The sequence below is a fragment of the Amblyomma americanum genome, chromosome 2 (assembly GCF_052857255.1).
Source record: "Amblyomma americanum isolate KBUSLIRL-KWMA chromosome 2, ASM5285725v1, whole genome shotgun sequence".
NCBI classification, from domain to species: domain Eukaryota; kingdom Metazoa; phylum Arthropoda; class Arachnida; order Ixodida; family Ixodidae; genus Amblyomma; species Amblyomma americanum.
The window spans coordinates 45,335,408-45,443,176 of record NC_135498.1 but is presented as its reverse complement, the minus strand read 5'-3'; the positions used below and the strand labels follow the sequence as shown (position 1 = coordinate 45,443,176).

Sequence of the window (107,769 nt, the reverse complement as noted above, 5' to 3'; positions counted from 1 at the left end):
CCACTTACCAACGTCTGCAAGCTGCTAGACTCCCCCCTGCGGGGAATATGACTAAAATTGTAAAGGTACAACGCAAATCGGTAAGATTCATCCATAACGCTTACAACTAGCGCAGATCCCCAACCCAGCTCATAACTGCCGCAAACTTGAAAAACCTAGCCTCAAGGCGTTACCAGAAACGGATCAAACTTTTTTGCTTGCTTTAACATGACCAGTTAAGAATTAATAAAACACTTTACATCGATACCGCTAACCCGCGTGCGCGACTCGTTACCTATCACCCTAAAAATGTTAAAGAACATTCCTGCAAGACTAATATTTTTAAAGAATCGTTCTTTCCGAGAACGGCTCGCCAGTGGAATGCCCTACCTGCTGATGTTGTTCAGTGCGCAAGTGTATCATTATTCTCTCGCGCGCTGTCCTGAATTTCGAAATGTGCTCACCTTATTGTTACTTCCTTATATATTTTGGCTAAGACCGTGGCCTCAAGTTGCATTGCCTTTATTCTGATTTGTCATGTTTTTTCCCTTGTCAGCTCTCCAGTGTCTGCTGGTTTGTCTTTATGACGATTTGTTGCGATCCCATGCAAGAAATGTTCCTGATGCCTTGTACGCCTACTCCTGCCTAAAGCCTGGCACTCACGCTGGCAGTATTCTTGTAAATAAATAAAAATAAGAACATGCGCACTCGGCAGCTGGTAAAATGTTTGATTTTAAGTACAAGGTTGACGACAATTAAACTCACACTTGGTATTCGTCTTCTCTTGACTGCTTTTTTAACTTCAAATTTTTTTTCCAATCACCAGTATTCCTTGACCGCACCAGGGCGTATTTTCACACTTTAGCTCCTTTCAGTAACAACTCTCGCAAGAAATGTTCCACTGCCCTACTTCAGAGTACAACGAGGCCTAATGGCAAATTGCTTCTTTCTGCTGCTGTCGAATGTCCTTTGCCGAAAACAGATGCGCGAGACACTTATTCGTCGATCTCAAAAGCCACACCACCGGCGAACAGCGCTTGGCGGCGAAAAAAATAAAGGCAAATCGAGCGCTCAAGCACACCGCCACAAAGGACGCCGGTCATATTTGTTGTTTACTTCAGCGCGGCTCGCAAACGGCTTTGGCAAGTTTTGGCTAATTGTTGTTGTTGTTGTTGTTGTTGTTGCCTCAAATACGATGGCACATACCCACGGTGGTTGATTGGCCAGGGTTTGGTGCAGATCCAAACAGGGAAAATCTCCTCCAGGTTTATCTCAAGCGGCTCATAAATAGAGAGGACTCTGAGAGAAAAAAGAAATCACGAATTTTGAGAGAGCTTGAGGAAATCGGAGTGGAAATCGAGGAAACAAAGCGGTGCGAGTAGAATAACTAAATTTTAAGAATTAATCGGAAAGAAAATAATTTTGAGAGGAAAGTAAGGGCATCGAGAAGTTAACAGAAAAATCTCCCGGTTTCTATAATATCCTTGTGAAGAAGCTGACACACACCTTCCTAATGGCGTGCCCTTTGACTGTTGCACCGAAGGAGAGGAGGACAGGAAGAGTAAACGGCAGCCCTCATTGAGCATTGAGCTAGAGGTGGTGGTGCTGGTAGTGGTTGTTTATTAAAATAACAGTAAAAAGAAAGGAAAAAATTTTTGAGCTAGAGGATTTTCCAAAAACTGAATTCTCTGCCGTGCAATTGTAACGCCACCGTTGCCCTTTTTCTTTTACGCCAGGTTTTTCTTTTGCCATCAGGAATAAAAATAAAATGTAAAAGTGTGTTTGTAAAGTGTTTGAAATTGTAGTTTAACTTTCGTAATAACTTGAAGGGATTTTTTTTTCGTTAAAATCAATACAGGATTCAAGTCTAGCAAGAATCTGACCAATGTAAACAAACATGGCGGACCAAAATTAATGTCTGCTAGCATATTCGGGCATAATGAATTGTTCGCGTTGTTCGCGGCTTGCTATTTGTTCACTGCGGAACCTTTTGGAATGCATTAAGGCTCGATGTGAGGCGCATGTATTCTGCGTGATCCAGAATTTTACCTTACGGTCCGATGCTGGCAATATACTTGAAAAAGTAATTGAGAATACAAGAAAAAGAAAGTAGATGATAGTGAATTTTATATGGCGCAAGGGCAACTGCAGCCAAAGAGCGCCATGGCATAAGGTATTTCGCTTGCTCAAGGTGGGGCAAATACCCATTTCCCAAGCATTTCGCCCTGATTAAGTCAAGCACCAGGCCATGGGAAGCTTGTACCCATTGTATCACCGGTGGGTACCCGGAGGCACTGGAGATCGAACTCCGCACCGCCCGCATGCGAGGCGGATACTCAACCACTAGGCTGCCGCTGCGGTGAAAAAAAAAAAGTAGAGGACGGCAATATCTCTCGCCCACGCCATAATTATCATCACGGCATGGTTCCCGAGCTGTGTAGCTTCGTTACAATGTCCGCCCAAAACAGACCTGCATATCGCCCCATGCAGCTCTCATCATAAATATACGCCGCAGACCAGCCGTCGTGTAAATTAAGAAACGTGCAACTACGAAAGCACCCAGCCAGCGAACAGCAGACACGCGCTCATCTCGCGAATGAAAGCCGAAGAAGACACCATGCACAACGTGCGCTGCCCGCTCCGCGAGCCGTAGCTGTCTCGCGAGACGAACACGAGCCACGGTTCCAGAAAGGTCCTCATTCCAAGACGGTCACGTTTTTCCGCCCGTCGACGACTTCAGGGCCATCGAGTGAGCGGCGAGTCCAGCAGCAGTCCAGCTTCGGACGTCTTCTCCATGCCTTTCCAGCGGAGCCTATAGCCATGGAGGGCAAGTTGACCAAGCGCTCCAAAGCTCACCAAGCTAGACCGAAGGTACGCCGTATTTCTAACTGAAGCCCTCATCACCAGACGCTGCTCTCTGCCGCAGATGGCGGACTCTGCCCCTGCGTTGTGGCTTTCAACGTAGCGTAGTCAGCCGGGTACAGCCACCCCGTTGGGCTTCGGTACACTAACGCAGCTATAGTAGCATTTCGTTGACGCGCTCGATCAGCGTTGCGACCTTTACGCCAGCGTGCGACACGGAAAGAGCGCTTTGGAAATGTGTTTTGGGGAAAACGGCACCCGCCGCCGTGGCTCAGTGGTTAGGGCGCTCGGCTACTGATCTCGAGTACCCGGGTTCGAACCCGACCGTGGCGGCCGCGTTTCGATCGAGGCGAAACGCAAAGACGACCGTGTGCTGTGCGATGTCAGTGCACGTTAAAGATCCCCGGGTGGTCGAATTTATTCCGGAGCCCTGCACTACGGCACCTGTTTCTTCCTTTCTTCTTTCACTCCCTCCTTTATCCCTTCCCTTGCGGTGCGGTTCAGGTGTCCGGCGAGGTGTAAGGGATACTGCGCCATTTCCTTCCCCCCCCCCCCCAAAAAAAAAAATAATTGGTTTTTGAGGAAAGGAAATGGCGCAGGATCTGCCTCATATTTCTTTGCCGCGCCGTAAGGGAAGGGATGAAGGAGGGAGTGAAAACACTTTCAATTTTCAAACGGCCAAGGTGACCCTGCAGACTGCGGTTCTAAGAAGGAATTATTTGTTTCCTCCCCCGCTGTGGCGTCCCTCACAGTCGATATGTCGCTTTAAGCCCACATTCCCAACTTCCTTAACTGCCATTGTTTTCACCTTAAAATCTCCCGTCTTTTATGGTTGGCCTGAAAACATATTGGAATAACTTGTGGTTTTTGCCTTGGACCTTTGATGACAGTCAACCCCGGACGGTTCACGCGGTGATATGAGCTTCGGTCTGGTGAACTTATTCGATCGTAGGCCGGACGCTTAAGAGCAAGACGGTTTTTCTTAATTACGAGGAGTTATACAGCTTTTTCTCATTGGTCGCCCGGCAGGCCCAAAGTGAATGCTTTTAATTGTAATTGTTTTCTCGCTCAACGTTTTTCGTTGCTTTCAAATCGGCCCACAGAAAAAAAAGCGTTGCGCAGACACGCTATAATTTTGGGGCGCCGAGCGATGCGACTCGTCAGTGACAGCTGGGCTGGCGGTACGCAACGCGAGCTGTTCTTGGCGCTTTTTTCTACCTAACAGCAGCTCCTCAGCATTTGAGATATAGCTTTGTTAAGCGTTCTACGTGGCATTGCTGAAAGGCGCAGACCTCGCAAACCTAGCTTTATCCTGTAGCAATCAAATTAACTCCCTAAGAAAAAAATTTTCATTTACCTGCCGAAAAAGGCCCATGTAAATCCTCAGATTTTGTATCGGCGAGGCGTACCGTATGAGCCTTGGTCGGGGCTGTCCCGACTTTCTGCTTGCGACTCTACATCAGCACCGATTCTCCGCGCAACTCTGGAGCGCTTTGTATTCAGATAGATGATAGGAATGTCCGGACCCCGTAGAGTATCTGTTACGGGTCCAACTGGACTTAATTTTGGAAATGTGGCGGAGAGTTTGAAGGATGCTTCACTCCCGCCACCGGTTGGCCCGGTATTGCACTACCTCCGGGATCGGCCTTGTCTTTAGCGCGTCCTTACTATCCTGTCTTTCTATCCCATCTTCCAACTCTCCTACTATCTGCACGTGGTAGCGATTGTGGCTCGGCTAGAGCCAGTGAGCAGGCCTGTGCACTTTCCTTTTCTTCCTTCCTGGCAACAACAGACAACAGACAGATAGATGATAGCAAACACGGCTGTGGTTGTGCAACAATAACCGTGCAGTAGGTAGTGGGATATCATTTTAGATCGCGTTTGCATCGTGACACTGTATGTTGTCATCTGTTCGATTTATAGGGTTTGCGCATGCGCACAGCTGCTGCCGCACCTTATAAATAGCGCATCATATATAGTCGAGCTTGCATCGGGCAACGTAAAGTGAACTCGAGGGACAAAATAACGAATCGTCGTTCTGGCACACGAAATGGAAGAAGGACGGAAACATTGCTTGACAAAGAATCGTACGGCGTTTCTGCTCTTGTTGTTGTGCCATCATCTTTTCAGGCAACAACAACAAGAGCAGAAACGCCGCATGATTCGATGGGGGCAAAACGCGCACCCGCCCGCGTGCTGTGCGTTGAAAGCGCGCCTTAAGGAACCACGCAGGCTAGAAACTAATCTAATAAACTAATCTAACTAATCTAATAAACTAATAAACTAATCTAATAAACTAATTTAACTAATAGCATCGGTTCGAACCCGACCGCGGCGGCTGCGTTTTTATGGGGGCAAAACGCTAAGGCGCCCGTGTGCTGTGCGATGTCAGAGCACGTTAAAGATCCCCAGGTGGTCGAAATTATTCCGGAGCCCTCCACTACGGCACCTATTTCTCTCTTACTTCTTTCACTCCCTCCTTTATCCCTTCCCTTACGGCGCGGTTCAGGTGTCCAACGATATATGAGACAGATACTGCGCCATTTCCTTTCCACCAAAAACCAATTATTATTATTATTATCTCCACTAAAGCGCCTCTCATTGTCCCTGTGCAGTTTCGAGGCGTTAAATCGATGCGTCTGGCACGGCCAACATAATCCGGTGAAGCGCAGGTGCCGTTGTGCACAACGAATCGGCTGTCTGTTGAAGTACACGGTGGCACACGGACACGCAAGGGCCAGCCCGAAGCAAACCTGATCCACAGAAGTCCGCACGCACTGGTGCACATGCGTGGTATTGGTGGACTGTCTGCTTTGCTATTGATCATGACGGCAGGGAAATTAACTGAACTTTTCTCTGTCCAATGATTTGCTGATGCTTTCGAAGAGAAAATTCTGTTGCTCGGCAGCGAGCACGTGAGCGTGTTTTACCGTTCCATCAGCTACATGCAGATGTCAAAAACACACGCTCCATCGTTGGACACCTAAACCGCGCCGTAAGGGAAGGGTTAAAGGAGGGAGTCAAAGAAGAAAGGAAGGAAGAGGTGCCGTAGTGAAGGGCTCCGGAATAATTTCGACCACGTGGGGATCTTTAACGTGCACTGACATCGCACAGAAGACGCCCGTGTGCTGTGCGATGTCAGTGCACGGTAAAGATGCCCAGGTGGTCGAAATTATTCCGGAGCCCTCCACTACGGCACCTCTTCCTTCCTTTCTTCTTTGACTCCCTCCTTTAACCCTTCCCTTACGGCGCGGTTCAGGTGTCCGACGATATATGAGACAGATACTGCGCCATTCCCTTTCCCCAAAAACCAATTATTGGAATACTGCGAACAGGTGCAGAAATCTCGATATACCCCTTCCTCCGTGCTTGCGACACTACATCTCTCGAGTTCAGCGCGATGCGAGGCTATAAGCGCTTCTAAAACAGGTTCTCTGCTACAACTGCCTGAATTCGCCAAACTGATTTCCCCTTTTCACTGCTTTCGGCGAGCGCAGAGAGGTTCGGAGAAGCATGGAAAGCACGAGAAACGCGACCACGACAAGCACGGCAACCAGGGCAAACCCACCAGACCAGGAGAATCCAAGGATGCACCGGGAGCCGACAGCAAGGTGTGCATCTCGGCGAAGAAAGCCTGAATTTTTAGGTTTCTTTCTTGGCTGCCGCATGCTTACTTCGCGACAGCCACTAACGGTGCTCATGCCTGCCGCTTACTTTATCGTAATTTAATTCGACGCTTCAACATTTCATTCACCCATTCAACCTCTATTCTATAGGTCTCTATTAATTAATAGAAACATTTAGAACACAGTGGTGCTATCGGTTAGGGACATAGCGGAATAGGGGGGGGGGGGGGGGTGGCAGTACGCAGGCACTGTTCCCCCGCTCTTCCCCTATGCCCCTAATCGATAGCGTCACCCTATTCTCAATGTACCTAGTTCCCAGCATTTTACGCGGACGCGTAACCCTGCGTTATTGGGATGACACTACTATGTCTCTTTGCCTACACTGGCTCCAAAGACTGCTGGCTTAATTGCTTCGTATAACAATATCCGCCTGCAAGGTGTCATACCGGATGTCTAGAATGAAACGCTCTTCATCCAAGTAATGATGCGTCCGTTGGGCGAAAAGCTTCAGCAAGAAAGGAGCTGCTCAAAAGGCCCACTACAAAGCTACACACATACTGTCGTCGCCGCGTATTGGTAGCTGCACATGCGACATGAGTGACTAGATATGGCAAGCAGTAGTCAGGAAAAGATATTTGTTACTACCACTATGCACTGCCTACATAGCAGTGGAGTCGGCAATTTCGCGGCTTCATGCATGATGATACTGTTTCCTCTCTGCTCTTGTTTGGCTAACGTCAAAAGCAAAACGACGGAAGCATGAATACCTAAACTCCTAACGTACACTTTTTTTAAAATGGTATCAAAATGGTCATTTAGTACCCGTACTGCCATCTTTTGGCAAACAAAAAAAATGCTTTGAACAACCCCTGCTCACCTTAAAAGGACAGTCACCAAACACACGACTGGCTGGACTCGGCAGGAGCGAGAAATGTCATCTTTTGACGAGCCTGGCTCGTCCAAGTGCACTAGCGGGTTAAGGCGTGCCTTCCCGTGCAAACTTGTGCCTTGGTATTTCTCGTTTCAGTCACCTGAAGACGACAAGGCAGCCGATCCATTTCCACTACCGGATGCTCCGCCGGTAAGAGACAGTGGAAACCATACTTACAGTAGCTGCGAACGGAGCAATGTTGTTCTTCACTTTATGTCCGAGCTTTACTTGGAAGCCTGCACTTATGGCTTTCGGCTGCTGAGCACATGGGAGGGGAATGAAATCCCAGCCGCGGCGACCACGTTTTGATGGAGGCTAAATACAAAAATACGCCCATGGGCTCAGCGATATCAGTGCACGCTTTAGTAAAGAACCCCAAGCGGTAGGGACAGTCGCTGCGCCTTTGCCTTCCTCATAACCAATTTTCGCTTTTTTTTTATGACATTGGTGTTTACGAGCGGGCAGCGGCGTATGTTAAAAATGACGGTAGCATGATTGTGAATTGCAACTTTTCTGTTCGCTGTAATATCGCAAGTTACGTCAGACAATATGCAAGTTTCACAGGAACCGCCTTCGCATATTTTGATTCATTGCTTGAAACGGGTAACAACAATGTGCCGTTAGTGATGCAACCAACCCACACGCGATTCTTTGAAAACAACGTAGTGGCCTGCGCTGTTAGCGAAGCTTCGGGCCGCGCATGACCCGATAGCGCTATGTAAGCGGGGCGCTAATGTTGAGCGTAGTTTTCTTGATAAATGCTGGCACAAACTGAACAAGAAAAGTGGCTAGAGGATCACAGCACCTTCATCTTTCCTGATACAGGAGAAAGCACGCTTCGACTCGCTGAAGCCATGCTTGTTGCAGCTACTCTGAGTTGGCCTCTGCCATTGATTACATTTATCGGAGTGCGGACGGAGTTAGCTTGTTAGATGGCAGTGCATTGCAGGACGCTCGATCAAGGAGAGAGGGAGAGGCGAGTGGAACTGTAAGGTGGGCGCCACTGTCCGCGATAAAAATGGTCGCATAGTGTCTGAGAAGGAGGCAGGGGAGGAGGGTTACGCTGAATTATCAGCTTCGTGATTGGCCACATTTTTGATGCGGCAGAAAACAGCACAGCCTCCGCCTTTCTACTCGCCGCGGTGGCTCAGTAGTTAGGGCGCTCAGCTACTGATCCGGAGTACCCGGCTTCGAACCCGACCACGGCGGCCGCGTTTCGATGGAGGCGAAACGCAAAAGGCGCCCGTGTGCTGTGCGATGTCAGTTCACGTTAAAGCTCCCCAGATGGTCGAAATTATTCCGGAGTCCTCCACTACGGCGGCTCTTTCTTCCTTTCTTCTTTCACTCCCTCCTTTCTTCTTTCACTCCCTCCTTTATCCCGTCCCTTGGTGTCCAGCGAGATATGTGAGACAGTTACTGCGCGGTTCGGGTGTCCACCGAGATATGTGAAACGGTTAATGCGCCATTTCCTTTCCTCAACACCAATTTTCAATTTTCCTCCGCTGTACGACCGCTACATTTACGGTTTATGGTTCATGGAGGTTTAACGTCTCTGAACGACTCTGGTTATGAGGGAGGCCGTAGTGAAGGGCTCCAGAAATTTCGGCCACCTGTGGTTCTTTAACGTGCACTGACATCGCACAGTACAGGGGCCTCTAGAGTTTCGCCTCCATCGAAATTCGACCGCCGCGACCGAGATTTGCTGATAAACAGTTACATTTACCGTGTTATACCGTGTCCCTAATACTGCGTTGTTCCCCTCCCTTGTTGTGCGCTATGAAACCACATGTCATTTACCCCCTGACCCGAACCGTAACCCTTCAACGCTTTAAAGGCGTAAAGTTCTTCGATGTTGAACACTTTTTTAGGCGGCAGTTGATTCCAACGATTTCTCCATTGTCAACAGCACGGCAGCACAAAGAGTTCGTGCTCCACTCTAGCGCGCGCCATTGCCCAGTCCCCTACTTGGGGTGCTCACGTAACGTTACGGGAGCCGTCTTTTGTCCAGCGCGTAGCTGCAACAAAATGGCGACCGCTGGGACTTCGGTGGGTGCTCTCTATACCGTTAAAATTTGTGGCCGCAGTGCGCATCTATGGTGGCGCCATTTATCTGGAGATGTTCCACGTCCACAAGGTGACGAACGTACCCCGGGGGTGTTACCTGCGATTTGTCAGGCATATCTCGAAGCATTTGTATATGAGAGGCCATATTTCGCTGAAGGCAAGGTGTTCGAAATTAATGCCTCCACTACGGGTTTTCGCATAACCGACCTGCTGCTTCGGGACGTTAAACTCCACTTACCAAATATCTTAGTGAAAATGCATCAGGTGCACTAAGGGAGTCCGAGCTCGTCCTTTTGTCTAGAGCCTTCGAAATATAGTGCGCTGGGTGTCCTACGCTGGCGTCATTAATAAATGGACCAGGGATCGAAGCGATATCGTACTGTGTGTGCCGTTTCCTGAAAATCGTTCGCTGAGGGAAGCTGTCAATGCGCCCAGAATAATAATAATAATAATAATAATAATAATAATAATAATTGTTTTTTTGGGGGGGGGGTGGAGAAAATGGTGCAGTATCTGTCTCATATATCGGCGGACACCGGAATTCCAACAACATATCATGTAACATGGGGCTGCTACGGTCAAAAGCCCCCCGAACTGGACAAACATCTCTCCGAGGAACAGTGGGAGTCTGCCCTGCTCAGCTCTGACTTGGCGACGCAGCGAAAGCTGATATCCCAAGCAAGAGCAACTGCGGTGGACATTGGGTTCCTGAAATAAGGACTCCACCCAAAATCTGTATTTTCGCCTCTCTATCCTACCTTTTTTGGAATAAATGTTTTCTACTACTACTACTGCCTAAACCGCGCCGTAAGAGAAGGGATAAAGGAGGGAGTGAGAGAAGAAAGGAAGAAAGAGGTGCCGTAGTGGAGGGCTCCGGGGCCCAGAAGTGCTCCGTTCGAGCGCTCCAGACAAGTGTGCAGGGGCAGGGTACTGTGCATGCGAGATGATCGGCACCGGAGGCGCGTCCGACAAGATGCAGACAGGGACGCGGTTGTCCGATGCCTGAAAGCGACGACGTTGCGAGTTCGTAAGTCACGCCTAGTTCTGTTCAGAGCAACGCTATAGTTTGTCCCAACTTGCAGGCCATCTGAGAGGCAGATTCCGCGTGCTTCGAATGACACATGACATCTACAGATTTCATTTCATGACGTCATGCAAATTACTGACAGGAATTAGGGGGGGGGGGGGGGGGTCCGTAATGTTGGTACTGCATGACTGTCGATCAAGTCTTGGATGTTTCACAGCGGTAATGTTGGAGGGACTTTTCATCTGGGTAGAGGGTTTCACTTTTACCGTCGTTTTTCGTAATCGACAGCTACCGCTTTTTTCTGTGGGACAAACACTAACCAGGCGAAAACGCGGCGTTCTGGGCGCTTTCGAGACTCTGCCTTCTCTGGCTTGGGAGAGCCTGGCAGTGCGCGAATGTATAGAGTCGGGAACGGTTAAGCACAAAGCGTCGAGGCGCGCTTATTGCGTCTTGCCCGTGAGGACATGACGCCACTTGAATACGCTCAGCAAATGTGCGGAAGCTTGCTTCATAGCGCTTCGGATGTACAGTCTTGGTCAAAAGTGCTAAGGCCACAGCACCTGCAGCGAAATGAATAGGGTCATTCGAAACACAAGTCAAGGAGGATGCTTCTCAACATCCAGAAAAAAACCTCTGCGATCATTTCAGGGTTCTTCTGCCTTTAATAGTGCCGTGATGGCTCTATTATGGGGCTGAAGGGCAAAGCCTTTGGCCTTAAGACTTTTGACCAAGACCACGCCTTGCTTGCTGTTTTGAGTGGCGTCGCACTGGCGACGTGCGACCGTGAGGGGTGGTAAAATGTACGGAGAATATATCACGCGATATTTTTTACCCGATTGCAAACATTCCACGGCAGCTTGCGTCACTGACAACATTGGGAATCCTTCCGCCGGAATATCCGGTCTGCCACTCTCGCCACTTGCTCCATCGCGTGTACCGGCGATGCCGCACGAACCAGGGCTCTGGAGAAATTTGGTGTCTCGGATGGTGTTTTCTATGGTTGCGTGCGAGACAAGTAAACGGTGAAGTGTGTTATAATATAGCGGAACGAACCGTTGCACCAAACGAGGCGAGGGAGGAAAGAGCCAAGGTGCAGTTTTCAGAAAGTATAGGTAAGCGCGGGTTAAAGGATTAAAGACAAAAAAAAAGGTATGTCGGGCCGAGAAAGTAAGTAGCGAGGATGAGATGAGAGGTTCAGTGCTAGGGTTCATGTGTTCCTGCTTGCCACCTTCGCCGGATGTAGTCGAGTTTTAAATGCAAGCTAACTTTCGCAATGTTTTACCGTGCTTGCTTTGTCGTCATAGTCACTCTCTCACGCCCAGGGCCAGCCGGTATCATCACGTCCCGCTGGTAGCCGATCCAAGTTGATGACTCTGCTTGCCATTGGCGCTGCCACCTTAGCAACTCTAATGCTTGCCGTTGCGGTGCTTGCAAAGATAACCCGAGCTCGCTCGGTACTGATATGCTCGAGCCCAGGATGCCTAGAGCACGCCAAAGAGCTGAAGAGCGCCATGAACACCAAAAGCAATCCGTGCACCAACTTCTACAGCTTCGTGTGCGGCTCATGGACGCCTGTCGGAGACGAGAGTTCCATGATTGAGCGAATGTACGCCAAAATGCGTAGCATAGCCATACAAGAGCTGGAGGGAGATCCGAAACAGGCCCCGGTTCCGCTAGCACCCCTGTACTTCCGAAGTTGCATGGCCGCCATACCCGACAATTTGGTCCAGAGCGAGATTGAGAAATTCAAGCGTTTCAAGAGAGGCTTGGGCCTCACCTGGCCCGAAGAGTGGCCGGAGAGCATCCATATCAACGAGCCCCCGCTGAAGATCCTGATCAACTTGTCGGTGAATTGGAACATTCATTTGATTTTCAGATTGCGTGCCATGCCCGGGTACCACGGGCGACCCAAGGCGCTGTATATCAGTAATGGAGACTGGAATCCCACGTGGGAAAACATGACGGAGGAGCAGTTCGGAGCAGTTGTCAAGCAGCACTGCGACTACTTGGGCGTGCCTAAGCCGGGTGACCATAAGGAGCTGATGAAGTATATGCAGAAAATCACCAATGCAACTGTGGCGTTCCCTGCAGACGCCAGTTACGAAGATAGGAAGACGATCAAGGATATCAACCATGATGATATGTTGACGCAGCACCTGAACGATATTTATAGCCCTCAGTTCTCCTGGAAGCAAGAGGACGTTGTGATAATCCAGCACCCTGACTTACTCATGCGTCTGGAGCACTTGCTAACAACAGTGCCCGAAGCGCCGTTGCGGATGGGCCTTTCGTGGGTGATCATTCACCTGTACCTATGGAAAGTTATTGGAAAACCAGAGCTGTGGGCAAAGGGCGACGCAGATGCGCTCCAGACCATGACAAAACAGACCTGCTTGACGCACTTGGAAACGACATTCGGTCTGGCCGTGTCTGCCAAGCGCATCCGCGAGCGCTTCAACAGAACCTTGCGTGACGCCGTAAACAGCTTTTTCGACACACTGAGAGGCCAAATAGAGAGCAAGATAACCGGTGCCACGTGGATCGACGATGTGGTCAAGAAGAAGTCCATCGCCAAGCTGGAAGACATCTGGAGAGACGTGTTGCCCGACGACCGCTTCTTTTCTTTCTACAGCCTGGCGGCGCTGTACAAGAACTTCCCTGCGGTCGGCAACTCATTCATGGACAACTTCATTGGCATGGCCAAGGCGTTACGAAAGACAATGGACAAAGACGACTTCATCACTGTCTTCAGCAAAGAGCTGGGCAGCGGTAGCGTGGCCAGTCGCTACAGCTACTACTACAACAGCGTTTCCATGGATGTCGGTGCTCTTGAGCCTCCTTTGGTCTACGAGGACGGTACGCTGGCCATGTCATTCGGCTCCCTGGGGACGATCCTGGCGTCTTCATTGGTGCGGGCGTTCGACCCTCAAGGCGTGCTCTACAACGAGAAAGGCGAAGAGGAGCCATGGTGGAGTGAGGGACGCGAGGAATTAGACAAGCGCTTCAAGTGCAACCTCGGCGCCGCTTCCTCCGCGGCTTCGTCTCGGAAGGAATCGCCAACGGGTGCCTATGCCGACCCGTATTTGTTCTCGTTGACGGTGGCTGTGCGCGTCTCTTATGAGGCATACCGTGCGGCCATATATAGCTTGAATTTTGGAGAGAGCACAGTGATGTACCTGCAGGGACTCGCCTTCTCAGACGTCCAGATGTTCTTCATGACATTCTGCCTCATGACCTGCGCTACTGATAGCAACGGCGACTACTGCAATGTGCCCATGCGCCACTCGAGCAAGTTCGCTGCCGCTTTCCATTGCAACCCCGGTACCGAGATGAATCCTGTGGATAAGTGCACGTTATTTTGACTGACAATCGGCTCTGCGTACATATTTGACTCTTTCACTTAGCGTGGGTCACCTAACACCCACTTTCTTTTAACACGTTGCTTCGCGTCGCTTTTCAACTAGTCATGCAAACCCACCGCGCCTCTCGTCGAGATAGTGTGTGCTGTTCGATGTCTGCTGCGGACACAAAGACAGCGGTGCTTTTCTCATACGGCCTGCACCAATTGCACGCCCGGGGCAACGAACTCGTCCGTGTTGCTATATACTACATGTTGTTTTCGTGGGTGGCCTGTTAATGCCATAGCGCTTAGTGCTTAGCACTGAGATGATCGCCCGAGCTTCGGCCGTCATGAGTCGGAGTAACAGGCTACACCGTGATCACCGTATGTTTTTTTTTTATATGTATATAACCGCTTGCAATAGGTAGATTTACGGTTCGCAATTGCTTTCATGAAGAGCTTGTTTTAAAACAGACCTGTTTGAAGCCTTAATTATTGCACCACGCTTACGTCAGAGCTCTCAAGCTCTATGCTCCGGTATTTGTTCGTGCAATTTGCAATTGTAACGCGTGCACTATACGTTGGCTTTTGTCACAGGGACTCCGCGAACAGGTGGCAGGGGAATATACACTACTAGTGCGTGATGTCTGCTCACTATTTCCGACACGTTTTCTCGTTGTGCCTTGTGATGAAGCTGTCCTACGTACGTTGCGCTGCGTCGTGTTTCGGTGCTGTGCTAGCTATAGCTCGCTCGCACATAGCGCTCGCTAGCGCAGTACTTTCCTAAACTGTGCCTTGCACGATCTCTCTCTTAGGGTGTGCCAAACCAGCGGGGAAAGACTAGACGCACCCTCGGAACTGTTCGCGTTTCGTAAAGTGCTCGCTGAGGACGGGGAGGGTTTTTCTTTTTGTACTAGGCTGAAAACCAATATACTACTCGCTTTTCAATGTCAGTTCTATTTAAAACACCGTACCCAGTTCGTGGATGTAGATGGCGCTTGCTCTCCTCTTCCTGTCTCCTCAGGTGTTCCCCAAGAGAGTGCACTTGGCCCCTTACTGTTTTTAGTTTAAACGATGAAGTTCCTGCCATTGATTCCAGTGTTATGGACAGTCTCCTTGCGGTCTACTACATGATGTATAATTCACCTTCTGATAAAGCGTTGCTAAATACTGCACTTAACGACGTTATGATCTGGGGCGACAAGTAGAGCAATGGTGATTATAATTTAGATAAGACTGTATGCGCATAAGAAAGAATATGTCACTGAGGATCAACTACTCAAATAATACCTATTTCTGAGCTTACATGCTACAAATACTTAGGTGATATGATTAATTCCCAGCTTAGCTGCACTGACCGCATATATATGTCAACATCTGCAAAAAAATTTCGTCTCTTGAAGCATAAACTGAAAGGAACATCCAGTAGAGTTGACATATTGGAACTGGACAATACACAGACGGGCAGTGGGCTTTATATAGAATAAATTAAAAATGCTGACACTCATAGTCTAATGGTAGCCAGTCAAATAAAGCCCCTCCACCTCAGACACGAAAATTTCTCGATTGATAATTCTTCATTCGCTGGTAAATAGGAAATTTGGAATCTCACCAGAACCTAACGCCCTACACTCTAATGCCCGCGCCACGCGTGCAAAACAAATGGCAATGAATGCTTAAGGCGTTAAGTCAATGCCATTATTTTCGGAGTTGATTTTACAAACCCACATTTAATGTCATTACACGAAAGGGACGAGGGCAATAACGCCTGCGAGGCATTTAAAACTCACCTCAATAGAAGCAGCGCTGATCACAATATCTCGGGGATGCTGTTCAAATGTAATATAAAAAATATTTGGCAGAAAATACCGCTGTTCTTGCTTGAAAAGTCGAAAAAGCAGTCAAACTCGTGTGTCAGCACACATGCCGAGAGAATCCGTCAGAAGTGCATGTAAAAATGGCGCCCTTCGCATCTAAAATGCAGTAGAGATGCCTCATCTGACTGAAAGCTATGAATTAAGCATTCGCTGCTGATTAGGCAGTTGTCAATAAGAAAGTTGACTGCTTTTCTGCGTGTGTAATGGGGACTAGAGTAAACATTGCTCGGGCAATTGTGTTGTGGGCAACTCAGCAGGTCGCGAACGGCCGTAAGGCTGATGCCATTAATTATACGCGTGTGGCACCGCGCGAATGCCGTTCACGCTTAATTAAGGCAGTAAGCATTTAGTGGCATTAAATTTGCCCGTGTGGCACGGGGAAACCAGGCACAAGTACAATTCCACCTTGCTCCTACTTTGCAGGACTAACCAATAAAAATATGCATATTTCCCGTGCACTATAGCAGACGAATTCATTACCTCAAGCGTTGTTTAAAAATCAAAATTTTGTGAACGCCGTAAAAGAAGACCTGTTATACTGTTTATATTTCATCTTTCGGATACTTTGTTTATCTGCAGTTTTGTAGTCTCACCACTGCATTGAATTGTGTTGCTTCTTGGCGTTACGAACATCGATTCTTTCTAGTTTTTCCCCATCCTGCCTCGACCATATGAGGTCTGCAGTCTTGTGCAGATAAAAGATCAAAATAAGCCTGACAGCTTTCAGTGATACATGCACAAAACTTGTTTGGTGTCGCCGGAAGCGGGCAGAGTGGGTGAGGGAACGAACGCGGGTTAATGACATCCTAGTCGCGAAATCAGGAAGAAGAAATGGGCTTGAGCAGGGCATGTAATGCGAAGGCAAGATAACCGCTGGACCTTAAGGGTAGCAGAGTGGATTCCAAGAGAAGGCAAGCGTTGAAGGGGGCGGCAGAAAGTTAGGCGGGCGGATGAGATTAAGAAGTTCGCGGGGATACGGTGGTCCTGAGATAGGAGTGCCGCTAATGGACGGGCTTAATATGTATTTGGAACACTTAGTGACAAGCCGCGTAGAACCATCTTACCAAAGGCATGCGAAATGAACGCAGAGAATTGTCTTCACGACGGACGCTTGCATGGGTAAGTACTTTATGCGCCCTTCCTACCCTAAATTTTGCGAGCGCACAGAACACCACGTGTTGAATCGATCGAGGCTGGGTGACCTGCGGCGCGTCCGCATAAGAAACTGTAATAAAATAGAATTATGACACGGAATGCTGGCTCCCTTGTTCCTCGACCATCACGATCGAAACAACTCAATAAATGGTGGTAATACGCGGGACATGAGCATGCATTCTGGCACGGCAGTTTAGCATGACGGAAGCTGTAAGAATAAACAGTTCTCTAAACAATAAATTATTACCGATGACTGTATGCAAGGAATTGAGTTCGCTATGGGCGCCTTTAGTGCTTGGCGGCAGTAGGGTCCCACTGCTGCTGCAATTACTATCGCTGCAACTAATATTACATCATTGTTGCTATCACTAATTCGAATAGCAGTACTATTCTCAGTAAAGGTTCTTCGGAATGGTATGGTACATATGATATGAAATGAGCAACTGCAGCTGTGAAGGACGCAGCAGTGGAGGCTCTGGATTAATTTGGGCCGCCTGGTGTTCATTGTATTTTGTATTCCGCCGCTACCGAAATACGGACGCTGCGATCGGATTCGTACTGGCGACACCGGGACCAGCAGCCGATCGCCAGAGCCACTGGGCCATCGCGGCGGATTCTTCTTTAGAAAAGCTATTGCATATAGTTTGGAAGAACTTCTGGAGGCCCGTGTACTGTGCGACGTCAGTGCACGTTAAAGAACCTCAGGTGGTCGAAATTTCCGGAGCCCTCCACTACGGCGTCCCTCATAGCCTGAGTTGCTTTGGGACGTTAAACCCTATAAACCAAACCAAACCAAACCAGAACTTCTATTTGGGCTAGAAGGTTCATTTCGATCAAGAAAGGAAAACAGTGGCGCCGAAAAAACACACAGTAGAAGAACGACGTAGGACAAGCGCTAACTTCATCTGACTTTATTCCTTGAAAAGCGAGCAAATATACAGAAAATCTAGGCATTCGCAGACAGAAATCTGACGTGCGTTCAACAAAACCGTTCAAGATATGAAATCTCAGCTTTCACAAGGTTCACAGATGAAGGAAGGAAGGAAGGCCTCAGACGTTGCTGGCACATACCCACTACGGGGGAGTGGCCAAGACACAGGCGGTTAATCACTGACACACCCTTTTCCTCTTTTTCTGATGTGAAAAAGTGTGAACCACGACTTCATGAGATAAAGATTCTGGGCAGGAGTGATAGTAAGGCACGAGAGGTTTTAGAGGCGTACCACATCAGAAAAAGAGGAAAAGGACGTGTCAGTGATTCATCTGTGAGCCTTGTGAAAGCTGATATTTCATATCTTGAACGGTTTTGTTGATCGCACGTGAGATATCTGTTTGCGCATGCCTAGATTTTCCGTATATTTGCTCGCTTTTCAAAGAATAAAGTCAGATGAAGTTAGCGCTTGTCCTACGTCGTTCTTCTAATGTGTGTGTTTTTTTTCGGCGCTACTGTTTTCTTTTCTGGATCGAAAACTAGTGCATAATTAATTTCTTCACTTTTAATGTGCGTCGTGAAGATGTAAGCGCATCTCTATTTCTTGTAAGGGAAGCTACTACAGCAAGACCAACAACACAGGACCACTGTGAACTCTTTTACGAGGCATCACCAACAATGAACCCCTCTGAAGCTTAGGTGTAAGAGTGTTACCCGTTCAGAAAAAATGAACTATCCCGAACATGCCCAATGTATTTTGCAACGTGACTTCATTGGAGTGATTTCGTAGGTTTAATATGAAATTGTAAGAAATCTCTAGCACTTCATTTCATTTGGCTTCTGACGTCATATCAGTCATATTCTGCGCTGTCATCCATTGATTTGCACAAAAAGCCTGCATAATTTATTCATTTGCCATCTTCACAGTGAATACAAAATAAAACAGCACTTTTATTCCCGGCCACCCAACGTTCTCCCAGTAGTCATTTTACTCCTATGCCAATTGTTCAATGCCTCGTTTGAGTGTACGCAAAGAAAGTTAGCAGACGGATTAGCATGGTTAAATGCGGAATACTTTGCAGTAGCACCTGACTCACTTGGTTTGGCGTTGTTTTGCATTGTTCGGAAAACTTGCATGATGGACGGGCTGTTCTTTGAACAGAAGACTGACTTTAGTCAAATTATTTTTTTTTATCTCAGGAAATTGTATAACTCAAATCGCTGTGGAAGTCCTCTTGGTCGCATGTGCAGCCTTGCCTCGATCCTTCTAGTGTGCTGCTGCCCCCCATGCGGTTTTTAAATTTGCTGTCTCTCTAGTCGCAACAAAACAGCTGCACATATAAAACATGTGTATATATTATAAACAAAACCGTAGCATATGGACGGGACGTAGAAGGGCGAAGACAGGATGGTTGCTACACTTACTACTGAAATGAATGAAATGCGACAGTAAACCACACCCCATCGCAGAGCAACAACACGCATGCGCATAACATAAAACAAGGTAAAAACAAACTGATAATCTTAAAATGTGTAGAAAAAGATAAAAAAGGAGAAAAGAGAAAGAGCGATAGATAATAAAAGGTGCTAAGAAAACTCAAGTGCGTTTTAAAAACTTCAATTCCTTCTCCATCAATGGAGAACACACACACGCACACGCACACACACACACACACACACACACATATATATATATAAATATATGTGTGTGTGTTCGACTAACATACACCACAGGTTCTAAAGTATGCACGCAGCGAGGAAGCAATCGCGAACAATTTTCTTTGCTCCTCTCTTGCCACACCTTGCACTAATTTGTGTTTATGGGCAAGAATATGGTAGCCAGCAATGCTATGCTGTCACCACGTTTGTCGCAGCATTCATAGCCGAGGGCAGGCATGACGGGGCGTGCCAAATGAACATTGTTCTTTGAAGAAAGCAAATGGCGCTGTAATTGTGTCAGGTCTCAATGGACCTTTGAACCGTGCGGTAATGGAAGGGAGGAAGGTGGGAGCGAAAGAAGGAGAGAAAGGAGGTGTCGTGGTGGAGGGCTTCGAAATAATTTTGACCTTCTGAGGAAATTTAACGTGCACTGACATATATCGCACAGCACACGGGTGCGTTTGCATTTTGCCTCCGCCAGGTTCGAACCCGGGAACTCGGATCCGGCTCAGTAGCCGAATGCCTAACTACCGAGGCACTTTTTACATGCGGGACACACAGCTCCCCAACGAAGACCACTCCCATAACATATGATTATGCTTCCAAGTGTATGCTTCAATAATACAGCATAAGCCCATCAATTAGTGTTATCTCGACAATCTAAAGACGGGCGCCAAGAAGGAGCCCGCTTCAAGGGTCACCAAGCTCATGTACAATGCTGGTTTCCGGAAAGAAAAGAAAAATAGGTTTTGTTTTGCTAAACTAAAAAAGAATTCACAGGGACATCTAACTACATTATGTGTTGACAATGCAATAGCATTAAAATCTGTCTCCTTAGCCAGAAGTGACATCACTTCTGGTCTAATACGTATCATCCCTCCAGCCAATGAGAAGTATCTTGTCTGGCGGCATCACTTTTTTTTTGCCAATGGGCGCATTTTATGACTGGCAGCACATTTTGGTCCCTTGAGGCTTCTAATGCTATCACATGTAAAATTTACCGAGTGGCCGCATCCATGGCATATATTCAAGTGCCTTAACATAGCGACCAAAAAGTGTGATGTCAGTGATCAAAGGTTACGCGATCAGCAAGCTGTTAGCAAAAAAAATGAAAAATAACATGATGAGTACCGAATTCATGCCCTTTCCTATATATAACAGAGCACATCCGTGATGCTGAACAAACAAAAGAAACAGCAAAACAAACAGTGCATACAGATCATTGTACTTTAAAGGTGCCAAAAACCACACACACACGCGCACCTTAAAAGTACAATCATCAATTACCAACTAGCCCAACAAGAAGTTCTCTTAAGTGCATACAGAACTCATCCCATAAGGCATAGAACCATACATGTCAGTAAAATAAGTCATCGGGAGGGTTTGACAGACAAAAAGAGAGACAGAATTTAACATACGAACTTTCTTTTTCCCTGCTTTCCTTGTACTAACAAATCACGCGCACCAGTCGCATATTGCATAATACTGTGCTGTATTGTACGAATACAGTGCAATATCACACTCTAGTTCGGATGTGCGTGAGACAACAATCTTTGTGTACCATTCATTTGCCGTGAACGCCAGCTACAGTAAAGTGGCGATGATGAATTGGTTCTGTGGCGAGCGACTCCGCTTCGACGGACGCTGCCATGTTGCATGACCCCAGCCGGAGTTACAGGGGTTACAGTATCTAGCTAATCCGAAGATCCAAGGGGTGTCCGCGTTGTGCGCACATGCACTGATGCCCCGCTGATTCCCTAACCGATAGGGTCGCCGTATTCTTAAACTGGGTTACTAGCAAGTAGAACAGGGGATAGGGTAATAGCGAGATGCAAGTGCGCATGCGCAGAACAACAACCTGAGGGGCGTTATTGTTCTGCAGGTCCGCTTGGAGGACGGTTCGACAGGGAGCATAGCACACTACGTGCGTCAGTCACTTCCGGCAGCGTCGTCCACTCTTCCAGCGCAAAGGGGAAAAACGACTTCAACAGGGAAAACAAATGGCCTTATTAAAAATTTTTTATTGCATTCGCCGCGCAATAAAGATGGCAAAGTCAACAAAATAGGCAGGTTACAATACCTCTGGTTTCTCACTGCAATTAATATACAATATGGCACTAACACCCTTACAACGCACAGCTCCCACTGCCATCAGGAACCGCTGATGAACACATAGAACACAAATATTATAGAAATGACTAGTGATGTATTACCGAAATGGCTGCATTGCTTGCAACCAGCAAACAGCATTCCACACAAAAAAACTGCCCATATACATTAAGGTATGACATCAAGGCAAAAAGAAAACATAGAATGTCATGTGGGACAAACTTTTCTCCAAGAGTTTCTTGGTTTCTAGACATCAACTTGAAGCAAATGACCGCCTTCTCATTCTTCTTACTTCTTCCCTGTTTTGCCAGCGCCTGATGCTGATGCCCTGGGCTCGCTCTTTTCGCCTGCTCTCTTTGCGGCAGGTGGCACAGACGCCTCGACTGAATCTGAGCAGCCTGGTTCTTCCAGAAGCTGTTCAAGTCGCTTTTCTTTTTGCGTTGAGGACTTGCTGAAGTACGTCTTCTTGTGCAGTGCTCTACGTTGTGAGGCAAGTTCGTTCTGATCTGAGCTGGAGCTCTCTTCGATCTCGTCGTGTCTCATGTCGGCAGCCTTTGGGGGAAGAACAAAGTTGCAAAACATAAAGCACAAAGTAACAGAAAATTCAAACAAACTTGACGGGACCTTTAATATGAAAGAAAAAATACCGCTCACCAAAAGTGCCTTATTCATGTTGTTAAGCAGCGTACAGGCACTGCTGGTAAAATGGCACTGAGGCCATTGTAAATGATGAGTTTGCAATGCAACGTTCAGTTATGCAGTCTGAAAAATACTTTCAGACCACAAAGCACTTGCACAAAACCAAAGAGTTCTTGTGGCTTAGAATTAGAGACCTGCCAATAACGAGGCGCGGAAGTGTAGTGGCTCTAAGATGCTGGCATGCCATGCTTCTGATACTTTTGTCCAACAAAGAGTATTTATTTTTGTATCAGTGCTTAACAATATTGTACATTCTGATACTTTTGTCCAACAAAGAGTATTTATTTTTGTATCGGTGCTTAACAATATTGTACATTCTGTGTCTAAGCCATTTTCACTATTTTTCACGTCCACACAGTTCTTGAATTTCATAGAGCAGCTTGGTCATGGCTAACGTGGTTTTGGTAAACATGAAGTGAGATAAAACTTTACTGTCTTGCTTTTTCGATTCTTATTCAGCAAAATTAACAACCCAGTCACGTATTTAGTGCCGTAGATTGAGTTACATGTCATGCTGTCGATGGTGGATTTTCGGCACAGCAATTGTGCCATACATGTGTAACGTAAAAAAAAAAAAACTCGCAGGACAGTTACGAGGGTGTAATGAGAATGTTTCAGCATTAGCCGAGGTGTGAGAGCAAAGAATTTTTGCAGTGTTACGGCCTAAACTGCAAGGCACCCATCTGATGCTCAAGTTCGTGTCTTGCAACACGCATCACCCTGTGCCATACACACAGTCCCGGCGGCTTTCTTAAGCATACATGGCGCTGCACTGTCCTGGCGTGCAGCCAATTTCGCCGAGCGAGCCACGGGTACCGGCGATCCCATCAAAACGAAAACAGGGCGTGCAGTTGCTGGCGCGCACCATCATGGCGCAATGCCAATTGGTTTTTGCTGTGGACAGCGCTAACAGCGCTACAAATGACGAACGAGCTAATAAGAGTTACGACATTAATTTATTAGAAGAGGCGCTTTACTGCTGATGAAGATACCACAAGCACATGGAGGGGCTAGGTATAGGGGAGATTTGGCAGGAACCACCAACAGGTGAGGATAGCTCAAGCAGGATGACCAAAAAACGCAACTGGCGACTACTGAGCCGGAGTTCCCGGCTTCGAACCCGACCGCGGCGGCTGCGTTTTTATGGAGGAAAAACGCTAAGGCGCCCGTGTGCTGTGCGATGTCAGTGCACGTTAAAGATCCCCAGGTGGTCGAAATTATACCGGAGCCCTCCACTACGGCACCTATTTCTTCCTTTCTTCTTTCACTCCCTCCCTTATCCCTTCCCATACGGCACGGTTCAGGTGTCCAACAATATATGAGACAGATACTGTGCCATTTCCTTTCCCCCCCAAAAAAAACAATTATTATTATTCACCTTCATTGCGGACAGCGCCGCGGATACCGACTACGATGACGCGGAATGAACGGGCTAAAAAGAGCCAACATTCTAAAATAAATGTATCTTTAAGCATTTAAGTGAATGAATCAACATTCGTAGGTTTAAAAAATCGCCTCGTAATGCATTCTACATGTACTTGCGCGTGTATACATGTTTACGCTGTCGAAGTCCATAAACTAAATAGTGGTGTAAACCTCACCCCATTCGCAAAAAGCAGAAAAAAAAACTACATATCCGCTGTTCACACGCCTTAGCACTGCTTCAGCATTCATTAAAAAAAAACTTTGCGACATGAAATTCATGAAGCACTCCCATGTTGATTGTCATGCTAAATATTTTGCAGTGTTTCTGCAGAGTTCTTGCTATAGTAGGATACAACTTAAAAAAAACAGCAGTTGTTAACACTGGGCCACGGTCCGCGGCGTACTCTATTACTCCGCTAGCCAATCACAAAAGTGAACGAAATCAGCTTTTTAATATTTGACTTTATTAAACAAGCCAGGTATCAAAATTCTAGAGCTTATAACTTATTTCTCATGGTTAGCTTCTTGTTTAGGTGACAAGAGAAGTTTTAACAATGGCCTACATTTTTGTCGTGGAGGAATTCTGTGTGCCGGTCGGTCCTGAATGTGGGCGGAGCTTCACTGCAGACTTAAGTTGTATCCGACTATAGCTGTATTTACTGCGTTGCAGTCAGTGTGATTGATGTGTGTTGTGTAGGCGATTAAAGCTTCTAACGAGCGATCTGTCACTCGCCTTCTTCTGTGGTGCTGGCCTAACGTCCACCATCCATGTGCACTTTAAGAAAGAAGTGGTGTCGCATTAATGTTGTCTTCGTCCCATTAGTGCAGTGCGAACAGGTTAACAGATGCGCTACGTGCCTGCAGACCATGAAGCTGTCGCCTGCTTCACAGTCACCGATGGTTCACACATACAGCAGCTTGTCACATGCATGTGACAGGCTTAGTCAAAAGTTTTCAGTCCATATGGATTACTTTTCAGCCATGTAGTAGAAAGCTTATGGCACCCTTGAAGGTCTAGATCTCTGTAGGGTGGGGAGAGCCTTTGTACTAAGAGCCTTTTAAGATCTCCTGGTCTTAATGGCTGCCGTAAAGGCTCTACTATAAGTCAGAAAAGCAGACCATATGGCCCAAATACTTTGAATCAGGACTGTGCATTGCATTAATAGTGCTGCACCAGCATGACCGTTGAATTTTAGGTGCCCAAACACCCTTGGCTATAATGAACACTGCAGTGGAGGGCTCCATATTAATTTCTACCACCTGGGTCTCCTTAACATACACCCAAGCTTCAGCACCCCAGGTGAAAATTTATTACAGGGAATCTGCTGGTTCCTGCAGTATTGGTTTATTAGTACATTCCTAGCAGCTCTTGGAACCAGTAGCTGCTGGAATCAGTAGCTGATGGAACTGGTAGTTTTCATTATAGCACCGAAGCTCTATTTAATTCTGTTTGGATAAGCCATTTTTACGGTGTTGTTTTTCCTTCCACTAATGCGTGGGATTTGAGTGGATCCTTGTGGAAAGTGAAAAGGTTAAAGCAAATGTCAAACTAACTTCCTAAACATTGACCACACGCAAAAAATTGCAAAAAACACTCGATACTTAAGGTTAAATAGTAAAGTCATCCTTCAGGGCCATGCACATCTGCCTGTAGTAGGAACGCAGTACAGCTTTAAACCCAACTTGACATCAGATTGCAGTGTAGGTTTGCACAACAAAAATGCAGAACTATGAATTTTGTATGTTAAGGTGTACTGTGCCAAAGTTCCTCGATACCTCATTCAGTGACCAAGTGAATATTATATCTTTGTCTGCCATCCGGAAAAGCTTTATTCAGCAATCTGTGCTACAGTGATGCCAAGTGTTTGCGTGTACTGTGTCACTCTGTGTTATAGCCCCACTGTCTTTTGCTAATAATTATTGCTACCAATTACTACATATCTGTTTCGGTCAACCTTGGTTTTCATAAGCGTACTTGTATTCATTTTTTAGCAGTGGTTGTTTTTGCCTCGTGCCAACTGCTGACTTGTAAGGATGGTGAGGCCCATCAAGCAGTGTATCATTCACTGCTTTTTTCTCACCATCCCCAGTTTGCATGTAGAAACTGAAATAAAAGACTGATTGATTGATTGATTTATTGATTGATTGATTGATTGGTTGAAACAAAGCATACATTGCACATTACAATGCACACTACAATGCATGTGGAACTCATGCACTCACATTCCAATACCATATGGGCGCATGCTTATATATCCCCCCCCCCATTATGAGTGTTGCAAAAGTGTCAAAAGTGTCAGTGGGGAATGGTTAATAAGCAAAGCTCTACTATTAAAATTTAGCACTGTTTATTCAAATTTTGCACTCAAAGTCGAAGAGATTTAGCTGCAAGGTTCTCTTAGCTGAAGAATATTATTACCATGCAAACAAAGAAAGCTCTCCAAATGGCACAGCAGAATTTTTTTGCTGAAACCAGTACAACCAGCAGAAAACCATCAGGTTACCTACTGGCACCAGCAGAAACCAGTAGATTCCCATTTACAAATTTTCACCTAGGACATATTTGGTTTTTAATTTTCACCTCAATCGAACCTGACAACTTTAGCTGAGCACCCGATGTGCCATAGCCACTAACACACTGCGTTGCCTGTGCCACATTTTTACAGCGACAGCTGTTGGTGCCTCAGCTCGGAAGATTGCATCGGTGGTGTCTGCAGAAGAAAAGGCTGAGGGGAGGAGAAAGGAAAGGCGCGCTTTTGGGAGAGGCGGCGAGTGGCGAGGAGAGCCGCAGCGCAGCGAGGCTCTTCATCTTTCTCTTCGCCACTGATCTGTGTACAGCGCCTAACCCAGCGCCCTGCGGAAGTCAGAGATTACGAATCGTACTGCTGAACAAGCATTACAGCATGCCCAAGTCCAGGAAAGAAAGTGGTGAGTGCATCAGGACACCACACTTAGCGCAGCACAGAGCGCAATGCCAACTGATGGCTTCGGCGGCAAGACACCGCAGAGCGTGCCCCTGAAGCTATAGGGAAGGCAGATTCAACGTCAAGAGCCCATGGTGCGTGCCGCACAAGCCTAGGCAAGGAGGCGACAGAGCCACGTGGAAGCCGGAAGGTTCATGAAAGCGAAGCAAGTGAGGGACAATTCGTGTTTACAGTCGTTGTGTGTGAGGTCGCCAGCAGTTCCGCAAATTACCCCCGGCATTACCATCAGCTTGCTACTCTACGCTGCAGAGGCATTTCCGACAATGAATTTCACTTATGCATTCTAGTTATGCATTCCATTTGTAACCATAGCATGCATATGTTGTCTACTATTGCGTTGACACTATATACTTACGTGCAGTTGTAACTACCCAATCCACAACCTATTCCCTATTAGCCATGAGACACTTCGTGCACCTCCAGCTATGACGCACATGTGACACAAACCAGGGACACGACTGGCATGCGTGCCTGCACATGATTACAAGTTCAGTCGCGTGCTCAAATTTTAGACTTTACTTGGTTTCACTGCAACAGCTACACTACAGCCCCAGTGTGGTGTCCGAAGCACTCACTAACTTCAACAGCGCTATGCGCCAATTATGAAACAGTGTTAAACTTTCAAGAGGGCAGTCAAAGTGCACACGCAGGGTTTCAGAGCTGTGTGTGCTTTTTATTTAAGTGGTTTCTGAAAGTGGAAAATCAACAGTTCATGAATAAGAAGACCGTTCCTTAAGACCACAGCTATCTTCTCTGCAAAGAAACGTGTCCAAATTATGAGACACACTAGGATGTTGAGACCTAGAAAACTTCACCGCCTGCTACTGTAGGCAGGTCCACTCGAATGTCTGGCAAACAACAAATATTTAGTACAATTCTGAAGTTCTCTCACATCAAAAGCTGCAAGGTAGATACACAAACATATTATGCTATAAAAATCAAAACCCAGGTACGCTTCTCTCAAAAACAAAATAGATCGCAAGCTTAACTGAGCTTCCGAATCCCTTTGTATTTTCCTCACACAAAATTTTACGCTATTGATGTCGACAAAGTAACCGCTTCAAAAGAGATAAGATAAGCTCATTACCTTTTCTTGCAAAGCTTTGTACTTAGCTTGAAGTTCTGTAAGTTCGCTGCAAACAGAAACAATCGTTACTTTATTCACTCAAGAACCTGCGCCTTGCGAGAAGCATAATTCGCAAAGACCCTGCAGGTAACTTGCATTCTGCATGACACAGGCAACAATATTTAGACAAGCATGCTTATTCACAACGCAATGCTTCTCTCTAGCAGGAGGAAGTCACAATTTAAGTTTGCCTGACTCGCACGAAGCCTTTCTATTTCTTTATAACAATGGAACTCACGATCGTGGGATTCCTATGTGTTTCATTGAAGACAAGAAACGCCCTGCGAGGAGCAGTCACTGCAGCCTAATTTGCAGCTTCTGCCGTTTGAATACTGTCTTTAAAGCAGTGATATATGCAGCGACTGAAGGCCAGTCCATTTTTTTTTGCAATATTGGTATGTACAGCCCCAGAACCTGCTATTACGGGCCCGTGAGCAGCTGAAAATGACCCGCAGAGGGCCGCTGTGCTGTCGAAGTTAGCACACAGCGAAGTGAAATATCCAATATGCATATAGGGCCCAGCAGGGGCCACATTTATAAGCTGTCTATTTTCTATTGTCCATTTCGTGTCCATTTGGTCCTCTGTCATTGTCACTAGATATACCCGTGTTGTTTGAGCACCTGTGAAAAGTGACCTACGCATTGGCCGGTTGGCGACCAGACTTCACAATTGGCTGCAATATGCAGCCAATGGTGAGGTGTGGTTGGTGACCTGACCTCACCATTGGCTGCGTATTGTAGGCAACGGCAGCCGGCAGCCAATGGTGAGGTTCATCGCAGCACTTTGTCAACCGCAGACAACCGGGCCTGACCACTAGCTGCCGTTGCCTGCAATACGCAGCCAATGATGAGGTCCGGTCGCTAACCACCCAATGGCCAGCTCGCTTCTCACAGACGCTTGAAAGTCACAGCTATATCTGAGTGACCAATGACAGAGGACCAAATGGTCGCGATACGGACAATTGAAAACGGACGGTTTATAGAATGTAGCCTCAGGTGTCTGTTTCATATCATGTGCTGTACAGCATTCAGGCAGGAAAAGCATTGTCTTCAATGAAGGATTGCTGTACCGGAGATGTGCATTACCCATGAAAGTGTGCAGAACCCTCGTAACGAATATTTTCACTACTGAGACTGATAAAATATTCACGCACCCCAAATTTGAAGTAAAAGTCTTCATGATCTGATGTCACAGGCGTGAACAAATACCCTCGTTATGGTCTCCGAGGCAGTTCACAGGACGCGCGATACAAGGCTCCATTCCTCTACAAAGAAGTTTGAAGCACTCGCTGCTGTTTGCGGGTGGGGGTCAAAGCAGCAAGTGAATCAACCGACCCTCATCCCACAGTAGAGAAATGTGGGGAGCCCGCAGGCTAACCATTATAGGCGTCAGCAGCTTGCTACGAGGCAACGCATGCTCTGTGCAGCAAACAGCATGAAACACCATTCCGACCCTTCCTGTGCACCTGTGCTGTTTTGCGCCACTACGCTGTTGCAAGTTCGGCGGTGGTGCAAGACTGCTATGACGTGTTCTACAGCGTTCACCACAAGAAATTAGGACACTGTACATGTCTGCTCATATTACAAAAAGCACTAAGCTTATGCTGAGGTGCCCCTGGGACACAACAAAATCTGCAAGAAAGCCAGGCTTATTCTTTTTACGCCTCGGCTTCCATACAGTGTTATCAGCTCCATGCACACCAACCTCTCGTGAAGTGCCATCTTAGGCATAATGCACTCGAAGCAAGAAAATGTTGGCTAGGACCATGTGCACAAAGCAATAAAGACAGCGTAAAAATACAGCGCATGCGGAAGCACAAACAAATGCGTAGAACCAGTAAGAACCGTAATCTGATAGTAAAGGCCACAAATATATCTCTCACGACGTTAAACATGACCTTATTTGTTTTCTGGGGTCCCCATGCCTCCACCTACCCCCCTTCCCCCCACAAGAAATTATCAGTAAAAAAACTGTCCCTTGCCCTCACTTCTTTGATGAATCAAATTTAAAAAATGCACGGTGCAAATAGGACTGCCTCTCTGAGTGTTGCCTTTAAATCCACCCTAGCAGAAAAAAAAAACCCTTGACTCCATAAGCATGAGTTTTGCCCCATCTGCCCCACTGCTTTTCCATTTAATTCATCTTGTGACATCGTGCGACCGTCAACACCTTCCATGCGTGACTGTATACATGGAAGCAGACATCACGGAAGGTGGACGTGCAATGAGAATTCTGAAAAGTATATTAGCCCAATGATACAGTCGCTTCTAAGTTTTCAACACAAATGTGCACTCTAACTGCAGCTTAATTCATTTTAGTTAATTAAGAAACTGAAGGAAGCGAATATCTTCCCACTTGCAGTAAGTCTGGTTGTGTAACGTACTGTACGAGCAAAAGCACCTTTTCTGTAATACCGTTTACCTCAGGAAAATCGTAGAAGCCCAATTTCAGACACCTGGTGCACATATGAAATGCTCTTCAGAGCTCTTCTCAATGTGGACCAATTCTGAACTCACCAGCGAATGTCTTCGACGATGTTGTCCTTGACCACAGCAAAATTTTTTATATGGGGATCGTCTTCGCTAGTCTCCAATGTCATGTACAGCTGGTGCGCTGCTGACAGCTTCTGTAAGGGTAAACATGGCAGCATGGTGTATTTGGCGCAGTTATAAAATTACGGCCCTGTACATAAATGAACTTTTTGTTACAGCGTTCGCACTCATTTTGGTCGGCACAAAATTCGGCCGCTGTACTGTTACGCGCCAACGTTAGGGTAAAGGGAGTTTATCAAGGCAATATCTCCTGCACAGTAGAAACTAATGCATTTATGACACTTGCTTGAGTTTATAATAAACACCACACCGGTAGACTTTGTCTGTAGAAAAATACAGATATCCACTACTGGTTTGGATAAGATACTGAGGAAACTAAGCGGCAATGATAGGGTTCCGTCAAGTCTAGTGAATCAACACACCCATGCTAAGCAAACATTTTTAAAATAAAAATAAAAGAAAACGTCAAAGTTGGCAAAATCTTAAATCCACCACAAATGCCCGATTGTGAAATGTAAGTGTAAGATGCAAAGCGACCGAAGCAAATAAAAAGGCTGAATTTATTTTCTTGCAGAGCTCTTAGCAAAACAGATGAAGCCAGGGCGGGAAGTGCTGGCAAATATCAACGCACAAAGAGCAACAAAAAATTGGAGAACTAAAAGAGCACACGAAATATCTATACACACATGTGCCAGATACGAGAAGTCGTTTGTTTCACTCTGTATCATACCTCGAAGATGCCGCCTTCAGCGCACATCTTTTCCACGCTGGAAAACACTTGGTGGCTTAGCTGAACACAGTCGTCAGCGCCCTCCTCACTCTCAAAGGCCAGCATGATCGGACTCGTCTGCAACGGACCATAAATGGTAGCAAAAACCTCATGAACAAGAAATCTACAAACTTTTGATGTTGTGTTGCCTAAAAGAGCTTACATCAGAGCTGTGCACGTGGTCAGTCCGGCACAAAAGCCTGTACCCGGCCCGTACCAGTCTTGGGGCCGGGCTAAGGCCCCCTGCATGCCAACAAACTCTGGCTTGGGCCAGACCTGGACCGAGTAACGTTCATCTTGGAGGGGCTGTGCTCTGCCCAGAGGCTGAACTGACGCTGATACGTCAAAGTGCAGAGAATGCGCAAAGCATCTCATGTGCAAAACATAGAGGCCTAATGCAATTGGGGTCAGGAAAGATCAGGTCTGGGGATAAGTACATACACTAACAAAACACATGCAAAAGCTGGTCGTTGCTGGCGTCATATTTTCAGGTTCTCCCAATGTAGGTTTAGAGTCCACCTCTTTTTTGGCATCTTGCCGTACTGGGTGAGAAGGGAACTGTTTGTGTAGCGGGAGTGGGATTGCTTTTGTGACGCAGACTAACAGGCCGACACGCGACGTTCCACAACGCTTTCAATGGATACCGCTAATGTCCCTCCAGAAATGGATGCAAAAATTTGATCCATTTCGGTGGCAATTGAGTTCATTGCCGCGCACAGTGTCGCTTTGATGGCGTCTCGAGTTGCAGGTGTCAGTTGTACCTTTGTTTTATAAAAGAAACTCTCCTACACATTTGTTGTTTGTTTGTTTGCTTTTTTTTAGGCTGGCCTGCGTATTTAGTATAATACTAGCTTTTGCCATGTGCCATGGCCTACGTGTGTCTGTCATTCCAGTCGTACAAAGGGAGGTCCAAAATATTTCGTGAACTCAACAGCGCTTTTGCAGATAAACATGCTGACTAGAAATATAAATAAAAGTGAAGCTTCAGCAATGACAACTGTGGTGCTCTCGAGCAAGCAAAGGGAACAATCCTGCTGCACCATTTTCATTCTGGCCTGAGTCCCTCCAAGGGACCTTTCAAGCTTCAACAGCATTTTACGAATGAAGATCCATCTAGTTTCATTGTTTTGGAATGGTTTCAGCAATTCCAGAAGGGACACCTAGACAGGAGAAATGAGAAACACAGTGGACACCCTCAACCATCAACCAGTGACAAAAATGATTTATTATATATATATATATATATATATATATATATATATATATATATATATATATATATATATATATATATATATGCCATAAAATATGCCATATATAATGCCACAAAAGAGTTGCACAAACCCGTTTCAGGGAGGCAACCTCAGCAGACATTTAACACAGTGCGTACCGCCACCACTATACTCTATGTGTGCGTGCGTGCATGTGTGTGTGTCTGTGTGTGCATCATTCCGAATGATATCACAAAAAAGGGCACTGACTCAGAGCGTTATGAAATCACAACACAGGCATGCTGTCTAGTCATGTAGAAAGCATTTTATAAACACAATAAAAATACCAGTCATGTCTCCGCTGTTCTCAAAAAGTTGATCGGAAAAATGGGGCAATTAAGACAGGCAGATTAGCTTACCTGCACTTTTTATATATATAACAACTGCAATCATACGTGTCTGTGGGCTCACATGTTCCGATCAAAGATGAAAATTAAAACAGCACATCACTCGTAAACACTATCAGGACCAATGTTTGGTTTGGTTTATGGGGGTTTAACGTCCCAAAGCGACCCAGGCTATGAGGGCCAATTTGCTCACGCTCTAGCAAGAACGGCCGTCAGCCGATGTTTCAAGCGGCGATTTTCTCAGAGAAAATGACAGTACCGCGTAATGTGCCTCCAAGCGTCATTCATCACTGATGCACGTTCATCATGTATTAAGTGCAGTAAGGGTAAGCAAAGCATTTTGTACACACGGAAATGGCCACTACAGATAGTATTGCATGCGGCCCGAACCACATGTATGCAACGACACCTGATGCAAAGCAGTGCTAAGGTAACGTGACAAAGCGCAAACTTAATGGCAAGTTAGCAACCAACCTTTACTTTTGGGCGGCTGGGTGATATACACAACGTACAGCATGTAAAGGGCGAACACCTTCTCTTGATGCGAGCACGTAGGATGCCAGAGTCTGATCGGCACTATTTCGTCCACGAACTGTAAAACAAGGGCAGTCAGAGAGTGCATGTGTCAGATATTGTATCCACAAACGCGTGTGCTCTAACCAAGCAGCAGCATGGTCAAGCAGTCATGAATATGCAACATGCAGAAGCATGAACTACGAGGAGTTGCAAGCTGCATCATGCACACAGATCGATATATTGCAATATGGATTGATGGCACGGTCAATAAAAGCTTTCACCATATGTCACGAATACGTCCTGAAAAGTGCCTTTTTTTGCTTCTTTTGTCCATTAATTTCTCTTTTGGACTTTTATATCTATGGCTCTTTGTTAACATGATGTCAGTGCACGTTAAAGATCCCCAGGTGGTCGAAATTATTCCGGAGCCCTCCACTACAGCACCTCTTTCTTCTTTCACTCCCTCCTTTATCCCTTCCATTATGGCGCGGTTCAGGTGTCCAGCGATATATGAGACAGATACTGCGCCATTTCCATTCCCCAAAAACCAATTATTATTATTATTATTATTATTATTATTATTATTATTATTATTATTATTACAGCTGTGCGTTTATTGACTATCTCGAAGTTTGCAACTTGCTTGGTTAAATGATTCCTTCTCTCCCATGGTGCCAAAAAGCGCGAGCGGCCCTCCACTACGGCACCTCTTTCTCCCTTCCTTCTTTCACTCCCTCCTTTATCCCTTCTCTTACGGCGCGGTTCGGGTGTCCAACGATATATGAGACAGATACTGCGCCATTTCCTTTCCCCCCAAAACCAATTATTATTATTATTATTATTATTATTATTATTATTATTATTATTATTATTATTATGCGAGGACTATGTTTCCCTACCACGTTCGTGCCTTTAGTTTGCGCTGTTTTTAAGCGCAGCTCCGTGTTTGCAGTGCCGTGTTGCTGCGCTTACAACTGCAGCCCAAGGGAAAGTGGCGGCAAGCAGCTATTCAGGACTCCATCCGGCATTCAAGATGCCACGCAGAGGAAGGTTTCGCTGCCAAGAATCAGTCGGGCCGATTTTGTCCCAGCACAATGGCCACGGTTCTGTAAGCTAATTAGCGAGCTATTCCTCGCTCATCGTTTATATGCCGCCACTTACTGTGTATGATATTGATCATCATCAGCCTGATTACGCGTGAACGGCAAATGCCTCCCACGCTGTTGTTGTTAGCCTTTCAAAAAATCTCTAATTCGTTTTTTCACGTTCTTTTTCAACACCTCCGTTCATTCCTTTTACTCTTCGCCCACACCCTTTCATTCTTGCTTTACCGTCGTTTCGTCTTCACCTCCATTTCATTTAACCATTCTTTCACCTTTCTCGAGCTTCGCTGCTCATCACTTGTAACTGCTGAACTTTGCCCGCGTTCGCTGGCCGCGTACTTGCTCTGCAGTACACTTTTCCTGCCACAGATGGTTTTTTACTCTATGTGCATTTCGCTGTCAATGCATCCTCAGGGTGCCCCGCTCAGGCGAAATGTTCGCGGTCGGCTGGTTGTGGAGTGGTACCCGCGCTTTCTAAAGTTTTTGCATATTTTTATGTTTCTGATGGACGCGCTTACCCGCTGTTATTATCCCAACGAGCTGAAAGCGGCACGCTTTCCTACCGACAACGCTCAAACTCGCTGAATGCAGCGACGCAGCCAAGCAGACGGCCAGCTTTTCCCCTCCATTATTCAACGGCAGCGCCGCGCGCGGCCAACCACTTTTTTTTTTTTTTTGCTTTAGCGCCTCCCATCGAAACCCGCTTCGCACTTGCCACTACAACAGCTTCTAGAACACTGGAACCATGGAGGAAAGAAGGTTTCCTTCCTCCGTGACTGGAACACTTCGCGAGGCGACAGTGGCGGCAGCAGCGGCAATTCCGGGTTTTCAAATTTTGCCAACAAGCACGAAACAAGTATCTTTTGTGACTTACGAAAAAAAAATAAAGAGTAATATTTTTATGTTGTGAATATGTGCGTAGCTGAGCTTAGCTAATTTTCGTCTGTACACCGTCTGGCATGCCCACTGCTGCCATTGCGCGGTTGGTTCGTTACATGTTTACTGCCTGCGTTTGTGGTGCCAGCGCGTTGAACGAGAGGTAAGTCCTACGTATCGATTTATTATTCATGTAATTTAGCTGTAAACGATGTGCACAGTTTCGCTCCGTTAGAAGTTTGTAAACTTTGTAACCTTTTTCATTTCGATCTCACTGTGTAGACGACAAAAGTGCAGAATGTATATGTGATAGTAGTCTATAGTTAGCGACAGCTGAAAAGCATTTCTTTTTGCTCAAGTGCATGCGTTGGAGCGCCAGCGTTCTTTGCCCGTGCCAGACAGGTCAGTTTGTTGAGCATCCATCTCGATGTTGTGTTATAGTTTCGATTTGCATATACTACTGAGCCGTATTTATTATTGATCGAGCTTTTTTTTTTCCCTAGCAATATGTCAAGATTGCTTTTTATGTTGTAATCCCTATTGGATGCTTCATATGTAACTTACATGCCGATGCAACGCTGCACACGCACCGTAAAATGCTTCTCACCGTTAAACCGCTCGCTTATTCGCGCAAGAATTTTACGCAGAGATGGCATACGACAGTATTGCTTTCTTAATACCAATTTTGGATGATGTGCTTTCCTGATGTGATCAGAATTTTAATCGTTTAGCATTGGCGATTAGCTTTCGCACAGCTGGTGCGCGTTTAGCATTGCCACACGGTACCTTAGGCATGCCGATGTCGAATAAAAGAGTGCAGGCGGTGAGAGCATGGAAAACGTTAAATTTTTATTCGCTGTTTATTCTGGTTGCCGAGTGTGTGACGTATTTTATCATGCGACTTCCGAGGAGCGTTCGGCCCCGCTAGGCCTACTCGCCATGCAGTCGCCATTTTTATCGCTGTGGCACGGGGAGGCTACTCGCCGCCATCTTGAATCATATAGGAGCCCATCTGAAAAACTGCAGCTGTGCAAATCGCCATGTATATGTTTAATTACGTAGGCCCGTAATCTAATCACGCAATTATGATTCGCCCGTGGCCAGCAATGTATGTTCTGCTGCTAGAACTTGAAGAGGGGGCGCATATACATTATTGTGCGTTTTTATCGTGGAGAATCAAAAAAGACTCAAAAGTTTCCCCGCCTCAACCGCTGGCTCATTTGCGATGAAACTGCACACAGAGCTTGCGTATTACTCAGAGCTTGCGTATTATGGTAACTTTTGTATCGTAACAAGTTTGACAACGGTACTTACCTAGTTGAGCCGTGCACGATGCGAACGCGTCTACGCAGAGATGGGCGAACCAAAACCCGAAGACGACGTTTTTTCGCTGAATGACGGCAGTGGCACCATCTGTATTCGGCAGTCGAAAGCGTCACAACAAGGCCGCCGAGGCGAGCGTTGCGCGAAGCGCGGGCCCTTTGAATATGCCGTTCCGGCCGTTTCGTCTGCTTCAACTAAAGAGCTTACAACATTTTCGGCTAATTGAGCGGGAAAATATCAGACCAACTCATTTAACAATGATTTACCTTTCAAAGAATATTGTTAGCAACGCTCGTCTCGGTGGCGTTGTCGTGACGCTTTCGACTGCCGAAAACAGATGGTGCCACTGTCGCCATTCAGCGAAAAAACGCCGTCTGCGGGTTTTGGTTCGCCGATCTGTATACGTAGACAATTAAGTTTTCGCATCATGCAGGACTAAACTCAGTAAGTACCGTTGTCAGACTTGCTACGATACAAAAGTTACCATAATACACAAGCTCTGTGTGCAGTTTCACCGCAAATGAGCCAGTGGTTGAGGCGGGGAAATTTTCGAGTCTTCACGATAAAAACGCACAATAATGTATACTGATGCCATTTCGTGCAGCCTTGTCGCTTTTTCGCCGCTGTGGGGTGTATCTTCAGCTTTGGCTCTCTGTTTTTTTACTACCGCAGAATGTGACATGTTTTGCCGCTTAGGGTTGTGCCTAACAATTATGACTGAATTTTGTGCTTCTTGCAACCGTCCCAATTAATAGGCATTTAATAGTCTAATTTCTAGCTTAGTTCCAAAATACTGCATTGATTTATTCTTGCTCCTCTGTTTTTGCCAGTGGAAATCTAACATCACCATGTAATTAACTTGCTTACATATGCATGGTCATTAAGCAAATTTCAATTCAGTTCTGTAAGCATTTGTAAGAAGCTTGTATAACGATATGCATATTACAACTCTGAGTAGCATGCAGATTTGCGCAGAGAAGGAGCTATAGCATGCGGTCTTGTAGCTGGCTTAGCTGCAGAATTAAATTTACTGAAAAAGTGCACTCAATCAAGTGTTGCTGCTAAATAGTTTAGTTTTTGTACGAGAGGACTGTTCATGTGCTTCTGCTGTGATATACTGTCTGAGAAGTTTAAAAAATGTACAGCTTTTCAGATTCATTGCACCAAGCACTGCAGTTAATTCACTGCGTTCTTCCCAGTTTGGCTTTTGGAAATAGACCTCTGGAAAGAGCTGGCTTTTGACAGCGACTGTTAGATTCGGTAGCTGTAATGTGTGGCATTTACTTTTGGACTACCCTACTTCCAGCGATAAAGAGACGGGCAAAATCTACGGAATTGTACTGTGCAGCCGCGAAAATGCGCACTGATGACAAGATAAATAACTTGCTTGATAGTGCTGCCTGCATGTCCCTCAGAGTAAAATTGGCACCCAGGACAGTTTAGGTTTTATCTGAATCTTACATGCCATAAACATAGAAGAGGATGAGGACGATCCTTAGTGAGAATTCGCACTTAATCATTTAAGTTTCGTGCTGTGTTAATTGATTAGAACCATGCACTATTTAAATTTACTTCCACCAATTCTTTTTTACATTTTGGCACTACACCTATCATACCGAATGAAATTAGTTGCTTATTTTTGCTTCTGTACAAATTGAGTTTTAGGCAAAAATTGGGTTACTATGCCTATTTGCCATGTTCAGAAAACTAGGAGGGTATTCTGTGGACTACAAAAATTATTTTCTAGGAATAATACTTTTGCAGCATCAAGATTACAAGGTGTTTTTTTGTGCACTGTATATTCTATGCACAAAAATTGTGAACGCAATGAAATGACCACTTTCTACATGCAGTTGCAGGTTTGCGAGGAAGCAGAGGCTTCGAATCAAGTTCTGAGAGGCCGCCTCAATGATCTTCAGCTGCGGATTGTTGCACTAATGGCTGACAATGGTGATGCTTGATTTCATTCACACAATTAATTTTCGGGTCCCTACTATGGGAGCTTTAAGGGTCTCTTTATTGGTTTTGGACTGAGCGCCATTGACAGAAGTAGACATTAACTTGCCTGCCTAAATATGCACGACTAGACATTACCATATCTCTCTGTTGATGTTAATGTGCAATAGCTCTCTACTGACATACATAATAGCATGGCCACTTATAAATACCTGTTGGTATTGCACTTTCGGTGATGTCTCATCGCTCTCTGAATGACGTGCACTATGCAGTCCAGACCCCAAAAACGTGTTCTTGAGGAACCAGGTTCAGCACATCTCTCCCATGGCTGCATTGAGTTTTCTTGTCAAAAACGTGTTCTTGACGAACCAGGTTCAGCACATCTCTCCCATGGCTGCATTGAGTTTTCTTGTCTTGCTGACTCCTGGGTGTTGATAAGGTTGAGAACTGTGTGGTGCAGTGTATTGTGGGTATGCGGCAGCTTGAAGTGCTGGCATTCCGCACCATCTGGACACTGCACATATGGCAGCCTCACTCATGCTGTTGCTCAATGTAGTGACTAACTGCTGTTCATACTCTCTCCCTCATACAGCTGAGTGCCGCCTGAATATGCAGTGCCTTGTTGAAGAGCATTCAAATGGGCTTGCGGACAACGAAAGTCTGGTACTCCAGCTTAGAACTGAAAAGGTTTGTTCATCATGATTTCAGCTGAGTAATTAAACCTATAGAGTCTGTATTCGTTCTCAGGTTTGGCAGGCGGCTGGAAGTTGGCGTGTGGCAACTTTGTGTACTTGCAGGCACACCGTTAGCAAGTTTTGAACAAAAAAATTGTCAAGGTTTCAACTTGGTTAAGCCTACTTTAGTGCGAAAGCATTCCAAAATTCCCAAGGTCAAATTTTTGCATTGGCATGGCCCAAATTTGGAGGTCCTCATCGTGTCAGGCTTGCTTAATTATGTTTGGACATCAATTTTGGTCGAAATCGGCCAAGGTAAAATTTTGGGTGTGCCTCAGCCAAATTTGGAGGTTGCCATCGTGTCGGGTGTGCTCATTTATGGTTGGACATCGATTTTGATTCTTATTGGCCAAGGTAAATCTTTTGGCTTGGTCCGGGCCAAGTTTGGAGGTTGCCATTGTGTCGGGCATGCTCATTTATGGTTGGACATTGAGTTTGGTCCAAATTGGCCAACATCAAATTTCGGGGGTGGGCTAAATTTTGGTGGTGGCCCAGGCCAAATTTGGAGATCACCGTCGTGTTTGGCACGTTCAGTTGTGGCTAGACATCGATTTTGGTCCAAATATGCCAAGGTCAAATTTTGGGGATGGATAGGCCGAATTATTAAGGTGGCCCAGGCCAAATTTGAAGGTCACTATAGTGTTGTGTGTGGTCAGTTATGGCTAGACATCGAATTTGGTTCAAATTTGCCGAGGTCAATTTTTCCGGGTAGGTGGGCTAATTTCGGGGGGGGGGGGGGGGGGGGTGGACAGAGGTCAAGATCAAAGACCATGTCACCATAGTGGACCAGAGTGGTCATTGTGAACCTTGTAGACATGGTACACCTTATGTAGCTTACACACTTTTCCTGTGTTAGGCATCACAAGGTTATTTCAAGGTCATCTGGAGATACTGAATTGGAGATCAAATTTTACATGGAGCTGAGCGTTCTTTCTAAAAGCTCCAACAAAGAAGTCAGTATTTGAGCAGCAAGGTTTTCTTCTTTTGCTCAGCAGTGCTGTAATATGCTTGCAGCCTACAGGGAGCTGGGCTTCCTGGTCAGATTATTCCAAAAATTATGACTCTTGAGGCTGCCAAGCGATAATATGAGCAGCAACTGGCTATGTGTTCGAATGCCATGTTTTTTGGTCATGCATGCCTGCATATAGGTTCTTCGTGCTACTGACATCATATGCATGAGTAATCTCTATACTGTAGTTTGCTCAGATGTGGTTGCAATTGAAATACCTTTTGTTTTTGTCACGCTTGACCCCAGGAGGAGAAGGACCAGCTCGTTGCACAACTGCGAATGCTGGCCAGCAAGCTGTGTGACCTGTCCGACTTGGACGATGGTTCGGCCCTGAAACTTTTTGAGGCCTTAGGCAGTGCCGTGCAGCAGCTCAGGGATGAGTGCAGCTCCTTGCATGATAGGTAAAAGTTGGGCAGGGTTCAGCGCAGCCACGAGCTTGTCATCCCACCCCTGATGTGTTGTTGTTTTCACATTCAGTGAGGACTCCACTGCAGGATAAAGATTGTTACCGATAACCTTCAACATTTCTTGTTTTTCTGTGTGTGGTTACTATTAGGGAAAACTAAGAACTTGCTACCAATATGTCTGAGTTCTATTTTGCTTGCTGGTGGTATCTTTAAGCTTATTCATTTGTGAGGACAGCCATTATTTAAGGCACTTGCAAGTTTTTCAGCATGGGAGTTCAGTATATAGTGTGGCCAAGATGTATACCCAAAGTATATTTGTTCATCTGTCTTAGCAGTTGTCTCCTGTATCCCTTTCTTCAGCTGTGATGTGGACATAGGCCGAGTCTATACTGATTCAACAAAAGTTAATTCTTACTTATGAGGTTGTGATAGCAACCTACATTATGTTTACTTTTAATGGCCGTAACATATAAATGAGAGGGTTTCACTAAACTAGGATAAAGGCACTAGCTCAAGCACGACTGACAGAGTAGAATGGGCAGAAAAAGAAATAAAAGATCACCTGAGAACTATGGGCTAGCAGCACTGAAAGTAGGAAGCGTATATGTTGAGTGCATTGCTCTCCTGTTTGAAGGGGCAACTTCTTTTTAGCTTTCTTGCACTCTGATGACAAGTGCCCCTGCAAAGAATTTCAGGTGATGTTTTTTCCCATCCATGCAAATTTTTGAATACCAATGTATATTTTGTTTTGCTTTTTATTTTCTTGCTTTTTCATCATGGGATTTTATCCCCCTGATTACCTTTTCAAATGCAGCTTAGGATATATTCAGGTGGCTGGCTGCAGCTATATTGAAGATCTGTTCTCACAAAATACAGCTTTTATCTTTTCCCAACAAATTTATTGGGGCATCTGACAGCCTTGCTTCTTTTTTTGCAGAGAAAGAGCGGCAAAGACCACTATTGAAGCTCTTAGGGGAGAGAGAGGTACACTTACAAATTTATCCTCTTTTTTTTTAATATCTAATGTCGAAGTTTTGATTTTTCTGTTTCTCTCAATGTGTTTTGAATTGTATGATATCCGCATTCACATGGATATATTGACTCATGCAAACTGTACTAAGAACGGTGCACTCTGAAACAAGGGTGCTCTTGGGAAGCATACAGATATAACTGCATGCACACTAAATAGAGATTTTTCATAAATATTCGCATGTTGTTTAATGCCATGAAGTTATTTTGACTTGTGCATAGAGTGGAATTGCTATTGGAGGGTATAGTCTTTAATACCTTTGCAATGGAGCTGCAATGTGTTGCCATGCCATTTCCTTTTGCAGTGTCGCTGCATGACCTTTACTACTGTGTAATATAGTTCTGCATTTGCATCATAATACGTTGACAAATAATGGTGACCATTTTGCATTGTTTCCAGATGCCCTAATGGCTGAAAACAGAGTCCTTGCAGAAAAACTGAAAGACTACAATGAGCTTCAGGTCAGTTAATTAATGCCATTTGCCAACAGCATGTGTGTTACATTTTTTTTTTCTTTTTTGCCTGCTCAGAAAAGTTGTAGTCTAGCTGCGTGTTGTTTCCATACACAAATTCTCACACTAGCTAGCATGGTTTCTCAATGAGATATAATAGCTGTTTTGAGCATGGCATCCACTTCTATTTCTATAGCAAGCAAAAGAACGTCTTGAAGATCACCTCACGATTTATAAAAATGTTTCCGAAAACGTGACACATGGAGTACACCATCAACTGACCAGTGTCGTGGATACCTTCAAGCAAGTGATACGGGAAAGCGCAAATGCTCAAGGTCCTTTTGAGGCCACTTTGCAAACGTGAGTTGTCATTGCAGTCTGATTCCCAGCTCACATGTGTGAATGGAGATTGCATATGTATTTGACTGCATTTCTTGCTAACCTTCCCCTTGGCTCCAGTGCTGTGAGGGAAGCGGTGCAGCTGCGCACACAGATCTGTGAGTTCCACATTTCTATTTTCTTTTTGTGCATGTTGCAGGCAAAGAGGGTGTTGCAACATTCTTAGATAACTGGCACATCTCAGTGTTAGTGTCTAGTTGCGCTCAGAATGATGTGCATGTGATGTGCATTTTGTGCCAGAGATCTGTCAGTCTTGGGGCTGCACTTTTATAAGCAGGAAAACTTTCAAGTTTGTTTCGTGCATCACCTTATTTGGTTCTATATTTATGGGGGTTAATTTTTTGCACTATGGGAGAGTGGTTTTGTGTGGTTTCATTCACTTTAGAAACCAGGCATTAGTCATTGCACTAAATTTACTCTGTATAAGCAGGTGCTAAGTATTCTTTTTAGGCAAGGTGGCACCCTTCGCGCTGGTTCAGTGGTTAGGGCGCTTGGTTACTGATCTTGAGTACCTGGGTTCGTACCTGACTGTGGCGGCTGCGTTTCAATGGAGGCAAAACTCTAAGGCACCTTGTGTGCTCTGCAATGTGTAGTGCACATTAAAGATCTCCAGGGGGTCGGAGCCCTCCACTATGCCACCTCTTTTTTTCTTCTCTTAGTCCCCCCTTTCAGGGTTTGCTGGTATATGAGACAGATACTGCCCCATTTCCTTTCCTCAAAAAACAATTTCCAATTTCTAGGCAAGGTGCACTGACTTTCGTCGCTGCAGGAAGATGCCTGCCCTTTGAAAACACGTGCTACGCTTTACTTTAATGCTATTTGAACTGCTGTTGGACTTATAGGAAATGCATGCGTAATAACTTGTTATTTTGTACATGGAGCTAGCTGTGACGCTGGTGCTGTGTATGGCAGCTGAGAATAGCCCATTGCGACATTTTTTTTGCAGTCTGGCTCTCAGCGCTGCCAGCTTTTGGAAACATCACCGCTACTTGCTGAATGGCATTTTTAAATGTACCTGTCAACAGGTTCTCGTATTCCATAATGGAAAATTTAAGTGAGCCGCGTCAGATTTGCTAAACTGATGCCGGAAGTCGAGGCTGTGTTACTATCAGTAGTTGTAACACTTTCCAGATCTTTCTTCTTTATCTTAGCCCCCCCAAAGGTGACTCACATTATTAGGTTCTAGCAGCATCCTCTAAGGACGATTGGAGCAGCTGAAAATGACGAAGTGACACGAGCCGCATGCTAGAATGCTCGGGCTTTGAGATGGCACTCGGACAATGACAAGAGATTAAGAAAAAAAACCCTGTTCTTGAGTCTGCAGCCGACTGGTTCGGGTCCTTCCTCCCGACGGCGCTCTTAGCGTTATTGTTTAGACAAACGTATTCTAATAGCCTTTTTTTGTGTCAAGTAGAGTGACAAATAATGGATGTCTGCAACCTTCGAATGTGCATGGTGGGCCTCATTGTACTAATATCTTTGCCTTTGCTGTGTGACAAATCAGAATGCAAGTTGTGAATAGTCAGAAAACAAAGCGGCTACATAGAGAAAGAAGTGAAAAATACACCAATCTTCTCTCAGGAAGATGACATCGAGGTGATGCAGATTTGAGCTCTGCGCAGAATATTATTTTCTTTGTTATTGAAATGAAACGTCTCCAAAAGGAAAGAGATGCTGTTGCTGTTATTGTGCAGGGGGCTTGTTTATTTTAAGTCTGGAGCATTTTTGTGCAGAAATATCCATTCTCATTGCAATTGGGGGAAATTTCTTTTTCCCAAACAGGCTTGTTCTATGATCACTGGAGCCGCTCCCAGAAAGTGACCTCTGACATGAGTGACGAATTGGCCAGGCAGAAAGAAGAAGTTCAGAGACTGTCTGCGGAGTGCGCAAGAATGGACTCTGTCATCAAGGAGCAGGTGGTAGGCTGTTTCCCATGCTTCCTTTGGGCATGAGAGCTTAGGATTGGCGGTTGTGTATGGTAAGTGAAGTTTCAAGGTTCCGAAGCTGCATGTGAGTTGTGAGGAATGCCATAGTGCATGAACAGTATGAATTATTTCCAGTCACTTGGAATTCTTTTGTGTGCACTGATATTACACAGCAAACAGGAGCCGATGTCACCACACCGCTTCTCAGATGCGGGACGTTCACAGGATGTGTGAATTCCACTGAATATCTCTGGTTTCTACCTGCAGGCTGAAATTGAAGGCCTCTGCAGTGGTATCACCAACTTTGAGCAGTTTGCTGCTGATAGTGCTGATGACCTAGCACGAGTGCAGGCTGAAGCAGAGTCCCTCAAGTGAGCTTTTATTTGTGATCTTTTTTTTCCACACTTACCAGAACAGTCCCTTAATTGCAACTTGCAGTTAGCTGCACAGTTGAAGCTTTTTGTTGTGTTTGGATCACACATAGCCTGGCTATAGGACCTTTTGCAAATATATCTCAGTCTGCCCAACTTTGATGATCCTTGGCCACAATGACAGGTACTCACTGTGGTGTGCTTGCATGTTAATTAGCAGAAAGCATAACTTCAAGGGGAGCCTAAAGCGCTTACTGCAACTCACTGCTCTGTGACTTAATGCTGTAGTTGTGCTAGCAGTGTTAATGAGCTTTGAGTACATTACACTGTGCTCATGCCACCAGGGAGTCCCTGGCTGCAGCCCAGATGGAGGCTGAAGAACGAGAGGAGGCTGCCCTGCTGCTTCTCGAAAAGGACACACAGATTGCCCAGCTGGAAGCAGAGCTGCAGGTAGGCCAGGGGCTGGCTGAATTGCTTGCCTGAAAAGTTTGCACACATTTGATGGCATGCAGTCATGTAATAATGAGGTGTAGAAACTACATACCTGGCTTTTGATTGCATGTTTCAAAGAGGGCTGGTCACTAGTTCAACATTTTAACTGAAGCCATTTAATAGCCTGTGATTTATTAGATAATTTATTGATTAGTTATCTTGGTCTAAATGAAGAGCATTTGAAAAAAGAACAAGCTACAATTTACAGGTACTGAACTGAGAGGCTTTTATTACTGAGTTGTCAGTATGGCAGTTTCGAGTTGGCCCAGAAAGTCTGTAAATATATTTATTCACACTGTGCATCCACTCGTAATGTCATGCAAAATGAGTGGGCATATGTATTCCTTGATTTAACATGATTGACAGCTAAGAACAACAGATCCTGGGCATCAAAACCTCATAAATTTGTACTTCAAAAGGAAGAAATGCCCGAATACACGAAGGTGAAGTTACTGAACCCCCCCTTTCAGGAAAATAAAAACTATAAAAACTGCTAAAAATGCAAAAATGCACTGAATGAAGAGGCTTCACCACACAAATATGAACAGCCTTTGAAAAGTGTGCGCTTTCAGCATGCTGGAAGAGCAACGTGGATGCAAGCAAGAGGAATGCGCATTGGCATTGGAATGATGAGGCTGCTTCTAAAACGAAAATGAAGTGACTAGCCGCGCACAGCTGTGTTCAGACAACTGGCAAATGAGCGAAGCGAAGCTCTGAAACTGAAACTATGCGGCCTGGCTATTTTCTGGCCTAGCGACAGGAATCCTCTTATCGTCGCCATGCCTTCTGTTAAGCGCACTTCATATGTGCAAGCTACAATGCACCATGCAAAAAGGAATTTTTTACATGATTTCTTGCCCCACTGGTGACATCTCAACTTTGAGAGTCCCGTGTGAAATTCCACACGTGGGCTTTTCCTCATGTCACTTGAACAAGATGGCGGAGCTCACACTAGAAGAGTTCTGGATTTGCGAGGTTGAGTGCCATAGGTGTGGGCGCTAGGTATGAAAAGCATTATGTAACAAGGAAGCAAGGAACAAGGAACACTTTCGCAATGTGATTCTTTGAAGCTGAAGGTCACTGGCTTTATCACATGATGTGTTGCAAAGCCCACTTACGGTATTTCACACGAGGACCAAGCCTATCGGCGTCGGAATGAGACCAGTCCACACGATAAACAGTGAAGAAGAATGCAAAGAGGACACCTTCGTGCTATTTTCCTGGCACTTTAAACTCGACCTCCACATAATTAGCTTAAATATTGTGGCTATGGCCGGATTTCTGAAATTCGGCATGGTATTCGATCACTGCCGAATATTTGAAAATTTTCAAATGTTCAGGAATTTTAGAATATTCAGAAATTCTGTAATCTCCATTTCTCGAATTAAATATGAACTGAATAACGACCATAGTATTCGTATTCAAAATTTCAAATACTCACACCTCTAAAAATTTGATATTTCAATTGCACTCACTGCACTGAATACATGAGTGAATATATGCTTGTTTGTGTTGACACAGAAGATTGAACACACTGTGCTAGCAGAAAGTGCTTTTGGCTTGCTTTCAGGGTTTTCAGGTGTTCTGAAAATGTTTTTTTGCCACTGCATGCTTATAACAGCCAAGTTCTTGACTATCTTTGATAGCAGTGTAGGTTTGCAGTCTTTGCTACATTTAATAAACATGTGAAGCATGTTGCGGGGGAAAAAGGTTATAACTGTGCTTTCTATATCTGGCTGCAGTGAAATGTGTGTGAACTGAATGAGCAAATTATCCTAATGTAAGGACAAATGTCACTTATATAGAGGACAAATTTTGCACGTCTCAGCAGTCCAGTGTTTGACAAAATATTACTGCATTTACCCGAATATAACGTGACCACAATTGTATAATGTGAGGGTCGACTTTGCGGGCACAAAAGGGGAGATAAAAAACACAATATTAAAGCTAGGGTCGAGTTTGTGGATGCGTAAAGGATAAAAAAAACGAACAAACAGGGATGTGACATGAGGAACGATGCCATAGCACAGGGAAAGATGAGTTACACACAACAAATGGCTTTCACATACCTTTTCTCTCTCAAGAGAGCTGCGGTAAAGATTATCAGATATATATGGAGTCCCGCCTTGCAGTCATCATGTCGACTGTGCTCTAAATTTATACACTTGTTCTTAAAAATTAAACCTCTCCCAATTGCTCAACTAAGCGGCGAGTCGTTGCTTCCCGAACGTTTGGTAGCTGTTCTCAGCAACATTTAAAGTGAGTAATTGTCTTGTGCAGAGCCGCCCGAACGTTAAGTTCTATGTCACTGAAAAGTGCATCAGCAATATCGAAGGCAGTAGCGAGAGTGTCTTTTCATGCACAATAGCAACACCGAGCTTTCCATGCACCTGAAGTGGATTACTACCATTAGTGTGCAGCATTGGCAGCACTGCCAACTTTGAGAGAGTTTGCTGAAATTTCAAACAATAAAATGAAGGCCTTTATGATGCCTTCAAGTGGTGCATATTCTATTGCATTGCCCTGGGACAGTGCATCTAATTTGCGCTTGGTGCGCAAGTGCGTTGTCTCCGGCGAGGAGTTTCTGCCAGTTCAGTCACCACTCCGATATGCGCTGATTATTATTTGTGGCTCGGAGCTTTCATTGGCCAGCGATTTCGGCATTGTAACTTTTCTTTTCCATTTCCCAAAGTTGGGGACAAACCTTCACGACACGTCAACCAATATGCGAGTAGTAGGGCGTAGTGTTTTTTTGTATTTTCATGATTTTCTATTTTAATGCAAATATTTTCTTATAACATTAGTGACTTTTCACTTCTATTCTTGATAAAAAAAAAAAAAACTACTGTTACGTTCGAGTAAAGATGTTACCTCCAAATATCAACCAACATTTTGACTTGGTCAACAACCAATCCATTTTCTTTTTGATGCTTTGGCTAATGCTATTTCAGTGGAAGAATTCAGTTGGTTAAGAAGTTTATTGATGATGAAGCATTGCTCACTCATATAGTTAACTGATCAGTATCCTAGCCCTGGTTTTGAATGATTGACTCGGTGTGCAGTCACACTGGAAGAGTTAGTGGGTGTGTCAAGGTGTACATCGGGTTGTTTGAGTTATAGGGTTTAACATCCCAAAGCGACTCAGGCTATAAGGAACACATCATTGGGTGAACTTCAAGCGTAATATGAATGAAAAAGGCACGTTAAAGATGGAATAACATACTCAGCAACTTGCCTAGTGGAAAAGGCAACTGTGTGTTTTGATTATTTCTTGTACAGACTGTCTTGCAAAACAGTTTGTTGCTAGTTCTCTGGCTGTTCCTGCTTGCCCTACCCATTACGATTAGCACTATAAATCCCCACTTACTTGAACTTGCATACCTTGAAATGCATATGAGGTCAGGAAAGTTTTTCCAAGTTGTGCAGTGAATGTCATTAGGTGCTGTATATTTATGATCACTTATTGTGAAAGGTTTTCAAGGCGAAATTCTGCTACAGTTGAATCCCACTGCAACAAAATCGACAGGACGCGCGAGAAATTTCATTGTCGAGAAATTAACCAAAAATGCAAGGGAATAACTGCGGCAAAACGTAGTATTATTGCCAGAAATCTGAGCTTAGCCTGCTTGCGCTTCACTGCCAGCAGCGGCGTCACGCGACTCTCGCACTCTGTTAACAGCGACATCGCAACGTTGTCATCGTGTGTGCCAAGAAATTTTCTAATAACATCGAAGGCATCCAGCAGCTGCGATGAGGCTGCCGGGGCAGGTAAATCTTCAGCGGAGTCATCTTCATGATCGGACAGCTCTTCCGGCTCGCGAACACTTTTGATGATGTCTTCATCGCTTCGTTCCTCGTGGACAATCACGTCTGCGCCAACATCGAGGAAATCGTCCAGCGCTATGTCAGCAGGGACGTTTCCAGCTTTCTGGAGGGATTTTCAAGTAACGTCAATCCCCGGAGTCGATGATGATGGTACACTTTCCGCGGCTGCAGTTGTGCTGGTCGCCTTGCTGTCGACAAACCCGGCGTGCTTGAAGCAGTTGCGGATCGCGCTGCACACTTGACAGCTTGGCGTCGTCAATGTGGTGCGCTGAACAATTGTCCAAAAGCAAAGAAACCTTTCGATTTTGTCTGCTGTTGTGGCTCTGAGGTTGTCCCGTAACGCTCGCCACCCTTTTTTTTGTGACAGATCGTCGCCAGCTCTCAGTCGGTACCGAAGACTCCGAGTCAGGCATTGGTGAGAACAATGAAAGGGATTTTATACATTATGTACAGAGCATTATACCGGACGAAATCGGCACAGGATCCAAGAGCTAGCAGCAAATGTGACTGTTCTCGCACGGTGACGTCTGGCAAGGCTCCAACGCATCACACATCACACTCCACTCGTGAGCGGCACACGACTCATGGATGGTAGGTCTCTCTACAACAGGCTCGGTAGAAAGGAGTCCAGAGTCTTTCCAGGCGGCAGCGTTGGGGCTTATATAGCCGTGAGAAATGGTCGTCACACAATTGGACCAATTAAAAAACCAGCACTTGAAAGCCGTTTGAGAGGTCCAATCAGCGACCGTGCTGGCCACCCGCTTCCAAGTTTTCCTCGCGCGGCGACTCCCAGGGGGAAAGGGGAACCGGCGCCTGGCTGTCTAGCAATTCGCGGCACGTTTGAACATGTCGTTCGGCGATGCTTCTCCATATGGCGCCGCTGCCTGGCAGCGCAGCATCCTTGCTTATCAAGGGAGCGTTACGGCACTGTAGCCTTGCGGCGCAGCACCGGGCTTGTCCAAGGGCGTTCGTAGGAGAAATTGTGCATCTTGTAAATGTGGAATCCGGGCTGGTTGTCCCGGCACAACATTGCTCATGTCGCAGTCAAGTGCCTCCACCCAGTCAGCAAAAATGGCACGGGTCATCCACGACTGGCTGTTTGCCACGTACTTGACAGGTGGCTCCTATTCCCCTTGAAGCAGCGCGGTTTTGCACTTTTGGCAGTAACTAACGGGGGGCGTTTGTCAGACCCATCCACATTTGTGCACAGCAGTGCAGTCACTCGTTTCTTGCTATGTTTGCCTCCGTGACAACGCTGCCCTTTAAAATCAAGTGTCTTTGCTGGCAGCATCTCATAGAAGAGGCCCGTCTCGTCTGCGTTATAAATGTCATATGGAGCGTAACTGCTCATTATGTCAGTCATGTTGTCCGTCGCCCACGTTGATACGCCATCAACGTCCACAGATGCCGATTCACCGCACAAAACCTTGCCGACGATGTTATGCCTTTCTTTAAAGTGATTCAGCCATCCTATGCTTGCCTTAAAGTCGTTCAGCCCTAGCAAACAAGCATAATTTAGGGCCTTCTGCTGTACAGTTTTACCGCTCAGGGGCATGTTTGTTGCTCGCGTTTCAACGAACCAAGCATAGACAGCCTTGTCAAGCTCTTCATATGTTGGTTGCGTCACTTTCTTGTGCTGCGCTGAAGTACCCGATGAAAGTGCCTTCCCAATGCTGTCCTTATTCTTCAAAATAGTCGATAGCGAACTCGGTGTGATGCCAAAATCTGCGGCAATAATTGCCTTCTTCCCGCTTTCCGCTTCGGCGATAATTCTATCCTTTTCTTCTAGTGAAATAAACTTTCGCTTCTTCGTTGGCGGCGACATGGCAGAGGCGATCGACGAGATCAGACTGCAGCGAGAGATCGACGATCAACACACACCGACACACGAGAAAACGGCAGCAAGGGGTGCGGAGGAGGCGGGGAGGGGAGGCTGGCGACTGGATTTGGATTCGTCGTTGGCTCTCGTACGGCCGGCGGCCTTCGCACGGCGCCAACAAGTCCCCTCGCTGCTTCCCTAGAACGAGTAAACAACTCCCAGCCAAATTTTTTAATAAAGAATACATGAAAATGTAGTAAAAATACGTTCCGTGCATTATTTAGCTGCTCCAGGCCACTGCTTTAGCAGGGAATAATCTTGTACAGCACCCAACTTTTGAAGAAAGGCGGACCACTGACCGGTGAAGGCTCACGAAAAATTCGTAGAAGCAAATGTGTGCTCACAAAGTAATTCGTTTTTGAGGGAATTTTAATACATTAACTCCTATGTGGATTTCACGGGGAATGAAAAATACTTCGTTGTGGCGAAAATTTCGTTGAAGCGGCATTCGTTGTGCCGGGATTCAACTGTATCACAAAATCTGGTTAATGAAAACATGAAAGGGGAAACGGAGGCGTGTGCACCAGTGGCTGGTGTGACACACAGGTCATGCCGCCAGCCAGCAGGCAATACTGTGCTAGCTTGCCACAGTGTGTGCTCATTGCTGCCACTCTGTTTCTCTGCGTGCTTTTGTGCAATTTTTGATGCTGCCTTCACAAAAGGCAAGGAAATTCTTGTTTCTAGGACAACGACTGTCAGGCAGGCAGGAAGAGAGTTTAATGGGAAAGAGCCCAAACCTCTGAGTGCTCCTTCCCACAGGCAGCAGTGTCATTGGGGACACTGCAGAGATAGTGGTGAATGCCTTGTTCAAGGTGCCAGTTAATTATCACTTTTGTGCATGCTTCGCTTGCCATGTTTCCAAGGGATCTGTCTTGCAGCCAGTCTTGTGAGTGTTTACATTACTGTTGATGTATTACGGAGTTGGTCCACTCTCAACTTCATTATTAAATTATTCATGCTTCTGATGCTGTATAAAACTGGTATTTTATTATGTATTTTTGGTAATGTTATTTTTTTACATTACTATTGCTGTATTACGGAGTTGGTCCACTCTCAACTTCATTTTTAAATTATTCATGCTTCTGATGCTATATAAAATTGGTATTTTATTACGTATTATTGTTAATGTTATTGCTGTTATTGTTCATGGCCCTCACACTCAAGATTGTTGATTATGACTGCGCACAGGACTAAATGCTGCCCTTGTCTTTTGTTCAAAAACCATCAGGAAAAAAAAGAGGAGCTTGCCACTCTTGCCCAGAAGGATGCAGCAATGGATGGAGCAGAGATGTTCAGGTATGTTACAGCAGTCCTCTTGTGCAGCTTTTTTGTTTGTTTGCTCAGTTCTTTGTTTGCAGGTCACTAAATTGGCTTCTTTGCTAATGTGTTTTTTCCATGAAGTTTACAGACACTTCCAAGCTGAACAGGCTTGGGCATTTTATATAATTTAGATTGGTTGCTGTAATATTAAATAGCATTCTTTACTGCTGGAAACAGATTGCAGCATGAGTTTTGTTAGAGCAGCCTAGAGTGTGCAGCGGAATAGGAGTAGAAAAGTGAGGGGCCGCTTCCTAATGGTGACCCAGGATGCCTGCCTGATAGTGTAATTTGCAGGCCAGATGAGAATGATGAAACATGAAGTGATGCAGATCTGCAAAAGTCATGTGCCATGCACGTAATCAAGAGTGTTTGCAGGGAGCATATATAATACATAGCTTTAGGACAAGAGACCTTCACTTAGATCTCCCCTATTTGCTGTGTGTATGACAGCGGTATAGTGAAGACAAAGGAGCAGAATTTTTCGAAGAAATCATTAACATGTAGCAGCCACAACATGGGTTTGTCAAAAGTCATGCCCAAGAATTTGTGGGTTGTCACTTGCGGTTTGAAGCTGTCAGCAACCTTCACTACATATTGAGCAGACAAGGGAAGAAAAGAGGGGCTCGTTATGACATACATGACAAAAGCCAACTGTCACTGAAACCAAGGTGCATAGGTAATGTTCTTTTTGTTTTCTTTAATTTGAAGTCTTCATGAATAGGAGATTAATGGGGCATTTATTTTAAAATAATCGATTATAAACCAGAAGAAAAATAATCACATGCCGCAGGTGGGGTCCAAACGCGTGACCTCCAAATTTCACATTCGGCGCTCTACCAACTGAGCTACAGTGACAGCAGTCCAATCTTCTGCTTTAGGGGTATTTATGTGTGGTGTAACTGAACCTTGAGAATGTACAGCAGTGCGAGTGCCACGTAGGAACGTGACTGTACACTGAGGGCGGGAGCTGTGCGAGAGCCCTCTTATGCTACGTATGGCATCAAGACTGCCAGAATCGAGGCCCTCGTTAGCTGTTGAGCAGTTATTTATCTATTGAGCGTTACTTTTGCTTTATAATGAATTATCTTAAAATAAACACATCATTAATCTCCCATTGGTGTACAACTCAAATTAAATACCCCCAAAAAATTCCCCTGTGCTCCTTGATTTCCCCTATGCTCCTTGGTAATGTATGTCATAAGGTGTCCCTTTTTTCTTCTCTATCCTTGTCTGCTCAATAGCTAACGAGGGCCTTGATTCTGGCAGTCTTGGTGCCATAGGCAGCATGAGAGGGTTCTCACACAGCTTCCGCCCTCACAGTTCGATCACATTGCTATGTGGCACTTGCAGTAATACAGGACGCGTTATGTCCGCTGCTATGGACAAGGGTGGCACTGGTGTACACTCTCAAGGTTTATTTACACTACACGTAAGTACCCCCAAACCAGAAGATTACACAACCATTGCTGTAGCTCAGTTCGTAGAGCACCAGACACAAAATTCAGAGGTTATGGGTTTGGATGCCATGGGCAGCATGTGATTGTTTATTCTTCTTCTTGGTAATCAATTTTATTAAAATAAATAGCCTATTAATTTCCCCTTGATGAACACCTCAAATTAAATTTAAAAAGAAACACCTCCTGTGCTCTTTGGTTTCAGTGACTGTTGGCTCTCGTCATGTATTTTACCACATAATGTGAGAGGGTGCACTTAGTGAATATGATCACAGCTCAGAGCTCACCATTTGGAAGAGATCATGAAAACTTGTTTTCTCACAAACACCTCAGCTAGGCTGATTGCCTTCTGCAGTTCTAAACATGCAGTACGCTTATTTACTGAGCACTCTATTAAATGTCCCTGATATGTAGATGAATCCCCAAATGAAAAGACAGCCTGCTGCTTTCAAGATATGACATATGGAGGTTGTCTGTCACCCGCTGGCATCATGGTGTCTTTTCTTTGCTTTGTGAAACCATCTTCTGTCTAAAATGACAGTTCCATTATTTTTTCTTTGTAAGAGGGAAAAAAAAGACATTACCATTTTCTTATGCTTTCCTTGATTTTGAAGTCTGTTGGCAGCCTTAGGATATAAATTATTAACACAGCATGAACTACCATGGTAAAAGCTGCACTAATGGCTATTGGAATACGTGGATCACTCCATGTGCAATTCATTTATGGCAATGGCAGTCGCCACTCTGGAAGGTGGATCATGCAGTGCAGTCTCTTCATTTTTGTATAGGAAGCATAGGTCAATGTAGTTGCCTCTATGCAGCTGTCAACAGTGGCACTGAGACATGTCTGTGCAATGCTCATGACCTCAGTAATGTGTGCCAATGTGTGTGAAAGACGTCTGTGCTTGCACTAGCCTGCTTGTAGCTAAAGCCACGATAGGTGTTGTTACAAGGAATCCCAAGTGAGTGAAGTTGATTTTGTAGTCGTATCATTGTTGTTGACATACAAAGTGCAGCACAGTGTTGGATGTTTGTTTTTTACCTGGCAATTTAAAAAAAATAAAAAGCAGTGTGATTGATACAGTGTAACCGTTTCTGAAGGGGATAAAGAGATTAGCATTACAGAAAATCTCCTCTTCATTGTTGCAGGGAGGCCAATAGAAGCTTGGAAGATGCTGTGTTCAGTCTTTCCAAAGAGCTTGAGCGTGAGCAGAATAGGCGAGAAAACACGGTAAGGTCCATCGTTATCAGTGCATGCCTTCTGCATTATTGGTTCTTGGAGCTCAGATCCTGATTGCCCCATGCCACATATATCTGGGGTTCTGTGTTTCTGAAGTTGGATAAAAACTGATGAACCTTTGTTGCCAAACTTGTTGCAAATTTAGAATCATGAGAGTTACTTTGACAGGGACATCAGTCTCTCAGTTTCAGAAGGCTTGAACAGGTAAAAGACATTTGCTAAATGTGTGAGAAAGAGCTTGACATACTGTAGATGGAAAATGAAAATTCAGGTTTATCATGTGGTTGCTGTAAAGCCGATCATGGGACTAGCCCATCATTTTATTTTTTTTCCTGGATGTATTATAGGTTTCTGCAGCACAAAGGACAAAAGCGTTCACCTTATGTACCCCTTCTAGTTGATTGTGGGGTGCATTGGTAATCAATGACTACAACTTTGAGAGATGTGCTTGTTACAGTAAGTTGTGGTTGATGGTAAATCTACTTTTCACTGGGAAGGCTGGCAGTTGCGGTTTCTTTGATTCAGGATATTGAATTCGTGCGCAGTTTAAGTTGAGTATGCTAAAGGAACTAATGCTGAATTTTCTGTTGAAACTGTTGCCTGAAAATGGGGAAGTCAAATTTTTTCCGAAGACACAGTTCAAACTACTAGTTGGAGCCAGTTCAAGCTATTGAACTCCAAATGTGTTTGAGTTATGATGCATAAACAAGTGCTTTTTCACTTTTGATGCTAAGATCGTCGAATTAATGGGATCAGATCTGCTTGCTAGAAGTTGTTTTGGATGCACAGACTTTGCTCACAACTTTGCGGCTTTTTGTGAGGGGAGGGGTAGTTTGATAAGTATAACAAAAATTTGAAAACAAATAATACTACAAAAAAAGAACCACAAGTGGCATACTAAAATACGGAAGCAGCAGAAAGTTTTTTTCCCATTGTTCTTCAAACAAAGCCAAGCCTCCGATACTTTATTGCACGCAGCCTCGCACGCATTAGCAGTCGGTGTCACTACTGTGCACCCCACCCCCCCCCACTACTTGGTGTTGTGAGCTGCCTAGTCCTGTGCCTGTTTACCCTCCATTGCTTACCCTACTCCACTAAACTCTTTCAGCGCCTTTTCTTTCTCAATTACCTGCATTGCCTTCTTTCTATATCCATGACCACTATCTCCTTTACACTTGCACTGCGCTTTAGCCCATGGTCATTAAAAAGCTGGCTTCCCCTAGTGGCTCTCCAGACTAGTGGCGATTGATTGGTCACTTAGCTGCCTTGAAAAAGGTCACGAGGTGTATTCTGAAGTAGTATTTGGTGTCTCCTTCAGAATTTCAGGAATTCTTTGGTCGCAGTTTGCGGAATTTAAAATTTTAGAAGTTACCGCCCTTTTAATGGATGTAAGTGACAATTACTTTCTCAGTGTGTAGGTCTCAGAACAATGCTTTTTTTTCCAAATGTGGGCTTCTTTTCTTAAATTTTTGGTGCACATACTACCCTTTTTCCGCAGGTAATTTGCTTTTCTCTTTCTTCATAGTAAGGTACAGGTTTAGGCGAAATTGCGAAATTTACCTAGCAAAAAGCTTCTTTTGTAGGCCAATGCAGACTAAAGATGCAGCTAAGGCAGTGGTGTTACTGTTGCTTTCACCTGGTTTTGAACTAACACCTGAGTGTCTTTCCAAGGAGTCTCTTGCCAGGTTTATAATTTATCTGCGATGAATATTTCTTTTGCAGGATGACTGTGCAGTGCAGACTGAGGAGATCGTGAAGGTGAAACCTGCTTTCTTGGTTATATTTTTAATCATAATTTAGATGTCTTACATGCTCTCTAACTGTATCTTGAGAAAGCTGTTCAGTCATGGACAAAAGTTTGTGGGGTGCAATTTCACAGAAAAAAAAATTGTTTCCGAGTGTTCATGCAAAGCAGATTAATGAAAAACATTGAAGCTCAGAAAGACACGCTTTCTCCAAACCTCTGGAAAAATACAGTAAAATCTGCATAATTGAAACAGGGTTAATTCAAAATCCCAGATAATTTCAAGAATTTCAACAGTCACATACTTTCTTAATGTTAATATGACTGGATAAGTAAAAGCTCTAGCTTTGCACCAGCCCGGTTAATTCGAAGATCGGGGGTTGCTATATGGGAGTGCCCAATCCCAATTTCGCCGCAAATAGGTGAAGCAACAGCCCCTCGGGGCTGCGAGGTGGTGCCGCAGAGTGATGTGTGCGAAGCATCCCAGACCCAGTACTTCCAAAAGAAAAACCAGTCCGGAGAAGCACGCACCTGCAGAGGAGACGTGCTTCACTGCACCACAATGACTTTTTACTTTTTTTCTTTTTTTTCACGAATCCGCACCCTGCAAACATTTTTCACAACTGTACAGCTTTTCTCTGTAGCTGTATGGCTGTGTACAAATGACAGTTATTCTGTTCAGACTTTTGCCTTGCATGCCACACTTTTTCATAGCTTGCCTGGTTTGCTTTTTTTATTTTTCATGAAAGTTTTGTTGATATTGTAAAAATTTTGATTTAAGTAAGCTCCTCTTGTAGGTTTATAATAATACGCAGAATAAAGATATGCAGCGAAGGCAGAGGTGTTACTGTGGCTTGTACCTGCTTCTAAACTGACACCCCCATGTCTTAGAGCATTAGCTCTACAGGTCGCATTACGGGCCTCCAAGTTATCCTGATTCCACGGTTAGAATCCCAGGTGGTGGCCTCCATAGCAACGACATTGTATCTCAGTGGTTGCCATGGTAATTGAGGTGGTTACGTAATGGAATGAAATACAAAATGGCAGCGTCATGACCGAGCCCCACAACTTACAACTATGTCAATCCAGTATATACATCTCTGTCTGGCAGGCGTCAAAGTCTGGTCACTTAGTCCTGACATTTGTGTAAAATTTGTGGCCCAACCATTTGCCCCACGATGTTCTGGATATTGTCATACAATTCAGTGTTTTGCGCAGCATAAACTTACTAGCAAAGTTAGAGCCTAGTTCGCGGCAGCGATTCAAACCAGCGACCTATGTACCCCCAATTCCATGTCTTTAAGAATCTTCCTATGAACATTGAGTCTCATCCGTTCATCACAGTGTTCGGGGTGTTGGCATGCGATTTAAATTTTTGTGCAGCATAAACTTGATAGTTAAGTTAGAGTCTAGCTCGCGGCAGGGAATCGAACCGGCGACCTATGTTAGCTGTGTTAACGCTTGATATTCAATCGCTGTCTCAGCATTGGCTCATTTTTTAAGGTGTCTCTGTGCCAGGCTCATAATTCATCCACGATGAATATTTCTTTTATGGGATGATTGTGTGATGCAGAGTGAGCAGATTGGAAAAGTGAAATTTTCTTTCTTAGCTGTAGTGCAGAGAGAGAGAGAGAGAAAAACTTTATTGAGGTCTCTTAAGAGATTGGCGGTTCGGTCTTTGTCTTCATCACAACTTTTTGTTTGCAGTCTTACGTGTTCTATAACTGTGTTTTTAGATAGCCACAGCTGTCCTTTGTAGTTACATGGCTGTGCACAAATGGACATAATTGCAATTACTGTAGACTCCCATTAAGAAGAACTTCGTTAAGATGAATAGTGCAAAAACATTTGGTTCGTTTCCTATAGACTTAATGTAAAAAAAAGAAATAAGTCCTTTAAGGCGAACCGTTTCGCATATCTTTTGGTTCAGATGAACTTCTGCAGCAAACGTGACTCACAGCGACTTTATGTGACAATACTCGCGGAGTGTCCGCTAGGCACTCTTGAGGCAAGCTAGAGAAAAAAAAATTAAAGAATGTTTCTTCGCCATGAAGTGTACCGCCAAGAGTCATTCCACGCCAAATGTCCCAGATGTTGCGCTCAACCATCACCGATTAAAAAATAAATTCATGGAAACTTGCGCGACGCACATAATCTAACCGTAACATAGTTTTAAAAAAAATTTATTCGTGAGGTTAGCTGAGTTTTAATGTTTCGAAAAGGTGCGATACCAAGCGCCGCTCAATAAATGGTAAAAAGTCCAAATTTGCGCAAATGTTTTATGTCATTTGCACAGATTCTGGATTTCGATATGATTCAGATCATATATTTTTTTACGGTATAAATATTTCATTAGAATTTAAATAACTTAAAAATTTTACTATTTTTACATTTAATTTTAAAATATCAATTTTCTCGCGGAAATTAGGAAATACCGTTCTTGCTCTCCTAGATATCTATTACCTATAAAAAATGTTAAACCTTATCAAACTCAATACGTAGAAATAAAATCAAATGCTGAAGTTGCAGCAAAGCGTGTTTTGAACTAGAAACGCCCATTTATTTCACCATGAGATGGTAAAAGTAAAAATACAAACGATGGCGGGTTTAGTAGCAGTGATCACATGCAATCACATGCTGTGCATTGCCTCCGTCCGAGGAAAAGGCACGTATGCACTGGGTACACCAGCTAGTTGACTTGGCATTTACACAATTGTATGAGAAACAAATTTATTCCCTTGATCTGCAGGATTACATTTTTTTTTTCTTGCTGACTTGGGCTTTTTCTGTTCAGATTTTTAGCTTAAATGCCACTGTTTCTCATAGTTTGCCTGGTTAACTTTTCTGTTGTTCTTTTTTAATGTAATATATAATTCAAGGTGACATTGTAAAACTTGCATGTCACAAAGCTTCTCTTGTAGGCTGAAATCAGCATGCAGACAAAGGATGCAGTGAAGACAGGGTGTTGTACTCACGCCGGGCTCTGAACTGGCCCCTCCATGTCTTTTGAAGTAGTCTCTATGCCATGCTCGTAATTCATCCATGGTAAATATTTCCTTTGTGGGATGATTGTGCCATGCAGACTGAGAAGATTGTGAAGAAGTTCAAATTTGTTTTCTTAGTCACATTTCTTGAGCAGAACTTTTTGTTTGCTGTTGCACGTCGTTATAATTGTATTTAATTACTCTGCACTTCCTAATAATATTCCAGAAAAAGGATGTCAGTAGATTGTAACTGCTTATTTATTAATAAGTGAACAGTTGGTAGAGTTTGTGCAAAAACTTTTATGAACAAGTTGATTTGTTACTTTGATTTGATTTTTCTACACAAGTTGTTGCCCATGGCAAGCGGTCTCTTATATGGGGCTGCTGTGGACTCATGGAACGTTTTAAATTTCATTTTGAACTAGTGTCCCGAGTAGTGTGGTAGTTAACTTTCTATAGTGAACCTTTTATGTGAGACAGCAAAATATATTCATCCAAAGGAATCAGCTTATTAGATTTGTAACAATTTCAGATTTAAAGAGGCATTAGTTCTTGTTTTGTAGTTGTCAAATCTATTAAATTTTGTCGCTTTAAAAATGCCCCTTTGACATGTTGTGACTTGCAAGCTTTTTAAGGACAAGCTGTTTGGTTTGCTGCAAAACTAAGGAGGACTCGCTTGTGTTAGAGTCTTCCTCTGTTTTGCATAAGTATTCATTCAAAACAATGATATTCATTGATTACATTTTCTGCCATTAATTCAACATACACTTGAGGCACAGCTTTGGCTATACAAAAATCAGGTGAGCCTATAGTAACAGCTGCCTTAGTAAGACTTTAGTTTGTGTAAAAATAATAACACTGAAATCTTTTCGATGGGCATATTTTATTGCAACAGATCTGCAGAGGTGGTCTTTGTGGGTATTCAAGTCAAAATTTGAAAGCTCTGCATGGACCCTAGAATTAAAAGATAATTTAAAAAAATTGCTGCATGCAATAGCTCCCAGCCGTTAGGGCGACATACCTCACTGTGCGTCCCCTGCTCTGATGACATCAATGGGCCGACAGGGCGAGCTTGAAGGGTAGCCCTTCTGCCCACTGACATCGTCGGTGTAGGGGACGTGTGGTGAGGTGCATCATCCTAATCAGTTGTGAGCTATTGCATGCAGCGATTTTTTCAAAATTATTTTAAAATTATAGGGTCCATGCAGAGCTTTCAAAATTTGACTCGAATACCCTCAAAGCTAGACCACCTCTGTAGACCTGTTCCAATAGAATATGCCCATCGAAATGATTTCAGGGTCCCTTTAACTTCTTGGACAAACTCTGCAGCTGCATATCAATTTCTGTGATTGGGGGATGTGACCATTAACTAGCACTGCATTGCACTTACATTTTTAGGCAATATATGGCTGCCATTTTTTGTGCAAAAATTATCAGCATTGAAAATGTCCTCATTTGCAGGCTGAGCGTGAAGTTCAAGCAAGTGGGGATGATGAAATACTTTCCAAAGTGAGAGACTTTTGCATGCCAAACTGTTATTGGAATGCATTAGATATTACTGGATTTTTGCGTATTGGAACTGCTTTCGGCTAGTACTGGATCAGAAGCAAAAGCATGAAGTGCATGCTGTGCTGATGTCAACTGAGAGTTGGAAAAGCTCTGTGGATGGCTGCAAAGCTGACCCTGTTGACTTGAAGTCATTGATTGCAGTAAGACTTCAATGATACATTACTGGTTGCCCCAGTTATGTGATAGTTCCTGGATACGATTTTCCATTTTGTAAGCTCAAATATTAAGTGAGCAATAGAAAGGTCCAAAGAGTTACTCTGTTTTTCTTCTGGTTAATATGCTCCTGGTTAATACGATTCCCTGGGAACTATGTTCATAATTTTGTCAAATTCTTATCATATATGCTTAGTGATGAATAGAAAGTCTGTCAACAGTAGGTCAAGCTTGGCAGCATGCCACATAGGCAAAAGCATAGATGCAAGCCAGCCGCCAAGGCAGCTTCTTTACTGTGCATGACTGAAATGGAGCTAAACATTCTAAAGATGGTGGCGATGTGTGCACATGTGAGCATGCCTGGTGTGGTGGCACGTGTGGCAGTTGTCTACAAGAGTGACTTTACTGCAGTGCAGAACTGCAGTGGGGCAAAGCATTCAGAAATGACTACGGTGACAGTGAAGAGGTTCCAGGTGCTTTTTTACCCTTGCCATTGCCGAACTGAGTAGGTCGCAGAGCTTCTTTCGCAGTAAGGACAATGAAAATGCTGATTAAAGTATACAAGCACAACAAAAGCTTTTTCAGACTTTGCGCCAAGAAACACTGATGGCTTTGTTAGTAAGTGGAAGTGCCCGCAAATATCTCTGTATTTGTTGAGTCACATTTTTACAAATCCTTGTGTTTTTGGATTATACATGGATAATGCATCTTTTCTCGCACGTAAAGAAAAGGTGTCAATGAGTTTCTGTATTCACTTTCTATTAGTATTCAACATAAATTATCACTATCTTGTTCAATAATGATTGTGTCCACATAGGTTAATGATCAGTGGTAGTGAAATTCTTGTTTTAGGCAGCAGGCGGAAGTGTTAGCCAAGCTTACTTGATGATGATAGTAGATTTTTATGGTGCAAGGGCATCTGAGGCCAAAGAGCGCCATAGCACAAGGTATTCGTTTGCTCAATTAAGGTGGGGTCAAAGACCTAATTCCCAAGCATTTCACCCTGAATAAGCCGAGCACCAGGCCAGGGGAAGCTTGCACCCACTGTATCACCGGTGGGTACCCGGCGGCACTGGGGATCGAACCCTGCACCTCCTGCAAGCTTATTTGAATTAACTTTATCTTCATCTGCTTACAAAACCATAGTGCCCATGTTCCTAGGATCCGGATTACTTCAAAAAGAAGTAAGGTAAAGACATCCAAATAGTGCGCTAAGTAGTGAATATTTGTTCACTTTTTCAGTCATTTGCTTGTAATGTATTTTGACAATGTGTTGCGCATAGCAGTTGCATATTGCTTTTGGCTATGTGGGCTGATGCTCAGCAGTATTTGTGGTTTAACTTTCAGCTAAAAAGCTCTGTGCAGGAGATCTGTTGTCTGCATGCAGAAATGACCAAACAATGCCATAACAATGATAAGCTTGAAAACACCTACAAGGTCAGTGAATAGTCTTGGACTCTATTGGTTCCTATGACCAGTGTGCTTTTTGAGATATCACAATCGAGTAGCAGTGGTATTTTACTCTGATTTATGAATTGAAAATGGATTGCATATATAAAAGAAGTGGCTGTTAAGTATAGCATTGACACCATTTGCTTGTGCCCTGCCTGCAGTGATGGTCTTGCTTTCTGTCTTGGCATTCTGCAGGAATGTTGCAGTCAGCTCACTGCACTGAAAAGCAAGTGCTGGGCCCTAGAAGAGCAGGTGGAAAGGCTCACTGAAGAGGTACACTATTTTTGAGAACTTTGTCCCCATATGCTCTTGACTGCTTTTTTTTGTGCGCTATGTTTTGCCTTGGTGAACTGTTAGTGACAAGCTGAGTTTGGAATATGACATGGATGTTCAAAAACAAGCTGAGTCACCTGCATAAGTTTCCACTGCTTCTTTACTAGCATGCCACTGGGATTTGGGTGACTTCTGGCAAACAATACTCTGACCTCGGCATTTTTTGGTTTTACTAGTTGTCTTGCAGGAGAGAACCTAATTGACTTAGAGTAATTGTCATAGGGACCATTTAAAAATGTTCTCATTATTCAGGGCAGGTGTAGCTACATTGCAGCCTGAGAAAATCTCATTAATGCAAAAGTACTATAAAACTCATTGGCAACAAAACCCATCATTGGCGTCAATGTGTTATCAAAGAAAAATAAAATTTTTTGCAAATGTGCGGCGTATTGAACCCAGGACTTTCAGATTGTGAGGAAAGCTTACAACCCATAGGCCACAAAACCACATTGCTTCTTGTCAAAATAAGGTGAACCTAGTATATGCACTGCCTTACGAGTAAGCGCCAATAAATCAGCATGTAGTGAGAGAGAGAAAAGGTTAAGAATAAATAAAATTGAAATAAAAAAATGCAATGCTTTCACATTCAAACCACATAAGTAGTCTTGAGTGCCCTCCGTAATTTTAATCTTTGTGCAGCTCAGGGAAAGCGAGACTGAGAACGAGGAACTGCGATTGGTAAGTTCTTGTGATCACTTCCTTCCCTTTGTTCATCTCATCAGCAGGGTCTTTATTTCAATGGTGTTTCATACTCGTTACCCTGTTGAAGAAAGCTATGCAAGCAGACATTGTGTTTGGTTGTGTGAATGGCTTGCAGTTTGTGGATGAGTGTCACTTTTGCTGCATTTGGGGAGATTGTGAAAAGTTGAATTTGCCAAGATCTCGCACGCGTAAGAGATATGCATTCCATCAGGAAATCATGGTTACTTTGAATGTGAGAAGCAGTGAAATGTATAAGTAGTTTCCAACGTATGCAAGTAAGAGAAAATCATATTAGCACACAGTGTTTTATGAGATCAAGCAGTTGTTCATTACATCAAAAAGCCTTCGTAGATTCGTCTTGTCGGAAAAAAAGAAATTCTGAGATTCAAAGTGATTCAAATCAACATATGTTGATTTGGTTTGGTTTATGAGGTTTAATGTTCCAAAGCGACTCAGGTTACGAGGGACGCCATAGTGGAGGGATCCGTATAATTTTCGACCACCTAGGGTTCATTAACGTGCAGTGACATTGCACAGACATGGGCATCTACTGTTTTGCCTCCATCAAAAAGCGATTGCCACGGCTGGGATCAAGCCTGCGTCTTTTAGGTCAGCAGCCAAGCACTATAACCACTGAGCCACCGCATCATACGTTCATGTAGTTTCCAACGAATGCTTGTTAGAGGAATTAATTTTGCATTAAACTGTATTTGCTGATACTGCATTTTGCTCAAACTCTTATGCTTAAATATTGTTTTACCCCTGGCACAGTAGCCAAGTGAAAGTTGTTTATTAAATATCAAGAGATTTTTCTCTTTCATATAGCTGTTGCAGTGGGTGAGTGGTTATGGTGCTTGGCTGCTGACCTGAAAGAAGCGGGTTCAATGCTGGCTGCGGTGGTAACATGTCACTCGACCGCAGGCACTGGCACGAGGCGAGGCCTAGCCAGTTGAAGAGCGAAGCGGTCGAATTGTTTGCGGTCTTCTACACCTCTGTGTTCGATGCTCGCGCTTACCAGCTCTGAGCCCTCCGCGCTCGTGCGCACATGCAAGAGGCGCGGTGCTACGATGATGAACGTCGGTACAAAGTGAAATGGCAGAGGTCCCTGTACTATGCAATATCTGTGAACGTTAAAGAACCTCAAGTTGTCAAAATTATCCAGAGCCCTCCATTGCAGTGTCCCTAATAGCCTGTCTTTTTGAGATGTTAAGCCTTTAAACCAAGCCAAACAATCTCCTTCACCCTCTTTTTTTGCATTTTGTTATATTTTCGTTATCGAGTCTTCATGTACATATGTAAGGTTTGCATTGTGCGATGTACAAAATTCATAATGTAATGTTTTTTTAATTGGCTACATGCTCTTTATTTAGAGCCGCCACGGTGGCTTAGTGGTTATGGCGCTCGGCTCCTGACCCGAAAGACGCGGATTCAATCCTGGCCGCGGCGGTCCAATTACGATGGAGGCCAAATTCTAGAGGCTCGTGTACTGTGCAATGTCGGTGCATGTTAAAGAACCCCAGGTGGTTGAAATTTCCGGAGACCTTCCGAACACCGGAGAATTTCCGAACACCGTTGCTGTTCATGTAGAGAAAGGCCTGTTGAAGGCCAAGTTGTCTGTCATGTTTCACTATATTGTGCTATCAGGATTATCTCGTGTGAAATCCAAAGACCCTGTCATGTGCATGCAGCTGCTCTTCCATGAAACCCATTGTGTGCTTCGAAATAGTGCTTTCATTGCACCACAAACCACCGCACGAATGCTATATAGTATGCTATATAGACAAGCCCGGTGCATCAAGGTTTTGCTCGTTCAAGCAAGCGAAGTGTGGTGCAGCTAGATCGGTTCTCTTTGTGCAGAAAATCGACTCTCTTGAGGCCACCTTAGCTTCAGAGCAGAAAAGAGCGCAGAATGTGACTGCCATTATTATGTGACATTAGTCCATTGAATAGCAAAGCTGCAAAGTGGAGGAATTTTTCTTTTATTGTTTGAGCTTCCCTCTGCCAGGCCATCACTGCATTGCTGATGGTGCTGCTAGACTTCTGCAGTCGCCGCGGTGGCTGAGTAGTTATGGCACTCGGCTGCTGGCCCGAAAGACGCGGGTTCGATCCCGGCCACGGCGGTCGAATTTCGATGAAGACGAAATTCTAGAGGCCCGTGTGCTGTGTGGTGTCAGTGCATGCTAAAGAACCCCAGGTGGTCGAAATTTCCGGAGCCCTCCACTATGGCGTCTCTCATAGCCTGAGTTGCTTTGGGATGTTAAACCCCCATAAACCAAACCTAAAGACTCCTGCATGTCTGCTTCAGTGGAACATATTCTACAGTGATACCTGTATGAGGGACATTAACCTGGGTGAATTGCATTACCGATGATGTTGGCACTGGTATTTTAGTACATTAACAAAAACTCTTTACAGTCATGTGATGTCAAAGGGAATGTTTTTCAGGCAGGCCTGAGCATTAAGGGACGTGTGAACTGGAGAGGGGTGCATCCATGGGGATGAGGAGTGGAGTTGGGGTGATGTATAGCCATTGCTCTCACTTTTCCGTGTGCGAGTGGGTGGAGGGCAAAATCATGAGGCTGTTAGTGTCCTTTAGTGCCTCACCCTTCTTCTATGACTGTCAAAACCCTTGACTGTTCCAGTTATAGCTGTGAGTGGCTGCAGCAGCTGCTTTACTTCGTCAAAGTTAGGAATCATTTATTGGACAACTCTAAGCTTGGACAGAGGTGGAAAACTTACATTGTTTGAGCATGTCCCTAAAACTGATATTGTGCTTGTGAGAGCCCTAACTTGCTTTGAAGCAGGAGCCCACTGTAAGTCAACTATGCCATGAAACCTCTGGTTTGGTAATTTTGTCCTTTCCCTCTGAAATCTAGAATCAGTACCTCAAGACAGAAGTGTTGAAGCTGCAGGAGATAATTCGTAACCAGACGAGTGCAGTGGTGACCCGAGGCCACCAGGTAGGTTTTCCAGTAGTGCAAAAGCATAACACTGGTTCCCGATTGAACCAGATCAGGGCTCATTACACTACACAGTCTTTTGCCAACTAATGAACTTAGACTTGTTATCATTTGTTTTGCAAAGTAGTATGGCTTGAAATTCATTTAGACAGCTACTAGTTGCATGTACCATTTGTATGGTTGTTGCAAATTGTCAGTTACATTGGGCAGGCAAAATGGCTTGCACTGCCTTTTAGATGTCGGGTCCGAGTCTCTTGTTGCTGAACTCAGTTTTCAAATTTATTTGCATAGAAGCTTGTTAAAGCAAAGAGGAGCTGCACTTGGTTTGACCTAGTGGTTTTTACTAAAAAATTATCATTTTGCATTGGCCAGGCTTCAGCATCTGCCCAACAGGGACACAAATCCGTGACACAAATAACTGGATGCGACACAAATGGACACAAATAACTGGAATAATTTGCTGCCTCTACTCCTTTAACCTGTATCCAACTTTATAAAATCATTGGAAACTGGCAAGAAATAGTATCTGCTGTTATGAGCCTAAAGGATGTAATAAGTTTTGTATTTAGTTTCTTATACCTTACTCTATTTTCATCCTAACTGAAAGTAGTTTTTGGCTAAAGCTCTTCTATAGATATAGGGTGGCTTACAGGTTATGATGTTGCTGCTGACCCAACAGAGAGAGTTTCATTTCCGGCCTGGCGGTCGCATTCTAAAGAAGGCAAAATGTCAGAGATTCATGTACTGTGCAATGTCAGTGCACGTTAAAGAACCGCAGGAGGTGAAAATTTTCTGGAGCCCTCCTCTACGGCATCCCTCATAGCCCGAGTTGCCTTGGGAGATTTAACCCCATAAACTTAAACATTTTCTATATTTATGTTCATTTCAGGGCTTTCTTGAGGAAATAACAGCACTGTAAGATCACATTTGAGTTCAGGGTTTTCATGTTTTTGCAAAGCAGTAATCACAGTGAACATGTGAACTTTCCCACTTCAAAAGCTGTAATTTTGCCAGAAATCTCCTTTTTTGCATGCTTCAAGAACTTAAATGCCATTTTTTTTTTCCTGCAAAACCTGAAATTCTGCTGAAAATCGCAATTTCTCCTGCTACAAAAGCTGCTACAAGAAACCTTTGTGGCAGTTTCACCACTGGTTAACGTGCTGGTCAAGTCCTGTCATTCTGATTGCTGTCATCAATACAGCACACCATCACATTCACTGCCATCTCACTGCTGGCTGAGTTGACGAAAACAATAGAGCTGGCGTGCATGCACAGGATGCCCCTACGCATGCAGCCAGCTAAGTGAAGTGCAAGACAAGCCCAAATGATCTGTTAAATATTTTCTGAATGCACCTTGCACGTTGGCATGTGTTGGGTGGTTATAACTAAAAATAAATTTAAGGTGCATTTCCACTGACAAAAATGACGGCTTTTTGGTCACATGAAGCATTGTACAGTAGAATATCAATCATACAAATTTCACGAGGTCACGAAAAATATTCATATCACCCAAAATGAACAAAATTTGTATGCACAATTTACGCAGATTTGTTTTCGGCTGACTGGGTTGGTTTGCACTCATGCCACTGCTGACTCATGGCGTCGGCGCTGTGCTGGTTGTGTGCCGCCGCTTACTGCTTGTGAGCGCTTACCGTGCAACTGGCGATCGTGACGTCGATGATTTAGGGCAGTGTGCTGCCTCTCACTACTCGCGGTGCGCACCACATTACTGATGATCCCGGCCTCAGTTATCTACAGGCAGCAAGTAACTGGTACTTGAGGGTGCAGTAATAGCTCACATGTTCGTATCATCCGCAGTGGGGTGGGGGATTGTTCATAACATCCGAATTTATACGCATTGCACACAATGGACTCTGGCCAAGGCATTTCACTTTTTATCATCCCGAAATTCGTATCGACTGGGATTGTATCATCGAGATTCTACTGTATTCCAGCCTTCCAGTATCTATTTAACATTTGTAAGTGTCGATTGAAAATTTTAATCTGAAGCCTATTGACCTCAAGAATTTATGATGTGACATATTTTTGTGATAGCTTACTTGTGAACCTTTTATGCAAGTTTTAAAAGCTAAGGATGAAATGGAGTATGAGGTCACACCTGAAAAGGTGGGGATAATCCTGGGTTTTCACTTTATCATCTCATTTCAGTCTATGGTTATTGAGGTGTGTAATAGCTGTGCTTTTTGATCAGGTGTTGAGTGAGCTGTGTCTGTGGCTGCTATGTCAGTGCAGCCTATCGCTCTCTTGGAGTGGCATATGTGCCATTTGTGTTAAACTTATAGAGACACGTTTGTGATGTATTCCCAGAACTACTCCATTACAAGTCAAGTTACTTCAATATAAATTTTTGAATGCCTGAAATTTCAGGCTTTGAGGAAGGTGCTTTCTGAATTCTGCAAACTGTTGCCTTAGAGTGCTGTAAGTCTTGAATATATGTATGTGTGTCATTTTCATGTTGTTGGTTAGGCTAATTCCTCTAGTGCTACAAATTTACATAGGCTTTACAATTTCTCGCAGCCATTTGCGGCTCCAGCATCATTAAAAAAATCAACGCAGCTGGAGAAGAAAGGGGAGTCAAGTTCGGCCGCGGTGCCGGCAGATGCACCGCCCCCTAAGAAGCGCAGATTCCTCAAGACAAGAGGCAGCCAAAGCTAGAGTGTTCTTTGACCAGCAGTAGCCCAAATTTATTTTTTAATTTTCAAGTGATTTGTTCACCTAATGCCCACATGTCAGCATTGACTATGTGAATCCTCTTTTATTTAATGTGCACAAGACTGTTACTTATTCTTTTCTTTGAAGAACAAATTAATGCCTAATTGTGGTGATATCGGAAATGTCACTAGCTAATATGTTGTGTTTCTTATAGTTCACATCTAAGAGCCTCCTGTTACTTTCTCAAGTTCCTTCAGCAATGGTGTCTTGAGGACTAGGCCAGTGAGTAGTCTGGCACAGTTCTGCTTATGTGCAAATGAATAAGCTACTAAATATTGTTGCCTTAAGATTTTTTGGTTATGTTTTGTGTAATTCGCTGCAAGTTTGATGCTTCCATCATCTTCCATTATGCGATTTGTCTTTGCATAATGTATTTGTCACATTTGGTTTTTAATGTGTAAAGTGACACCAGCAATGAGGATGTTCTTGGTTTGCCCTTCTGAAAGAGGCATAACAAAACGATGGCCTGTGCCACTTACAGGACTGCATTTACCTTGCGACTGGCATGTATTTAGCAGGGCATACTGTGAAAGAGTATAGGAACAGAGTGTGGGCCTTGTTTGCTCAGCTAGAGAATTTTTCCCTCGGTGTTACTGTTCTTGAGCACCAGAATTCCCAGCATAGGCTTGCAAGCTTATTGCTTTTGAATGTACCATTATATCGATGGTTGCGAAAAACATGGTAGTCAAATGTAATTGCCCAAGAAATAAATTGTAAAATAGGGAAAGAAACAACTTTAATGTGGTGCAATATTTGATTTTGAATCCTGTCCCAGGGTCGCCAAAGACAACCGGTCTGCCAACTGCTTCGAGGCTAGTCAGGTCCCCCGGCATAGGGGGGGATGGGGGGGGGGGGGGGGTTGTACGGGTAATAGGGACATTGAATGGCAACAAGGCTAGAGAAAAATGGAATGTTCCAGATTAGCAAAGGGTACGGGGCAATTGGGTCATACAGGGGACTGTTAGAGATGATATGCAAAGAAAAGAACAGGCAGGCGTGAGGAGTGTGAGTGGATGCGCCAAAGAATGTGTATAGTTAGGAGGTGGTGAGAATTTTTGGGGAACAGAAAGGGCACAGAGAGAGTCTCTAATGTCATAGTGAAGACTGATTATTTACTGCTTTTAAATGAGAGTGGCATATGTCCCATGTTACTGGATAAAGCCAAGGGATCCCAAGAACCTAGTGTTGAAGCTCGCAAACGAGCCAATGCATCACCTCATCACCTGGGACCCCAGTGGCACCAGGAATCCACCTCAGAGAGTGTCTGGGGATGACAGTGCGGGGATGGCAGTAGAATACAGCAGACCTTCAGCCTGCTACCTAATCTAACCTCATGACGTGCCCATTCCCATTTGCCCCAAATTCTCATGAAATAGTGTTGCCGTTAGCGTAAACCTAAGGCCTCCCCCATTTTCCCAACGCTGTCAAGAAGCCGGCTTTTGCTCGCAGCTCCACGGCCCGTTTGATAAGTTAGCTCTGGTTATCCCAAACAGGATTTTTTTTTTTTTTCCTGTATTCATAGCATGGTTTCAAATAGTATGCAAAGTGCTTTTGAAGCACATAATTTAATAAATTGCTGGTTGTTCTGCATTATTATTCACGAAATATTGTGCAAAAGCAGGTTTTCTTCAGGTGGACACCAACGCCATGTACCTGAGAGAACGACTGAAAGCGAGTTTCCTTTCCTTTCATGACTTTCGCGCAGATGGAAGAGAGGTTTAATTTGGGGAAAATTGTACATTCAGAAAATTAGGGGCCTTGTGTGTACACACGATTTGTGTGTCAAGATTACAGGTCTGCAATTCTGGAAAATCGATCCATATGTACTGCAAAGCATAATGATGTGGAGAAGCATTTGTGGTGTATAGCTGATTAAGTCTGTAATCTAACTTCCACTTGAATGCAGATATGGCTACAAAGAAAAGCTGTGCATCTTTCTCAAACTGTGCATGTAAAGAAAAAAAAACAAGGGACCCCACCACCAGGCTGGGGCAGTAGTTTGACCAACTCTTACCAGTTGCAATGCTTTTAGTCAACGGCTTAGTAGAATCCGGCAAAGTGGAGTAAAGTTCACTAAAATGTAGAATAATTAACATCCCTAAGCTGCAAAGAAAAGCTCAATACAACGGACTGAAAAGATTATTTGTATTTTCACCCAGTCTGAGTTGCAACCAGGTGGATCTATCAGCGGGTCGGTTTTGAGCACCTGTAAGCCACAACCACAGTATTTTGCTTTCTCTGATCATGCCCAGTGTGGAAAGGGAATGACGATAAGTGCATCTGATTTACTGTTTCCGCAAATGTTGGAGCCTTTGTGGGCAAAAATTGCTTCCCTTAGATCACGTACTTACAGCTGTTTTAAAACTTTGACATTGCTCTTATCACTACATGAAAATAGTTAGCGGGTGTTTCCGTGTACACTGCTGTCGACCTACTTCTGCAGTGTATAGTCACTTCATAGTGACTATCACTTTCTTCATTAATACTCCAGGGTGTCAGAATGGTTTACTGCCTCCTATGTTTAATTTCGGTATGATTATATAGGATGTTTAGAAAACATAACGTCTTTTGGTCAAGCTGCTTGTTGTATACACGTTTCATACCAGGTGTTTCATGGAAGCCTGGAACTAATTTTTAGAAATAAGCCTTTTTAGTTATGTAGACTGCTTCTGCACTAATACCACTGTTGGCAGACATCAGCAAACAGGCGAATGTGTTGGTTTGCGTGTTACGGCACATAAGTGACCGAGGCTATCGTGCGCCAAGCACGAGGTTAAAAAGTTTATTTCATGACATTTACTTCTTTAAAAAACTGAAAATACAGTATAAATCAACAAGACCATTTTCCCCCAAGAGCAATGATTGATGGGATGGTATGTGTTCATTGTAAAAAAGAGGAAAATGTTTTTTCTTCAGTGTTTCCAGTTTCCTGCTCGAAAATAAAATGTTTATTGTTTGCTCATCTCTGCATTGTTTTCATAGTGGCATGTCTTTTTTTTTGTCAGTATGAACTTATATGTAAGGTGTATGTGCCCTATATGAAGATGGCAGAGAATTGCTTCCTTGAAATGTTTCTGGTGTGTGAAAGACTGCCATTTCCTTAAAACTGCCTTTACCAAGTGTAGTTATATTGTTGTTCCAAGCAGACTGCATTTTTTCTTACTTTATGATGTACTAAATTCCTGCAAAGATTTAATGGGTATATTCATTTTTTTATTTGCTTGCCACGATGGGCTTGAGTAGCGCATAAGTCTGCTCTCTCGTTGCCTTTTATTCCGACATAACCTAGGTCCTAGCAGAGTTTTATGTTTTACAAAACGTGACATTGAAGACTCTGACCACAACAAAAAAAGAACACACAAAAGACGTTTCGGCTCCCATACGGGAGCCTTGTTCACAGTAAAAAACGAGAAGCGGGTGCGCGAGCTTATGTATGCTTGAAAAGGGGGCGCAGGGAGCGTGCGTAAGCAATTGTCAGATTTCCGCAGTTTCAGTTCAAGGTGTGACAGGTCGTTTGTATAATCAGATTCCAGGTGAAGGCGAGGGAATTTCCTCTTTTCTGCCGCAAGAACTTGTGCCTTGCCCCAGTCGATAATGTGCTGTTTCAATATGCAGTGTTCGGTGATCCACTGGAATCAACTTTCCTGTTTTTAACGTCGTTTTGGTGATCTTTTAGGCGCCTTTCGGAACATGGGCAATGTCAACATTGAATGCGCAGAATGCGTGCCAACGCCTCACTGATTCCAGCTGTGTAGGGAACAGCGGCACGTTTCAGGGGAAAAGACACAGCAGTTTCACGTTCTGGTCGACACAGCTGTTTTTTAACGATGCCACGAAAGATGTGTGGTAGTCATTGCGTGAAAGTTCTTGTCGCACCATATCAAAGTCGTTTGCCCTGTCTTCTGGAGAACTGCAAATGCGGTGGCTCCTTTTTAATAAGATGGCAGCAACCGATCTCTTATGTGAGGCTGTGTGGACGGATCTAAAATTTAGATAACGTCCCGTGTGGGTAGGTTTCCTAAAGAACGCTGAATGATAGTTTGCCACTATTGCGTTTTACCAAGATGTCAAGAAAGGGCAATGCACCGTACGCCTCGAAGTCGGTGGTGAACTCAATGGCGTCCTCTATAGAGTTCAAATGTGATGAAAAAGCAGGCAAATTGTCTTTTTGAATCATGCAGAAACAGTCGTCAACATATCTGAGGAAAACTTTTGACGAGTGAGCATATGTTGAAAGGGCCCGGCGTTCGACAGACTCTACGGTGAGGTTTGCGACGGTAACAGAGATAGAGGCACCCATAGGAGTATCTTGAAGTTGTTGGTAAAAAACAGGCCTTGGAATACAAAATACGTGTTGCTGAGGCAGAACTGTAGGAGTCTGCAGAGGTCAGGAACGTCAATAGGGGTCCTTTCAGGCAAGGACCTGTAAGACTCGAGGGCAGAAGAGCAGGCTTGTATGGCAAGATCGGCAGGGATGCACGTGAAAAGCGACTTGACGTCAAACGAGACTAGCAGCTTGTTGTCATCTGGTGATATGTCGTTTACCTTCTCGATGAAGTGAGTCGAATTCCGTACATGTGTCGAGTCACACCCACCAGAGGCGAGATGATGCGATGAAGGTAACCAGATAAGCTGTGGAGTGGGGAACGACCATAGTCCACGATCAGACGCATCGGCGTACCAGTCTTGCGCACTTTGGGAAGGCCGTAGAGGGCAGGGGCCGAACCCTTGGTGCCCAGGAGTTTGAGGTGAAGTGGTTTGTGGGTCGGAGGGAGGAAACTGAAGACGTTGGTGAGAATTTTCTGTAAATCGCGCTGCACCTTAGCGGTTGGGTACCTGTCCAGACGGCAGTAGGTGGTGTCATCTTCAAGTAGGTTCTGCATCCAGCTTCCGTAGTCTGTCTGGTCCAAAAGGACAGTGGTGTTGCCTTTGTCGGCGGGCAACACCAGTGGAATCAGTGGCTGCGTGCTTCAGTGAGAGCCAATGGGAGAAGTGTGATAGCCGCCGGCATCCCAAAACTTTTCATGGGCGCTTCACTCTGTCCCTGAGGACTTTAGTGGTTGTTGGTGTTGTTACCCTCACAACAACATTCGCTGACAAACACCTTAAGCGTCGTCGTCTTTGCATTCGGTTATGGGAAGCAAATATAGCGCACTCTCGTTGCCAGAGCTCTTTGAGGAAGAAGAGTTAATATCTGCCCAAAAATTAACTCCCCCTTTTACATACCCCATACCCACAAAAATAACATGGAGCAGTCCTTGCTATTGTAAAACAGTAACCTAAAACTTCTGACTGCAAGTTTGTTATAAATTAGAAAAAGAAAAGGACTACTGCCCGTTCTGAATTTTCCCAAAGTTTTATTCTTTTTTTTCAAGGTCAGGTAGAATATATCTTTTTGACGAAATGGTTATACAGTGCTTGAACTATAGGTCCGCAGGTGCCGTTATTGCTTAAGGTTCAAAACACTAAACGTCGGATCCGTGATTTTTTTTCTGTGCAATATTAATTCAGCTATCAGTGCTGTTATTCTCGTTTTAGTAATCATTTGCATAATTAAAACATTAATAATAATAATAATTGTTTTTGGGGGGAAAGGAAATGGCGCAGTATCTGTCTCATATATCGTTGGACACCTGAACCGCACCGTAAGGGAAGGGATTTCAATGCATTCAGGGTGTTTTTTAAAGCTACCCATGAAACACAAGAAGGGCTACGCAACGTGTGACAAACGTCTACAAAAGCATACGGTAATGCCTGTGGTAATGTCTAGAAGAAATCTATTTTCAGATGTTCTATAGACAATGAGGCAAAAAGAGGTGTTATGTGCCTGCTAATGCTCCGCCAAAAAGATCTATAAAACTTCTTCGTAAGAACTCGTTAGAAACATATTTAGACAATTTAATTTTTTGGAAGTGGCTGCTTATATGAAGCCTACAGATTCAAGATGAGTATGCTATATATTTAGAACCATCTAAAATCAACCAGTGGGATTTCATTGGGTTTAGTGCTCGTGCTTTTTTTTGAGCTGCAGATTTTGTTTGCTCAGATATGTACAGTATAGCTCCAACTGCGAAAGACATGCAGCTTCCCTTTGCAGTATGAGTACACATGCAAATGAGGCAAGAAAACCCGCATCATCAGCCTTTGACATAGTTCCATCAGTTTCTGCCAGCAGTGTGCGTGGAGCTTGAAACCAGCATAGTCGTAGAAATTGTCTCGCTCTTACTTGTATTAAAAGGCCACAAGTTGGGCTTCTACCGCACGAGGCAGATTTAGGGTTGCTTAGGGACGGAACTTCTCTGATCCGTCAAGGCAACCGTTTGGTCAAGGACCCATTTCCCAAGCATCTCACCCTAGAAGAGCCGAGCACCAGGCCGGGCGAAACCTTGTACTCATTAAAATCCGGTGGTTACCCGGCGGCACTGGGGATCGAATCCAGCACCTTCCGAATGTAAGCTGGATGCTGCTAGCTCCACCACAAGACACGTACGCTTCGGTACGTACGTGCATCCGACGCACACACTATATTGCTCTTATTACTCTTATTGTATATTGACTTCCAAGAAGGATGCTATTTGCAATGTTCATTGCGTAGACATGCCTGCTACCCTGAAGGCCACGCAATTATCCTGTGTTAATTGGTGCTGAGTCATGTACATGACTAGTTCAGTCGTCACTAATTGCTGTTAAAAAAACTGCTAAAACATTCCCGAGTAAACTTCTCGTCGGAGAAATTTTTTAAACACTGCGTAGAAAACATTTGTTTAGAAAAGTTTTAAAATGTTTGTGAATAAACCTCTTTTGTCAATATGTTTTTAAAACTTTTCCGGATAAACCTGCATTGCTGAGATACTTTTTAGGCCGTTTTAATCTAGAGTTAGACGCTGATAGATGTTTGGAGTTGTTTGAAGACGTTTTATAAAAGTTAACATTATGTGTTTCGTGGGTACTAGGAGATTTTAGCTACCATTCGTTGAACATGGCGGGTGGGCGGAGCATAAGCTCTGAGTACGACGTATGCCCGCTATACATTCTCCAAATAAAGGCAAATGATCACATCATAGTGCGCCATAGGCTTGGTTTATACAGCTAATAGACCCTTTAGAAAATTGAGCGCCTTCTGGTATGTGGCGCGCAAACTGCGGTGCCTCCGCCATTACTTGGGCATACGCCTGCTGGACTGCGCTCAGGCCGCATTGAAAGGTACGGCGCCCAGCGCAGCCACAAGAAGCCCAATTTTCTTGTTTCTGCGTCCCAGACATCTTTCTTGACATTGGCTCTCTGCTCCAAGCTACAGTCGCGATGCCGGCATGCTGCAGTGTGCCCTTCTAAGAGACGCGCACAAAAACAAGGTCTGTATCCAGAGCACGAAGCGCATGAAACAGCTGCATGCTTGCTCCTTCTCGTCCATGACCTGTTCATTTTCACGTTAAAATAAATGGTATAAGTATTGCAAGAGCAGCGAAAACTTCCTTCTACCGTGTGGCCTTGCCGCTGTATAGTGAGCACAAATATAAAGGTGCTACCTTCGGTGCACTCGAGCAGATGCATTGTTTCCGATGCTGGCGACTGTGTCGGCCCGTCAAAAATCAAAACGTTGCTCATGCGCACTTCTTTTGTATTTGCTAGCATCCGCGTCTCAACCATTCATAGTGAGTTCAGTGATATTTTGTGTGCGCAAAAAAAAGAACGACGATGCGGCGCAGCGAGGAGTGCCGTCATTCTCTCCATTGCGAACCTGCAGCAAACGACGCCGACATAAGCGGAGTGCAGCAGCAGCGGTGTTTTCGTTGGGTCAATGCCTGCGCACTCCGGCTTAGCAAACACTCCCATAATCTGTCGTCTTGATCTGAAGTGAGCAAACTGCGAGTGATTTTGCACCGACGGCTAGGCGCACCGCCTCTCCTGATCGAACGCCCGTACCCGGATCGACGCTCATTTCGCCCTGCAGTGCGCCTGCTCGTAGTCGAGTCCGTTCCAAGAGTTGTTAGCCCTCCTTTAACGACAGTACATTGACTTACTAAGCTAAGCTAAGTTTTGCAGCTCTGCCTCACAGTCACGGCAAAATGAATATTTTCTCTACGGCAACGGCGCTGACCCAAGCCGGTCCGCTTGCTGAGGCGACGACAGATCATGGGGAGGAGCGCACAAACTGGAAGCCTAAAACAAAGCATAAGCGGCATGCATTTCTGGGCTACGGGCAACATTTTTTGTTTCAGAACCTAGCGTGACACGGGCAAAATAGCGCGACAGCGCCGTTCATCGCTAGGGCCTTCGCACGAAATTTCATGTGCATAGAGCTCAGCCTTTAGCAGCCTTGTGTGTTCAAAGTCGTCCCACTAGCTTAGTAGTAACTAACAGTACGCGGGTGTGCTTAGACACTTAACTCTGTTGCCGCGCGACGGATAAACTTTTTCTGTGCATATGCATCCCCGGAGCTCTCTGCCAGACTGAAGCACATTCGCAGACAAAATATTATGGGCCACACTCTGTGGCTTCAAATCCTGCCTCGCATTTATTAATGACCATACGAAGGTTTTCTTTATGTGCAAGTGCACGTGACACTTGCAGAAGTAAGAGACACTACATTAGTATTGCTAGATGGTGCTTAGACGAGCTTGATTGCACAAGCATGGTCCACATTATTCTGTCTTCAACTGTATGTACTGAAGAGGTGAAGAAAATGTACATTTTTCATTGCTTCACCTTGATGAATACATAAGACATCTGATACCATTTTCAAAGTGCATGTTTATTGATGCTTTTACATCTGCACCTTGACCAATTACTAAGTGGGCTGTACTTTTACAGGTCTCTTTTCTAGGGTTCCCCAGAAATCCTGGTTTGAAAAAAAATGGATTGCCGCAATAAGGAGAGATGAGGGCAAGGAGTTCCGCATAAGCAAGCACACAAAGGTGTGCTCAAAGCACAACTATGCTACCGGCACAAGGCGCCTCAAAAATGATGCAGTGCCAAGCATATTTAGTTTCGCACACAAGCAAAGTAAAGTGCAAAGGAAGCCATCGAAAAAGCGTTGCGTGCATAATGTTGCTGTGAATGGAGAAGTGACAACAGCCAGTGGAATGCAAACCGACGACATTTGTGATGAACTTTCTGGAACGCCTCATGTACCAACAGCATGTCTGGATGCTGAAATGGACTTCAGCTCCTTGAAATTACAGCCGCCTCAATGTACACGGGATTGCAGGGGACAAAAAGAAGCACAAGATCTGAGGCAATCACTCACAACAGTGAAGAATGAGCTGAAAGTTACCGAAGAACAACTCCGACAGGCTCATGTCGAACTTCAAAGAGCTAAACAAGAAGCAAAAGAAAAGGAAGAAGAAATAAAATCAGTAAAAGAACTGCTGTTTCGTACCAGCAGAGAACTGGAACTCACCAAAGCAACAGCAGAGAAGCTTGAAAAGAAAGTTGGAAGAGAGTTTTCTATTGACCGATTCAAGCACAGTGATGAGATTTTATACCGGTCTGCCATCATATGGAATGTTTAAAACAATTTTAGTTTTCTGTAATCCAGGGGAACAGGGAGAAAACATCAGACTCAAATCTTCATCACAAGCACACCCATCGCAGGCAGGAAGGCCAAGAAGCCCGACAGTGAAAAACGAGTTTTTTCTTTTTGTAAGAATGCGTCTTGGACTTTTTGAAAAGGACTTTGCTGACAGGTTCTGTGTGTCAACTGCCACAGTATCAAGAATCTGTATTACCTGGGCAAGTTTTGCTTTCACTAAATTAACACAGATACCTCTGTGGATGTCAAAGGAACATGTTCAAAAGGAAATGCCACTTTCCTTCCAAGGAAAGTATTCTGCAACTCAAGTCATACTGGATGCAACAGAAATTAAATGTCAGGCAGCCAGCTCACTTGCACTGTAGTCGGCAACATTCTCATCGTACAAATCAGCGAACATCTTCAAAGGACTGATTGGCATCTCGCCTGATGGTACAGTGACCTTTGTCTCCAATTTGTTTCCAGGATCTATTTCTGACAAAGAATGTGTGAGCAAGAGTGGTTTCTTGGCCCTTCCTTTCAATGATGGTGATGTTGTCATGGCAGACAAAGGTTTCAAGATTGAATAAATGCTCGAGACAATCAACATGGCTTTGAACAACCCGCCTTTCCTCAGAAGAGGTCAGTTCAGTAAAGAGAAGATAAAAGAAACGGAAGAAATAGCATCCCTGCGAATACATGTTGAGCGACGCATACAGCGCATCAGAAGTTTTCATATCTTCGATAGGCTGGTACCGCTTTCTCTGGGCCCCATCATAAATGAAATGTGGATTGTATGTGCTATAATAACTAACTTCCAGTCTCCGCTGGTGCAACTATCTGATGAGTGAATGTTTGACAAATCTGCTGCTGTCATAATAAAAGGCAAGCTTTGCTCTCCCGTTTCTGAGCCTTGATGTTATGTAGTATGTGACAGCAAATAAGTGATGCTTGAAAACTGACAATGGACTTTGTGAATAGGGTAGCTGTACAGCCCATTACCCGTTTCCACAGAACCATGACATTCTTTATTTACACAGACATGAAAGAGAAGACAAAGGCTACAGGATGAAACATACAGAATACAATGTGCATGCCAGAAAATCTGAGTTATCAGTAAATGCACCATGCACCCAATACACATTACGATTTGATGCAAGAACTGAGCAATATAAATGTCGGTGCTCAACTTTGTTATCCTCTCAGGTAAAGCAACAAGGTCTGAGTGGTCTCCTTCATGCCTTGTTGCTTGGTTACCAGAGAAGCACATTAAAAATTCTGGTATGAAAAACCCACTTTGGCACACTAGCAGCTTTACCACATAACAGCACAACAATAAGCAAGAACAAATGGAAGGATACGGTTGTATAGACAGGCATATGAAGGTGGAAGTCACAACTGCTATAAAGAGAGGCATGAATGTCAGCAGACTTGGACACTCCAGACTGGTTGCTGGATATCCATCGAACCGACAGAACAAGTATTTGTGCACGCACGGGATACCATTGACTATTTGTAGTGATTCCCGTGTATATTCCAGAGTTTATTAAATATTTGCATGTATTTTCCAATGTTCATTAAGTATTGTGACATGCTTGTCATCTCCTTTACATAACAAAAACAGACATGCCCCAAAGGAGTACAGACACCAAACTTTAGTTGCTAGGTTTTTTTCATGGTTCCTACCACACTAGTAAATACAGACCATGCGGTACTCGCCAACTATTTCTGGCTGTTCAGGCAGGCTGCCTTTAGTGCTACATTGAAGATGACAAAGAAATTATGCTGAAGTTTTCATGTCTCACAAGAGCTATACTTAACTCACACATGACAGAGGGGTAAAACACACAGATTTGGAGTCTACATTCCTTTAATGATACTGATACGGGGTGGCAAGCCAAAGAACAGTACGACATGATGGCAGGCGAAATACAATTTTAATGGCTGTGGGCCTAGTGCCATCGCTCAGTCCCGTGCCACTGCCCGCTTTTCGTTGTCTTTTTAACAATATTGAGAGCAGAATCGTTGGTTTACAGGCACTATGCATTCTTAAAGGTGTACTAAATAGGAATCTGAACTCGTCTTTGTACCGCGGGAAATCTACACGTTCCAGGCATTCTTAGAAGCTTCAAATTATTGTCCTGGGCGGCCGATTGCCCTGATTAAATCGGAATAAACGTCCCAGCTCTCGCCTTTTTTTTAACTCAACGCGGTAGGTAGGAGGAGTCAACCAACGCGTCAACCAGTCCAGTGGTGGCTTGCCGCTCTGCCATTGGTGGAGTGATACGGAATTCAAAGAGCCCACATGTATTTTTATTTCTGTGGGCCTAATTAGTGGTTATATTGCCTGTGACTGAAACTGTTTATTCACAGAAACCTAAAAAACTAAATGAAAGTGAAGCCGCCGCTGGACTGGCTTAAAGGCACTCCACGAGTTGCTTGACTCCGCCTACCTACCGCGTTCAGTTCAAAAAAGGCGGGAGCCGGGACGTTTCATCCGATTTAATTAGGGCAATCAGCCGCACAGGATAATTCGAAATTTCTAAGAATGCCCGGAACGTGTAGATTACATTGGCTACTGAACAAATTTCTATGGCACTCTCCAGCTACTTCAGCTATGTTATCCATATGAGTTCCTGCGGTAAAAAGACAAGTTAAGATTTCTCTTTAGTGCATCTTTAAGGGCGTTTCGAGGCCATATATGGCAACAGCACAAAAAAAAATTGTCGAGTTTCTGTCTTGCAACAGCCCAATCTTCAGCAGAAAACTTGACGTAGTCAATGATCAGGAACTGATAAAAAAAAAAACAACAAAATCGGTCCAGGATAAACCAGATAAAGCCATCTGGCCAAGGACCTGATAGTAATACTCATGGCCACGGTCCAGCCTAAACACACCCATGCTGTCCTTCTTGAGGCAGTGCCCATCCCCCATATCGTCGGGAGTTTTTCCCTTCAAACTGTATGGGCACTTCACCTCAAGAAGGCCATGTGAAGGAATTTCGCACGGGTCGAAGAGAAGCTTGTGCGGTGAAGCTCCCAGCCATGAACATGAAGGATCCACGACTAATTCGCTCCGAAAGGCCTCGACATCGTGGCCCCTGGCTTTCATCACAGCCACGTACCGCTGCACAGCCGGCTGCTCATTCGTAATGCCGTACCTGCAATAACAGCATAAAAAAGGCAGGCACTTTCATCTCAAGAGGAACTTTCACCTAGAGCAGAGTTGGGTGTGCTTGCCTGGTCTACAGCAAATAAATAACCGTTCGCATTGTATTGTAGGGCAGTCGGCTAATCAAAAAATGAAGATAAAGGAAAGAACACATGCTGTTCTGAACCTGACTTGGTGCATATCCACAGCAAAGAAGCAAATGTGGTGACACCATTTGGCCTCTTTTTGAAAAGGTCTATAAAGGCAACGTTTTATTTTTTTCAGACGTCCACATATTTTGCTGAAATTATGGTAAGCTCTCCAGGCAACGTTCTGCATGCCATGTCATATGCTCCGCACTTGTTGGTATTCATTCATTTTCTGAAGGGAAAAATTTTGACCTTTGGTCTTTCAAATAGTGATTAAATTTACCGCTTGTGGTCACCTGTTGAGCTATTCGACGTGCACATAGGAGGCTTCACAGCACTACCCATGACACCATGTGTTGTTTGAAATTCATTGTCCGTACTTAGTAAAATAAGACCTCACTTACTGAACAGCCCTGACACGGGAAAGGTTTTTGCAGTCAGGTTCTGCAGGCCTTTCTCTGTCCACGTAGGGCACTTGACCACAACTCCAAATGATGAAGCAGTCAATCGATGGACGCAGGCTCTCTTCCACATCTCGCTGCCAGACTGCTGCCTCGTGTTCTTTTCGAGATCGATGGCCTTCTGACTGGATACTTGCAAACCCCGGAAAGAAAACATATTTTAGGTAGTTACCGATATGACAGTTCACCTGTGTAACCTCTCACCTCAGACTTACTTATACTGCCAAATTATGCATATTTTTAGTGCAACCAGGACATAGACGCAAAGAACAGAGACAAACACGACCGCTCGTGTTTGTCTCTTTTCTTTGTGTCCCTGTCCTGGTTGCGCTAAAAATATGTATAATTTGTCACAAATCCAACTAGCCCAACATCTAACTCTTTTAAAGTATATTATATTGGCAGTGCTGTTTGCTATGGCTCTACCACTTTGTCCTGTCTTCTGTGTTGAAACTCCTTCAAAGCATGTTGTATCTTAGGTAAGTGCTGGCCCCTTCTCAACTGAAATCTGCCAACACAAAACCCACAATTGTGAAACTGGAGTAACTACTGTGTCTAAGGAAAGGTGATGGCGTTTTAATTTACATTCAAGTACAGTCGAGCCCGCTTATAACAGTCGCTGGTATAATGAACGCTCGCTTATTACGAACTAGGAGGGAGCTTCCGTCAAATTATGTATTAGGGCTATGGCACTACATCTCCGATAAAACAAACAATGAAGGGCCGCACAACTTAGTTATAATGAACAAGAAAGCACATAACCTCGCCCTCAATGATGAAAAATGTGCACTTCCCGCCAGCGCAAAGAGCTCAAGCACCTTCCAGCTCCTGTGATTATTTTAAGTGTCAGCCCCTCGAACAGAAAAAAAAAAAAGGCGGCATTGAAAGTCCGGTTAAATGGCAGTCAAGTGCACCCTGCGAGTCAGCGGGTCAATCGAGGTGGGCGTTTGTGTCAGCTGGGCAAGGCGTCTATAAAGTAAAAGCAGCCGCATGTTAAGCGTGAGACAGGGGCTGTGAATCGAAACTACTGCAACAGCCGGTGATCACACAATGACAGCAATTTAAGAAGTTTTAATGTCAGTCACAAAATACACATTGCTAACCCACCCGGTCACGTGGTGTGTGTCGCTTGCCCAATCGGATCTCCACCTTCTACGTTCCTGCAGCATGCAGGCAGTGTGCAGACAGCATGCAGTGCGTTCTGCACGCACGTTTGCTGCTGTAGGCTTGTCGCGGCATCCTTACAACTTTATTGAGCATCGAAGACGAGGTTGCTGTACTACCAGCAGTTACCATGAACATTTCAATCGATAATGGTATTATCGCATCTCTAAAGCGGCTCGGCCGTAGCAATGGCATCAGCCAAAAACACATGACTGCACTTGAGAGCTGGAAAAGCATCTTGACGAGGCTTGTGAAGAAATATGCATGCACAGCAATTGTTTTTACAAATAAAATGGCATTTTCGTGTGAATTTGTAGCCTTTGGCTGCAATAAGGCAAGTCCATTTAATATGAACTTCGGATACAACACAATCCACGTGACCGTCACATTCATTATAAATAAGCTTGACTGTAGCATCATTACCGACATTGCATTTATTAACTATGTGAGCCAACCTCTGGAAATCTGGCAGTCTGCAGTGCATGTGGGAGAGGGGATCTTTATTTCTCATACATCAGTCTAGTGCCCCAAGCAATGCATTAACCATTTCTCTCAGAGCAATTCATTGCCATGCTGGATTAAAGGTGGCAATAAAAGCTGTTATAATTGCTTTGCTGATGGGATTGAACAGGTTTCCAAGAGTTGAAGTGCAAGGTTTGTGGAATGTGCTTAAGGTTTTCAATATAGCCGTGCCATGTGGGAGCGCACCCATATTATCTGCATTATGGATAGCATGGAGGACTGCACATATCACACCAGTGCATTGGAATCGCCGAGCTCATGCATGCCTGCTTTGTTGTTGCCCCATAGTTTCTAGCTCCATTATTTGCTTACTTTCAAATGTATCGTCAGCAGGCAGGTACATGCTCACTGTAATAAGAATTGCCTACTGTCACCATTCCAATGCGGTTCCTGAAAGAACTGTAGCAGCAAGACTGCTATGGGTGTAGTTGCTCATATCAGCTTGCCTTGCCGGGATCTCACATGGGTCTTTAATCCCCTTTTTGATGTAAAAGTGTGGCCAAAATAATATTAAGCATGCTTGTGCTTGAAATTCTGTTGTGTTTGCTGTAGAGAAAATGCAGATTCCTTGGGGTTATATGCTAGCGCACCAGCAGCATTTGCAAATACCTCCAGATTTCTGCCAGGTAATATCGAGTTTGATCACTAAAGTGTGCTCCATGTTATGGCCGCAACAGTACGAGTCCTTGCATACGCTGAAAAGAGAACACCTCAGTCCCTGCTTGCGTGGCTAACCAGTCTGAAGTACCAGCATGCTGTCTGCAATGTGACGCATAGATTTACTCATGCCCTCATTTGGATGTTGCTTGCAACTGATGCACCTCGCATTTAAGACCGTTTTTTTTTCTCCTGGTTATGCATCAAACATTCCCTGTAATAGATGGCTCAACTCCAGACTCTGCAACTAATGAAACGTTCGCAGCAGCAGGTGGCTTGGCTCCAGACTTTGCAAATGAGGTTGAAATAACAGAGGAGCCACTTGATGCCACCCGTCAATCACTTTTTCTTCAGGCAAAAGCTTCAGATGTGGGCGAAAAATCTTGCGAAAAGAGCTGCCAGACTGAACCAGAGGTCTGCACCATTGGCATTCAGTGTGAGGATTTATGTAGCACTATAGAGGAGGACCACTCTTAAGCCCCAACTCGATGGACACATCCTATGCGTACCGGCGGAGCGCCTACGCGCAGGGGCGTACCCTGGATCCTGTCTGCGCATGCGCAAAGCGCGACGTGCGCGCAGGCGCGAGCAGGGTGCAGATATCTGTACATGTCAGATATCTGTAGATGTCAGATATCTGTACATGTCAGACATCGCTTCCTATGCGCGCGCGTGCTTAGGAAGTGGGGTCTGGTTTACAACTATAGGAAAACCGCGGCGCTCTCAGAGACTCTTTTCTTCATGGCTTAAAGCTCTTTCAGGTTCCTGGAACTTTTCTTCGCGGTTTATGTTGTCCTTCAGCGCCCGCCAAATCCCCTTTCTCCAGGCTTGAAATTCCTTTGGTCGCTGGCTCGAGAGGGGAAACGAGCCAGCACAGGGAGCATAGAGGTGGATGCCTTTTTTCGACGCCCGGCGCGGCGCGGCGCTGGGGGCGCAGGCGCTCCACCGTACGCCTAGGATGTGTCCATCGAGTTGGGGCTTTATGCCGCACAGTTCATTAAAACAGCAACTTCAGCAGTGCAAACGATTCAGAAGCCATTGTCTGAATATATATCAGAATCTGCATGCAGTTTTTATACTGGCCTTAGCTGTGATATCTTCCGAAAACTTGCGACTGCAGTGAGTCGGCAAACTTGTGCTACCCGCACCATGAGCATCAGCGACCAGGTACTCCTGACATTCATGCGCCTGAGGCTGGGGCTCTTGTACTTTGACCTGGCCGCAAGGTTCAACATTTCAGTGTCCCAAGCTGGGCATGTGTTTCGGACAGCGCTCGCCATTTTGGACGACCTAATGACAAAGGTTGTGGCATGGCTACACATGGAGACAATTCTAGCAACGTTGCCACAACAATTCAGAGACAGCACATATCGCAATACAACAAGCATCCTGGACTGCACGGAGGTTGCATTGCAGCGACCAAAGAAGCTCTACACAAGAGGACAAACAGATAGCCACTATAACAGTGGCAACACTGTGAAGTTTGTGGGGTTGAACTGGGGAGATAAATACGTTCTCCCCACTCAAACGCGGCTGACACGGTTCAAAGCCGCCCAGACTCCACCCCGTGATCGCGTACGCTACCGAGCGCTCGCCGACCACGGCGGGCCTTGCCCTCGGGGAACAAAGGAACGATACATTGGCTGACACAAACAGGCATTTATTGCTACAGAAACAATAACGCCAGCTAGCAACAAGGTACGCTAATGAATAAAGATCGTCCGACTCACCAGCAAGGTTCCGAGCGAATGTTCGCCCGCGCTAGGGCAAGGGATATATACTCCGAAGGCCGGACGGGACGAGTACGGGAGCCTGTCTCCCCGTCGCTTCCTCGCCCCGCCGGTGAAGAGCGGAGCCGTGAGCGACACGTCCGCCCCCGCCGATGATCCCAGCCGAAACCCCCGTGCCCCCTCTCCCGCGCGCGGGCTTTGGCAGTCTCCCGCGCAGCGATGCTGGCGCCCTCTCTTGCCAGTTAATGTAACTGACAAGGGAATGCGCTCAGCCTCGAGGTGAGACTGCCGCTGCACGGTGCCTCGCGGGAAAGCAAACTCAGGGGGCTGCAGGGCAGGTCCCCACATCCCCCCAACCTTAAATAGACCCACGCGCCTGAAAGTACATGCTATGCACGAGTCTCCTGGTCTTCATGTCCTTGAGGCATGTCTTGCAGCGGAGGTCACGCCGACAGCGTCCACGCAGACTTCCGCGGTATTCCGAAGGCGGCGTGAAGGTCTCCGCTGGGACGACTCGCATGGCCCGCGGACTACCGTGTTCGCAGGCCCGCGAATCGAAGGCCAGTGGGAAAACTGCAGGCCAGGATCCTGCAGTAGTCGCCAGGGCAGCAGCAGCCGGAGGTGACTGCCGACTGGTCTCGCCACAGCTGCCTCGGATGGATGCGGCGAACAGGATACAGGCCGCTCCGTCGCAGCAGGTGGCAACAAGACGATGTGCACCGGACAGCAAGCCTTGGTGGCTCCACCGGATCTGCAAAATTGCCGAAACGCTCTCGGCGTGCCTTTACGCAGGTCACGGGAGGGGAAACGGCATCCGCAAGGGCCTCTTGGCACAATGCCTAACTCTCTAGCAAAACGTGTCGGCGGCTGTGCAAACGCAAAGTTCGAGTGAACAAAGCCCTTTCTTGAGTTGAACGAGACTGCTCAGTTCTTGCGAGGTTACAAAAAAAAAAAGTGCGGGCAGCAAAGTGCGCCCCCTCTCAAAGACACTGTCCGGTGGTCGTGTCTCTTTTAACGTGGTGCAGGCAGCTCCGAAAAGCCTCAGGCCTAACTACCACTGATGACGACCGTGACCGCCACAAAGACCCGAAACGGGTTATGTGCGCGCAGCCGCGAGGAGACGTCAGCTTTGTGGGGTGGTCCTACCCCGCTCACTGCACAAAGCAGCTTCTGAGCGGTCGACGCCCACCGTATCGGACGGTGTCGCAGCGCCCGGCGCCGAGCTGCAATACCAGCGAGCTCGTAGCGGCACCCGTGGCCCCAGGCCATCGCCTCGGCTTCGGAAGGTCGGGGGTTCGATCCCCGCGGCTGCCGGTCCACACAGCCGGTCAAACCAATGGGAACAAGCGGTCCCCCCGCCACAGCGCTCGGCTTTTCAGGGGTGCACCGCAAGGAAAAGGTAGCCTGTGCCGCCAAAGTCCTGTCGATTGTGGGCAAGAAACGACTAGAAGCGGTGGAACCCGCAGTCGAAATGAGCCCGGCTAGCTCAGTCGGTAGAGCATGAGACTCTTAATCTCAGGGTCGTGGGTTCGGAACCCACGTTGGGCACCAGATGTGGGGTTGAACTGGGGAGATAAATACGTTCACCCCACTCAAACGCAGCTGACACGGTTCAAAGCCGCCCGGACCCCACCCCGTGATCGCGTACTCTACCGAGCGCTCGCTGACCACGGCGGGCCTTGCCCTGGGGGAACAAAGGAACGGCACATTGGCTGACACAAACAGGCATTTATTGCTACAGAAACAATAACGCCAGCTAGCAACAAGGTACGCTAATGAATCAAGATCGTCCGACTCACCAGCAAGGGTCCGAGCGAATGTTCGCCCGTGCTAGGGCAAGGGATATATACTCCGAAGGCCGGACGGGACGAGTACGGGAGCCTGTCTCCCCGTCGCTTCCTCGCCCCGCCGGCGAAGAGCGGAGCCGCGAGCGACACGTCCGCCCGCGCCGACGATCCCAGCCGAAACCCCCATGCCCCCTCTCCCGCGCGCGGGCTTTGGCAGTCTCACGCGCAGCGATGCTGGCGCCCTCTCTTGCCAGTTAATGTAACTGACAAGGGAATGCGCTCAGCCTCGAGGTGAGACTGCCGCTGCACGGTGCCTCACGGGAAAGCAAACTCAGGGGGCTGCAGGGCAGGTCCCCACAAGTTTCTCGTGGCAATGGCTCCTAGTGGCTTCATCAATTTTGTGTCTCGGTGCTTTGGTGGACGGGCATCAGACAAGTAGATTGTTGAAAAGTGTGGGATTATCAAGCTCTTCTTCAAAAATCAAGAAGTGATGGCCGACATGGGATCCACACTGACGCCTCCAATGAAGAAGGGTGTGAAGTTGAATGCACCTCCATTTTCAAAAGGAAGGGAACAGTTCCCAGAAGCAGAAGCTGCAGCAGCCAGGCGCATATCTCGGCTAAGAAATCATGTCGAGCGGGTCATCAACTGCATCAAGTGCTGTACAATTTTGAAGGGCTCACTTCCTATACACCACACGAAGTTGATGGATAGCATTGTTCGTGTTTGTGCAGGTCTATGTAACCTCAAAGGCCCACTCATTGCCACGAAGGACTGAAACTGGAAACTGGAGAAATTGGAAGGTGCGCACCCATTGGCGCCCACGCATTCTTGTTTCTTTAATATTGACAACACTTTGAACAGAAACTTGACTAGCCCAACGAGATGGGTCCTTAAGGCACTGCGTTTCCAGAAAAGTGTAGGTCACCAGCAGTAAGAGAAAAAGTGCCTTAATAATGATTTTTTTCATTTTGGGGGCTTCATGTGTGCCAATGTGCCATTCACTTCATTTGGCATATTGCATGAATGGCGATGAAGGAAGCTGCCGACAGGTTCTGCAAAACAGATGTCTGCCTACTGTGTACTGATACATACTGATTCGTAGGCAGTGAACAGTAATAGGATATACGTTGTCGTGCCACGAGACACCTTTATGCACCTCGCAGACTGTGTGGTGGTTATAGCTGTACTGCATTTTTTAGATAATGGTGACTGCGATAATGCATTGGAGTGCTGCTGATTTAGTGCGGATAGCATTTCACTGCACACTGCATTAAGAAGCTGACCTTATTCACAAAGTGTTTACTCTGAATTTTTCATTTCTTTTAATATTAGTGCTGACGCTTTATGGATGGTTTTTTGGTAACTATATTGACGCAAACATTTGCAGTGTTTGTTCATTCTTCAAATCTGCTGCCACACAAGTTTATCGCTTTGTTTGCGACGCAAGACGCGACTAGATTTATCTCGATTGATCGCAGCAAGGCAGAGCTGATTCTACGTTGTTCTGGAATGTTCTAGTAACTTTGCACGCTTTATCTCGATGAAAGTTCGCTATCAGCTTTAAATTGAGCACGGCCGACGGCGGCGGGCATTCTGTTCGACGACCGCCGAGCACGCTTGTCGCTTCGCCGCCCCCGAGTGATTGAGTCCATTTTGGGTGCAAGTCAGCCCAATAAACAGTTTTTTTTTAGAAGACCCTTTTGTCCGTCTTCATCGCTACTTCGACTGCCGTCACCACTGCGTGACATCTGGTGGAGGTACGGGGTAGCCTTCCATGTTCTGGACGCCCCCTTCAAGTTGTGAAGCCAGCCCTAAGCGCTTCGCACCCGAGGACGAGCCAGCAGCTCAGCGAGCCAGCCGACAACTCCAGGGAGAGGAGCCTGAGTTCGGGACCTTGCCGGACCTCGCCAGACAGCGAAAAGGCGCTGCTACGAGCACCGCAACCTCGCCGAAGATGTCGACACCAATCATACTGCAGCAGCCGTGGGTGCCGCCAACTTTCAATGGACTAGGCGAAGACCCTGAAGAATGGTTGGACCAATCTGAGCGCGTGGCGTCATTCAACAAGTGGGATGATGCGGCAAAAATAGGACACGTTTTTCTCATTGGATGGCTCCACACGCACGTGGTGCGAAAACTACGAGTCGTCCCTTGCGACATGGAAGCTATTCAAGAAAGAACTATTGAAGGTATTCACCAGTGTTGTGAGGAAATAAAAAGCCGATCGACTCCTCGAGTCCAGGATCCAGCTTCCGAATGAGCCCGTCCGCGGTTACTTCGAGGAGATGAAGCGCCTATTTCGCCGCGCCGACCCCGAGATGACCGAGAAAAAGAAAGTTGTTTTTAAAGCACGGCGTAAAAGAACAACTCTTTGGCAGCCTCGTCCACCAGCCGCCAAAAACAGTCGAGGAATTCATGCAAGAAGCCTGCACGATTGAGAAGACCCTCGACGTCCGAGCTCGGCAGTACAATCGCCCTTCCTCTGCCTGTGCAATCCATTCGGACATAACGGCCATCACCAGCGACAGCCTGCGGGAAGTTATCCGCGAAATCATCCGAGAGGAGCTACGCCGATTACGGCCATCCTCCCCACAGCCACAAGCAGCGACTCTGATGGATGTGGTATGGGAAGAAGTGCAACAGGCACTTGGCACCCCGACGGCCCCAGAGCCCCAGGCCGTGACCTACGCCGCTGCAGTAATGACTCCTCAGCCCCAACGACAACCCCTGCATCCTGTCCGACACGAACAACTTGTTCCCGAACGTCACCTCCCTGCCCCCGCCTGCCCAGCCCACGTTCGACGCTCAAGCCCCAGGAAATGCGACGCCTGGAGAACTTCCGACAACCGGCCGTTGTGCTTCTACTGCGGTGAGGCCCGCCATATTCTTCGTCACTGCCCGTACCGACGTATCGGTCTTCGAGAATTTGCCGTTAACGCCCCGCGACCACGCTTTAGCCAACGTCCGCAGGAAATCGACAAGTACCTGCATCGAGAGGAGCACACACCGAACCGCTTTTTACGCTCACCATCGACGTCAATCTCGCGCTTTGCGTCACCGCGCCGCAGCTACGCAGCCGCGGTACGAGGAAGGTCTCCCAGCCCCCGTAGGGGAAACTAAAGACAGCAACCTCTGGAGGTGAAGTTGCTCACGAGCGAAACGCCGAAGATCCTCCACCAACCACGCCTCACGAAGACGCTGCACCCGCGACGCCGCATGAAGAACCTACTCGCTGCACCGACGCCGCACAAAATGACAACCCCGACCACGACGCAAACTGCCTTCAAAACGACGCCGCCACCCAGAAAAGCTTCGACCACATGCCCCACCCGCGACGAAGCCGTAACCCGACGCCGACAGCGACATGCAATGCAAGAGTCAGGACCTCCGATTTAGCAGTGACTATCGATGGCTGGAAAGTTACAGCTCTAGTCGACACAGGAGCCGATTACTCGGTGATGAATGGAACATTCACTGCGCATCTGAGAAAAGTCACAACGGCTTGGGACGGCCCACAAATTCGCACCGCGGGGGGCCACCTCATTATGCCATCAGGACGATGCACAGCGAGAGTGACTGTCAAAGGACATACCTATCCTGCGACCTTTGCTGTGCTACCGCAAAGCTCCCACGAAGTGATCTTGGGTATGGATTTCCTTAATGAGCATCAGGCGATCATCGACCTCCGATCCAAGCAGATCATGCTTTCGACGGACAAAGCCATCGCTTCGATGAAAACTCGAGAAAATCACGTTGCCCTGAGTGTCCTGGAGGAAGAAGTGAGCGTCCCACCCCGTTCAAGCGTTATCGTGACCGTAGGCGCCACGAAAGCCGTTAACGCTGAAGCCATCATCGAGGGGAACATGCAGTTGCTTCTAGACCGAGGAATCAGCATCGCAAGAGGCATCACACATTTCCGCAATGGCCAGGCCGAAGTACTGCTGACTAACTTCAGCGAAGAATACCGGCACATTAACAGAGGAACGACGCTTGCTTTCTTCGATGAAATACCCGACGTACGAGACTCCTTTGCCCTCTCCGACACCTCTGCAGAAGATTCGCCCGACCAAGAGAACTCGCCCACTTTCGACATCAACCCAGCCCTGCCCCGGAACAGACAAGACCAGATCCACAATCTGCTTCGAAGCTACAGTGAGTGTTTTTCGACACCGCCGAAGGTCCGACAGACGCCAATAGCCGAGCATCGCATTATAACAGACCAACACGTCTGACCTCTCCGTCAAAGCCACTACCGTGTGTCATCGCGAGAACGACAAGCCATCCAGGACCAAGTCGAAGAAATGCTTCGCGATGACGTCATCCAGCCTTCAAACAGCCCATGGGCGGCACCGGTTGTTCTAGTGAGAAAGAAAGAGGGCGCACTTCGATTCTGCAATGATTACCGCCGCTTGAACATAACAAAGAAGGACGTCTACCCCCTCCCCCGCATCGACGACACACTGGACCACCTCTGCAACGCCAAATATTTCTCGTCGATGAACCTCAAGAGCGGCTACTGGCAAATTGAGGTCGACAAAAGAGATCGCGAGAAGACAGCATTCAACACTCCGGATAGGCTGTTTGAGTTCAAGATGATGCCATTTCATCTCTGTTCCGCACCAGCGACGTTTCAGTGAGTAATGGATACAGTGCTGGCAGGCCTGAAGTGGAATATTTGTCTGGTATATTTAGATAACGTCGTTGCCTTCGCCTCGAACTTTGAAGAGCACCTCAAAAGACTTCGAACAGTGCGACGCCATCAAGTCATCTGTCCTAACCTTGAAAGCAGAGAAGTGCCACTTTGCCTACGAAGAGCTGCTGTTTCTAGGTCACATCGTCAGCAAGGAGGGAGTAAGCCTGGACCCGCAGAAAACAACTGCTATTGAACACTTTCCACTGCCGGCCGATAAGAAAGCAGTGTGCAGATTTCTCGGGCTGTGCGCATATTAATGACGATTTGTGAAAAACTTTTCGCGCATCGACGAGCCCCTGACCCAACTGACGAAAGCAGACGTGCCGTTTAAATGGGAAGCGCCGCAAGCAGAAGCCTTCAAGGAACTTCAGCGTCGTTTACAGTCCCCACCGATCCTCGCGCATTTTGATGAAGACGCCGATACTGAAGTTCATACCGACGCAAGCAGCGTGGGCCTAGGTGCCATTCTCGTTCAAAAGAGCGACGGGCTGGAGAAAGTCATCGCATACGCTAGCCGTTCCCTTTCCAAGGCCGAGGTTAACTATTCGACAACTGAGAAGGAGTGCCTTGCCATCATCTGGGCTATGTCAAAATTCCGCCGCTACCTGTATGGACGACTGTTCAAGGTGGTCAGCGGTCACCACACGCTGTGCTGGCTCGCCAATTTGAAGGACCCCTCTGGCCGACTCGCTTGATGGAGTCTGCATCTCCAGGAGTTTGACGTCACGGTCGTTTACAAGTCCGGACGCAAGCACTCTGACGCCGATTGCCTCTCACGAGCCACTGTAGATACACCGCCGCCGGACGACGATGAGGACGCTTTCCTGGGACCCATCAGCCCCAGCTCTTTTGCTCAGCAGCAACGCTCGGACCCCGACCTAAAACGCCTTATCGAGTACTGGAAGGCAAGGTTTCTTCACCACCTGCTTCATTCAAGCGAGGACTGTCTTCCTTCTGTGTGCAGAATGAGGTCCTTGTGAACAACTTTGCAGCGAGCAAAACAGCCTACCTCCTTGTTGTACCTGCTTGTCTCCGCGAAGAAGTTCTACACACTTCACACGACGAGCCGACAGCTGGACATCTCGGGTTTACTCGCACACTTCGACGCATTCAAGAAAAGTATTACTGGCCCCGACTGCCTGCCGATGTCACACATTATGTGAAAACATGCCGAGATTGTCAGCGACGAAAGGCCCCTCCCACATGACCAGCAGGATTTCTGAACCCCATTGAACCTCCCTCAAGGCCCTTTTAGCAGATCGGCATGGACTTGCTTGGCCCTTTTCCAACGTCAACGTCTGGAAATAAGTGGATCATCATAGCAACCAACTACCTGACCCGCTATGCCAAGGCGAAAGCCCTACCGAACGGAACAGCAGCAGAAGTCGCCAAATTTTTCGTGGAGTGCATTCTTCTTCGACACCTACAACACCGTAGTGCAGGAGACCACTGAGATGACGCCTTTTAGGCTCGTCCGTGGCAGGGAGGCCACGACCACGCTAGATGCCATGCTGCCCAACGTTCCAGAAGAAAACGTCGACGTTGCCGCCCACCTTCAACGCGCAGAAGAAGCTCGAAGACTTGCCCGATTATGGATCAAAGGTCAGCAGCGGTCCGACGCCAGATGCTACAACCTACGAAGACGCAACGCGGAATACAAGCCAGGAGACCAAGTCTGGGTTTAGACCCATTCGCCGCCGTGGATTGAGTGAAAAGCTTTTGTGCCGCTATTTCGGCCCACACAAGTTCTTCGTCGGCTAGGTGAACTACGCCGCATACGACCAGAAGTTGTCCATGTAGTCCGTCTGAAGTCGTATTATGCGCGCTAAAGGACGCTGCATTTCCATGCTCTATTTTCGCAAGATCCGTTTTATCTCTTACTAGTTGCATTATTTGTTATAATGCATCGGGTCGATGCTTCTTTGAAAAGGGGAGTAATGCCGTGAACATTAGCAGTGTTTGCTCATTCTTCAAATCTGCCTCCACACAAGTTTATCACTTTGTTTGCGACGCAAGACGTGGCTAGATTTATCTCAACTGATCCCAGCAAGGCAGAGCTGATTCTACGTTGTTCTGGAATGTTCTAGTAACTTTGCACGCTTTATCTCGAAAGTTCGCTATTAGCTTTAAATTGAGCACGGCCGACAGCGGCGGGCATTCTGTTCGACGACCGCCGAGCACGCTTGTTGCTTCGCCGCCCCCGAGTGATTCAGTCCATTTTGGGTGCAAGTCCGCCCAATAAACAGTTTTCTTTTAGAAGACCCTTTTGTCCGCCTTCATCGCTGCTTTGACTGCTGTCACCACTACGTGACAATATAATCAAGACACGGCTGTACATGCAAAGTGGTCATTAAAGCACTGCAAGTGCCCTTGAAGCGTGGTTCAGCTCTTTTGCTGTACTTTTCCTTTTCTCATAATCTCCTTGTCTTCCCTCCCCATTTTGTGAAGGCAACAAGCCACTTTTATTTTCAGATTTGCTCAGAAAACTTCCTAATTGGTTGAAGCAACCCTCTGTAACAATCAATTGCTGTGCTTTCATCGTAATTCATTGCACAATTCAATACATTGCCGCAACATTTTGGCAGCTCTATGTTATCACTTAACATGCAGTTCAACATAATCCTTGGAAAACACCAGGCTTCCGCTGTGAACTTCAATGACAAGCCGGGGAAGGTAGTGCTTGGAAGAAAACTGTGACAGCCGCGTGATGTGTCACACTACAAATTCCGCATCATACAACACCTAAACTAAAACAGTGTTGAGCACTCACCAAAGAAAAAAATAACAGTGAAGTCCCTGCAGGCAAAACATGGTGAACTGCACTTGGAAATAGTATCCATTTTTTCCAGCTTTGGCCAGGTAATGCTTTCCTTCTGCATTCTCTCTCACGTCATATGTGTTACTGTTCACAAGCTCTAAGCAGACATTGATGTAAGGGCATTTGATCTCCAAGATGCTGCTTTCACCAACTAATCCATCCAGGCTGACAAAAATGGGTGAGCTTCACTCACAATGGTGCCACACTGCTTCACTTCAACTTTGCACAGCTTCTCGAGCGTCTGTCGAGCAGCAGACTCATACCGTTGCCCATGGCTTGTTGCTTTGTTTCCCCTAAAATGGGAAAAAAAGGTGTGATATCACAAATCTGTCGGGCAATGTTTCTTTTTTCGTGGTACTTTGGTGACATTTGGTGCCATCAGCATCAGCCTGCGACTGTCCTCCCATAGAGGGCCAGCCTGTTGCACGGCACCTCTGTAGCTGTAGCCTGGCTGGCTCTTTCAAGCGAACCCACTTGTCGTAGAAGTGTCCAGAAGGTGCAGATGTGCCAACTGCAGGCACATTGCCCGCTACTGTAGCATCGACAGTTATCTGTAGCAAGCTCACTTTTGCCTCGAGAAGAGGCACTACGTTGGAGCTTCTCACAGCTTGCCCATACTCTTGGTGGGTTGGTTAACATCCCTGCCTTTCCCTCCTCCTCTTTATCTATCTATCTTTTTAACATGGCACATCAGCATTCTTGGTTTCCACCGAATTGTCTTTTAACACCTACTTCATTGTGAAGCTCATATTAGAGACTTCAGATGCATCACAATTCTTTTTGTACCATGATTCCAAAGTGCGCTTCGGTCAGTGCAGGCTTGTCCAGTAAGGCCCTGCCATTTGGCAAATTCCATTTTCCGCAAGACTGCACCAGTCATCCCAGAAGAGATCAAAAACTTTTTTTTTATCAAGCCCCCAAAATAACAACTCAGATAATTTTAATATTTTTGTAATGAACAAATTACTAATTCAGGCCTGCCAAAGAAGGGCTGAAGGGTGGTGCCTGGCAGATGGCTACATAATACTAATAATAAATTCTTGATTTGTTGCATTTCAGTGTGAATATACGGGCATGCAAAAGCCAACAGAGGGCTTGTGAGGCAGTGCCCGGCAGCATGGGAGACTCCAAGGCGACAGCATACATAAAGATGTATAAAATGGTCCTGAAATACAGTTGGGACAAAACCGTAGATGGTGTTGCACACCTTAACAATATACTAGCACACAATTTCTATTACCAATTGGCACAGTCTCAAAGATTCCGTGCAGATTCTGCTTTGAATATCGTGACACATTCTCCCTTCAAAGAATTTGTTGCGCAAAGCACCATAGTCTGCCCTTGGTGCAGGGGCTCTGGAACAGGAAGGCGGGGGCAAGGGTGACAGTCGCCCCAACCCGGCCTGCAACTGCTAGCGCTCTGATCAATTTCAACAAAAGCCATTTATAGGGCGTTAAAATGGAAATCGCAGAGGGGTTCGGTTAGTTGGTTGGCTTCCTAGTCGGCTGTAAAGTATTTTGTTCAAGTAAACTACAGTCATGCCCGAACAAAGTCGTTGATTGACCTGTTTTCATGAGCATGATTGCAGAACGAAGCAGGCTATACACAAACCTTTTAATGTAGTTGGTCACTCCTCGTGTACATCTTTATAAAGCTGCCCATTTTAATTTAAAGTTTATGTGCATTAACAAATACATCTTTGAACAATGCAATATAAATAAAATAATAAATGTATGAATAAAGCATGGAATAAAAACAAACTTGATGTCTTGCCTTCTCCACCCCCCTCCTCCCAAAAGAGGTTCTGGAGTCCCTGCTTGGTGGCACCGGAGGGTGCTATGCCAAACCTCACCTTTAATAGCCCGTGTGCACAATTGTGCTTACCTATGTGGCTGCAGACTTTTGTCAAGCCAACCTTGCAGTTGCAGGAAGCAGAAAGTACACTACATGACTTTGTAATGCACAACCAAGCTTGGTATGGCCAAGCATCATCTGCTTGCAATGGTGCAACAGCTCCCCTTACAAAATAAACATCTTCATCCACTTGATGGATTCACAGCTGCCCGACTTTTCCACTGATTACATAATTATAGGAGTCCAAACTCTTCAAGGCCTGGACATCTTCTAAATCGCATGCCTTGGAACTTCAGCAAGTAGTATGTGATGTGGTGCTCCTGCACAGATGGGCACAACTTCATGTCGTCCACCTATTGGTCGCCTCGGGATGCAGAAGAACACGGGTACCTGTGCAAGGAGCGTAAGCAAAACCGTAAGAAAAAAAATTGGCGGTGGTTTAGCTCTGGTTAAGCCTGGAATGACGCAATAGCTACAGCTGGCTGAGTGGAACTTGGTCACGTGACCAACCACGTGACGAACCAAGTGATCAGCTACGGTGCCGCGCCGCCGGCAGCTGCTCCGCACCACGTGACAGCGTAGCGGTGCAGCCACAGGGTGGCGCGCCGCCACACTGAAAGCTTGAAATGCTACCGTAATGTAGCTATCGCTACAAAATCATTCACTGCGAACAGTTGAATTGGGTGCATAGGTCGGTGATGAATAAAAGCACATCGCGCTAGCTCGTCCGCGCCATTGTTGAGAAGAAGCTTTGAGAACCACATCGGGTTTTGACCATACTGGCATTTCTTTTGTTATATTTCAAGTTTCAAGTCTAGGCACTTTAATTTGGCCCTTTCATGGTGTGGCCGACCTTCACAACAAATTAGCTGCACTGAGTCGCCTTCGTGATGTATTCACAGCATTATTAATAAAAGAATTAGTTTGCACAATTGAAAAACCACATGCACAAGTTACTTGACTCGCGGCTCTGCAAAAGAGTGCTTGACGGTGGTCAAATACACGACGACATACACATATGCACCGCACATATGCGCAACAACTTGTTATCACTGTCAACACTCACTTGCTATCGAATCGCACAATACAAAGTTGCCAAAACGGACTCACCAAGCTTCAAAAAAGCCACGGCACCCAAACAAACAGCCATCATCCACAGCGACGAGCATCAATCATCTGCTATCCCGCAGCCCCCTGGGCAATGCTCACACTGCGGCGTGCAAGTTGTGAAAAAATGGCTGCACCCTGAGACGACTGAAAAATCTGGTCTATAAGCAGAATACTAGCAGAGATGTAAGACGCAATATTTTGATAATTTTTTGAAAATGTGGCATGTTTGGAATTTTTTACTTAAACATCCTTGGAGACAAAAGCATACCCCCACCTTCACACGCTAATTACAAAGCAGCAACAGAAGAATATTTGGACTGCTAGCTACTAAAGATTCCAATTTTCACCGCGAAATCCAGAAAAAAGACCCACGCACCAAATCAGCTCCGAGATTTTTTTTTTTGAAGAAAAAACTGTTTTGCGAAAAATTAAGCTCAATTATGTTTTTTATTTATTTATTTATTTATTTATTCATTTATTTATTTATTCAGGATACTTTCAAAGGCCCTCAAGCATAAAAATGAAGGGTAAAAAAGTGCTCGTTATGAAATAAATGATGGAAGCCAACAACCACCGGAACTAAGGAGCATAGGGATGTCTTTTTTTTTATTTGTAGTTTTTCATCAATGGGAGTTTAATAAAAGCAATAGAAAAAATAATCACATGCTGCCGGTGGCATCTGAAACCCACGACCTCCTAATTTCACGTCCAGTGTTCTACCAACTGAGTTACGGCAATGACTGTCCAATTTGCTCCTTTCGGGAGTATTTATGTGTAGTGTAAGCTAACCTTGAGAGTGTTCACCACCGCCATCCTCGTCCACAGCAACGGACAAAGCATCTCCTGGGTTAACGCGACTGCCACATAGGAACGGAGCTTAACGGTAATACCCTCAGTTTGAGGGTATTGCTGATATATACTGTAGCAGCAGGCTTGCTGACCTCTGCTTATTTAAATGTATTACCCTCAGTTTGAGGGTATTACAGCAGGGGTAAAACACAAACGATAATAACAAATACACAATAGGGCAAACAGAAATAGGAATAATCTTCACAAAACCAATAAAAGTGCAAGCATAATCATCCAAATTAAGGATGCTAACCAAACATGCAAGTTCAATCTCTTGCGAGAATGCACGAATGTGCTCACTTTTTGCACTCCAAAGATCATTATAACTAAGCCGTGAACTTTCTGGTGTTTATTTCTGAGAAAAATCGGTGGATGTTATTTGGCGCTCATTTCTTTTTCGAAAATTAGTGTTTTTTGGCTAGCTGTAGCTGCTAGCTGTGCAACTGCTAAAAGCGGTTTTGTAGGCGAAAATCATTCTCAAAGTTCACAAACACAGTAATAAAATACAAGAGCATCAATTTTTTACCTTGCTGATACATATTGTAGCAGTAGGCTTGCTGACCCTGCTTATCTTAATGTATTAGCGTGCTTGTGTTGACTGTACTCAACTCTGAAAATGTGCGCTGAACATTAGTACTTGAGATTTTAAATGATGCTCAGGACAATATGGGCTTTCCACACACATGCAGTTCCCAGAAAAACTAGGCGCAACGCCAGCACTGCCCCTATAAAGCGCAAGTTTTCCGCTCCAGCTGAAGCTGCTACAGGCTGCATTCTTCTCACACAAGTCTGCAGGTCCTTTCATAGAGCATGAAATCCATATCGCTGGCCATGCTTATCAAAATGTATTAGCGTGCTTGTGTTGACTGTACTCAACTCTGAAAATGCGTGCTGAACATTAGTGCTTAAGATTTTAAATGATGCTCAGGACAATATGGGCTTGCCACACAAACGCAGTTTCCAGAAAAACTAGGCGCGACGCCAGCACTGCCCCCATATTGCGCAAGTTTTCTGCTCAAGCTGAAGCTGCTACAGGCTGCATTCCTCTCACACAAGTCTGCAGGTCTTTTCGTAGAGCGTGAAATCCATCTCGCTGACCCTGCTTATCTAAACGTATTAGCATGCTTGTGTTCACTGTACTCAACTCTGAAAATGCGCGCTGAACATTAGTACTTGAGAATTGAAATGATGCTCAGGACAATATGGGCTTGCCACACACATGCAGTTTCCAGAAAAACTAGGCGCGACGCCAGCACTGCCCCCATGCTGCGCAAGTTTTCCGCTCCAGCTGAAGCAGCTACAGGCTGCATTCCTCTCACAGAAGTCTGCAGGTCCTTTCGTAGAGCGTGAAATCCATTTTGCTGACCCTGCTTATCTAAACGTATTGGCGTGCTCGTGTTGATTGTACTCAACTCTGAAAATGCGCTCTGAACATTAGTACTTGAGATTTTAAATGATGCTCAGGACAATATGGGCTTGCCACACACATGCAGTTGCCAGAAAAACTAGGCGCGACGCCAGCACTGCCCCCATACTGCGCAAGTTTTCCGCTCCAGCTGAAGCTGCTACAGCCTGCGTTCCTCTCACACAAGTCTGCAGGTCCTTTCGTAGAGCATGAAATCCATCTCGCTGACTCTGCTTATCTAAACGTATTAGCGTGTACTCAACTCTGAAAATGCGTGCTAAACATTAGTACTTGAGATTTTAAATGATGCTCAGGACAATATGGGCTTGCCACACACATGCAGTTGCCAGAAAAACTAGGCGCGACACCAGCACTGCCCCCATACTGCGCAAGTTTTCCGCTCTAGCTGAAGCTGCTACAGCCTGCATTCCTCTCACACAGCAAGTCTGCAGGTCCTTTCGTAGAGCATGAAATCCATCTCGCTGACCCTGCTTATCTAAACGTATTAGCGTGCTCGTGTTGACTGTACTGAACTTTGAAAATGCGCGCTGAACATTAGTACTTGAGATTTTAAATGATGCTCAGGACAATATGGGCTTGCCACACACATGCAGTTTCCAAAAAAACTAGGCGCGACGCCAGCACTGCCCCCATATTGCGCTAGTTTTCCGCTCCAGCTGAAGCTGCTACAGGCTGCATTCCTCTCACACAACAAGTCTGCAGGCCCTTTCGTAGAGCATGAAATCCATCTCGCTGCCCCAGTTGTGCTAGGTCCACATTTTGGACATCTATCTGTGGACAGCTTTGAAATGCAAGTCATTCACAGTGGGTGTTCTGCAGGATGTACTGAAGGAACTTGTCTGCGCCCCTTGTAGAATGCTGCAGAAGTGCTGTCAGCTACATTCTTAGGTCTTTGTCGAGAATGTTCATTACGCTATGCACGCTTCACCAGCCTTCTGCTGGCCTGTTTCCACTTCTTTAGCGGGGCTGCAAGCATATCATATACAAGGTTCTTATCCTCTTCATAACTTTGAGTAATGAGGCAGATGTCTTGTACAGAACGGCTATTCTCAGAAGTCTTTGCGAATCTTCTATAGCTTAGACAAGTGCTCTGAATTTTTGGCTCCTCTCTCAACTGCTTCAGCGCTCTTGAGAAATAGCAAAATTTAGCACCAATGCTTCACAACATCTGCGAGCCAATATGAGGGCTCACTGCGGAGGGGCTCATTTGTTCAAGACATAACAAATGATATAGAACGGCTAACTTAACGCTGTAAATCCTGGCAACTCTTGATGAGAGGCATGATCCAGTGATCTCCATCGATGTGGCTAATCCTTTTCCTACATATTATGCCCAATCTAAGCTTTCATCGCCATACATAAAAAAAAACATTCCACGCATCTATTAGTTAAATTCATACTGATCACAAAAAATTTAGTACAATCAAGTCAGCCGCACGCTTAGGTGCTTGGCCATGCCCCGTGCCCACTGCCCTCTTTCAAAGACAACACAATCCACAACAGAAATATTGTCATCTACGCAAGTTTAAAATATCAGTGGTACTGCTATGAGCGCCTCCTCAGCACGCTTTGAGAAGGAAAGCAGTAGATAATTTGTTGCTAAAAACAGTTGTCACCTAATCTCAGCATGCCCAGAAAGTAGTGGCACTTTTTGGTTTTAATCGACTATCTTTTTTTTAACAGCAAACATTTATGGTGCTTTTCGGTTAAAACTGAAAGTACACAGCCTAGTTATAACTAGTAACAAGATGTACAGGCTGTTTCACAATCAGAGGGAAACTGGGAGCACGTGACCACCACACTTCATGAATGAAACGCTGATGTTTACAGCTGAGGAGAACTGGCGGTAAAAGCACATGAGCAATAAGCATGGCTGGCTGCTCTACCTGCGGATGCGCCAGGTGCCGCCCATTCTCGCCGGCTCTCGGCGGCAGTGGTTCTCAAAGCACAGCGGTCACGCGCTCCCAATTTCCCTCAAAGTGTGAAACAGCCTGTACATATTCAGACTGCTAAATGACACGGACAGCGGGAAGAACGATAACAGAGGCACTACTTAGGAGTCAGAAAATGCTCAGAGCAAGTACGGCCAGTACCAACAAGCCCAAATTTCTGTTTTACTGACGAGAGTCTTTACACTAGGAGTAGCAAAGAGGTACTTCACCATGAAAAATGTCAAGCACAGCTTCGCAAGTACCCTATGCTCCCAAAACAATCAGCAGTCATGTTGGACGAGCAAACAGCAAGTTCTTATCAGCACCAAGAAAAAAATGGGGATGGCAATGTGACCATTGGAGCAAGTACGTCAAAACTACATTTCAAGTGAACAATGGAATACAAGGCTCACCATTAACACTACTTTACAATTACGTGTCATGCAAGCATATCCACAATGAAATGAATGCACCACACTACCCAAAAGAACAACACTGAAACCAAATGCGCACAAGTTAATGCTATGCTAGCAAGTTACCCGCAGAAAATGAAACACACACAATGCCAAACACCGGCCATTCAATTTTAACATAGTAGATGACATATGGTACCAAAGAGGCGCAAGGGACACGAAACTAGGACCATTTTAAGATGGGTCACAGAAAACCATTCACGCGGCCAAAGACACCCACCAACGTCAAAGTGAAAAAGGATACATGGCTCGCCACAGGAAGGCAGCTGAAGCACTAATGCATGCAAGACTTCAGCATTGTGAAACCATCAATTGAATGAATCGACCGTACGTGCACGAACCTCCGTGCACAGCAGATTCTGAAGAGACCGCAAATGTCAGTGATAATCCTCAGGCATTTTAAAAAAAAGTGTTAATGAGTTAATGCCCATACATGCAGAATTGGTCATTCTCTACTTTACATTCACCGACTGCTGGGAGTCCTCATACCAATCCTGGTGCAGTGGCGCAGCAGTTAAGTGATTCACCACCCCAGCAGGTGGCTGTTTCAAGCAGTACCACCGGTGGGGCTTGGGAGACCCACGTTGCTCTTTCCGAGCAACCACTTATGGCCAATCATTCATTTAAACTGCCACCTGCCATGGTGAGCAGTTTGCTCACAATCCAGTGGGAAAGTTGTGATGATGTCACAAGATCAGGTCACCTATTTGGCAGGCGCCACATTCCATCTACGTCCTCCAGATGCGAAGCTTCAAACAGTCACCAACGCCAACACCGGAGAATTTTTTTTTCAACATGGTGGTATTAAAAACTCTTACGTTAAAACACCCAAGTAGCTACACTACATCACCAAGTAGCAACGGTCAGCGTTGCACCACTGCAAGGATGCAATGTTTGGACGCGCCGTAGTGTTTGCCCGTATCTCCAACTCCAAACGACTAGCACACCTATCAACAAACGCGCAAAGAGGAGAGAGCGAAGAGCGGATGTCGCGAGTCTCAAGTTGTCACGGGGGAAGGCTAAATTGGAACTGTTGTTTCTTCTTGATGAATGACACCAGTCTTGACACCATGTGTGAACCAACTGTCGTGTCTACAAGGTTTGCTATTGCGAAATGCACTATCGAACAGAGAGCGTGTGTTCCTCTTGTAAACAGTGCTTAAAGTTTGGCTGCATAGAAGGCAGGTCGCTAGTTATTCGAGCACAGGTGGAGAGAAAAATAAAGAGGGAAGGAGAAATCAGCTGGTGGCCTGTTTTATGCATCATTTTATACAAAGGGGAGAAATCATGATTAAAAGTCGTTGTTTGATCAGTTTATGTCATAGACCTGTAACATAAACCCTATGCTGCGCCAGTGTGCTCGTTGATGTGTAGCCTTGGAGCTGAGTGGCCAGCTCTGGTCTGACTCGTGGTGCGAGGGCATGGGTTTCCTTTTTCTTTCATCCTTTGTGTAGTGCTGCCAACTTGGTATTTTTATGGAACATGTTACCAGCGCAAGAAACAAGGGCAAAGGGAGAAGACAACACGAACGCCGGTGTTTTTCTCCGTCTCGGCTTTCAGAAAGCATGTTAATGATTCTAAGTAAAAATCACGGCGAAATTTCGGAAACGATAGAGGAGAAATGCTTCCACCACCACTGACAAGGATAAAAAATGATTGCTTGCTTCGGATGCATGCAGTCCCTACATTCTGGCACGGGACCACCCGAGACAGCCCCGACTTTAAGCACTGCTTGTAAACAAATCAAAATGAGCAATCAGCAATCACTCAAATGGTAGAGGAGAAAAGTATGGACGCATTTGAGAAAACAAGTTTCTCAAACCTCACCTTTGACAGTCACGTCGAAAGCCATGTGGCGAGACACCAGTAGCGCGGGTAATGTTCATTCTTTTTCACATCACTTGCGCATTCCTCCACAGGGTACCAAGCATTGTACTTCCGCCGTTGCCGCACACTGGGCGTGACAAAGGAGATGCAGCAGTGTAGCGAAGGCATCATCGTTCTCGAAATGCATTTACATCGTTGGCCTTGATGACACTGCGTAATCTGATTAACCAAAATAAAACTGACCGAAACTATGAACGCGGTGGCACACACTAAACTGTATGCGGAGCCTCGAAACACGACGACGGCAGCGCAACGTCGACTTCCCGATGTTGTTGTTCCTTTCAAAGGATGGCACATACCACACTGGGGGATCCGCCAAGAATCTCGCGGTAAAGCCTGAAGTGCTTGAAGCGCTTGAGACCATAGGTTTACTAAGTAACTCTAGGGCTTGAGACCACGCATCGCACTCACGGCCTCCCCCTCCCTGCGTCTTTGAAGCTACCTTCCCGCCACGCTGTGATCATGTGATACTCGCCTCATTGAAGTTAAAACGTCGCCCACTGAGGCGTATTATTAAACAAAGCTACGTTGAAGAGAACACATAAGAGAAAAAACGTTGTTTCTTGTGCTAAGGCCTGCTTAAAACTTTTTTTGTGCTTGTGGCTGTCGTTAGCTTAAATCTAAAAACAAGTTCTAAACAATAATCACAGTCGACTTCGTAGCCGACTGTGCGTCCTACTTTGGCTACATTAGCCTCTTTTCCCTGTAACTGCTCGCCGCGACGCATCACTGCTCAATGCTATCGTTGTTTATTTTCGTGGCTTTTCTTTCACAGTGAGTGCTGTGCTTGTGTAGTTAAGATCCTTCGGACGTCTTGTGTGTCAAGCCTATGTTGGCCCTTAGCAGGCCTGTCGTGAATGAGGGCGACGCTCAATTTTGGGCTGCGTTCGTGGCGCATCAGGCAGCGCGGAATAGCAGACGACGGGTACGACTCGCGAAACCTTGCCGGCAGCGCTACAACGCCTGCGCGTACAGATGCTGGCACTGAGCGCTGAAATTGTCATGCTTAAAGAGACGAGGAAGCGACACCGGGGGGCGGCCGAAGCTCTTTTTGTTGGCGCCGGGGCACCTGTCCGTCCGTGACCGAAATCTGTCGGCGTACCCGCGCCCAGACTCGTGGTCGAGACCCCTTCCGGACAGCGGACTCCGAGAAAACTTTCGGATCAACCGCAGCACATTCCGGTACACGGTGGCTGTTTGCGGAAGCATGAGCCGGCAAGATACAAACACGCGGAATGCGATTCCGCTGGAGAAACGCGTGGCGATCGGCTTGTACTGCCTCGCAACATCATCAGAAGAGCGGACTGCTGCCAACTTGTTTGGCGTGAGCACTGCGTCAGTTAATTTAATATTTCACGAATTTTGCAGCGTGATTCTGGAGCAGTTAGAAGCACGATTTGTGCATTTCCCAACACCATCTGAGCTTCACGAGCACATGTGTAAATTCACAGCAGTCACTGCGTTCATTTAATATTTCACGAATTTTGCGGCGTGGTAGTGGAGTAGTTGGAAGCACGATTTGTGCATTTCCCAACACCAGCTGAGCTTTACGAGCACATGTGTAAATTCACAGCAGTCTGTGGTTTCTCTCAATGTGTCGGTGCAGTTGATGGCTGTCATATCGAGGTGTGCCCCCCTCCCTCCCCCCCCCAAAAAAAAGCAAAAATCTGTTGTATAATACAATCATAAGGGGTGGCACAGTGTCGCTCTACTTGCTGTCGTCGACCACACATACAGGTTCCTATGCAGGAATGTTGGGAGCCTTGGTAGGAACAATGACTCGGCACTGTTTCAGAAGTCTCGACTGCCAGCTACTCTGGCTAGTGAGCTGTTCCGACAAGAAACATAGCTCATTGAAGGTGTGGGAGTTGGCACAATTCTTCTTGGTGATCAAGCTTTCCCCTTGCAGACGCACCTGA

General features: G+C 45.5%; 4 protein-coding genes, 1 long non-coding RNA gene and 1 other non-coding gene across 8 annotated transcripts; 4 read left to right on the top strand and 2 right to left on the bottom strand.

Moving 5' to 3' along the window:
• The first annotated feature begins 2,621 nt into the window (after window positions 1-2,621).
• Window positions 2,622-26,936, top strand: LOC144121153 (uncharacterized). 2 transcript variants are annotated; one of them, XM_077654147.1, is made up of 4 exons: window positions 2,622-2,850; window positions 6,339-6,452; window positions 7,495-7,548; window positions 26,351-26,936. In XM_077654147.1, exons 1-4 carry the CDS (start codon window positions 2,800-2,802, stop codon window positions 26,702-26,704), a joined length of 573 nt encoding a protein of 190 aa, XP_077510273.1. In that variant the 5' UTR covers window positions 2,622-2,799; the 3' UTR covers window positions 26,705-26,936. The 2 variants fall into 2 exon arrangements, with proteins under 2 accessions (XP_077510273.1, XP_077510274.1); XM_077654148.1 differs by lacking the exon at window positions 26,351-26,936 and adding an exon at window positions 21,334-21,627.
• Window positions 21,849-36,652, bottom strand: LOC144121154 (uncharacterized). The gene is made up of 6 exons (XM_077654149.1): window positions 36,544-36,652; window positions 33,209-33,326; window positions 31,078-31,194; window positions 30,312-30,421; window positions 27,756-27,801; window positions 21,849-22,112 (listed from the first exon to the last, which is right to left on the bottom strand). Exons 3-6 carry the CDS (start codon window positions 31,180-31,182, stop codon window positions 21,849-21,851), a joined length of 525 nt encoding a protein of 174 aa, XP_077510275.1. The 5' UTR covers window positions 31,183-31,194; window positions 33,209-33,326; window positions 36,544-36,652.
• On the top strand, window positions 35,333-72,637 carry LOC144121152 (uncharacterized). The gene is made up of 20 exons (XM_077654146.1): window positions 35,333-35,392; window positions 38,406-38,502; window positions 39,101-39,195; window positions 40,498-40,652; window positions 41,596-41,642; window positions 42,088-42,149; window positions 42,337-42,500; window positions 42,600-42,637; window positions 44,322-44,458; window positions 44,732-44,835; window positions 45,180-45,285; window positions 52,260-52,327; window positions 54,955-55,036; window positions 56,768-56,803; window positions 61,235-61,282; window positions 62,843-62,932; window positions 63,143-63,220; window positions 63,920-63,958; window positions 66,859-66,942; window positions 69,481-72,637. The coding sequence occupies exons 2-20, from the start codon at window positions 38,490-38,492 to the stop codon at window positions 69,616-69,618; spliced, it is 1,584 nt and encodes a 527-aa protein (XP_077510272.1). The 5' UTR covers window positions 35,333-35,392; window positions 38,406-38,489; the 3' UTR covers window positions 69,619-72,637.
• Window positions 72,638-76,654: 4,017 nt separating this feature from the next.
• LOC144119669 (uncharacterized) lies at window positions 76,655-80,088 on the top strand. Its single transcript, XM_077652236.1, has 3 exons — window positions 76,655-76,690; window positions 76,781-77,027; window positions 78,487-80,088. The coding sequence occupies exons 1-3, from the start codon at window positions 76,655-76,657 to the stop codon at window positions 79,185-79,187; spliced, it is 984 nt and encodes a 327-aa protein (XP_077508362.1). The 3' UTR covers window positions 79,188-80,088.
• LOC144121150 (uncharacterized) lies at window positions 78,407-106,293 on the bottom strand. Of its 2 annotated transcripts, XR_013312553.1 has the most exons (5): window positions 105,791-106,293; window positions 98,205-98,564; window positions 96,514-96,613; window positions 82,890-83,078; window positions 78,407-82,346 (listed from the first exon to the last, which is right to left on the bottom strand). It is a non-coding gene; the product is annotated as an uncharacterized LOC144121150 (long non-coding RNA). The 2 variants fall into 2 exon arrangements; XR_013312554.1 differs by lacking the exon at window positions 96,514-96,613.
• Window positions 88,495-88,567, top strand: TRNAK-CUU (transfer RNA lysine (anticodon CUU)). Its single transcript has one exon. It is a non-coding gene; the product is annotated as a tRNA-Lys (tRNA).
• Window positions 106,294-107,769: the final 1,476 nt, after the last annotated feature.

Bases quoted from the DNA above. Each gene is read 5' to 3' on its own strand.
- LOC144121154 (XM_077654149.1), bottom strand. From the start codon at position 31,182: ATGCTGGCCTTTGAGAGTGAGGAGGGCGCTGACGACTGTGTTCAGCTA. The intron at 27,802-30,311 runs GTGAGTTCAGAA...TTCTGTTTGCAG, and splicing joins ATCGTCGAAGACATTCGCTG to CGAACTTACAGAACTTCAAG. The intron at 22,113-27,755 runs GTAATGAGCTTA...CTTCCCCCAAAG, and splicing joins ACAAAGCTTTGCAAGAAAAG to GCTGCCGACATGAGACACGA.
- LOC144121152 (XM_077654146.1), top strand. The intron at 39,196-40,497 runs GTTTGTTCATCA...GCTTGACCCCAG, and splicing joins TCCAGCTTAGAACTGAAAAG to GAGGAGAAGGACCAGCTCGT. The intron at 44,836-45,179 runs GTGAGCTTTTAT...TCATGCCACCAG, and splicing joins GCTGAAGCAGAGTCCCTCAA to GGAGTCCCTGGCTGCAGCCC.
- LOC144121153 (XM_077654147.1), top strand. From the start codon at position 2,800: ATGGAGGGCAAGTTGACCAAGCGCTCCAAAGCTCACCAAGCTAGACCG. The intron at 2,851-6,338 runs GTACGCCGTATT...CGGCGAGCGCAG, and splicing joins CTCACCAAGCTAGACCGAAG to AGAGGTTCGGAGAAGCATGG. The intron at 6,453-7,494 runs GTGTGCATCTCG...TTCTCGTTTCAG, and splicing joins CACCGGGAGCCGACAGCAAG to TCACCTGAAGACGACAAGGC.
- LOC144119669 (XM_077652236.1), top strand. From the start codon at position 76,655: ATGGCGGGTGGGCGGAGCATAAGCTCTGAGTACGAC. The intron at 76,691-76,780 runs GTATGCCCGCTA...TAGACCCTTTAG, and splicing joins GCATAAGCTCTGAGTACGAC to AAAATTGAGCGCCTTCTGGT. The intron at 77,028-78,486 runs GTCTGTATCCAG...GTACTTTTACAG, and splicing joins GAGACGCGCACAAAAACAAG to GTCTCTTTTCTAGGGTTCCC.